This window comes from Mastigoproctus giganteus, chromosome 5 (genome assembly GCF_048544385.1).
Source record: "Mastigoproctus giganteus isolate SK-2022 chromosome 5, ASM4854438v1, whole genome shotgun sequence".
NCBI classification, from domain to species: domain Eukaryota; kingdom Metazoa; phylum Arthropoda; class Arachnida; order Uropygi; family Thelyphonidae; genus Mastigoproctus; species Mastigoproctus giganteus.
Genome location: NC_143579.1, coordinates 84,645,151 through 84,789,329, shown reverse-complemented (window position 1 = coordinate 84,789,329; position 144,179 = coordinate 84,645,151).

Sequence of the window (144,179 nt, the reverse complement as noted above, 5' to 3'; positions counted from 1 at the left end):
CAATTATCCCGCTTTATAAACTTTACTACCCTTCTAACATTATAGCTATTTGTACATCAATTTAATCTATTACTCATTCCTTCGTTTTCCTTGCATTATACATTAACCCTTTTTTAACATAATAACTCTGTTAGTATATCTACTTCAGAGATAATTTATCTATCATTTTACTTTCTAGTGCTACCCCTTTTTAATTAATTACTATACTGTTTCACTAACAGTCCTTCTTGTTAATTTACAGTACTTAATATACCTCTCACCTACTTCTATCTTTTTCTTTTCTTTTCCGGGGAGGTTTCAAGCTTCCATTTTAGGCTCTCAGGCTACCTTCTGAGGATCGCCTTCATCTGTTTTTTCCTGAATCTGATACAGATAATTTTCCGGAACTCTTTGCTGCATGGGTCTGGCGTCCTTTCTCCATAATGATCGGGCTACTACTTTTTCGGTTTGGCTCCGTCTAATAGGGCTGGCACTTTGCCCTCACACATGTTAGTTTCGATACAAGGGCTGCTTCCTACCGTCTGGGACATCAGAACTCGACGTCTTCATCAAAAGGGGCTTCTTCTTTTTCCAGGCACCTTTGCCTCTGCTGATTTCTATCATTTCACTCTACCTTTCTCCGTTACTTTCGTCTCTCCACCTTTTAAAAAAAAAAAAACACATTCACAAGGAGAAAGCTCACAGGGTGCAACCCTCGCTTCTCCGGCCACCTTTTAAGAAACTCTTCCACAAGAAGAAAACTTCACAGGGCGCTACCCTTTCTTCTCCGCTCCACCTTTTAATTAAAACTCGTTCACCAAAAAATATTTCACAGCGCTCGTTTGCATACCGGCCACTACCCTTGCCTTCCTCCATGACGGATTAGACTTTCTGCATTCGGCGAAACACCGACTGCCCTTGCCTTCCAATGACGGACAGGCTTATTTTCCTTACACTCCATATATTCTAACATGTCAAAACTCAACTGTCAATGTTACTAACACATATTTTCTACCATGACAAAACCCTCAACTGTGTCTCCCCTAACTCATTTCCATAAACACCCACATAAAACTCAACTCTGTGACTTACTTTAACCCATTTCCACAAACACCGACAAAAATCTCAACTGTCCTCGTTTTCTAATTCATATTAAAAACATCAACAAAAACTCAACTCTTATCTTACTAACTCATCTTTTCTTACACCGACAAAATCTCAACTGTCATGTGTCTCTTAACTCACCTTCACAAAAAACACCAACAAAAACTCAACTCAGTCACTTTTTTAACCCATTTTCACAAACACCGACAAAATCTCAACTGTCATGTGTCTCCCCCTTTCACTCACCTTTTGTTCATCTAAATTACGTACCGCCCCTATATGACAGGGGAGCCCTAGTTCTCAGTCTTAACCAATCTTCTCATTTTATCAAACTTTCACTCTGTCCTGTTCGCCCATTTTAATTTTTCTCAAGTTGTCTCTTCAGTGCTCTATCCAACTCCTCATTTTAAGAAATTTGTAAATTTTCCCAGGCAGTCCGCTTCTTTGAAGTTCGCCGCCATCTTTCTGTTTCACTTAACACTTTTTCTTCCTAAGATCCCAAACTTACTGTTACCGACAGCCAGACGCCAGTCTTAAATCTCACCCGAGCATTTGTCCCGTATTTACTACCCGTCTCTTCTCGAGATGTCACCGATCAAAGGAATGTCCCGACAAACTAGGTCCTTTGCCGTATTGTTCTTTCTGGGCCATAATTATTCACACGTACCTGTTTCCATTGTTTTGATTTATTCCTGTGTGCTGGGAGCTGAAGTGCACCCTCTATTTCCCCTAGTCTTTGTCGAGACTAGGGGAACTTTACCGCTCCCTTCTCTATTACCTTGTCTAATTAAATCCCTAGCGAGTGACCCATTATCTAAATAATATTCGTGACTAGTAATGTTTTGCTGCCCCATGTTGCTATATCAGAAGCTTTACTTTAAATTAATCTCACTTTTGTATAAAATATTTTACTTGTAAGATTTTACATCTTATAATTCCAAAAGAGAATTCCGCTCATCAAGTGAGTTCTGAGGAATTTTTTGAAAGTTCTTCTGGTCTTGATGGAATGAATTTTTATATAAATTGTTTTAATAAAAATTGAAAAGTGTAAAAGATATTGATAGATGCGTAGAATTCGTTCAATTCAAAGGTGTTTCGTTGTTTCGGAAGGTTTAAGAATCACCGCCGCAGACAGGAAAAATTGAATATTTTTTTCATCTTAAAACAACTAGAAAATATCGGTTTGTCCATTTGTATTCGAGAAAATGCCAATCAAAAATTAGAGTATCTTAAAACTTAACCTCCGAGGTCATTGTTGGATCGTGGGCTGCGACTTCATTATCACTTTTGCCATTGCACAGAGTAAAACAGATTTTAGTTGTGTTCTGTTAAGTTTTTCATTCTGATTAAGTTATTTTTCCTTTTTTATTTCATTCTTATTATTAACATTTATTAAAAGAACTGATAATTTCTGTACATTTTCCTCTGTTATCAAACCGTTTGTAATAATTTTAACTTTTCTAATTTAGTTTGGTTAGAAACGTTAGAAATATCAGTTTTCGTTTAAGGCTTTATGATAATTTGGGATTTAAAATTTATTATTCATTCTTTCTACTTTCTTAAGACTTGATAACAGAGCCCAAAGAAGTCCCAAGTCATTATCAAATTTAGGGCAAATTTATCTGGCTGTTTGTAACTTATTTCGTACTAATTGTACGCAATTAGAAACCAATAAACTGTAAGTTTATGCATAGAGTTAACTGTTTTTATAACTTTAAAGTTAACAAACGAATTCTATGAGTTTGGAGTTTAAGTTCTTCATGAATTTTACCAGTGGCTTTTGCTTCATTTTTCATCATGAAAGCTTAATTTATTTTCTTTCCTTGCTTTCTGTCAATCTTCCGACCACTGGTGGCATCTCATTTAGCCGTTGAGATTTGTCGAACAGATGACAAAAGTACAATATCTAGAGCGTGGGGACAATGTACCATAGCTTGAGGCTTCTGGAATACCATCACTATTGCGTCGAGTGCACAATGAATCCGAGAATCCTGCTAATGTTGCCTCTATATTTAGAACTCCCTAGTCAAACAGAAAATGAATGCGTCTTATTGCTGACGACGTGCCCTTCGTGGACGCCCCTAACAACCCATCGGAAGTGGGAATCGATCAGGTCGCTTTAAGTAAGGCGGACACGAAGTTACTGTAAAAAAGTAAGAAAACCGTTGAAGTTGGCATCGATTTACGCTCGGATAGTTTGCGAGGGAACTCGGCTGGCGCGTTTTCTCAGCCACTGTCTGAGAATAGCCATAGGGTATTACTGCTAAGCGAGATGATGAGATAACTCTCAGCCCATGGCATACTAACAAGTAACGTGCCCTAACATATATGACGTAGAGAGAGAGAGAGAGAGAGAGGAAGGGGATATGACAAAAAAAAAAAAAAAAAAAAAAAAAAAGAGAGATAGGAGGAATTATTAATTAACAATGGAGATAATAATTATTGGAATAAAGTTATCTCCATGGGTGATTGAGGCTGACAGCTTGGTGAAATTCTAAGGTCAATTGGATGGACGTCTACGCTAGAAGAGAGTCAGTTAGGTAGTTTATTTTATTTTATTATGTACCTGTGTTTATTTTTAATTAATTTAGTTATTTTTATTTATTAATTTTTTTGGCCGGTGCAGCAAAAGCCTAGGGCTTCCTTCCACATATAACGTTTATAACATTAGATATTCTGAACGTTATGATATTAGGGCTTCCTTTCACACACAACGTTCATAACATTAGATATTAGATGGAGGCGCATGACAGAAAGTGGTCACGAGAGAGAGAGAGAGAGAGACGGGTTTACTGCTAATTTCTTAACAAGGGACCATTTCTAGAAGAATTTCAGCTAAAGGTCATCCTTTTATCAAACTTATTATTTTTTTTTTTTAACAAGGGGCTCAGAAAGAGATTTAAATATAGATATTATGATCTATGTTGGAAGTGGTGGATAATTTTAAGTACGTAGGGAGTTTATTAACAAAGGATGGCAGCCTAGATATGGAAATAACAAGAAGAATATCAGCTAGTCCGAGTTTCTTCTGTAATGTTAATAGCCTGTTATGGGCTAGGGAAATTCTAATGAAGTATAAAAAGCTGATAAATAGGGCATATTTAGTCTCTATATTCACCTATGCTGCTGAGACGTGGAGGATGAATAAAAAAAGATTCTAGCAGAGTCCATGGAAATGAAGGTGCTAAGGACCATGTTAGCTAAAACTAGAAGAGATAAAATAAGAAATACTGATATAAGAATGAATTTGGGAATAGAAAGTCTAAGGAAGAAGATGATTACATCACGTTTGCGATGGCTTGGACACATGAAGAGAATGAACTTGGACAGATTACCAAGAAGAATGTTTAAGATGAAAATGGACAGGAAGAGGCCGAGAGGGAGACCCAGAAAGAGGTGGACAGATCAGATTAGAAAAGGTGTGGAAATAGTGGGAATTGATTGGGAAAGAATGACAGAAGACAAGATCTGGGAAGACAGAAAAAGTTGGAAGGCTTTGACTCCCCTGACCCAATCTTAGGTTGGAACAGTAGTAGTAGTGGCATGTGATGCAAGAAAGCAAGTGTATGAAGAGAATGAACTTTGACAGACTGGGTCAGGTGAGTCAAAGCCTTACAACTTTTTCTGTCTTCCCAGATCTTGTCTTCTGTCATTCTTTCCCATTCAATTCCCACTATTTCCAGAGCTTATGCAGCACCAGCCAAAAAAAAAAAAAAAAAAATTAGAAAACAATCCCCTCTAAATGTTTGTCCAGTTGCTCCTTAAATTTATTTAACTTATCAACTTCCACAACGACAGCACCACACAACACCCTCCTAGCCCACTTGCTGTACAGGGGGTGAACCTTGTGTTAATAAAATGATAGTAAGTAAGTAAAAAGACAGATGGATTTGTTCCAGCAATTAACCACCCGCTGGCTAAAGGCAAATTTCCGCACATCTATTCTACATCTGTCCTTCCTCAATTTCAATTTATGCCTCCTTAGTTTCGTAGTCTGAACAAGTGGAAAAATCCCATCAGAATTAAGCGTGCTCAAACCATTCAAGGCCTTATACACCTCAATCAGATCACCTCGCAGGTGTCTAGTCTCCAGCTGCTGCAATTTGCAGAACTTAAGCCTCTCCTGGTAAGAGGATCCCTTTATTCCCCTCATCAATCTTGTTGCCCTTCTCTGTACGCGCTCAAGCAAATCTACACTCTTCCTAAAGTGAGGCTTCCAGACCTGCACGCAGTACTCAAGGCGTGGCCTGACCATTGCCTTATACAGAGGGACAGTCACCTCCTTTTTTCTGCTAGCAAAATTCCTATATATCATTGACAACACCCCATGACCTGCCCTGGCAGCCTGTCTGCATTGCTCAGTAAACTTCATATCTGACTGCACAATTACACCCAGGTCTTTTTCATTTTCTACCATCTGAAGTGTAGTACCACACAGTTGCTACGTTTCTCTGGGATTACTTCTACCCATATGCAGTACTTTGCATTTGTCAATGTTAAACTTCAGTTGCCAATTCTCAGGCCATCTGCTCAAATTTTCTAGATCCTGTTGCAGTAACACCCTGCCATTACTGTCATTAACAACCCTGCCAACCTTTGTATCATCTGCAAACTTCGATACTAAGCCTGATATACCTTCATCAATATCATTGATAAAAATACAAAACAACAGTGATGAAGATGATAATGATGATAATCTATATTATATAGAAAGAGCGAAATAAGGAGACATGAGAGAGAGAGAGAGAATTTAAATATAATTCACTTTTTTTTCTGCGATATACCTTTTACTGAGAGAATTCACTGTTCACTATGGGACATCTAAAAAGAGCCTTGAAGTAATAATCTCGCATACAATACGATTTTGATTAAATTTTTTTATTTCTCTTGATTTTACTGATAACGAAGTAGTCGATTGCAATATAATTATTTTCATATCTTGTGATTTTTTCCTAAATTTGCATTTAATTTGTAATTTATATTTACAATGCCAAATGAATTACAAATGATCTAGTATTTTGATTGACGTGTCGCTAGAGGATTCTGATGATTTGTAGAAAAAAAAATTCCAATTGCTATTAATGCTTTTAATGAGATATATGAACTCGTACCCGCCTGGATTCGAAAATTTTTAGGGTTAATTTTATTTACTTGGATTTGCCTTGTGGTTGATTTGCCTACTTTGTGCAATGATAAAAACCACGCACTTCTCGCTCGACACGGACGAACTGGGCCACGGTGGGGGAAAAGAAGAAAAAATAAAGAAAAATAGTTCTTGTTCATACTTCTGCAAAACCACCAGGGCAGAGGAGTTTACAATAAATCACAAATACAATCGTTAATCATATTTAGCAGTCACGCAGTCTTGAACCACGGTCCACTCAAAGAGCGTGTGCTGCTGTACTTTCGCTTATAACCACTCTGTTAAGCCCATAAAAGTTCTTCTCATATCGATGGAACGCGAATCTCTGCTTTCTGCGGACGATGTGAAAGGATAGCAATCGTAACCGTAATCATTGTGCTAAAGGCTTCTTCGGTAATAATACTTGCATTTTCTTAGAATGTAAGAAAACGGTTGCAAGATCAAAAATTCATACAAGATTGAGGATAAACATGCAAATAATGATAAATAAATAAATTTCTTTTATTAAAAATTTTTTTTTTTTGATTTTAATATTCGGTTGAATCACCAATTCGATGGGAGAGTTTTACACCTTCATTGTAACCGTTTAAGGTGGCCAATATACTAGCATTACAGTTGATAATGGGATTCAATTTCGCGATACTCCCGGACACCATCTAAGCCTAACTGTCATTGGAAAACAGAGGAAACCGTAAAATTCTGTAGAAGGATCGCGGATCTATTAAGACTACTGAGTTTAGCTGAGTTAAAAGAAGCCACCAGTGTTTGGCATATAATCTATGTTGAATTCGCACTACGCTACAAAATATGCGGTTTGTACTTTTAAGAGTGACTGTTCACAATGCTGTCTCAACTACACAGAGTTTCCTATAAGATCAAACAAGTGCTACTCACTTTCTATCTGCCTTCGGATCAGTGATAGTAAATTAAAGACCGTTATGTGCCGATGCAGTGCACCCGTACTGTATTTGTCATGTCTTAATGTGAGTAAAAGATTAAAGGATATTTTTATAGGCAGTATTGAAGCACGAATTTGAAATCTAGTAATAACATAAGTAAATAACGTCCACAGTTGATAACACGTTACTGGAAAATGCCGTTAAAAGTATTTGAATGCCAATTTTGAAGATAGTTTTTGTAGATGCAGGAACCGCATGTAGTTCTCGTGCAATAGTAGCTAAACACGACAGCTCATAAATGTATTCTGTGAAACAAAATATTAATGATGTCACTGAACACTTGACTAGGTTCTACAACACGATACAGAACGACTTATTGTCACGACAACTGCAACTTAAGAAGTCGACTGGAGATGGAAAAAGAATTGGGTACTTAGAGAACGGATGGCGATATCAAGGTTTATAAAGGGGAAAGGGAAGACGTTGTCACATTTGTTCGCATAAAGGTCGTACCATTTCTTCTATTCGTTTAACTTTAATGCTTTCTTCATTCGTTTAATGCCACTCCTCAATGTTGCACTGAAAGCGAAGTTTTTCAAAAGAAAACAAATTTTTTGAAAGTTTCTATATAAAGCTGTCTATTATGATTTCCAAGAGACATTCAGGAGGGTTAAGAAATGTTTCCTTTTTATTGCCTAAAATTCTTTGTAGACTTTCGATTTCTAATAACACATTTATAACCCATTTATTTTCATAAACTTCGCTGTTTATTCATTATTAAATTTAGTTGAATGTACCTATAAGGTACGCAGCATGCAGAGAATGTGTCAAGGACAGTATGGTACATAATGTGAGGTGATATCTGATATACACGATGGATTTGTCCAAATTAGAAATTTTCCGCCCGTGGAGTTCCTTCTTGTTAAAAAGCGATATATCATTAACATTTTGTTTTATCAAGACAATTTTTGATTTTTCGGTATTGTTGGGTGATCCTAATTTTGTTTATCAAGCTGAACGACTATTACACTTCATGATAAGACTGATGATTTATTTTTGGGCAATAAAATTATACAAATTTTTGTATTAACAACAGTTAAGCTATACATTAAGTGATTTTCGAAAATCCCCTTGATCGCGAGTTTTCCTTTCCTAGCTAATACAAAAATTCTGATGGATCTGACTCACGAAAAATCTCAGGATTTCACGAACAAGATTAAGGCTTAAAGAAACAGGGAAAAACAGTACTTTGAAAATTAAATGGAATTTGGTATAAATAAACACTGCCAAGTGAAAAATAGAAGCGTTGCTCAAATATGAATGAGAATATTTTTAATTACTGGCTTGGTGAAAAACACAGATGAGAAGCCGCTAGGGTGACATCGTCGGGCGGTGGAGTAAATATTTGCTGCTGTATAGTAAGCATGACAAGACTAGTTATATCGGTAGTAGGCGTCATGTCTAAAAGGGAAGTACAAAGTTTCGTTGTAGTGCACTGGTTTTAAGCTTTTGTCGAACGGAAACGTAAAATCGGGTAAAATTTTTATCTAACTTAAAAGCTCAGGATGGCGATGAATGTTTATCACAATCATTGGTGTATGAGAGAGATGCAAAGACCTCAAACCGAAGGTTGTGAAAATGTTTCAAACTAACTCCTCGCTGTTTTTTTTTTTGGTTCAAAAGGTGTCATCTCCAATGATTTTCTTACATGGCGGAAGACTCTTAATGTGGATTACTCTTTCAGTTTATTGAAGGAAAGCGATAGATGCTGCAAACGCATTGCAGACTGCATGTAGTTTTCGTCAACATAAGAAAAGAATTTTTGTTTCCGCCAAAACAATGCCCTTTCACTCTTTTCCGTAGTCCAGACTTTGTAAATTCCGATTATCATTTCTTTGGTCCATTAATAGAGTACATGGCACAGAAACAATTTCAAAATGACGAACAAGTTTTCGAAGTCGTGCGTTTCTGGTTGTCAACAACCACAAAGCTATGTTGGCAAAAAAAGAGAGAAAAAAAGTGCATTCACAAATTAGCAGGAAGATGGCGTAGTTTAGAGATAAAGAGGGAGACTACCTGGAGAAAAATTAACAATGTTTGTGTTATTGAGAAACTTTTATAAAAGAATTCTTATTCATATTTGAATTACCCTCGTAAATGATTAATACTGTATTGTTATTTATAAATGAATAAGTTCTGCTGATATTAAGAGATAGCCACATACGAGCAGAGGGGTTTAAAAGATAACATACAATAACATCACCTTCTTTAACAATCACGTGGCCGAGAACTACTATCATCTCAAACGCGTATAGTGTTGTGTCCCTGCATTTGATTACTCGGCTACAGTTCTAGTCCTGAGGCCATATTACTCCGTGTGTCTACAAACAAGATTTTTTGCTTTGCCTTTCATTTTACCTTCGTTGACAGGATCAATAAGCGGACATGTCCTTTGTAAAATGATCAGTTGTAAAAGTAATTCCACAAAGGAGTTAGCGAGGACTCAGTAGCTGCGTTGTAAAGTATCCAAGTCACTTTTAGAACATAATGACACAATTTCGCTTTTGTTTACTTTTTTTTTGCTGTCGTAGTTTAGTCAACCTTTCTCTTCAGGGAGAAACTCAACTAAATTGAAAAATATGTTCACTGAAAAAAAAAAAATAAAAATAAAAAATAAAAAAAAAAACAATCCCATATGTGTTTTGCTCAAGAAATATCATTTTTATGAATCCCGCGGCTGCTTCACCAGATCGCTTTAAACATTTCATTAGTAGTTATAGTTTATCATTGCTAAACCAGTTTGCCTGAAGGCAAACAGGCACTGGAAACTGTCCAGTATGAACTGCTTCCTCTCAGTAGCTTCTGACTTCTATAATAGCGTCCACAACGGGCAGTTCACACACTCAAAAATCCAGTCATCCACTGTTTACCGATATTTTAGTTACAGATAAGATTCTGTGATTCTCAAGAGTCCACCAATAGATTGCAGGTCTTACAGAGAACCAATAAAATTTTACTTTTTTTTATTTGGCTCATATCGTCTGTGTGCAATATGGAACAATATCATATATATGCCAATGACAGTTATTGTGCAGTTTGTTTTATCTGTCCTTATCAGATATGAACCCAATACTGTTGCTTTGATTGATAATAAAAAAGCGAAGAAATCAAAGTTATCCCTTAATAAGTGTTCCGATTAAACAAGACAGATACCAACTTTTCATTTCTTTGTTGGCTATATAGGTGCAGAATGGCATTTGCTGGTACACGAACTTTTCCATGAGTGCATCCAAGTCCCATTACATTTTTGCTTAAAGACATAGTTGAAGTCCTGAAGACAAATAACCGGTAAGTAGTTCTGCTGAAATCTTGGAACGAAGAGCTTATTAAAGTTTCTAAAGAGAACATACTGCAATTTCAGTGCATTCGTTATGACATTCAGGAAATTTTCCGTGTGTAAACGTTTCAATTGTTTTCTTAAATAAAACAGATACGAAGTTTTGTTATTTTTAGGGAGTTGTGAACTTGTTGCCATGGTAACCGAGGTGACAATCTAGTTATACGCCATTGTTTATACGGTGAAAAATTATAATAAATTTAGAAATTTGTAAGGCCGTTTAATGTCAAAGATAAACGAAAGTGAATGCGATGTAACCGTAGCCCTTTATTCAGTCTTCAAATTTTAGTGTTTTAAAAATTGAACATCCTCAGATAGGACATCTTAGGTAATTGCATAAAGTAAATCAGTGCATGGAGTCTACACAAATAAAAATCCATCTGATGCAGGAAAAGGCGTTGAAGCCGAAAAGAAATACTAAATAGCGTATATCCATTCTTTTAATTTGATTAAACATTTTTATTTTCCATTGAATCTAGAGTTACCTCACAAGAAAAAAAAAATTATTAAACTCCAGTGGGTGAGGGGCAATTTAAAAACCTGTTGCGAAAAGGAGACAAGTAATAATAATAATTATTATTATTTTATTGTGAACTTGTTGAATTAATCTTGCTATACTAATAATTCAGAATGTTGCCATTTTAAAAGTTCACAGAAGTGAAACCATTTACAGTATATTTATAATGGTGAGAGAGAGAGAGAGTTTTTTGTTTCTTCTCCAGCCTGTGACCTTTGCCGTATACCAAGTCACCAAAGAAATTGGAAATGAGTAGAGATGTAAGACGTTAAATGCATTGCACAAGAGACAACGCTGGAGAGTTCGACCAGGGAGATGTAAGGCAGCAGTAAATACGGAAACTCATCTCGTGGCCAGACAATATTTACTTCAGTGCAAGCTCAACGGCCCGTAAACATGTGGCCATGGGCAGAATGGTCGCAGTGGAGATTATGCTGTGGTGCTTGGTGTAGAAGGTGAGTGGCATTTGCTTTCATAGAGAGCAGTCGTCGCAGTTCTATTATGTAGCCTTTTGTTTTCATCTGGAATGCTGTCAATACAATAGTGGTAGTGGAACGTAGGAAAAGACAAAAAAAATTGTCTGGTCTCCATTTTCGAAGAAACATGATGAATAGGTTTTCTGGTGTAACAATGAAACTTGCTTTGTATTTATTTACTTTTGTTTCGGGAACCCTTGGGTCTGGTTCCGCATCATTTATTCTGACTGCCTGTAATTATTCTTCTTTGCCTTAATTTGGTAAGATCTGAAAGAATTACTTGGTATAGATATATTTAATAAGTTTTATTGATTTTTGATATATGGTATATATATGTCATCAGCAAATATTCAGACAAAAAAGTCATTCTTATAGCATTCTAATGCACTTGACGGCTATTGCCGGTTTAATTTTTGTTTATGTATATTTATCTTTGAATTTTATTTTTGAGCAATTTTTTTCCATTATTCAGATGAAATATTTCTTAAACTGTGTACAAATAAAATCGAAATTACGTTTCACCATAAATTCCGCTTCCAACGTATTAAGAATCAACCTATTTCTTTCACTTCGCTACATGTTCTTCATCAGACTAAAGATTCGCTCACTCGTGGCATTAGAATAAAGACATAAGTGTTACCTGTCTAGACGGTACCAGGGTTCCTCACAAATCCGCCGAATTTCACTGTGAAAAGGAATGAACTCTCTGAGCCACTCGTGAGTTTGATATAGGGTTCGTGTTTAGCGTGGTGACCAATTTGTGTTGTATGACTAACCAGCAGCAGTTACCAGGAGAGCTATTAGTTCCCGTCCCAGCCACGAGAAAGCGGACCATCCACTCTGTCTGTGCTGCTTTCCTCCATCCAAGGATTTTGGAAGGCTAGCCCTTCGGGCCTCTACCGTTTAGCCTTTAGAGGGACAGCTGGCTGGACTGATTGCACTCTTGCCACAACGAGAGTGCGGGTAGGCTCTAGAGACAGGAAGGGAAGGCGAAGAGAGGAAATTAGAATAGACATTCTAATTTCTTGGTGTTAATAAAGTAATTCCACTTCTGTGGAAGGGAGGGGGGGCAAGCAGACAGCTAGTTTTACACACTAGTTGTAAAACTGCACGGAAAATGTGGCTTGCTCATCTGGTGAAAATCCCACCCTTCGAGGAAGGGTCAACAGATTCCGGGTAAGGATGGTGCTCCCTCTTCAAGCACCGAAGGCGAAACGAGCCGGGAGCTGGATTTCATCAGACGACAGAGCTATAGAGAGAAGCCGACGGTAAGGTAAGGCGTCAGCAAGCAAATCAGGCATTATTTCGTATTCTAATACCATGAATCAGGATTGTTCATTCCTGATTCATGGCACTAGAATGCGAAACTGAGAGAATAAATTATTTAATTTAATCAAATTAACCGATTGTATACTGGTCACTAAAAAGCTTGGAGTCATTTTCGCTGCCCCACTTAACATAAAAAGAGAGACGCAGGATAACCATTTGTAGATACGTAGATTATCCCGCTCAAATTGTAACGGCAGCAACCTTATCTATTCAACAAAATAAAGTGTTAGTTGCTGAACGTCACGCGGGAAGTTTCGTTTGCTCCAAAGATCCCCCTCCCTCCCCCGGCCAAGAGATAATTTATCACTTTCCAAGCATTAAGCAGCTCACAAATGACAACTTCGGCAGTTATTCTTTCTTCTGTTAGCCACAAAGTGCAACGATTTTTCATATAAATATTTGTCTGACTGATCTCCAGTTTGCTTGATAATGTAAATTTACTAGCTGTTATTCGTTTAAAATGGAGATCTAAGTGGCACATGATCTAATAGTTATGTGCTATGTGATTTCATTTAGATTCAACATAACTATCTTATGTGGTCTGTGCAGCGCATTGGAAAAAGCTACATATAGAGAATTTTTGAAGAAAGTTGATTTAATGACGATGCCTCCTACGGTTGTTTTCATGACTTTCTTGTTTTTGACTTCCTGGAAGTTTTGTATAAAGATAGCGAGCTTTTTTTCCTCCTATTTCGCCCCAAACTTTGAGAGTTTATTGATTTTTATTGACCGATAGGTCGAAAACCGATAACAAACCGCCAGCACAGTTATCTATAGTGGTGTCCGAGTGACGTGTGTCCAGGCGAAAGAGAGGCAGGGAGGATAAAGAAATGAAGAAACCTGCCTTCAGAATTGGAAATGAGGGGAACATGGCTATGATTCCCGGTATTACGAAGTCTCGAACCATCAAATAATACATTTCTATCCAATAAATCATTCAGATATTCTTAAAATAGGCAATATATCGAGCTGAGATGCGCTAATGTGTCAGTTAGAATCATAATGCGCTGAATATTTAGTTTGGTAATGAGAACGCACAAACGGATTCAGCCAAAAGGTAGTTCGTAAGAGAGGGAGAGAGAGAGATCTGCTTATTATGCTGAACCAACGAACTTAAAATCTCGACCGTATAGAAAATAAAGGAGATATTGGTCTTTTTATGTTCTGTAGCTGTTATTAAGCTAGAGACGAGATCGTAGTTAAAATTCGAAAACAAAACATTTGGCTATTTCCTCTGTTTAACCCACCCATTTGTCTCGATGGACACGCGGCAGTTTTTAAAATTTAATACAGCACGAATGGGTTGACTTCATCTGCCACCATTTGTTACCTTATATATGCAATTGAAACCCATCGTTTATTGTTCATTTATTTTTAGATTGACGAATAGTCTTACATACTATTCGTCAAATGAAAAGTCTTACATACGATCTTGTAATAGAATAAGCGTACTTATTCTGCGCTTATTCTATTACAAGAAATGCTTCTTGAAATAGAATAAGTAGCTAAATATTCGACCTAAATAGTTTCTAGGATATCATTTTGTGGTTTCTTTTGTGTATGTGTTATCAGATTCCATCAGAATAATATCGACAAAAGTTAGTTTTCATTCCCATAGTAAATTCGAGTGATCTTTGTGGCATGAGGCTTCTCAATATTTTGGGGACCGCGGATATCTGTCCCTGTTTCCGTTGCAAAACACTGCTTCTGAATTCAGTAACTTCGGAGAATAAAGATCGTTACTTTTAAATTTCATATCTTTAACATCCTTTTTACTCGAAGTTATTCGAATTGTCATGGGATGTCATTTAAAATAATCACCCTGTACGTTAGTGTCCAAAAGCTTAATTACAACAATAAAATGTAAGACATGAAGGAAAATATTAACTTGATACAACCGCATCAAATATTTTGTGAAAATATTCTTATAAAACTCAGTTATATTTAATTTTAAAGAAATATGCCTTTATTTTCATGCCATAATTGCGAGATTTTGACTAATTTGAATATTCTGTGCTCTACCTTTTCTGGTTCGTGTGCATTATTGTGCAGTAATGAAGAATCGTGTATCTACATTATCGTCCAAGCAGCGAATATACTGTTTAAACTGAGTATTTTGCAAAATCGGGTCGAACAAGGAATTTAACTAGTTTTTGTTTTCGAACCAAACAAAAATAGTGGCATGCAAACGCCTTCGAAAAATAAATGACCCTATAACTTAACTTTTGTGAAAATTGTGTTTTGCATACAGAACTTCCCATAGATTTTTTTTGTTTGCATTTTTGTACGGAATTTTGTCGTTAAAATAAAGGATGGATTTGAGATACGTGTGTAATCATAGATCTTACTTATATCGTTTGATATTCTTTAAACGCAGTTAGATAATTTCTGTTTCACTCAGCAGCTTTATAAAAAAGAAAAGTGCCTCAGAGGCCGACTTTAGAAGATAAGTCTTAAGCTGTTAGAGTAATTGGAACCATTACACCCACAGTTTTAGCTTACGTTCATGCTCAGCTGTATTGTTTGCGATCACAAGTTTACTAAGATTTAGTACAGATCCTGAGCACCACTTAGACGTATTAAGCTCAGTTATCCTTAAAACAGCTGCCTCACTGTTTACAGCAATCACTTCAATAACAGTCCGCCAAAAATAGAACACTTCAGTGATTCGTATTTTCTTTTTTTTGTGAGTTTTTCACTTTATTCGAAGCCTTTCAAATAGGCGAGCGATCTATTAATAAGTCAGTACGTGTTGTGAAGAAGTTAAATATATCTTCACAAATATTTATAGCTGGGAAAACATCTATCATTTTCCGTATGCAAAGTGCAGCGTGCAGCCTAGTAAGCCGCCGGTGGTAGTCTGATAGTGTGATTATGGAGATTAATCTCTGAGGAAAACTGTATCCACATGTAATGTAGAAGTAGATGATGTCAGGGATACCATATCGTTCCTCAGTAGCAATGAGTCAAGGTCACAGGTTTCAGGATCTGCGTTTCTACTGGCTAAAAAAATGAAACATTACCAAGGATATCAGCCACAGATGCGTGCTCACGAGGGTAAAGCTGTACCCTCTAGGACTGTTTAATGGTGTTCGTGCGTAATGGTCTATAAAATCTGAGTGACTGTGGACTCCACACAAACGTATGCGCGAAGGTATTAGCATTGAAGTTCTAAGTATTTGTCAAAACAATGGCAGCATTAGTAGCGACTGAAAGCTCATTTCGATCTACAGTTCTCTTTAACTTTCTTTCGGAAGAAACAGTAACGATTTTTCTTATTCTTAGACACATAGTAATGCGAAATTATTAGCAATGTACATTCAAAGAACAAGAGCGAAAAGAGAAGAAAGAGAAACGTGGGTGTATTATAGTTAATGAGATCTGTTGAAATACCGAATACTTTGTCCTTTAAAATGAAAGCAAGTTTAGAAATGACTGTGGTGTGATGTGGCAGGTAGTGATTGTCTCTTTTGTAAGGGGGAACTGAAATCTGTTGTAATCTGTAGTGGCAAGAAGGGTCAACTGCACCTTTCTGTGAACTTTATTATATTAAGAAAAAAAAAAGATAATAGAACGAAAGTTTTTGATTCAGCAGAAAACAGAATGAGGACCCCTCCCATCCATCTTTTCAGACTGTAGACAACAGGTGTCACTACGACAGAAATCATTATCCAGATGCCTTAAGAGTTAGTAAATTGAAAGGATAAATGTAATGAAAAATGTGTTAGAGCAATTTTATCAAACGCATATTTCATTACTACCGTATTCATTTAATTTCATTTATAGAATAGGGGTTTATTATACACTCGAAAAAGTACCGAGAAACTTCGGTTTTCGTAGTCCATTGGGCCTTCGCGAATAAGCAAGAAATTCAGACTGGTGTAAAGGATGCGTATGAGCGAGTTTCGTCAATCAGTCTCTCTGCACATATTGCTGGCTTGTCGATTCGTGCAATTGCTGGCGGCCTACACCAACTGAAGTCGACTATCGGTGATGTTATCGTAACGCTACCATCACCGTCCAACAACACACAGGAAGACTACGCTAGCTTGCGCCGCATTACCAGAGGGTACTCAGAAGGGCAGTACAACAGTCTTGTTAGATTTCCCTGTAAAGCATCAACCGGAGTTTAAGACGTCAACAGGGGTTAGGCTATGCCTTGCATAGTTTAACAAAAGCCGTAAATGGTCCATGGAGCAGTGTAAATCACTCCTCTAACGGAGTGACGAATTTCTCTAAACCCTCTTCCGATCAGATGGATGAGTGTGAAGGATGCATTCGAAGCGTTCTGCCGCAAGACTGCATTATGGAAACAATGAAATTTAGAGGAGGTGGGCTTATGGAGTGGAGCTATTCTCATGATATGTCCCTGGGCCTTCGGTGATTGTGCGGGGAATCATGTATGCCATTGCCTACCTTCATATCTTGGACAATTCAATACTCTTCAATATGTTGCAGTTCTTTGGTCCAAACCTATGGTGATTTCAACACGACAATGCCCATGCCATACCGCCGGTGCTGTTCGAGATTGGTTCATGGACATTAATAAGTAAAAGTTGGAATGGCTGGCTACTCCGATTTGAATCACATAAACACCTATAGGATGAGCTGAAACGTCGGATGCAGGCGAGACTAACAGGTCCCATAGCGGTATCTGAGTGGTTAGCGTTCTGCTGGGGGAATGAAGATACCTGCTTCACTTCATCGTTCCTGGATAGAAAGCCTACCCTTGGGGACCGAGTGAGGTGCAGTGCCAAAGGTGAACCCACACGGTATTGAAGTAAGTGGCTTTAATGTGAAACCGACTTGTATCCGGATACTATTTGGAGGAGAGTATATAGATCTGGTTATAAGAGATTTTATTTTCTGTTTTGTGAAGAAGTAGGATCTTTAGCTTATTGTATAGAAATGGGCGATTAATGGGCAAAATATTAATAATGGGTGCAGAATTCCTTTTCAATCCCAAATTTATAGAGTTTTTAGCAAACTTTTCACCTTTAATTACTTTCTTGTATATGAGTAACTTTTAACAGTTTCTGACAGTCCGCTTGAGACACGCTTTTATTTGATTTTCTTTCAGCAAAAATTAAACGAATTTCTTCGCTTTGTTATGTGGTTGGAAGAGTAGAAGGCTGATTAGAGTGTTGGGTGTCAGCAACCAGTCAACTGACTTAAGAACTGTCGTTATCAGAGAGCGGAAATTGTCGATGTGCACGGACAGTGTCAGGAAAATAGACAAATGAAAGGTGCAAAATATCGGAAATAATTTAGCAATTGTCCTCTCGCTGTCTTATTACAAAAACTTCTGACAATTATCAGAGATTTCTCCAAGGGGAGATAGTAGCGTCGATGGAATACTTTTTTTCTTAAGAAAATGCAATTATCTAGCAAAAAATAATTAATCCAGCACACAGCAATAATTCTTTATTAATCCCTCTCTGTTTCAATTGCATCATTTGGCTGTTTAGCATATGCGTTGAGGAAAGCATAACCATGAGGCAAAGCCAGCCGTTCTGTGGTCAGTTTAATTTTTCAGGAGGAAAATATTAAAAATTCTTGGGAGAAAAAAAAATCATGACGCCTTCGACCCATGCCAACTAACTCGATCATAGGGTGAAGAAAAGCCCATTGAAGTTGTTTCTTCCCAACGGAAAGTATTTCTCAATTTCGGTCTTTTTCATATGGTTTCAGATAGCAGTCCGCTGCAACTCTGCTCTGCACCTAAGGTCGAGATTGCTAAGGAAGCTGTTTATAAATCGAAAAATGCGTCTGGAAAATATTGAGAATGAAAAGAATACAACAACAAAAAAGCTGTAATTAAAATTTACACTGAACAATTTTTTTAATTTCGCTATGTATAAATTAAAAATGTTTTTACAAAACCCCATCTTCATAATTGCATTTGGTTTTTCGTGTAGCTGTTTCACTTCCATCTGTTAAATCTTGAGGAAGGGGACCATATTTAATCTGACCTCCCATTCTACAATTAAAATCCAGATAATTAAGACTATCTAAATAGCTCTATATGTATCAGTAGTGTTTTTTTGTTTTTTTTTATTTTGAAAAAACTTTGAAGTATAATATTTAAAAAAAATTATAAATATATATTTTACAAAAATAAATTTATCTCATCACATTTGATCGAAATGAGTTAAAAACCGAATTGGTTTTTAACTCATTAAAACCGAACATTAAACATGGGTTAAAAACCGAATTGGTTTTTAACCCATTTAGCAATTGTTTCAAACCGAATGGTGAAATTCTGTGGAACATTCAAGAAATTTATCATTAAACTACTAAGTCCATTGGAATAATCACTTCCAAACTCAATACTTCTGTTTCGGCTGCTTAGTTCAAATTTAATTCATTTATTGAAATTGGCGCTGAGGTAGATAAGGCTATGAGGCCCTGATATGTAATGTCTGTAAATTGCGAGTATTCTGGGGTCGATTTTCCTGATGAAAAACCCGAGTTCTGGGGGGGGGGGGAAATGTACAACTGTTGCCCAATAGCGATTAATATAACCACAGTGTGAAAAGCCAATAAATATATCGACAAATTTCAATTTAGGCCTTTCCACACCGTGTGTAAGTGGCCGAATTCGAATCGGTTATGAGCGAGTCTTGGAGGCCATTGATATCAATATACATATATAAAATTCTAACACAAATACGGTGAGAGATCGCATGATATTGGAAAGTAGGACCACCTGTCAGAAACTTTCTAAATTAAGTTAAAAGATTTTTAAAAATATCTTGCTACTTTTAAGTAGATTTTTATTGTCAAAAATCAGGGATTTGCAAATGCTTTGTACTATGTGATGCCCGATACTCACATAGCCCGACTTCTGTCGTCAGATTATAGTTCAGCTACTTCTGTAGCTGCTTGTTCTGTCAGAAGCTAATATGTGAATATTGGAGGTATGCGTGCGAGGAAGAGTTCCCATTCTTTATATGTTTTGTGAGTGAAATGTGACAAGTTCGCATATAAATTGCGATTAATGGCAACAGCGCCAGGTTTTGACGGCTGACGAAGGAGTGTGTTGTGAAAGCAAATAAGCTCCACCAAAGATACAGAGTTCTGGTGACGTCCGCTTTGGTGGAACTAGGTTCCTTTATAGTTTAAAGTACGATGATAGAAATTTCAACGACAAACTCTTGACAGCTGCAAGCCCTGAATCAATTTTCCTTGCGCGTGTTTCAGTTCAGTCATCTGCTAACAAAGGGGCCGATTCATTTTTAAAATCTTTCTTCATCTCGCTTCTCTTTACTATTCATTGATATTTTAGCTTCCAAGTGCGTATAAGGTAGTACTTTAGATTCTCAGTGTATGTTTATTTGTTTCACACGCTTCACTTTATACAAAGCCGTTCTCAGTTTCAAACGATCCCTAAAAATATCTACCAACATTTGTAAAGTAACTCTGAATCTCTTTTCAAATGAAACATAAAGGATTTCGTATTTCCTAGGATTTAATTAAATGTTATTTTAATTTCATAAATGGATTGTCTGCTGATCTTTTTTCTGATCGCCTGCAGCAGTTGAAGATAAAGTATTTAAAGCAGATCTTGTAGAGGGCGTTATTATTGCATTTTAAGTTAGGATTGCTTTAAAGGTTTTCATTTTGTTTTCAGTCTGAAATCTGTACTTCGGATAAGTCATTCTCAATGAGCTAGTAGTTATCCTCGAGGGGAGGATAATAAAAAAAACTACGCTTACTTTTCTTTGGGATAATTTTTTTTGTGTTGGATTGAACTGAAGAAACGTTAAAAATGAGAATTTTTTTTAAGATCTGTATTTTAATGGCCCGCCTGGCATAGTAAGCAGTTTAACAACGCCAAAAGAAATATATACCTTATAAAAACAAAAATAACAAAGATTTTTGTTTATTGGGTCGCTTTATGCCCATTTATCTGCTCCTCCCCTCTGATAAAAAAAAAAAAAAAAACCTGTGAAATAGTTCCTTCTCTTTCTCTTCCAAGATAACTTTTATTGCAAATTACACTTCCATTTACAATTTGCGCTTAGTTTCATTCTCGGTAATTACGACCCTATCCTTCTTTTGAGTCCTTCACATATACTCTTCTCTGATCTTTCTTTCCATGCTTTTTTCTGGTTGCTGTGGCTTAGTCTGTAGTTATTTTTTCCTGCTGAATAAAAATTATAGCCAAATAATGTCACCAATCTAGGAATCTTCTCGATTTTGTGCTGATCTTATTTTATGACTCTTTTTGCTCGATGGTGAGTTTGAGTTAGTCAGTTTTGGGAGAAGGTCACAGGCTTTCTCCTCGGTAAAGTCCAGTTATTTTATACTTCAGTTGTTTTACAAAAAAAGCAAATCGACCATTGGAATGAAGGGACTTTACAGACACAAGAGACATGAAAATCTAACCTGTCTTTTCTCTGATGTAATTTCAGTTTTATTTCTTTGTACTAATATGCAGTTTGAATTCTTTCTCTCTTCCAAAAAGGCAACATGCGTCTTCACCAGGGCCCATTATCATGGTATGGCGGTGGTTGGTTTAAATTTCGACAGGTTTTGTCTTCCCTAGCCATAATCGTATTCAACTTGTTTGTTATAGCGACAATCCAGAGAGCAATAATGCTTCTATTCTTTGGTTTAGATCGGTGTCTCTGCAACTGCATTCTGCGAAATGTCAGAGTCCAGCGAAGAGGTGTAAAGGATTCCAAAAAGAACCTTACAGAAATGGCGGACAAACTAACTTGTTTTACGCTAATACTTTCACACATCGAAAGTATAAAAAAAAGTGTTTGAATTTGCACTTTTCATTCGTCAATTACAAGAATCGCGGAAACTGTGCCAAAACAATATTTTTTTATTGTTAAATGTACTGCTCTCTAGATGTCTTATAACTAACTACAGGGTGATTCAAAACACATGCAGGTTTTGAATTTAATTTAAACTGTTATCATTAACATATTTATAACTAAGATTGAAATATATATTGAAAATGGCCTCTTTCTAAATGTAAGGCCAGACTCCAGACTCTTTTTACAATGCTAGATGAGACCTGACGTATGTGTGAACAATAATGGCTCAAATTTCTGATGATTCGATATGACTTGACTTTTAATCTGGATTGGATGTTTAATAATGAATATGTACTGTACCTGGGAAAATGACATGCTGTCTTCATTATATATTAAATGCTTATGGTTAGTGGCTGAAAGCTAATATATAGGGATGGACAAAATAATGGAATCACGTGGGATAACAATTACAGGTATGCAGTAATATGGAATTGTGCCACCCTTTGCTCCTAAAACAGTTTGTGTTCTGTGTAGAATAGATTCAAATAAATCTTGAACCATCTTAAGAGGAATATTGTACCATTCTTCATGGGAGAACGTTTCAAGTTCCTTGAGTGATGAGGGTGGAGGAAATCTGCTTCTCAATCTCCTCACCAAATATGATCTCAGTGGCTCAATAAAGTTTGTATGGTGACTGCGCAGGCCATGGGAGATGCTTAGCCTCAGTTTCACACTCTTCAAACCAAGACTGGCTTGTGCATTGTAGCATTGTCATCTTGAAACGTTGCATCGTTTGTGAAGAAACACGCACCGTGGGATGAATCTGGTCACTCAGAATATCATGGTAATCAGTGGCAGTAATTCGCTTGTTTAGAGTGATGACAGGACCTAAAGAATCGTAAGATATTGCTACCCAAAGCATCGTTGATCCACCACCATGTTTGACTGTTGGTACATGACAGTCAGGATGATATGCTCCTTTTGCCATTCGCGAAACGTAAACTCACCCTGATGTCGGGAAAACTATGTGAATGATGAGTCGTCTGAAAATATGACAAGTTTCCAATCATTAAGTGGCCAGTTTTTGTGCTCCTCACACCACTGCATGTTCTTTCTACCATTACTACCAGTAACGAGTGGCCTGGCAATAGTGGCTTAATATAAATTTCAACTTTGAGTTCTTGCCGAACTGTTTTCTTAGAAACTGGATTGGCTCAGATTAAATTCTGCAGTTATTTTTGAGGGAGTAGTTTTATGTTGTTGTGCTATAATTGTTTTCAGTGATGACGAGAGAGACTGGAGGTCTCTTTCAATCAGCTTAGATTTTCTGCCACAATTCTTTCTATCAGATTTTGTGTTTCCATGCTTGGTGAATGAAGACACCTTCGATACAGTTACTATGGATACATTAAACTAATCAGTAGTTTTAGTCACCGATGCCCCTGATTAACGTGCATCAACAATTTGACCTCTTTGACAGGTCGGTCATTTTCTTCATGTACCTTTTTAAATCGCCTCAAAATAAACATCCATTTTCACTGAACGTGCATAAATACATCTTACAGCTGTGGGGGGGGGGGATGATAAAATTTTATTGATTTAATTTGAATTTTGTTTAAACTCTACTGACATCTCAAACCCATCCCATATTTCGCAAATCTGACTGCAATTCACAGAAAATCCCAGATTCTAGGGTGAAATCGGGTGTTAGAAGAACATTAAACACACACACACATTTATTTACAAAAAATTACAAACCTTTAATGAACATTATATACAGCATTTACATAAAAAACAAATAATTACATACATGCATATCAATTTCCATATATATGAACCATACTAGTAAAATACACTGTCTCGCTCTCATCAACTATTCTCAATTTACATAATATTACCATCAGTTGTATCTTATGAATCCTCGATGATTACTCAATCATTCTCTTCCATTACCAATTTTTATCACTTACATCAGTAAAACTCATTTCAACTCTTATTACTCTTTTTGTATATTTTTTCTAACCTTTAACACATGAAATGTATTACAACTGTATTACCAAAATGTATTACCTCTTACCTCAATAACATTCACTATAGATCACCCATTCTACCTTAATTACTCTCTAGTTATCATCATAGTCATCCCCTTTACCACTCTTACGTTATTTCGAAATCATTTACATTCATAACAAATTATCTCAACCTTAGTAACTAACTTGCCTAAATACAACAGGAATGTTCTTTTTTTTAAAAGGACTGTCACTCAATTGCTTACAGAACTAGATTATTGAGTCCAGGAGTACGGAGTTCAATAAAAAAAAAAAAAAAAAAAAAACAGGAACAAACTTGCATTCAGAATTGACCGCTACTTCCAATTTCCCTGCGTTTATGCTTCCTTCATAGCAGACAGGCTTTCTTTCTCTTCTTGGCCCACTTATTTGCACAACTGACCATTATCAAGGCTTTCTTTCTCTCACGTTTTTTTTTCTTTTTCTTCTTCATCTTGCTACCACGAGATGTGAACTCTGACCACCAAAAAACCTACTTCTACTTGACCACACAGAAGTCAGATACAGAATGGACACTTGCTCAAATTACTCCCCCGAACTTTACTCTTTCCCTGAAGTTTGGAACAACCCCCCCCCCCCCCAATGGAATCCAACCAATTCCCATACTGTTTAATTTTTTTCATTCCTTCCTATTTCTAAAACAATTCACTCAAACAACTAAATAACCCTTACAAATTGGGTCGCATGGATTTTAAATCGCCCTATAATATATACTACAGTGGTCGAAATGGAAAATACGCATTAACAACCAGAATGTTCATATTTGGCAACTAAAATAGATTAAACATTAATGCCTAATAATACTACTAATGCATAATTAGACTTAAGATGCTTTAAAAGTCATTTCGGTTAAATTAAAATTAAATTTTTTTGCCAGAAGTTTATCCAATATGTGAGAATATTATGCACGAATTCTCATTATCCTAACATTCGGACGCCACGATTAATTAATCGCGAATGTACTCGAATTCGCAATTGGCGATGATACCATTTAACATTTGAGAAAAAAGTTTTCAAAATATTAAACAACAGGATCGTTTTGAGCATAATTTCAGAAAGTAAACATCAACTGGGAAACACATTCAGGCATTAGTGTGTATTTCTAGTAGTAATGTGGCTAATTATTAATTGTCTCTTTTGTATTAAATATTATTTGTTTTCATATTTGGTTGTAGTTTAGCCTGTTGTTAGACCAATTGGTCGTCGGATACTGCTTTTTTAACTTGAGTGATACTGTAGACCTAGGTGAATCGGATCACTTTTCTTCCAAATGGAAATATTAATTCCAAAACGAATGACAGCAAAATTATAATTACAGATTATTGATAGTTGTTGATTATGATATTTGCCCAGAGTCACAGGACGAAATGGACCAACGCCAGGATGAACCGGATATCTGATAAACGAGGCATTTTCCACAAAAAAGAAATTCCCTTATGAACATTAACACACTCCGTGATCCCAGATTCTGCGCTTTGGGCATTGAATCCAAACTCATTTTTAAACATTTGGATGAGAGTAATTAATTCAAAATTCATAGCAGTTTGACCGTTTTGTCTACAGAATCTCTGATGAGCTTAGATTTATTACAAAGATTTCTTTTCTGTTATCTCTTAATTAAAGCAATATTTTTTGGTGTTACCCGTAATATTTGTAATTCAGATTTTATTTTTACTGATGGTTATTTCTTGAAAGGAGAAGTTAAGAACTTTTACAATGGCAGGAAAAGGCCTGGGTTCGAATCCCTTCAACGCCCGAGAAATTTAAGAGTTTTTCACAACGTGGCTAAATTAGTCGGTCTCATGTGAGGATTGAATTCCTCTCGGGAAAGTGGGATTTTTCGTCCAGCAACCAAATAGAAAAATACGCTCGATTACAGACACAATATGCTGACTCTCTGCCTTAGTTGCCTTGCCGTTTAACACACACCACCATCCTGTCACAGTGGTTGAAAATGTTGAGAGGTATGGCATTAAGGGTAACTTGCTAAAATGGATAAAGGGATGGTTGAGTGGGAGACGACAGAGAGTGGTAATCAATGGACACTGCTCTTTGTGGACAAATGTTATTAGTGGAGTTCTCCAGGGTTCGGTGTTGGGCCCATTGTTGTTTTCAGTATTTATCAATGATATTGATGAAGATATATCAGGTTTAATGTCCAAGTTTGCAATTGATATAAAGGTTGGCAGGGTTGTTAACGACAGTAAAGACAGTATGCTACTCCAACTGGATCTAGAGAAGTTGGGAAAATGGGCTGAGAAGTGGCAACTGAAGTTTCACATTGACAAATGCAAAATACTGCATATGGGTAGCAATAATCGAAGAGAAACGTACCAACTGTATGGTACTACACTCAGGGAAGTGGAAAGTGAAAAAGACCTGAGGGTAATTGTGCAGTCAAATATGAAGTTCGCTGAGCAGTGCAGACGGGCTGCCAGGGAAGGTCATGGAATCTTGTTAATGATATATAGGAATTTTGCTAACATGGACGGGGAGGTGATTATCCCGTTATAAAGGCAATGGTCAGGCCACACCTAGAGTACTGTGTACAGGTCTGGAGGCCTCATTTTAGGAAGGATGTAGAGTTGCTAGAACGAGTACAAAGAAGGACAACAAGATTGGTGAGGGGAACAAAGGGGTGTTCTTACCAAGGAAGGCTTAAATTCTGCAAAATGCAGCGCCTGGAGAGTAGGCACCTGCGAAGTGATCTGATTGAGGTGTATAAGGCCTTGAATGGGTTGAGCAAGCTGATTGCTGATAGGATTCTTCCTCTTGTTCAGATTAAGAACCTGAGTGGGCACAGATTCAAATTGAAGAAAGATAGTTGTAGAATAGATGTGCGTAAATTTGCCTTTAGCCAGCGGGTAATTTATTGGTGGAACAGACTTCCATCTTTTGTTGTGGAAGTTGATAGCCTAAATAAATTTAAGGCTGAGCTGGACAGGTATTTGGAACGATTGGAGGGGTGAAATGGGAGTGGTGTTTTTTTTTTTTTTTTTTTTTTTTTTGGCTGGTGAGGCATAAGCTTGCTTTCTTGCATCGCATGCTAATGTAACGCTAACTAGGCGTAAATTAGGCTATGCCCTACTTGTCGAGGCCACCACCTCAATATATTAATTTAGACCCAGGCCTCGGTATTTGTGACTTTAAAGTTCACTTCGATTCCAAGGATATATCCCTTATTTTGTAGAGGTTTGACACCATTGCCAACTACTGCAACTTCGTTCCGAACTTTTCAAACTATTCTTCCAAATACGAGTTTGTTTATACTTTAAGTCGATTAGATCGTAACCGAGAGGTTTCTTGTTGGTTAAAGCAGCATTCCAGTTGCTTGAATATGTGCAGGTTGGAGGGTGTAAGACATTGTGGTGGAAGCAAAAAATGTTCAAATATGAAACTCAGACAGATATCTATTACATGAAGGCTCTTATGCGAATAGCGGCTTTCCGAGATAAGGATGGTCACTATTCGCATAAGTTCTGTATTTGATTTAATCAGGCAAAGAACCCTTCTTTGTTAATCCAGCCAGATTCTTTCATAAAAGCTTTTGCAGCATTTGGCAACCCAGTGACTTATTCATCACTTACGAACACTTTTCGGTTTTACAAATCAGAATGTTAGGATCCTATTGCATTGACATACACGATAATTGTCACTTCTTTTCTCTTTAGAGATAGAGCATAGCTATCTGTTTTTGTGCCACGATATTTGGAGGCGTGTTCTTCATTGGAAGACAGGTTTCATCTTGATTATAAAGGCATCCAATTCACATTCGTCTACTAGTTCTGAATTTCCAGAAAAACTGCTGGCCTCTCTCTGAAATCATACCATTTGTCTTTCTCTAGATAGGCCTTTCACTTTCCTGATGGAGAGTTCTGGATGAAGTGTCATAAATTGGCTGAACCAATCTTCTTGAGACTTCTTATTAAATTTATTAATAAGACCATTGTGAATTGTCTGTTGTCATTGTACAGACAGACAATTCACAATGTCTGTCTGTACAATGACAACTTATTGCTTTATAAATGTCAACCATATGAGAAATTTTTCAAAATTTTATCTCATTTCATTTCATCTCTAATCTGTAAATAAAATCCTATGGTAGGCCAAATGGAAAATAAAATTTAAATTCTTGAATGGTAGAATTTCCGTCTTCCCCACACAGGGTTGAAAAGACCAGAGTTTGAGTTCCGTCGATGAGTGGAAGAATTTTTATCACCATTTTTCACAACGTGACTGAGTTAGTCGTTCTCAGGCGAGGACAGCATAGTTTTTTACTTCCAGAAACTCGGATTTTTCGCCCAGCAAACAGAAAATCGACCACAGAATACAAGCAATCCACAGACAGTATATACAAAGCAATATGGCCTTAGTTGCTGATGCTCCTAAAATACTATTACAACAGCTGCTTTTTGTTGCTTCTCTAACGTGCTGCAGGAGAAAACAGTCATCCAAGAAATCTACAAAAGTCTTGCTAGTGTGTGAATAACCAAGCCACAAATTCCAGTCAACATCTGGAAAGTTAAAATCTCCCATTATAAGACATTCTGATATGCTGGCCCACTCCATTGATCTGTATAGCTGTTTGGTATACTCATCACAGTCATTAGGCCTATAACCCAGTTTGTGACTTTAAAGTTCACTTACTCCCACTCTTTTCTCAATTTTGTTTTCCCAGTGCTTATATAACGCCAAACTGATTGAACGTTGCACTGGTCACCCATGTCGACTGGATGCACTACCTTAGATTTAATATGCTTTTTAACTAAGAGCATATCCCCCTCTGCCCCTCCTGTTCTGTCTGTCTTTCCTGTATATATTGTACTCCCCATATTCAAATTCAGCATCACATATGTCTGAGAGATATCATGCTTCTGCTATCCCCACTTTGTCTGCATTTTATGACTTAATCAGTACTTCAAATTCATTTTGTTTTTTCACAACGCACCTGGCTTTAGTGTACATGCAAATATACATGCACATGTTCTTACTCTTGGTTACCTTTACACAGCTCATGTATTCACTTGTTCTATGATGACTCAGAGCAAGGCCTGAAATATCTGACACCTTTTTTTTCAGGCTGTTGCATTTTCCAATAGAAGCAGTGCAAGAATCCCTTTCTTTTCCGCCTCTGTGTATCCCGTCCCTCGCAAGCTAGCAGTTCTCCGATCCACCTAACACTGTCTCGATAGCATCAGCAAATATTCTTGAATCCTTTCTATTTAAGTGTATCCCATGCCTCTAGAAGCGGTCTCTCCTGTTAGCAAGCACAGACCTCGCTGGGAAAAATTCCACCCTACGGGCCTTGCACATTCCCTCCATGACCGAATTGATTCATAAGGCTTTCAAGAGGTGCTCCCCTCCTATTGTGTCTGGGAAGAATTGCAGACACTCTCAAATTCAATCCTAACGCTCGACTTTTTCCCAACATTGCCTTTTACTTGTTAAGTAAGTCCTCTGATCTCCTACTCTTAATATCATTAGTTCCAACGTGTACAACAATATCACCTTTTGGGCCCTTAAAAGATGATATCTTCTCTACAACAGCCTCATCTACTTTTTCTCCCTGGTAGACATAATGAAAGTATTAATAAAATTTTAGAAATGAACTAAACATATTTTAAAAAAGTAAGGCGCGATACGTCTTTTGCAAGGATAGAAATGGTTGCTTTCTATCTCTAAACTTCATATTCCAAACAGAGTTACCTGGCATAATACAATCTACTTATTAAGCTTGAGATTGTATAACCACACCATCGCACTAGTAGAGCAATAAAATTACAAATTTATTTTGATATTTTTAAAAACTACTTATTTTGATCTGAGTCTCCCTATAATCTGATTTTTCTAGGTCTGCCCTATTAATGCAGTTTTATAGAACTTCAGGCTTCGGTGTACCGTTTGAATATACCTACTAGCAAAAAATTTACCTAGTAGCAGAGAATTTATTACGAAATTTCAGTAGCCAGTGGTCAGTCGCGAGGGGACATAAGTACACCTGCCTCGAGTGACATGTGGTTTATGTCTGTGCAGGATGAACTCTCAAAATTATATTTAAAAAATAAAAGAAATTCCATGTTTTTCTACGCAATTTTAAACGGCTTACTGAGCACATAAATTTAAAAAAAACTTAAACCTATTTCCTGCTTGGAGATCAGGTATCTGTTCAATTTTATTTCGATAACGGATACCAAGTTAGATCCGAAACATTGACAAGAATGCAATTATTATTTATCATATTGAATGGTAGGAGACTGGTTTTTAAGATTTAATACTTTAAGGATTCAGCAAATCCTTTAAAATTGTGAAGAAAACGTAGAGTCATGAGTCTGATTTTTAAAAATTGAGTAAAATTGAATTATAATTTTTCTTTAGAGAACATAAAATTAGCATTTTTGCAAATTAATTGTACATCCAGGAGGGCCGATAATTATTCTTTGTTAAAAATTTTAATATCTGGAGTTCGGGGTAGGGGATGTAAAATTTAATTAATACGGTTCTTCGCAGAAAAAAAAAATTAAGAACCATTGGTATTTCAGATTATAATTTTATATTGCAGTTTGCAATAAGGATTTCATTTCATCCAAACTTGAAAAATAATTCTGGCTGGATGATGCTTCACAGTTCAATTGCTATAAATGGGAAGTTCCATTCGAACACGTGGGTTTCGGGAAAAAACTCCGATAAGTATCGTATCTCGAGAGATCAAAGGATTTAATTTCTCTGAGTAAACAGTTTCTCTGAATGTAACTTAGATCACTCAAGAGAGAGGAATGTTTTGCAGCACTGCGATCGCTTCTCTCAAAGGAAAATCAAAGCGGAACTTTGAAATATTGCTTTAATAATAGTAACATCCCCCAAGGTATCGAAGAATATAGTTGCGCACCAGAATTTGCCCGTGATTGTATAGTTCCCTAAATAAGTATGGATAACATTCAGTTTTTCATAATAATCATAAAACGACTATTCTAGTGCATCTATATAAAGAACGGTCACCTTGAAACGTCATTCATGAGTTGCGTAGTTTTACAGTAGTATAACAATAATGCTGTTTTAAACCAAATAGTGCTATTTTTAAAATGCTGCGTCTTCTTATTATACTTTTGCAGCAACAGAAGAAGAATAACAGCGAAATACCTTATTAGTATTTCGCCCAAACGAAAGCACTGTGAACATGCAACGCATTTCTTTTCTTTATTCAATATTTCAGTTAGTTATGTCTTTATTTGGGCATACGCACAAATAAAGAATTAACTGAGAAGGCCTAACGTGCATTCGAGAACATCGGCAAGAGGAGTCTGTCAGCAGCACGGTCTGATGATGGGTATCGGTAAGATACCTGAAACGTTACCTTAATATATAGTAGTTCAGGTGAATAGCTTAATAAACTATATTATTAATTTCACGTAGTATAAGAGAGGTATGAAATATAGTAATAATCTAGTCTTTATTGTTTTTATTTTATTTATTTTTGATAAATCTGTAATATACAAATGCTTGAAAACAGTTATTAACACGCATCGAATATTCCAAGGTTTCTCCAGAACAGCAAGTGATCTGGATGGGATGAACGTATCATCTGCAGGCAACGTAAACTATTTTGCATTCCAATTGAGAATAAAGATAACAAAATGTATTTAATGGAGTAGAATTAAATGCGGGCGAATCTAGAATGAATGGTATAAAGTGAGGTTTAGGCCCAAAAGTTAGAGAGGAACCTTTGGTTTGAGTTTCCTACAACTTCTTGTCTGTGCAGGGCCACTCCCAATCAATGATGTTATTTACGATTTCGATAACGTTTTCTGAGAGCATTCTGTGTAGGCTATAGAGATAGCTGAGTTTAAATCTAGCAAACTTTGTTTGTTTTTTTCTTGCACGATGGTATGTGACAATGCTAGTTATCTCTGATGTGTCAATTCTAATAAGTAATTTTGTTAGAATGATTACACTACTCTGCATTTATTTAAAAAATCATTGACGTTTTTCTGAACCATTTTCTAATGATGATTTCAAACATGAATTCCGTTTGTTTCCACACGTCAAGTTTCTTCAAAAATCATGAAACAAAAAATTTCGTATTTCACACTTTTTCACAAATTTTTATTAATTTTGGCAGAATTTGTGCACCGAAATTATAAAAAAGACGCTACTTTTGCCAGATTTTTATATTTAAATACATGTTGAAAACACTATTAAAAATGGCATTGTGGTAAAAAGTCCACTAAACACTCACCTTTCATTTTAAAACCTGATCTACGATGGTCAGGGACCTTCTTGAGGTAAAGCGACCACAAACTGTTTCATCAAACCCAGTTTGATGTGCAAGGGTGGAAGGAGGACAGTTTTGGGGTCTACCAATGGTTTATGAACAATGTTCTTTGATCTGGGAACAAACTGCCCGTCTTTGGACAGACTTTGACATCCCAGTGCTTACTCTTTGCTTGACTGTCCACTCACAAAAATCAAGGCATATTTGTGTAGCCCGATTGCTGTCCAAGTAACGTGCCCATCACTTTAAAGTCAGCACAGACCAACCAACCATGATGTTCATACTTAATATTGGCCAACAACTTCAAGTTCTCATATGTTTCTTTCAAATTCACAGAGCGAAACACTGGAATTGACCGATATTTATTTCCTCTGTGAAGCAACGCACCTTTCGGACTCCTCTGAGTCAATAAAAAGTATCCACTTTGTAGGATTGTGACTAATTCCGAAATAGTTCATTAAATTAAATCATTTATATTACTTCAAAAAATCATAGAATCGTCCTTAGAGAATGATTATTATTATTATTATTATTATTATCAGTTTATTTACCCTAGGTTCATCCCATGTACTACAGCTAGTGGGCTAGGAGGGTATACAGATATTTTGAAATACACGTCATACAATTTTATACAAATTTTCAAGGTATTTACAATAATGGTATTAAATAGATAATCATATTTACTTAATTGCAAATTACCATTCACTTTAAAATAAAATTGATCTTAATAATTAAAGAGATAAAATCATGGGAATTCCTACCAAATTATGGAATTGCAAGTGGCATAGCTTTAATTTTACCATTTCTGCACAATCTCAATGCTTCAACACAGGTTTGGTAAAATTTAAGTGGAGCCCGTTGTTTATCTTGGTTACCGAGTTTCACTCCAAAATTAACACAATACACATTTTTTTATGAATCTTGCCTTTACTTGAGGACTACATACTTCTATAAATATAACAAAATAAGTTCAGATTGTTCAAACACTTGCGAGAAAACATTTTAATCACTTTTAAGCACAAGTTTGACGCTATAATCTCAAAAATAAACAGAACACCATCCAAGAAGTTTGGAAGTCTGAGATATTACATGATCAACATGGGAAGAGGGATGAAGGTCAGAGCGCAATAGGACACCTAAATCCTTGAATGTATCAGTACTTACAATTAGAGAGTTTCCAATATAATAATCAGTAAAGACGGAGGGTCTAAATGCACGATTCGAGCGAAAGCGACATAATTTACATTTCAATGGGTTTAGAAACAAGTTATTTTTATTGAGCCAGAGTGAGAGGGAATCAAGACAGCACCTGAGTTCATCACTGTCAGTTGAAGAAGAAATAAAGTTTAACGTCATCTGCATAGAGTTGCCGCTCAACATTAACAGAATAAAATCAAGTTGACAGATCATTAATGTAAATAATAAAGAAGAGCAAACCCAAGGGTGAGCCTTGAGGAACACTTCAATGAAGGAGTTGTTGAAGTACCATCAGTTATTACGGATAGTTTACGATTTCTAAACAGTAAATCAATCAATCATCAAATCCAGTAAAGGGGACCTTAGACCATAAGATAAAAGCTTGAAGAGCAGAAGACCGATGTGGACAGAGGCCAATTCATGTGACATATCAAAGAAAAGCGAATCAGTTTGATTTAATTTGTCCAAATTAGTTTGTAGGAAATGAGAGAACAAGGCCAGATTTGAAACAGTTGATTCCTGGGAAGAAAAGCATACTGATGATTATTGATAAAAGGATGACGGTAGTAACTAAGATATTTATAAAGTAGGAGTTTAAAAAATTCGCAATTTTATTCAGTATAGTAATAGACAAATAGTTATTAGGCATAGCTTTATTGCCATGTTTTTTATACATCGGGATGATATAGTCCACGCTGAAGGATGACAACCATGAAGATGACAGCAATTGAAGAGATTTGTAAGAATTGGAACTAGAGGAACCATTTTTCTTGAAGAAAATAGCAGGGATGGCATCAGGACCAGGAACAGTGAAATCTTTAAGCCGGGATATAGCTGACTGGACACCATCAGTAGTGAGAACTAATCTATCAGAACAGTCATTAGTATTATATTCAAACGGATAACAGGGAACAGAAGGTTGCTGTTCAACACAACAAATTTAGAAAAATGGGTATCAAAAAGATTTGCAATGCCAGGAGGACAGTTGATTGAGATATTTGGATCATTAGTTAACATAGGAATTTTGGAAGATCTCGATAGCCGTTTGAGATAGCACCACAATGGTCTCGAATTGAAATTCCGAATAAGTTCAGCTTCTACTGAGTGAACATAATGAGAATATTGGGATTTCGTAACTTTCTTAACATGGTGTCTGAGGGAAGAGAAGGAAAAGTAGCTAAAGTTAGCTTTGAGTTTTAAATAGCTTTTGTGGAGGCAATTTTTGCGACGAATTAAATACACAAGCTTGTTCGACATCCAGTGAGGAAAGTTACTACGATTAGTGGTAGAGAATTTGATGGAACGAAATCAGAAATTGCAGAGTGGAGGATTAAGTACAGAAAATCAACGTTATGAAGTACAGTCAGTCTAGATTCTTTTGAATTGTTCCAAATTCGCTTTGGACGTTCAGTGTGTGTGATAGTCAAGGTTGGCCATGGTACATGCGTAGTTGTGGTCCACCTCCTCGTGGTGTAGACGGGTACTGGGAAGGCTTTCAAGGTGATCGCCTTACTGGTGGCAAAGCGGCTAGAAACAACTAAAGAACGCAGCAACACTTATACTACAGAGACATAACATTACACACATTTCTGGCCTTTTACGAAAGTTCTGTATTTGTATACTGTACATTCTACATGTCTACCTAAGTGAGGTTCAAAGCTTTTTCTACACCAACCCAAAAAATGAAAACAAATTAAAATGTATATCTTTTAAGTGTGGTGTAATAGCATAATATTACTGCAGTCCTCTACATTTTCACTACTAGTTGTAGGCGGTGGTATTTGGTACTACGGTTATTAGCATTTGTTGTTTGAATTCGCACTAAGCTACAAAAAAGGGTCAACTGACTATGTCCGACTATTGTGTCCTCGTGGGTAGCACGGTGGTTATAATCACCGTCTTTTCTACGCAGGATGAAAAAGGTCCAAGTTAAAATCCCGTCAATGATGTGAGGAACTTTTATGGCAATTTTTTCACTCTTTAGGCCTCCGTAGCCGAGTGGTCAGGAGCGGGAGTGCAGTAGCACACGCTCTTTGAATAGACCGGGGTTCAAGCCCCTGACTGCTGAATACGGTCGATCTTCCAGCCCGCTCTGGACCAGCATGGCAGATTATGGTCCATTTCCCTCAGCATGAATTGTTGAGGAGGCTTCCATCCTGCAGTGGGTTGATAATGGCTGCACTTTACCTTTACCTTTTCACTCTTTAGCTGAGTTAGTCTGAGACGAAGACAGGAAGGCTTTTCTTCTTTTTCTTGCGAGTGTTCTCTTGTCAGTTTGTGTTTTGATGGGCGCCCATCAAAACACAAACTGACAAGAGAACACTCACAATTTATGGATAGAGGTGGACGAAGCTTTTCTCGGGTAACCCTAATATTACAGTATAACAAAAAATATCCGACTGAAATAAAAATCACGTTGCCTCTTCTCTTGCCGATTGGCTGTCCTAGAATATATAATAAAACGTTGTTTTTGGTTGTATTTGAGGATGTTTAATTATATTGGGCTCGCTTTTAGGCCTCCACTGATATAATCTAATAAAGAAAACATCCTTAGAATTCAGCAGAATTTTTAATATAGAGTTATATGTACTCAATATTTTTTTAAATATTGAGTACATACTACTATGATTCACCGGAAGAGCTGATCGCTAGGACCTTCAAAGTGTTTTATTCCGGTGTGCATATCTTGATATCTCCTGGATACATGAACGAGGCTTACTTTGTGCGCTTTCGCGCATTTATCTGACCGTGGATCCGCTGCAGTGTTTATGAAACAACACGAACTCTTTTCCCACACTGCGTCCTTTCTTGGAGATAAAGAAAGCGCAGTTACGAGCATTCTGAGCGCCGCACATCTTCACCATCAGATTGCCCGAGGATGTGGAAGTCATTGATCTGTGCTTTACGCGCACCGATACGACAGCGATACACAAAAGTCAATAAGATGACCTTTGCAAGAGGACTCCTCCCTCAATATGCTGGCCACGTGTCTCGCCACAGCGACGCCCAACAATCCCCTTTCCTGCATTCAGTTTTCATGCCTCGCATTTTCGATACTCTCCGCTCTTTCTGTCTTCCTGGCCAGCGACGTGAAATGGTTAACTGTCTCACTTATTGAGCTTTGCCCCAGCTATCGACCCGCTATCACCGTGATGCCGGCATCGGATGGAAAGAAAGCAAGCAACGATGAAAGTAAGAAAAAGCTTCATCCAGAGAAAGTAGATCTGTTCTTCATAAATCATTTTCAGACAAACAGAAAGAATAAATGAGCATCAAGTAGCTGGTCGCAGAATGGTCTTAAAGTTCTTTTCCTGCCTTTCATAGAAGAACAAATATGGATCCTCGCAGTTTATTATTTTCAATAATCGCCATAGCAGCAACGCACATGCACGCAAGTACATTCACATTGTTGTGATGAGCAATAATTTTCTTCTCTCGTTCATACCAGATAGAGATATGCATAGAAATGAATTGCACAAAGCATTCCAGTGTAATCTATTAAGTAAATGAGAGTACATTATGCGCAACTGCTGATAAGTAAATTTAGCGTTCTTTTCAGACAGTGCATTTTTAGGACGACGTTACAAGTTTTTAGACAGAACAAAATCAAGACCAGTTGACAGTTTGGTTTTAGGAAAGTGATTGATTGTCTTCGTAATTTATTAATTTATAATGTATTTAAACAACTAGATATATAAATAATCTTTATTATTGTTTCAACATTTTGTAAATCAAAAAATATAAAATGTTCACCACGGCCACTGATCAGAAGCGTTAAGTAGTTTATTGAATGATAAATTGAATAAAACCTTTGAAGTCCTGCTTCATCCAGCAACGTCCCGATGAAGGTCTTTTTTTTTTTTTTGGTCTACCCTTAAGGCATTTTCCCTCCACAGTTTCCTCCATTGCATCCAGAAGCAATCTACCATGTCGAATTACGTGGCCCATCCATTTTAGTCTAGTTGATCATCTTCTACCTAAAATTTTCCTTTTGTTTTTGGACAGGCCTTAATACTTCAACATTTGACACTTTTTCAGTCCATATAAATTTTTCCATCCTGCGCCAGCACCACATCTCGAAGGCCTCAAGTCTCTTTGTTAGAATCCATGTCTCTGCTGCATATAGTGCCAGTGACCAGATATACCGGTATGTCTTTATTATCTTCCTAATTTCTTGTGACATCTGTGTAACCAAGGAAAGTTTATTCTTGAAAGATTGTTTTGCCATTGCAATTCTGGATTGAATCTCAGTTTGACCTGAAATGTCCTGTGCAAATAACTGTCTCAGATAATAAAGTGCTCTACCTGTTCTGTTCTTACTCCATCGATCTCAATTCGGAAGGCAATTAACCTTTTATCAATCATCCTTGCCTTAGTTTTCATAACATTTATCTTCATTCCATACTTCAGCGCTTTCTTATTTAGTCTTTTGATCATTTTTTGCAGAGTCGCAGGACAACCTGCTAGTATGGCCTGATCATCTGAAAACTTAATAGCCTGTACGTACTTTTCACCTATTTTAATCCCTCACTTCTTATTCCCAAGTGCATCCTTTATTATCACTTCGGCCAAAGCATTGAACAAACCAGGTGAAAGTAAGCGTCCCTGTCTTACTCTCTTTTTAACTTTAGCTTTTTCTGTTAGTCTCCCCTCACACTTATCACAGCATTTTGTCTTCTATATACTGTAAGTCATAGATCAGTCCAATAATCCTTTTCTTGCATCCCATTTTCTCAAGCAATGGGAGCAGTTCTCTCCAGTTTACTCTATCAAACGCCTTCTCGTAATCCACAAAGCACACACAGAGGTTTCTACCCATGTTATACACATTCTCACCCAACACTCTCAACGTTCCAATAACATCTCTCTTTGATCTGCCTCTGCGAAAACCACACTGTGAGTCATCCAGAAATTGTTCAATATGACTGTCCATATGAACTTTGATAACTTTAGCAGAACCTTGGATGCATGGGTAATAAGACTTATAGGTCTGTAATCTTGGCATACTGTTGGTGACATCTTCTTGGGTATGAGGATTATGAATGATGTGCAGAAATCCTCCGGCCAGTGCTCATCCCTGTATATCATCTTTATCAGTTCAAATAAGGCTTTCTTCAGATTTTCTCCACTGTATTTTAAAAGCTCTGCAGGTATGTTGTCAATACATTATATATGCATATATATAAAATATTGGTATTAACAGTTCCCGAACGTGCGTTCATAACTGAAAGTGCATTATATCTATAGAAGAGTGTGTTCACAGCCGATTTGCATCTTGTGCGAGCTGAATAACTGAGTATACCTCCCTGGGGAAAAAACCTTATTCCCCGCCTGAGATCGGCTAACTACAGCCTCGAATGAAGAGGACTTTAGAAATTCTTCTAGATGGACCGCTCCGAAAGAGTGGTAAACAGCGATATATCGTGCCATGGAGGGCTGAAGTCACATAAATACCCTACAGTTGAGGAAAGGGTTCCGTATTCCTACCACGGCCTGCATCGTGCGATAAGCCAAGAGAAAGTTACGTGTATGTGTGTTAAGCGTCAAAGCAACTAAGGCTGTGTAGTATGAAACGGTCTGAGATATTGAGGCATGATTTTATTAGTTGAAGACTGGGATTGGATTGGAGGGCATGTGGATATGATTCCCATAAACCTGGAACTTTTTTCTTGTCTGTAAACGTTTTTTTCTGAATTTTCTCTATATTCTCTTATAAAAGCAGGTTAGTTACCGTTGTTTTCTTCTGTGGCCAGATGTTCAATCAGACATTTAGTTTTCAGTAGAAAAACCAGCTTTTGTAGGACAGGCGTGGTATATTTGTAAAATATATATGGTATATTTGTAAAATACACAAATATACCATAAATTTTATATTTGTATTCCATATAACATATATTTGTAAAAACCCGAGTACGGATTCCGTCAATAACGTAAGGAATTTATTGAAGCCTTTTCAATTAAATTCAAAACTTGGCCTAAATATTAAATATGGATTTTGTTGATTTGCATCATGAAGACATTTATTTTATTTTGGAAATATACACTGAGTGATCACTGAATTGTGACCACCTACCCAATACTTCGTAGGTCCTCTTTTTGCCCTCACTACAGCAGCTATCCGACGTGGCATTGATTGAACAAGATGTCGGAAGCGTTCGGGAGGTATGGCCAACCAAGCTGTGTATAATGCGGTCAGCAATGCAGGTATGGAGGTGATTGGGTTCAGACGCCTGATATGCCTTTCCATAGTGTCCCACAAGTGATCTATGGGATTGATATCGGTGGAGTTCGGAGGCCAATCGATATGCTGGAAGTCAGAACTGTGTTCCTCAAACCATTCCTGCACATCCAAGTGCCCGATGACTCGGCGCATTGTCATCTTGGAAGACACCATCGCCATTTTTTCATCATCTTGGAAGACACCATCGCCATCGTTTGAGCACGAGAGTTTCCTGTGCGGACGTGCCTTTCTGCCGCTACTGGAACAGAGAAGTTTTTTCTGATTTATATTCTGCTTTATTAGTTTAAATTGACATATTAACTTATTTCTAGAGTAGCTTTATATTCCTATTTACGGTACTTAAAGTTAAAGTAACTTAGATAGAGATTTGTAGGTATTACTTAGTATCGGAAAGGGTATCAAATACACGAGTTTACCGTTCATAGACAGCCGCCATAGTTACGTGAAAATTAATCAGTAAATCTATTAATCTTGTCGAACTTCATTGGCAATTAAATTTACTTTTAACTATACATATAACCACATAGGTTACGGAACATAAATAATTAGTAAAAATAAATAATTAATACATAACTTGATACGGAAGTTATATAAAGGGACTTCGTAGATAACACTCGTTACTGAAACGCGACACAGCATATCCGGAATTCGATAGCATTAGCTTTGTCTGGTATAGTGCATAATATAATATTGTCAATTAATCAGTAGATCTATTAATCTTGTTAAACTTCATTGTCAATTAAATTGTTCTTTTAACTATATATATATAACGACTTAGAGTACAAACGTAACAAATAATTAATACATACTTGATACTCGTTCGTGAATTCCCGCCATTTTTACACGATAGCATAAGCTTAGTGTAGTATTGTGCATAATATAATATTGTCAATTATTCAGTAAATCTATTAATCTTGATAAACTTTATTGTCAATTAAATTGTATTTTTAACTCTATAAATATATATAACGACTTAATCGTAACAAATAATTAATACATAACTATAGTGGTACACGTGATACGGAAGTTGTATAAAGGGAACACTAGATACCGAAAAAAAAAAAAAAAAAAAAAACAATATATATATCCATATATATATATATATATATATATATATATATATATATATATATATATATATATAACATAACTTAAGGATTTAATTTTTGTTTTAAATTTTATTGAATTACATTGGAATCATGACTCTAACCAGAGCAGCAAAGCAAAAGGCTCAAGCTAATGGGAGTGCTGTGGTTCAGGGGAGAACTGAGGGGGCCAGTTGCCCTCTGAATCACAGTCTATTAAAATGCACTGTTTGCTTGATGTTTGCGGAGCAGTTCGGTACGGGACATGATACTGCCAAGGGGGATGTCTTTGTGTGTGCACGATGTAAGGAGTGCAAGGAAATCAGGCGACAACTCAGCGTTGTTATGGGCCTTTATGAGAGCTTGAAGGACAGGGTGGATGCCCTCGAAGGAAATAAATTGAGGGGCCCATCAAGCTCTCAGCTGCCCACATCAACGCCAGAGCTTGCACTTGGTCATCAGGCAACACAGAAGCAGCCCCCTAGGCAGAATGCGCTGGTCCCACAGGAACTAGTAGTTGTTGGTGACTCTATTGTCAGGGAAACGGGGAACATGCTTTGTAAAAAGGATAGGTGGAATAGGACCAGGGTATGTCTGCCAGGGGCAAAGGTTGATGACATTGTAGAGCGGATATCATCTTTTAAGGGCACAAAAGGTGATATAGTTGTACACGTTGGCACGAATGATATTAAGAGTAGGAGACCGGCGGAATTACTTAGCAAGTACAGGTCACTGCTGAAAAAAAGCCGTGAATTAGGGTTGAACTTGAAAGTGTCTGCAATTCTGCCCAGACACGATAGGAGGGAGTATATGATGAGAGCCTTGTCGATCAATTCGGCCCTGGAGGGATTGTGCAAGGCTCAAGGGGTAGAATTTTTTTCAGCCTGGACTGTACTTGTTAACAGGAGAGATTGCTTCTACAGGGATGGGATACACTTAAATAGAAAGGGTGCAAGAATTTTTGCTGATGCTGTCGAGGCAGTGTTAGGTGGGTCGGAAAACTGCTAGTTGGGGGGGATACAAGGACTAATAGATTAACAGTAGCCACTGGCAGAGGTGGAAGTGATTCTTGCACTGCTTCTATTGAAATGAGCAGAAGTCTGAAAAACAAGATGCAGGATATTTCAGAGACTGCTGGTAGTCATTGCGTTACAAGTAAACACATGGGTTGTGTTAGGGTAGCTAAGAATAGAAACAGGTGCATGTATACCTGCGTGTACACCAATGCTAGGAGTTTGGTAAATAAATTTGATGAATTTGAGGTATTGCTCAAAACATCAAAGGCAGATATTGTTGGGATATCAGAGACGTGGTGTCACACAGATATAAGTAATGCGGAACTGGAATTTGGGGAATATGTGTATAAAGGATAGACAGGACAGGAGGGGAGGAGGGGTTATGCTATTAATTAAGAAACACAAAGTCCAAGGAAGTGAAGCCAGTCGACATCGATGGACAGGGCAGTGCCGAATCAGTTTGGTGTGACATAAGCATAGGGAAATCAAAATTGAGAGTAGGAGTGTGCTATAGGCCTAATGACTCTGATGAGTATAATAAGATATTGTACAGGGAAATAGAGTGGGCCAGTAAATCAGAGAGTCTTATAATGGGGGATTTTAATTTCCCAGATATTGACTGGAATTTGTGGGTTGGTCACTCGCACACTAGCAAGGCTTTTGTGGATTTATTGGATGATTGTTTTCTACACCAGCATGTTCGTGAGGCAACAAGAGGGAGCAATACTCTTGATCTGATTATCAGTAGTGACTCTTCATGCATTAAGAACCTGCAGATAAATGAACCACTAGGTGGCAGTGATCACAGTGTGTTGAAGTGGGATTTACTCAAGGAGGTAACTACCATCAGAGGTAAAGGGAAGGATTTTTGTTTTCGTAAAGGCGACTATGATGGTCTGAGACAGTATTTAAATTCTATACAGTGGGACCAACTGATGATGTTACCAACAGCAAACTCAAAATGGGAAGCATTCAAGGAACTAATCTTGGAGGCTACCAGGCTTTACATACCAACTAAGAAATATTGTTCAAGGTTTAGGCCTAAATGGTTGTCAGATGAACTAATGAGACATGTGGCAGAGAAGAAAAATGCATGGGATACATACAAATTAATGGGTGACATGGAAGCCTATGATAGATATAAGTTGGTCTGTAACCAAGTCACAAAGGAGATTAGGCAGGCAAAGGCAGACTACGAAAAATCCTTGGCAAAGGATGCAAAGAAAAACAGAAAAGAGTTCTTTACATACTTGAACTCGAGAAGGAAAGGGATGAATCAGATTGGTCCACTGGATATTGATGGTTCAACAGTTGAGGATCCTGCTCAGGTGGCTAACAATCTAAACGAGTATTTTGCATCTACATTCACGCATGAGGAGTTATTCAGGAAGGAGAATGATGTAGGTAAAGTAAACATTGGCAGTGAGCTGGATGATTTTGTAATAACTGAGAGGAAAGTGGAGGAGAGATTGTTGAGGATAAACATAAAAAAGGCACGTGGGGTGGATGGGATCTATCCAGTTATATTAAAGGAGGCAGCAAAGGAAGTATGCAAACCCCTAGCCATAATTATGAGAGCTTCTTTGGACTCAGGGGTGGTACCCATAGACTGGAGATGTGCAAATGTAACCCCAATTCACAAAGGAGGATCAAAGGCTGACACAAGTAATTATAGACCTGTTAGTTTAACTTCTGTTCCAGGTAAATTAATGGAGGCACTGGTTAAAGAAGCACTGCAGGATCATCTAGACAAGAATTCAGTTATAGCTCAGACGCAGCATGGTTTTGTTAAGGGCAGGTCTTGCCTGACCAATTTGATTGGATACTATGATGTAGTCACAAAAGAACTGGATGCAGGGAATAACTTTGATATTATATATTTGGATCTTAGAAAGGCTTTTGATACTGTTGCACATGAAAGACTGCTGCACAAATTGGAGCAGTGTGGCATTGGAGGCAAATTGCTGCTGTGGATAAGGGGATGGTTGAGTGGCAGAAGACAGAGAGTGGTAATCAATGGACACTGCTCAACGTGGACTAATGTTATTAGTGGAGTTCCTCAAGGTTCAGTGTTGGGTCCGTTGTTGTTTTCGGTGTTTATGAATGATATTGATGATGGGATATCAAGTTTAATGTCCAAGTTTGCAGATGATACAAAGGTTGGCAGGGTCGTCAAGGACACTACTGACGCTATGCTGCTGCAACAGGATCTGGAAAGGTTGAACAGATGGGCTGAGAGGTGGCAAATGAAGTTTAACATTGACAAATGTAAAGTACTGCATATGGGAAACAGTAACCCCAGAGCAACGTATCAACTCTGCGGTACCACACTGACAGTGGTGGAGAATGAAAAGGACCTGGGGGTAATTGTGCAGGGAGATATGAAGTTCTCTGAGCAGTGCAGACGAGCTGCAAGAGTAGTTCATGGTGTCTTGTCAATGATATACAGGAATTTTTCTAGCAGGGATAAGGAGGTGATTATTCCCTTGTATAAGGCAATGGTTAGGCACATCTTGAGTACTGTATACAGGTCTGGAGGCCTCATTTCAAGAAGGATGTAGAACTGCTGGAACGGGTACAGAGAAGGGCAACAAGATTAGTAAATGGAACAAAGGGTTGCTCTTACGAAGAAAGGCTTAAGTTTTGCAAATTACAGAGTCTGGAGACTAGGCACCGGCGAGGTGATCTGATAGAGGTGTATAAGGCCTTGAATGGTTTGAGCATGCTCAATGCCAATGGGATTCTTCATCTTTCTCAGAATAATCACCTCAGAGGGCATAAATTCAAATTGAGGAAGGACGGATGTCGGATAGATGTGCGGAAATTTGCCTTTGGCCAGCGGGTGGTTGGTTGGTGGAACCGACTTCCATCACTTGTTGTTGAAGTTGATAGCCTAAACAAATTTAAAGCTCAACTGGACAGGTATTTCGAACGAACGGAGGGGTGAAATGGGAGAGGGTTTTTTTTTTTTTTTTTTTTTTTTTTTTGGGCTGATGCTGAATAAGCTTGCTTTCTTGCATCGTATGCCTCTACTAATGCTAATGCTAATTTGGGAAAAAGTGTAACATAGCGGGGTGTACACAGTCAGCAAGAAGTTGACGATAGCGGAGACCACACTTATATATTTTTTTTATTTTTATTATTATTTTTTTTATTTTTTATGCTGGCACTCGGGATTGGGCACCCTGGGTGCGGGGTGTTGGCACCCACCTATATAGCACTACCTCAGGTGGGTGCGGAATTGGTGCCAATTCGCATAATGAGAGTTTTAGTAGACCCAGGTTGTAAAACGTGCCTGGGATGAGCGCCAGGAAGCAGCTGCCCAGGGGTGATTGCTTCCTGGTGGCGAGGTGGCCTGAATATAATGTTCAATCTATCTGTAATATTCATAGAGTACATATTTTATTATAGTTCTAGGTGGATTTGGACGAGAGTCTTGGGGGCACCATGGAACAGAAACGAAGATGAAGATAATGAAGCGAAGACCACTGATACGTTGTTCCCCATGCACCAGGGGTCCAAGTTCCTGCCAGTGAAACATGCCCCGCACTATACAACCGCCTCCACCCGCTTGCACTTTTGATACCATGCATGATGGATCAAGAGCCTCTCATGTTGTTGACGCCAAATCCGTGCACGACCATCCACGGTGTGGAGTAAATAATGTGACTCATCCGATCAGCACACCTTCTTCCAGACTCCTAACGTCCAACTTGCATACTCTTTGCACCAGGCGAGCCTTTTACGCCGATGAACCCTGGTTAGGAGAGGATGCCGTAGGGATCGTCTGCTGGTATAGCCCACACATGCAAGCGTGCGACGCATGGTTATGCTAGATATTGTTCCAGGTTGGCCTATGTTGTATTGGATAGTCAACTCTTCAACAGTGCTGCGCCTGTACGAGTCGTCGGACCCAACGCTCACCTCTAATATCAACCTTTCGCTGACCTTTGTAGTTTTACCGTCTGGTCGTTGTTTGACCATTTTGACGCCAATCCTGGTACACTTTAACTACGGCGGCTCTCGAACACTCCACCAGTTCAGCCGTTTGGGAAATCGAGGCACCAGCTCGTCGAGCACCCACAATCTGTCCTTTATCAAAGTCTGATAAATCCTTCCTTTTATCCATCACGCTCGGAATTTTATTACCTACTGAACCACTGACACCTTATCTATGCTACGTAGGTCGACTAACTCCGCACTCTCGTACCCCAGGTGGTCAACAGGTCGCATTCAATTTTCTTAGGGGTGGTCATAATCCAGTGATCACTCAGTGTATTTTTTTTACCAGTTCAAAACTTTACACTTTTTCAAACAATCAAGTTTGAGAAGTGTAAAGTTTTGTAATTTATTTTTTCGTTTTTAAATAAAATGTTTCGAAAGTGATAGTCTGCATACCTGAATGAACAGTGATCATCTGAAGTGGGTTAACCGGGTGTGACGAAACTATGGTACGCTGTAAGGTTCAAAGATGTGGGTTCTAATATCCTTCCTCTGATGAAGTGTTAAGAATTAATGGCATATCAGAACCTCGCGATGGATGATAATGCTTTTGATTGTGTTTGCCGCCGAAAAACTTATTGTAACAGAATATAAAGCTAATAGAGTTCTAAGGGACACCAAATTCATTATTATTACTCAGTTTTAGTGGATGGATACGAAAGCGTCCCTAAAGCTTCTGAGAATCTTAATTTGAAAATCGATCCATTATCATATCTTTTATGATAAATTCATATTGATAACCCCTGGCAACTAACCATTATGCAATATCGTATACCTGATTCTGGTTACAACACAGGATTTATTTATTAAATTTTTAAATAAATAACATATTAATAATAATAATAAAATTGAGCATTAAATAAATTAAAAGTTATTTGAAGATTGGGATAACATCAATAAATTTAGGAATTTAAATAACATTTACGTATTGGTTTGCAAGAGCGAGTTATACATTAGTGTGAGCTAATTATTTAATTGAATGAGAGAGAGGGGGGTTGGGGGAGTTAAAATTTAAAACTATCATTACGCTGTTCAACGAGTAAAGTTAGATTAAATTGACAAATCCTGCTGTCAAAAGTTTTGGAACAATAAAACTTGCAGTTCTGATGATGTCATCTTGAAGAGTGTGAGTTACGATGAATTGCTGTGGAAACAGCTGCTCAGGATCGTTGTTGTCGGGGTCGAGAAATGCCGTGTCGTCTCCCTCTGACAAAATCGTCGTAACAACAAGATCGAGCTCTCGTAGTGTTGTCGAATAGCAACTCTTTGTTTCCTAACATTACAAAGTTGAGCACGGATTGGAAAGGTTTTGGGAAATACCTTAAAGGTTAGGCACAAGAGAGGAAACGAACTGGAAATTAAATGAATGGAAAAACAATACGCATTTGGTATTATTTGTCAACACTATGAATCGGTGGTGTTTGCTTTTTAGCGATGCATTTTCGAACTGACAACTTTCAACGGCGACATCAGCAGATGATCAGATCGGGTCGACCTTTATGTCAATTGATCCTCTCTTCTCTCGTCATTTTTTTTCGGTTCCTCCTTTTCTTGTAGTATTGTAATTATTTATTTCCTTTTTGGGTTAATTGCTGATTGACTTTTATTGATAAAGCCCCATAGCTATTTCATTATCACTCCTAGTTAAAACAATACAAAGTGAGCGTAAAATAACCTCTCGCGAGGTACTTAAATTTTTAGTGATATCAGCTAGCCATTGCGCAAAAATCCGAGAAATTTCAATTTTATATAGACGAATTTATAAATACATCTGAGTGAGGGATTAAATTAACATTATATCCTCTATTTAGATGCTTTGAAGTAACTGAAAATTGAAGAACATGTTACCCTTATCATTTGTTATCATAAAAATGGTCCCCCCCCCTCGGAATTACTTAACGTCCATAGAAGAGGAAGAAAGGTAAAGGAGAGTTTTGGTATGTGCTTCACTAAAACACCATTGCCCTCGTGAAAATATCTGAAGTGTACTTGGTGTCCCTAGTAGGCCAACAGATAGCGAGTCTGAGGAAGTATACCAAGCTGTTTAAGATTACTTCAGTTTTAGACATTTTCAGTGCCAGGGATATTGATCGAAAGCTGGATATTTCAGAGAGAAAGTTTGCAAAAGTCATTAAGCAAAAATTAAGGCTACGCGCGTACAAGATCAAATTTGTTCACTGAAAACTCCAGTGATCATGTAAGTAGGATGGATTTTGATAACATTTGTATACCAAGATTATATGAAAATACAGACTAGCTAATTTAATGAGATGACACAGTTGTACCATCTTGTGAAAAGGAGAACCGAACACTTACGGTTAACAATCTATTTTAAGGTTGAATTTTGATGAGTTTATATTTTTTTGAGAAAGAACTTAGTGGAGCACTTAAGCTGGTACAATAAATTTGGAAAATTGTATTACCAGAATTAAGGGAGGAGGCGATTTTGACAGTCATATTCCAGAAACAAGCAGCACTATCTCATTTTCGATGAGGTATAACTAGTCTTCTCAGGAATGTCTTCGTTAGTAACCGTATTGACCTAGGTTTTGATATTAAATGGCTTCCGCGAATCTCAGATTTAACCCCCTGCGAATTTTGAAATGGAGCTTCTTCAAAGGTCGTGTTTGAAAACTCAGCCTTTGAATTCATTAGATTGAAATATACAGTTAGAAGAAATATTTTCCAAATGATTGATTTAAAGCAGTTTCATAACTGTATGAGTGCTTTTTCCCGACCAGCCTTAATAACTCAAAACGAATTTTGCACTTGAATTAAGATCATGAATACTTTCTTCCAACAGATTTCCCAATATTTTGGGTTCCCTCGAAATAATAAATAAATATCCGATTATGAAAGCATAGGGGAATTTATTTTATGCTCATCAAGTATATTAAAATCATTAAAGGTTCTGTTCTGATGCGGTGAAACCAACCGAACTACATTTATTTGTATATAACGCTTAAGATTTAATTTAACAAACTTGATGAAGGGCAAGCGCGCGCATACGAATGTGGGCAATGGTGGTTCTGTGACGAAAATTCACATTCAGAATGGAAACGTCCGTGAACTACATTAACAAAGTCACTCCACACGGAAAACACTTTCTGGATTAAACTATTTACCGAAAAGAGGATCAAACAGACAATAATTGAATGTGTAGAGGGAGCCCCCATGTGTGACTGTTCAAATCTCCATTTGGAAAAGAAAATGCACTTCGATGAGACAATATTTGGCTTTATATTTACTTGTTTAGTTCCTGTTGACATAAGATAAAGCGTGCGGAATACTGCGGCCTTTTCTGTAACTAATGGATCAGTCAGTTCTCCTTCCTCTCAAAGGACAAAGACTCAGTTGCCAAGCGATGGCAGTTAAATGAAGCAACAAATGGTTTACACACGGAGCGTTTTATGCGCTTTGAAACATTCTTGCCGTGTTTAATTTGGGGTGTTCCTATCGATTCATTTCCGCATGGCATGCGGTTTGCTCAGGAGAGCGGATTGAATAATGTCAGTATTCATATCTTTTGCACTGAAAACTAACAACACAGTATTATACTTGTAGAACGGAAATCATATTTTGGTGAATATTTAAATATTTGAATAAATTAAGCTCAACAGATGTGACTATCTGAATACTTTCAGATTACGTTGTCATGTTTGTTTGTTATTTGGTTTTTAGGAGCATTAGCAACTAAGGCCATATTGCTCCGGGATATGCGATCGTCATTCCCTGACCTTTCCGTATCCTCCGTATTTGGTGGTCACGGGCTCGAACCCTGGTCTAATCAAGAAGCGTGTGCTATGCACTGCTGCTCCTGCCCACCCGGCTACGGAGGCGTCACGTTGTCATGTGCCTAAGTATAGGCATACTTTCATAGGAATTATACGAGGATTGAAGGGGTGGAAATGGGATTTCCCTTTATTTAGGCAGTACCCTGGAACAAGGAGGAGAATAGCTAATGGCGTCCCACCATTTTCAGTGCTGGAGGGTTGTTAAAAAAGTAATGGCATTATTCTCGTGTACATTTAGATGCGCGATTTAATGCTTAATTATCCACTCACTGGCCAAAAATAACAAATCTTTATTCAATGTCTAGTAGGGCCACCTTAACCCGAATTACAGTCATACACGTGGTGGCATGGATCCACTACGAGTCTGAGAGAATCTAGCTCCAGATTTGACCATTCTTCCTTCAGGATATTTGACAGCTGGTGTATTGTGATTGGTAAGAGAACTGCGGAGCCTAACTGCCCTTTCCAACATATCTCACACATTCTCAACTGGATTTAGATCTGGAGAATTACGTGGCTAGGGTAGATGTTGAAACTCTTCAGAATGTTCCTCGAACCAATCACATACGATTTTTGCATGGTGAATAGCTGTGTTGTCGTCTTCATCGCAGTACAGTTAAAAACGAAGGGTGAGGTTTGTCCGATACGACAAAAATATTCACTGGAGGTAACACGGCCTTCTAACGGTATGGGCGGACCCCGCCCATACTAGCAGAAAGTACTCTATACCATGATACCACCTCAGTCGATTGCACGGTGGACACGAGCGTCTGGATATATCGTTTCATGAAGTTCACGCCACATTTAAACCCTACTATTAGTGCAAAAAGTATAAATTGAAGCTAATCAGACCACATGATCTTTTTTCGCTGTTCCATGGTCCAGTCTCGGCGTTAGCATCACCACTCCAATTGAATCTTTCAATTTTTTGTAGGTATAAGAAAATTGGCTTTCGTATAGGTACACGACCACCAAATCCTAGATTTTCCAATTATCGTCGCATAGTTCGGTTGGAAATGTATCTTTCTTTGCCGAAATGGAATTTTTCAGTCATTTGCTGCACAATGGTCCTGCTGTTCTTCCGCATAATTTCCTTTAAATTTCTGCGGTCTAGTTCTTGGAATACCGACTTTCTGACGCATTTCTTCCTTTTAGAGCTGTATTCTCCTTTCGTTTTCCACTCCTTGTATTCTTTTGAGATGGTTGCTTTAGACGAACCAGTCATTTCCTGTACTTCCTCAATTGTGGCTTTCACTAAACGTGCTCCAGCAATAACATCTTTCTGAAAATCGGAACGGCCAACAGTCTTCCCCATGAATGAATAGACTAAGACGCTCCGGGGACCAGTACAATATATATCTGATACCAAGGAACTTGTGATCATACACAAGACAAGGAACTTGTGACATGACAAATGAGATTTGCATACCATATGTTTAATTATCTGTTTAGGCCAATTTCAAAAGGTTTTTAATTTTTTCTGGTCATTGAGTTTATTATTGAATGCGTACATAAATGAATATAATGCGGTGTAAAAATAATCTAGATAAAGTGACTCTCTGAAGAATACTGCAGTTCACTTTCCCCTGTCACAACCCTCGTGGGTAGCACATAGCCGTCCTCCCGACATCGGGTGGAAAAGACGTGAGTTCGAATCCCTCGATGACGTTAGGAATTTTTATGGGCTTTTTTTCACAACGTGACTGAGTTAGATGGTCTCAGACAGAGTAGCATGGATTTTTCTCCCTGAAACTCGGGTTTTTCGTCCAACACACAGAAAATCGACCTCATAACACACGGAATTTACAGAGAGTATGCACGGAGCAATATATATATATATATATATATACACGGAGCCTCTGCCTGGGTGTCTCCTTTCCTTCTCAGACTTGTATTACTTTCCTTAATTCATCAGCTTCGCCTCACCTATGGAATCATCTCATGGGGTACCACCTGTCAAGAAAACCTTGCGAGAATCAACTCCATTCACAATCGATGAGTTCGTTCAATTTTAGGCCTTCCCTAGAATGCATCGTTCAGTTCGAGATACAAGAAAGCAAGACTCTTAAGCATCTACCACCTGCTACAGAAAGCTGAGGCGGTCTTTGTTTACAATGCTTTGAAAACTTCAAACTTTCCTCCTCTCTTCAGATCCTTTTTCATAATAATAGAAGAAGAAATATCGTACAATTTTAGAAATGAAGCAAACCTGAACGTTCCGCTTTTCAGAAAAGCCATAGGACAGAAAAATATAAAATACAGACTCACTGAAACCTGGAATAATCTTCCTGAAAATATCAAAAATGCCACTTCACTGAACCAGTTCAACAAGTTCCTAATTGAACACATCACCAGAGATGTCTGATTCGAATCACCTTCCGCTCAACTCTAGAACATTAAAAACGTAACGAAAATGAATTACCAATTTGGAAATTATGTAAATAAGTTAAAGGAATAGGTGCCAAAAAGCTTGTGACATTCTATGCAATCTTTTTTTTTCATTCATAATTCTAATTTCTAAAAGTTGTAAAGTCATTAGTAATCGATTAGTAATGAACTCTATAATGAAATACAAATATGTCCGATTTATTTTGTTGAATAATACCTGTAAAATTCCAGAACTGTTTTTATTGTTATCTCATATCTTTTTCAAAGGGAAAACCCCTAAAAAGCTTTTAGCTTATGTGTTCTTCCTCCTTTTTTGCTGTTATCTTCCAACAAGTGTAACATAAAATAGGAATAAATAAATTATCAATATGGCCTTAGTCGCTGATGCTCGTGAAATCATGCTGCATTATCCTAATCTTATTAGTAAATTGAATAAATCTTGTAAAATAACATAAATCAGCTATAAATATTAATTACACGTTGTTAAATTAATAATTAAATAAGAACAATAAATATGAAAAATAATTTTGATAATTTTCAAAAGTAATTCAATGTTTTTTTTTTAAATTTCTTGTTAAGTTCCTGCATTCGGTCTAATATAACAATAAAACCGAAATATCATTTCACATCGAAGTATTTTTATTTTCACACTTTGGCTATTTATCGCTGTTCACATTGAAGCAAGAATACGAACAGTCTCTGACCTTTGATCATTTCGATCAAAGCGAACATTTCTGATTTTATGAAGTTAATCAAAAACGTCAAATAAAAGTTAAGTGAATAAAACTGTTGCAGTTTTATTCGCTTAACTTGCAGTTCCGGTGATCTTACACCGAAGGACTTCCAGCGAAACATGGCTGGAAGAGACAAGATGAGATGGTAAGAAGGGACACATACTATATGAGACTTTACACTAAGATGTTGAAGTCAGATGGGTTAGTTTTGAAAGGTTTTTTCAGAAACCTATTAGAAGAAAGATAATAATTACGTCTGATATAACAGTATACATCATCTGGACCCTTTCTGTTCTTTGCTCATGCCTAGCATTTACTTCTCTTAACCCAAGATCTCCGTATTGGGTTGTTCGCGGAGTGGATCAACCGACTTAGTTCACCTTCCTATCGTATAATTGATTCTTTTTTTCGGACTGCCTCACTTTAAGACCGTTTCTATTGAGAAATCAATAATATACCGAGTTTTCTTTATATTCGGACGTATCTGGTAAGGCAGCAGTGTTAGTTCAATGAATAGCTGAATGTTTGTACAGTACCCGGAGATTTTACCGAAAGCCGACAGAGATTCTGCTACTGATTCCTTAAAAAAAAACTCCTTGGAAGGCATTGTATGGGATCGTGAATTATTTTTAGTAACAGTTTTTGCTAAAAGGTCTGAAAGGAGGATGTCATCTTAAGCTACCATTATCACAATCGCCTTCGTATATAGCACAGTTGGTATAATCATCGTCCTCCTCACACTAATGGGAACAGACCTGAGGTCGGATCCGGTCAGTGATGCGAGGAATTTTTATGGGACTTTTTCACAACGTGGCTGAGTTAATCGGTTTATCGCCCAGCAAACAGCAAATCGCCCACAGAACACACGCAATTTACAGACATATTATGTACTGCGGAATATGGCCTAAGTTGCTGATGCGCCCAAAACCCTACAGCAACATAATGAGATATCGCAATTCATTATTAATTTGTCTGTTTGTTTTTGGTAGTTTTTTTTTTATTTTTTTCAGCTCTTTACTCCGTTACCTTACCAAAGTATTCTACAATCGCACATCCTGACGTGCGAGTGTCTTGTTGAATCTAAATTTAATAACCTATAACTTAGTTCAGAATGGAATTGAGCTTTCAAAAGAGAAAAGAGCCGCTTAACGTCGGTGTTATTAGTGCGTTATTGTGGAAAAAGTAAAAGATATCAGTTCACGTGAAGCAGGCCCCTCGTGGGTAGTACAGTTGGTAAAATCGTCGTCCCCCCCACTCTGAGGGAAAGACCTGGGTTCGATTCCCGTCAATGACGTCAGGAATTTTTATGGGCCTTTTTCACAACTTTGCTGAGTTAGTCGGTCTAAGGTGAGGGTAACATGGTTTTTCGTCCAGCAAACAGAAAATTGACCACAGAACACATACAATTTACAAGCAGTGTACATGGAGTAATGTAGCTTTACTTGATGATGCTTCTAAAACTTTACTACTGCTACTAAGAGAAGCAGGATTGTCGGTGAACTTGTGAAGGAGTATCCCTAAGAGTAAGAGCAGAGGTGACACATGAAACTGTTCAAATTGTATCCACAGTCCGTAATCGGTGGTTACCTGGTGGAGGATTGCTCGGTGATAAGTTAGTTATTGGGTTTTAGGAGTATCGGCAACCAAGGCCATGTTGCTCTGTGTATATTTTCTGTAAATTGCGTGTGTTTTGAGGTCGATTTTCTGTTTTCTGGATGAAAAACCCGAGTTTCCGGGAGAAAAAACATGCTACCCTCGCCTGAGACCGACTAACTCAGCCACATTGTTAAAAAGGCCCACAAAAATTCCTCCCGTCATTGACTGGATTCGAACCCGGACCTTTTCCACCCGGTGTGGGGGGGGGGGAAGAGTGACGATACCACTATGTCACCGTGCAGACAACGTTCCAGTCCGAAAGAAACAGGCAGGTTATGGGAGATATTTTCCTGTGAATCGGTTGGAGCCTTCATATCCCTCGGCCGCTGTGACCGTCATTCCGAATGGCAGAGGTTCAGCAGGATAATGCGCCCTGCCACATTCTTGTATTGTTCGAGAGTAGTTCGCTGAACACGAAAGTGACATCAAGGTGCTATTTTGGCTGCGGAATTCGTGTATGTGATTCCCATAGAACATCTCTGGGATTACGTGGATCGACAGATCCGGAATTTGGATCCTCTACTATGGACTCTCGCAGATTTACTGGACGCAATCCTGGCCGCACGGTACAACATACCTACTACATCGTCCAGAGGTCTTATAGAGTTTATGCTTCCCGTGTAGCAACAGTACTAGCTGCAAGAGGAGGAGGACATATCCGCTATTAGGAAGGTGGTCATAATGCTTTGATTGGACAGTGTTTTTAGTACAGCACTGCATGACAGCTCAAATTCAAAATATTCCGTATTTCAGTCATCATCACTATTGTTGAAAATCATTGCATTTATTTTTTATTATCAGAATTAGACAGATTTGGTGAGGCAGATAAATGGAAACAGCTCATCTGATAAAGAACCGTGTTCTGATGAACAGGTTTTTTTTTTGGTTTTTTTTAATTATGTGGTTGTTCATTCTCTTTCTAAAATGCACGAAAATCTGCGAATACAAGATTGCATGCATCTTAAATGAAAATAATTTTTTTAGGAATTACTTGTGGCAGATATATGAAGTCTGATGGGATGATACGGCGGTTTGGAGACTAGGGAAATAAACTGACAATATTTTTATGAACAGGTGATGAAAGTCAATTGATAATACATAACAGTATTTCATTTTGGACACAAAACTTTGTTGTAAAAGTTTTTTTTTTACTGAAATCATATTGAATAGCCACTGTCAAACAGTAGCCAATTTAAAAAATTACGAAGCTGTAGAGAATGTTGTTTCAGAAATTTGTTATAAAATAATTTCATTTTATTTTCACTAACTCATGAGAAACATGAAACTTAATTGATTTTCTAGTACAACAAAGTGGCCAAATAATGTATTCCAAGAATATTAATTTAGCCACGCACACATTCCTCCGTGATGGTATAGTGGCTGCTAGTATTGGTTCCTCGTTCGAAAACGTATGGGTTCGGAATCAGACAAAACGGATGAGTCATTAAGCTTTCTGGAAATAAGTACCGATTACAGCTATTCAGGTCAGGAGTGGGAGTGCAGTAATACACACTCCTTGAGTAGACCTGGCTTCAAGCCCCTCACTGCTAAATACGGTCGATCTACCAACCCGCACTGGACCAACGTGCCAGATTATGGTCCATTTCCATCAACATGAATTGTTGAGGAGGCTTCCATCCTGCAATGGTTGATAACGGTTGCTGCTTACCTTTTTTCTACAGCTAATCATGCCTTTTGAACGATAAGTATTCATCGATGAGAGATATTCGCTGGTGTTTTAAAAATGTGCCGTGGAAATTTAGGCCGTGAGGCGTCCGTTTACTTCACCCTAGACCGACTAATTCTCCCACGGTGTGAACAAAAACCCGCATAATTCCTCTCGTCATGATAAGATGGAAATCCAAGTTCCATCCACACCACATAGAAGGACATGGATCCTAGTCAATGTACCGCGAAGATATACGTGCGTGATTTTAGTAAATGTGGACAATCTGAACAAAATGGAGATTTCAGTTTCATAGTTGTTTGTTGTTGCAAGAAAGTGTAATAATAAGTCAACTTTAAAATGCATAACTATTTTTTGTCCCGGACGCTCAGAGAGAGAAGGAAATGTTTTCAAGTATTACGGATGGCAAAACATCCTGACCTGATGTTTCTCGTGAGGATTAATTCATCGCACTTCACACTCGCTGCTTAAGGTTGGATGGCTGCATTAATCACTGTCACTCGTTAGGAATCATATGGACGGAATTAAGGCAGGGCCGAAGCAAACACAATGAAAGAACATGTTTGTGACTGCTGATAAATATTTATGAGTCGGTAAAAAAAAAACCGTGACCTGTTACTTCATTTGCTCAATAGAAAGCGGCGAGGAGAAGTAAATATTCTAAAAATATATAAATGTAAAAACCTAGCATTAGAAAAGATGTATCATCTTTCTTGAGTCCATCTTAAAATTTTGGGAATGATACATTGCCGCATAGCAAAATTTTTATCTGACATAACGAGAGGTAAATTTACCATTGAACATTTTAATTTCTTGTAGTGATTAAGAATGGCTGTGGCTCAAGGCTCACTCGATATGAAAGCTTTTATAGTCGCCAGCGTATGCTTTCTGGACTTGGAAAGAAATTTCGTCCATTTTATCTGCCTGTCTATCTAATGGAGTTTTTTTTTTTATAAGCTATCCATTCACGTAGTGAACTGAACACAGAAGGTGGCCCGCGCATTTTTTTGCCCAGATAATTTTTGTTTTCTTTATTTTTACAGGACCCCAAAGGCAATCTGAAAATCACTGCAGGACGGCTGCAGTGCGTCAGGTGGTGAAACCACTTTATCTGCAGGTTGCTGCCGGGGAGTAGCTTCTTTAACGCTTCTATGGAAATTTCTAGACACGCACCAGCTGTCATGGGTTGGATGGCTAAACTTAGCACATTTTGGCGTTTATTATTAGGTAAAGTAGCTGGAGCTGTGTGTGTGTGTGAACCTTTGTCATCGCATCGTGGGATGAGCACTCTGCAACAAAAAAGGCAAATTTTATAGATAAGTAAAAGTGGTATCTTAGTTTCGGAAGCAAATTGGCTTTAATAGTGATGTAGGAAGAAATAAGAGAGATAAAAATGAGCTTAATTGCATAATGATAATAGAAAAAAAAGTGTTTGTTGAAATAATGACTTGAGATAATTCTTCGTACGCATATGACATCATAACTAGATTAGGTTAAGTGGGTGTGTTAAGCGCCAAAGAAATTAAGGCTATGCGACATCAATATACTGTATCTGTAATTGCTTATATTTTCGGTAGATTTGCTGTTTGTTGGATTAAAAATCGAGTTTCTGGAGTGTGGGGAACATTTTCATTCGCCTGAGACCGACTAAAGGGGGTCAAAGGGTGACATGAGTAATTACATGAGTAATTAATAGGCCACCGTAGCCTAGTGGTCAGGCGCGCGGGTGCATAGGTACACGTGCCTTGAGTGACCGGAGTTCAAGCCCGTGGCTGCTGAATACGGTGCTGTTTCTTGTATTCTGTGTATCTTGTAAACTCGTTTGGTCGTCCCGGAGTATAAAACAGAAAATTTATTTATTTTTACAGACCTGTTAGGTTAACTTCTGTTCCAGGAGAAATAATATAGAGTCACTGGTTAAAGAATTAATACAGGACCATCAAGTTTATCAAGCTATAACATGAGCTAAATGATTTTGTAATAATTGAGAGCAAAGTGGAAGAGAAATTGTTGAAGTAAAACATAAGAAACGCACCTGGAGTGGATGGAATCTATCCAATTATATTAAGGGAGGCAGCAAAGGAAATTAGTTATAATTATGAGAGCATCCTTGGATTCAGAGGAGATTCCCACGGACTGGAGAAGTGCGAATGTATCCCAAATTCACAAAGAGTGGCATGCATTAATTAAAGACCTGTTAGTTTAACTTCTGTTCCAGGGAAAATAATGGAGTCACTGGTTAAAGAAATAATGCAGAACCATTTAGACAAGATAGCAGTTTATAGTTCAGACACAGCACGGATTTCTTGAGGGGAAATCTTATCTGACCAATTTGATTGGATACTACGATGTGGTTACAAAACACTGGATGCAAAATATAATTTTGATTATCATATTCTTGAATTTGAGGAACGCTTTTGATACTGTTGGTATTCCACGTGGAACACCATAAAAGACTGTTGTACAAAGTGTGGCATTAAGGGCGAATTGCTGCTGTGGATAAAGGGGATGGTTGAGAGAGAGAGAGTGGTAATCAGTGGACACTGCTCTTCGTGAACTAATGTTATTAGTGGAGTCTCCCAGCGGGACTCCGCTAATAACATTAGAACGTTTCCAGGCATCCTTAGGGATGCCTGGGAAGCTTTCTGCTGCTGAGCTGCATTATGCCAACAAAAAAGTCCGGAGAAATTGGGGTTACGATAGCCATCGAAGTTAATGGTTCCCAGCACTATCAAAGGTTCTAGTCGATACCACGAGAAACAGCTGGACATCATAAACATGGCTGGTGCAGCATAAGCCATAGGCTTTCTTGCACCATACGGCCGTTACTAATACTAATACTAATACTAACATGGGACATTGTCCTGTTGACACGGATACGAGTCTGAGCCAAAGATCTGCCACGCCCTAGGGAGCGTGGAATACCATAACGCCGATGTTGTTCGCGAATAGTTTATGGAAATAAATGCACAGAAGTTGGAATGGTTGGCTTAGAGTGCCGATAGAACATCTACGGGTTGAATTGGAACTTCGGGTGAGGGCTACACCAAGACGTCCCGCATCGGTATCTCAGCGGGTAACTTTTGCAGGAGGAATGGAGGACTATACCTGTTGCAGTCCATTTATTTAATGATGGAAAGCCAGCAGATAAATAGCGAATAATACCAAAACGCATGGTGTAAATTATAGCACAAGAGGTGGGAGCGACACTATTGATGTGAGTTGTAGTGGCGTGAATGTGAAACGGACGTCTTGCCGTGTTTAAAACTAAACAACAGTACTTTATCTTATTCTATCTTCCTGGTAAAACTGAAAATTGTTCTCGTTGCAGTTGATTTTTATGTTGGTGCAGTAGAAACGAGCTGATTTATTCCCGAATGAAAGGTCCTTTGGTCTGCCAAATACTGGCCACTGGTTAGTTGGCTGGCTATTGGGTGTTTTATGGCTCATCAACACCTAAGGCTGTTGTGCGCCCTGGCCACTGGCTACTGGTGAATTGCTAACTAAAGAAATGCGGTACATGCATATAAAATCTACATAATTCAGAAGAAGAATGCTTTTATAAAGTTACACTGATAAAAAAAATTATATTTTATTACTCATACTTTTGCAGAAACACAATAATGGGAAAACGTTTCTACTGTTTCCATAGCTGGCCAGCGATAAGCACCTTGCATCTTACTTGTTGCCAGTTTCCGCAATGAATACGCACAACCAGAGCAATAATTGTGAAATGCGAGTTGAGCAGTGGTGACTCGAGTGACGAAAAGGACACGCGAGCGTATTGAAATGAAGTTTCCTGATTGGTGGACAGTTCAGATCGGTCACATCTGTAATGGGCAGCGATGTAAAGTTATTCATATAAACATTCGGATTGAGTTTTCTGTTGTAAGTTTAAAAATATAATTTTACGTCACTGAAGGGCATAACCTCATTCTGTACGTAACGTTGAGTACTACTTAATGCATCCATCTCAAATTGTGGAGGTACTCCGGCACGAGTTACCTTAGTATTGCACTATTCTAAATAAAACGCAGTGCTCCAGTAGAGAAGTATACTGCTGTTTTATTTAAGTATTTGCTACTATCCAGACTCGAGTTTCTATGGTCGGGTGGAAAATAGTCCCGAAATATCCGGCAAATACCCGTTTCACTTCATTGAACGTAATATTCAAAACTCGTTTGATTAACATCCCAAATCTGGTTTCCTTCATTTTAATGTTTGAGTTGAGGCTTGTTTACTTTCGGGGAAATGACGCAGAATAACTATTGGGCAGCAAAAAATAAGAGATTTAAGTCAAGAAGAAGACAAGTATTGCTCCCACGTTATAATAATAATAATCCCGATCATCGTGTTAACCACCGGTATGGTGCCAAAGACAACAGCCTAGCGGCAATAGGTCTCCCAGAGAACACGTACAAAGAACTCCAGAAAGTCGCAATCCTGAACACCTGTAGGATAGTCAGAGAGTTCCTCAACCAACAGTAACACCAGACATAACAACAACCACCCGGTGTACTTGGTAGCAATACCCGTCACGAGGAGGAATCCCCAATCAGGGAGAAATAATAATAAAACACCCCTTTTGCTGATGCAATCAAAATTGGAAAAGTCAGTTCATGAAGCAGTAGGTTCGTACCAAGAGATGTGTGAGTAAGAATCATTATATTGCTTTCAATATGTGTTAAAATTGATTTCTGTTTATTGAAGCAATCTTTTCACTGTTAATACGTCAAATTTCATTGCTTTAAATGCGCCCTCAGATTCTAAAAGCTTCTTGTACTTGGGGTTCCTTGATTACTTCATAAAATCTTACGCTACGACCAATTAACTTGTCTGCATGAACTAGATTAATATTCTTTCTCGTAAGAAATCAGAAAGAAATAATTCAAATAAGATATCACGAATAAGTGCTAGATTGAAAATAGATTCTTTTCGACAAAATATGCGTAAAAAGTTCCTTGAAAATCGAGTCTCACTTTTCACGACTTTTGTCAACCGTAGCAAGTTCAAAACAAGAACACAGATTAGATTTTTCAAACAGTTCGGGATAAACTTATAACCCACTTACTCTCAATGGTGGTTTTTTTTCTTCTTCATCAAGATTAGTAGTACGCTCTTGAATTTCTCTTTGGTTCTTAGAAGGCTACACACTCTCTATATATTTTTTAAGAAATGGTGGAAGACAATTTTGTATATTGTAATGTATCAGTTAAAATAAATTCTACTAATTCATGTTTTAGATAATACAGTGATCTCTTCAACTTAAGAAATTATTAGAATTTCCTTTCTTTTTCTCCCTAGCTTAAAATTATAAATAAAATATCCGCCAGTGTAAAAGTCTAATATTTTACTGAAGTTTTTTCCTTTGTCTTTGGTGAAAGGAGTCATGTGTTTGTGTTGAACCAGTAATAGCGTGGCAAATTTAATATAACAAATCTGCATATTGATGCCACATTTCATCTGTTTCTCTTCTGCTGTTCCAAAATATTTTTTTTAATGTTAACCTTTGAAAATTTCTTGCCGATTTTAATATTTGTGACTTGTTTTCTAGAATGCGTTGAACTAATGCTTCAAAGTCCTTATGAATATGAATGAAAATTTCTGTGTTTGCCAAGCAGTTCTGGCCTAAGCTGTATTGATTGACACGTCACACCTTAATGCTGGCAGTTATTTTTTATTGTTTACAAATGATAAATATCCACAAAGGGTTTGGGAGATTTACTTCTCTAGTCTAGACAGCGAGTTTTGGAATAATTATGGCCTTTCAATAATAGTACGTAAACAGAATTTTTCACGAATCTTTGCAATTATTAGGAGTGCAATTTTTACTGAAAGAAAGTTAAAATATGATTGAAAACAAGGATTATTGAAAAGCAGAATTCATACAAATATATATTTATTATTATTTTTTATTAATCGTTTGGAAAGGATACAACTTCGATGTTTATGATGTGATGACATTGATCAAGTAAAACATTAAATAAATTTAAAAAATGCATATTCTCGAGACTACTGATGATCATCTTCGAATCCCAGAGGCTGCATTTTGGTTGGTCAGACAACAACCATTTTCTACTGTGTATTTTGGAAGTTTGAAATGTTTATTCTTTAAAATGGAAGTCTCTAAACTCAGAGTAAAAATTCATTTCTTTCTTAAAACTTTCTGTCATTTTCACTGTCTGTCATTATCACAAGTCTCTTTGATGTTTCAACTGCTTGCTAGTTGGATAGTAAAAATTCGTTGTAAATTATTTTATCCACTTAAATATTTTAAGATAGATTTAACTGGTCACGTCACCAATTCTTTTGTGCCTTTAGTTAGTTGCCTTCCCTCTCAACAAGAAGTTCGTTAATGGTTTTCTCCTAATTTACAACGTCATATATACTTACTGGCATGGCTCCATTAACTCCGAACTATTTCAGTTTAGCTTGTTTGACGCTAATCTCTGCTTGTGTGGTGAGGGAAACCTGGACGCACATTCTATATTGCCGCAACCTATACCACGACGACAGATCTAAACTACAAACTGCTGTTAATAATTTTTAAATGAAGTGACTTTGACTGAATATTCTCTGTCGTTGTTAGCTTTAGAACAGTTCATCTCTGCTGTTTTCATCAAAAGAAAGAAACTTTTTTCGAGTTCATCATCTCAGCAACAACATTGAACCAACCCAACGGCTGCAACGTCGTCATTATCTCTAGAGACTGACATTTCCTGTCATCTTCTCGTTTCGGCACTCTTGATGTTTTTAATTTAAGCTGTTCCCAAATGGATTACTGGGGTTCGTATTGGACTTAATCCGACGTTACCATACCTGACATGGATCTTCTACTCGCTTTCTACTTGATTTTTTTATTTATTTTTAAGTATTTTTATTTTATATTTGGCTATTTCTTCCTCTATTCCTCTCTTTACTAATTCTTTTTCTAATTTTTTAAATATTTCTTCTTTCTCTCTCTCTCTATCCACTATATATATATATATATATATATATATATATATGTGTGTGTGTGTGTGTGTGTGTGTGTAGCACTACCACTAGTGCGTGCGAGTTTCGTCCTTTTTAGGGCAGACAAAGACTGTAGTGGCCCAACCCCTAGTGGCCAGGGCTTCACGTAGTTGTGGCCCACCTTTCCATGGCGTAGAAGGGCACTGGGCAGACCTTCCAGGCAATCGCCTTCTTTGTGACTAAGTGGTCAGAAACAAAAAAATAGCACGACTTTTCCATACTGGAAAAGACCTAAGTTCAAGTCCCGTTAATTATGTGAGGAATTTTATTGTTCTTTTTCACAATGGCCGAGTTAGTCGGTCTCAGGCAAGGGTAGGATGGTTTTTTTTCTCCCGGAAATTCGGTTTTTTCGTCCAACAAACAGTCAAATCGACCAGAAGCAATTTACAGACAGTATATACGGAGCAATATGGCCTTAGTCGCTGATACTCCTAAAACCCTACACAGTGTGCATAGTGTTAGAGTCGAGCGCCACCTGTGGTTTCCCACATCTGCGCCATATGTACACTGTGAAGAAATACAGAACACTATAAATGCCAGAAAAAGTGTAGTGGGTTGAATGTATAGTATTGTGTTGGGTTCTGTTGTGTGTCCTGGCATTTGGCCGCAGGATCCCTGATGGGACCCCACGTTACCCGCACACACCACTAGGAGGAGGTAGCCAGGCTGCCCATTATTCTCTGGCAGGGGTTTTAAGGGTTTTAAGTATTTTTCATCATAAAACCCTACAACAACATCAACCATGTATTTCTAACTTTTTGTAGGGTCTGTTTCATCACAAAGTACCTGGGAGGTTGAATTAACGTTCCGGAGCCGCCATACATAAGATACTATACATGTCTACGTTATCGAAAATTGGCAAGACGATGTTTCATAATCTTAGCTGCTTTGGCGTAAAGACAAACAGACAAGACGAATAAAGAAACCTCGTCTCATGTGCAGGTGAATTATAAGATTTCATGTAATAAGCTAAAAATGCTGTATTATTGGGCTAAATGCATTGATAATCTGTTTATAAAAGATGCATTCATCGCAGCACAGAAGTTCAATGCCGCTTGATCGTTGTTATCATGGATATGTTTTAAAGTAATTCATAAATTACGTGAATTACAGAAATTGTGGAGCTCTTTCAAATTCAGTATTAATAACTGTATCATTTTCGTCCTCTCATGGCGGTTCTGATCTCATCTGTCCCAAATGCGTCTTGTTTGAGTCCAAGAATAGAATTCTACTAATTTCTTAAACAGAGAACCATCGCATATCACGCCGGGTCATAAATTAACTTAACGTAATATATGTAAATATTTTGATGTTAAAATATTAAACTGCACATAGGAAAACATTATAACCAAGGCTTACTGTAGAACCTCAATTAACATGACTACAGATATTGCTGAAAACGTTGTCCCTTTGAATCAATAACTCCGATTCAATTAATGAAATTAAGAACAGCGCAGGAAAGCTGATTTTGGGATACTTCCACTATCTTTATTTGAATTGTGCTCCTTAGCTGTGTGTGTCATAGCTGTAGACGTAACCGATAATTAGTAGGGTTCCAGTTGAATGCAAGGTGGCTTTTGGGTTTTTAGCGCACAGCAACTTAAGCCATTTTGCTCTGTATATATAATATGTCTGTGAATTGCTTGTGTTCTGTGGTAAATTTGCTGGTTTTTGGACGAAAAAAACTCGTACGGGAGAAAAACCACGCTGCTCTCTCCTGAGACCGACTAACTCAGCTAGTTGTGAAAAAGGACCATAAAAATTCCTTGCGTCATTGATGAGATTCGAACTCAGGTCTTTTATCAACGGGAGGTTATACTAACTGTGCTACCTCAAGAGGGCTGCGAGTGGCCACTTCGTTTCAAAAGCTCTGCCTGTTTCTTCCATTAAAACGCTCTGTTAATGATGCAATCTCTCTGGGATGCGGATATGTGGGGGCAATCTATCCTGTTGAAAGATTACCTGATCTAGAACTCTTTTCTGGGTCAAATGTAGAATTACACATTTCAACACATCCTTGTATCTATGTAAATTCATGGATATAGCATTTAAGATCAATTAACAATTTCTTCAAAAATACGGAGCATTTTTGAAAGTGGATGCGAAACTCACTAGACTATTACTTTCTCTTCATGTAATAGTTTTCCATTTTTATGGGTTTTCTTCAGCTTACACAAAGAGTTATGCGTATTAACAGCACCATTAAGATAAAAGAGGGTTTGTCGGACCATAAAACACAATTTAGCCATTGTTGGTCATATTCAAGTTGGTTGATATACAGGTGTGCGAAATCCAAACGGACTTTCCGATGGGACAGCGACAATTCTTGAGCACTTTTGAACTTATAAGGGTGAAAGTTCAGGATCTTGGTTATTGTTTTGAGTATATATGCTGTCTGTAAATGTCTGGACACATTTGTTGCAGTGCATTCTTCTAAAGATGAAATGGAGGGTAACTTGTTTACAGTTCAGCAACGGTGTCAACCTGCATCGAGGGACGATCTTTTTGTTTATTATCAGTATTCATAATGCATTCAGTTTGTTCCAATTTTGATATTAATGCCTTTAAGGACCTTTTCTTTCTTCAGTCTTTGTTTCTCTTTTATAGTCTCTGAGGAAGTCGTAGTGTTATTACCGTTTTTGGATAACATCATCAGACAAGAGGAATACGTTGTTTCAAAGAGGGCATTACTTTTCTAACTATAAAACACACGATGTTTATTTTCCATAAGGAATCGCCTCAATATCTTTGTTTTTTTTAAGGCTCGTGTATATGTCTGGACTTTCTTTATACTGTTCCTACATTTCTGGAAACAGCAGCAGCAAGATCGAATCACAATTAACTGAAGTAGACCGACATTTCAGATAACGAACAGCAACTGTTACTTTCTTTTAGGTGTAATCTGTCTGTCTGGGCTGATGTCGCGTGTCTGGTTTGTTGAGGAAACGAACAAAAAAGAATAAACGGTTGGAGACGGTTTAAGGTTTGTCCAACGCGAGAGAACTCCTCGTTGAAATCCTTAGTAATACTTTTTTACGAAAATGAAAAATAAATCAAATAAACTTAATTGTTATCGAGTTATTTTATAAATAGACAACTTCATTCGTTTTCTCATATATTAATTTAGCACTTTAAATTTATTAAATAAAAGAATAATGCGAAAAATATATTAAAACGCTACTAGATAAGAATAAAAATGAAATTATTAAGGTTAATACATTTTTTTGAACAATATCGAATACGTTTAGCAATTGATTGATTCAGTCAAAGATTGCTCATTGACTTATCCTAGCCTACAAACAGCCAGTTTAATGCCCTTTATAGGAGTGCTGACTTGCCTGTTTCTTCTAAGATTCTTTAGATAAGCGTCTTCATCATCATATTGTTATGCATTCATTTTACTTATTCTTCTCTCTAGTGAAGAGCAAATATATACCGGGCAATTTCTGCACTTGACCAGTTTCGGTGCACTTTCCTCTACCCCGGAAGCAGTTCTTGCTCATTACTCAAGGGTCCGGAGTGAGGCGCGAATAACGAGCTGCCGCCAACGACGACTCGCAACTGCGGTTAGTTGATTTTATCTACACTAAGGCGGTGAGAGAGGTGAAGAGATCAGGAAAGTGAAGAGATCAATTGCGCATCGGTTTTGTGCAGAAAGATAAAGACGCTGGCAGAAGTGACCAAGCTGAAGAAGTAACGAGCTCTCCTTGGGGCATATTGACAGGTCGCTTGTCTCTTTGCGAACCAATACCGAGGAAACCACCAGCACATTAGAAGCTACTGAGTGCGTCTCCCTGTGGTGCTACTTCTGCGAACGCCTTGCTTTGTGGAAATAGAAACCGACCTTTGCGGTCACAAAGAAGGCGCCTTAATCAACGGCCTTTTACAGCGGTAATAGTGTAAACCAGAATAGTGAGTCTCATTAAATCTGTTGATATAGAAAAACTTTTAATCCTTAAAGTTACTGGAAAAAGGCGTCTAGTCAGTGGCCTGTGGCAACTCTAGTTTTTCAGGCTGACGAGCTCCAGTATCTGTGAACGGACAACTTCGAGTGCTATAGCACACAGCTATGAAGAAAGGCAAAGCTCTATTTTCATACGGTGTGGAAAGTAGATTAATCTTGATGAAAGACCCTTCCAACCTGACTTCATCCTCATAATGAAAATTTCCAAATATTGGTTTTATTAAATTTTAACCTGAGAAAAGTATATTTTCTAATTTTAGCTTCCGAACGATTTTTGTTCTAGAAATTGAAACAGTTTACTTTGTGAAATATGTCCGACCGAGATCCTTTATAAATTAACGAGTGTGCGTATGTTAAGCACCACTGCAACTCAGGCTACGAGCGTATTATATTATATTAAGGTCACCCGTAATTCAGTACATACACTCGTATTTGTATCTGTAAATTTCGTGTGTTCTCTGGTTGTTTGCCTGTTTACTGGAAGCAAAAACTCCAGTTTCTGTGGAAAAAAACTTTTACATACGCATGAGACCGACTAACTCAGCCATGTTGCGAAAAGGCCCATAAAAATTCCTCACATCTTTGATGGAATTCGAGATTGACTCTTTTCCGGTGTCGGAGGACGGCAATTATATCCACTGCTACGCGCGAGGGCTATGATGTTAAGAGATGCTGAATCAGAAAATCATATACATAAGATATTGTACATGTCGGGCATAGCCTATCTCTCTGTACATAGCTTTAAGCAAATTAGGGTTGTTACTTAGAGCATCGATCTCATATTGTGGTGACACTTCGTCGCGAGTTGCCTTGATATTGCACTGCTCTGGCACACATATTCTGTATAAATATTAAATACATATGCACCATTTAAAGTGCGCAGCCTTGATATGTTCCCTCTAAGTTACCCGGTTAAAATTTAGAGTTACTTGCTCTTGCGGGTAGTACAATGGATTTAATCACCATCCTTCTCACACCTGGTAAAAAATACTTGGGTTCGAATTCCATCAATGATGTAAGGAATTATGGCTTTTTTAAAAACGTGGCTGAATAGTTGGTCTCAGCTGAGGTTGTATGGTTTTGTTTCCTGGAAGCTTAGATTTTTAGTTAAGCAAACAGGCAAATAGGTCACTGAATACATGCAATTTACAGGCACAATATACCAACGCTTCTCATAGCCTTAACTTTTTTGGCGCTTAACATACACACGCATTTGGTAAATTACAGATTTCAGATTATTATTTTAACGGAACCGGTGTATATCACTTGCAAAATGTGTAGAAGTGAATATCTGGTGTTGTGCTGCAGGACACCTGTTATTGTAAGCTACCAGTTGCAATGACGCTGTTAAAAATCTCTAAAATCGACCACTTACCAATAGACGCTCCAACCTACATATATTATTTATTCCGCTTATTGTACACAGTAAATACGTGCAGTGATGTGGAGAATAACCAGCGCTCGCAGTAATGCACCGGGGATAGCCAACACGTTCGTAATTTATAAAAGATTTATTGAAAAACCTTGCAACTGAGTGCGCACATTGAAGCTAGGTGAAAAGTTTTCTATTGATTTCCTATATGTTCTGGCAAAAATCTCATCTTCCAAGAACCAAGACAAGCGATATAAGGAAGTAACACTTATTGTGTAGTACTGTGACATTTTCCCTTTATCGGATGAGCTGTAACGGGGTTACTTTGAATAAGTGCTTTTTATCGCACACAATTCGACACTTCTTCCATTAAACACCCTTATTGATGGACTTTTAATGTCTTGTTCTACGTGTTCAATGTAGTGGTTAAAAGTTTATAGGGCTTATTTAGTTTATACGGTCGAATTTCGTTTCACAGATCCTATCCACCCAACTGCCGAATGAAACTACGATGAATTTTATGTGTTTTACGAAGCAAAGTTAGACGTGCATTTTAGTTGCAAATGATAGCACCTTGCCAGAGGCCTGTTAGATTTCTTCCTCTTGTTCAGATGAACGAACGCCTGTCTATAGGTGCCAGTGTTTCCCATGGCAACTCGCCCTTTCTAAACCGATGAATTTCGGAAGTCATATTCAACAATTCTCGATACTCAAAACAGTGTTAGAACGTAATCATTACACTGGTCTCTCACAGGTTAAATAAGTTCAAGAACTCGATCAAGCTGACTTTTTAATGACAACATTCTACAGCCGGTAGTATAGTATTTAGGGTTAGGCGCCACCTGTGGTTCCCCACATCTGCGCCGTATGTACTCTGTGATGGAATGCAAAACTACTGCATAAGCCAGAAAAAATGTAGTGTCTGGTTTATGCAGAATTGTGTTGTGTTCTGTTGTTGTGTCTCTGGCTACTTGGAACCAGCCAGAATATGAAGGCAGCCTGGCTCACTGGGAGGTGTGAGCCAAGCTGCTTTCATCCTTCAGCGGAAAGAAGTGGGAAGGAAAAGTAGGAATCACCCCTGGTCTGGGAGCCCACCGAAGACCAGGGAAAGGAAGACAGCTTGCAGAACAAGGGAGGCCTGCAAAATTGGGTAGGTGCAATGGGAAATGTGTGAGTTTGATTGCTATCAATTCAGTGCCGTCATTCCTACGAGGAAGATGTCCAGTTGGGTGTTCATTCAGTTCTGATAGTGGCCGGTGATGAGGGAAGAGAGGTACGAGGAGAGATCATCGCGGTTTCAGGAACGTCTGGTCTGGATGTCTATGTTGTGGGATCAGACGTGGAGAGATGATACCAACGCCTCTTGAAGACTGCTGAGGCATAACTGCTAAAAGCTAAAAACGCTTCTTTTGATTTTAACAGGTTACTTTCCGGACTAAGTGTGGTTAAATTTACATATCCAGTAACAGTTGATTACGTAGGTTCAGGTAGATGTTACACGAGGCATTACGTGGTGCCAGTCCTCCAGTTCTCCACATTCACAATGGGGATCGTTTACAAGCCCACAGTCCTGAAGTCGCTTTTTGAATGACCCATGTCCTGTCAGAAGAAAGGTAGTGTATAAATTAGCGAAGAACCAGCCAAGTCTTTGTTTGTTGAGGTAGGAGACACTAGGTAGAAATAGCTTGGTAGTACTGTCTTTGGTGGAATCATCCCGATGGAGTTGCCAGAGGGAAACAAGTTCCTGCCGAGTACGCCGCAGTTCTTGTATCGGATTTACATCGACAGTAGTTTTTATTAACAGGAATTCAGTTTCTTTGTTCTTTCTGATAACATGGGAAAGCCCTGTGAAGGCTGCTAGGAGGTCAAGGGGGGGATACAACTTGTTAATACTTATAGCATTGCTGTTGATGTCGTTCTACAAGCCCGAGTCATTTTTAATAACATCAACCGTTGTATCAGCAGAATAACGTTCCTAGTGCTGATGATGGACAAACGATGGAACCATCGTTTGTCCATCATCAGCGCCGTATGTTACGAACGGTACAAAACCAGCTGAATAAAGAAGGTGGAGTGCAGGTCCCTTAAGAACTCAGTCTTTGCGGGTGAAGCGAGTAAGCATATTTATATACTTTTTGGCCTTCTCTTTCATGGTCTTTAGATGTGGCATGAAAGTTCTGTGATCATCTAGGGTAACACCTAAATATTTGAATGAACGTTGATTCTTGAGTGCATGTCCTTTATAACGAATGGTTGGTGGTTTGATGTCGTCAAGACGGCCTTTGAGAAGCAGGGTTCTGCTTTTATCTGTAGAGATTTCCAGCTTATTCTCTTCAGCCCAAACTGACAGGGCATTCAAGACTGTGTTGGCTCTGGTCTCAATAGCTGCATGAGTAGGGCTCTCAACAATGATAACCAGGTCATCTGCATATGAGAGCTGTGTAGTATGGGGGGAGTCCTGCAGGAGCCATTCATCCAGAATCATATTCCAAACAGCTGGCCCCAGAACAGAGCCCTGAGAGCAGCCTCTGGTGAGTTAGCGGGTGTTACTATGAAATTTTGTTTTCATGGTAACTTTTCTGTTATAGACGTAATCTGTAAGACATTTGAAGATGTTGAGGGATCAGCCAGGTACTCTGGCTCGAAGCAAGATCCCTGGTCACCAGATGGTGTCAAAAGCTCCCTTAAAATCTATAAAAATCGCCAGTACGTAACGGGCATCATAATTATCTGCTAGCTGAGTGGTTTTCAGTAGTGCATCAATAGTTGAGCATCCCTGCTTGAAGCCAAACTGGAATGTAGAGGCGAGTCCTTTGGTTTCATAGATAGACTGAAGACGCATGAGAAGTAACCTCTCAAATACTTTTCCTAATATTGGCAATAGAGCAATTGGACGGTATGCTTTGGCTGTACCAGTGGGACGATTTGGATCCTTGGATGAAAGCCTGAGGTTGGCATACTTCCAACGTGTAGGAAAGGAGCCTTCATTAAGACACGTGTTGAATAGTTGTACTAGAACATCGGGTGCAACAGACCAAAGGTGTTTGATGGACTCCCCCTCGATCAGGTCCAGTCCGGGAGATTTTCCATTTTTGATTTTATTTATGGCTAATGCCACCTCCTCTTTCGTGAAGGGTTCTTCTGTGGCCGAGGGCTACTTGCCCTCGGCCACAGTGATGACGTTTTTGTGTACTTCGGTGTCATGACCAGGATTGTCTTAGTAGATTATTCCGTCTAAAATCTTGTTAATTGTCTCTTCCCAGGAAAGCGTCCCCGAGGAGCCCTCAGAACGGATAGAATTTATGATCTACAGCCGGTATTCGAATCTTACGTAATTTAAATTTTATTCTAATTTAATTTTATTCCGTATGTATAAGAGTAATGAGGTGAAATTTCATTTCTCGCAGACATATTTGTGTTCGAATCGTATCGGGTGAGGTGGAATTTTTATGGGTATTTTACGCCGTAGCCAAGTACGCGGGTGTCAGGCAAGGGTGCACAGTTTTTCTTCCAGAAAATTTGGAGATTTTTTATCCAGCAAAGAGACAAACTTATCTTGTTGTTGTAATGTTTTAAGAGTATCAGCGACTAAAACCATATTGTTCTGTGTACATTGGCTGTAAATTGCGTGCGTTCTGAGGGCTATTTTCTGTTTGCTGGATGAAAAACCGAAATTTCCCTGAGCGAAAACTATGCTTCCCTCGCCTGAGACCGACTAACTCAGCCACTTTGTGAAAAAGTCCCATAAAAATTCCTCCCGTCATCGATGGGCAAACTCATCTTAGACTACGCGGAATTTAGACAACACAATAACGCCTAGTGGCCTTAGCTGCTGTAGCATCGAGAGTGAGAAAGCCCCCTACCCCCAAGAAAACAGCCTCACCCGGCTCGCTCTACCCTTTTCTACTTTTCTATCTTTCTTCTTATGGCAGTGATCCAGGATAAACTACGCTATATGCAGGCCCAGGGCAGCTGATGCTTTCCCTCTAGACGTTCCTGTGAGTGTTTGTTCACAAACCGCTCCAGGCAATTTGAGATATGATGAGTTGGGCATTTGGATTTTATGAGTATTGTGTGCATTCAGAAACGATTGCATTGGACTAAGACATAAAACATTATTCATCAAGGTTTTTTCAGAATGAAAATCCCCTAACCCACTTAAAAATATTCACGGGACGATTGTTAGTGGAAATGTATTTAGGGAAGCCAATTCTTGAGATTTAAGCACGAAGCAATGGCTTTATAATGGGCAATACACTGTGTCGCCCATCAAGTTTACGGTGTTCTAAGGACAGTAACTGTGGCTGAAAATTTCCTACTGTAACAGAATTGATTAAGTTGATGGCTCTCAAGACGGATTAGTCTATTTGTGTGACGTTCGCTAAATGTTCAGATCCATTTCATATGTTCGTGTGTCAATTTACCACCTCTTTACGTGCCGAGGAATGTGTAACGATTCCAATGGCCGTCTCTAACAGCTGTGTGAAGCAATTTGTTTGGCCATATTTACCGTGTTCTGCGGAGCCTTGGAGTCTTAGTTGCATCGTAAAGTTGGTTGTAACTCCCAGTAGGCCGTGGGAAAGAAACACGTGGGGTAGCTGATAAAGAGGAGATTTGCTTTCCGCTGTAGTTGGGCTACGTTTTGTTTACAGCACCATTCGGAGTGAGGAGTCTAGAAGTGTGAAGAAAATGTATAGGATTACTCTCCACTTATTGCTATTAAGCTGCGGATGCTTGTCGCACCGAAGAGGTTGTTTGGAGTACCATACAAGGAATTATTTTTGGCTGATTCATTAGACAGGAGACAGTCACAGATCTAACAATAGGATTTACTCTTTATGGCGACATCAAAACATACGGAGGTTCTTCTCCGCACTTATTGAGGTCAAGAAAAGGGCCATTTCAGAATGAATTCAAGCGCTTCAGCACAGATGTGTCCTGAATTACTTAAATTTATTGCATTTCAGTTATTTATAACGACTCCATAATCCACATAATGCGAACATTGACAGTAGTTTTCAGCCTTTCCTAACTTATGGAGTTTCCTTTTTAGACTGTTAACAAAAATGAGTCAACGTTAGCAAGACTAGCATATAGTTTTGTTTGTAATTGGCCATCGAATTATGAATTACAGTAATCAAATATTCCAATTAATTATACTGCATAGACAGTATAATTAATTGTGAGGGGTTATAGAAAATTAAAGGTATAATGGGCGTGTCTTCTCTCAAAACTATCAAATTAATATTTAAATATTGTAGATATGTTCATGTTTGCTACTCTGATACGAGCTAAGCGTTTACTGAGGACATTGGATTGTATGCAGCTGTAATTTAAGGTTTAACCAGACTGGAAACTTTTACTACGTGGTTATTCCTTTTTTTTATGGCAAAGTGCGTTCCAGAGCAGATCTGTCTCTTATTTTCTAAAACACTAAGGAAATTTTTTAACTGTTTCGGCTTTCTGAGCAAATCGTTTTTAAAACTAAAAATAATGACAATGTTTAAGTTGTTGAATTTTCTGTGTCAGTAGCTCCATTAGCTTCACATGTATTGTTTCATTGACATTATCTTTAACAGGACTGGAGATGTGCAAATGTATCCCCAATTCACAAAGGGGGATCGAAGGGTGACACGAGTAATTACAGACCAGTTAGTTTAACTTCTGTTCCGGGTAAAATAATGGAGTCGCTGGTTAAAGATGCATTGCAGGATCATCTAGACAAGACTGCAGCAATAATTCAGACACAGCATGGGTTTGTTAAGGGAAAGTCTTGTCTGACAAATTTGATAGGATAATATGATGTGGTTACAAAGGAACTGGATGCAAAAAATAATTTTGATATCATATATTTGGATTTCAGGAAAGCTTTTGACACTGTTGCGCATGGAAGACTATTATACAAATTGGAGCAGAATTGCATTAAGGGTAAGTTGCTACAATGGATAAAAGGATGGTTAAGTGGGAGAAGACAGAAGGTGGTAATCAATGGGTGCTGCTCTTCGTGGACTAATGTTATTAGCGAGTCCCACAGGGTTCGGTGTTAGGTCCACTGTTGTTTTGTATATTTATCAATGATATTGATGAAGGTATATCAGGCTTATGTCGAAGTTTGCAGATGATACAAAGGTTGGCAGGGTTGTTAATGACAGTAATGGCAGTGTGCTACTGCAACAGGATCTAGATAATTTGGGCAGATGGGCTAAGAAGTGGCAACTGAAGTTTAACCTTGACAAATGCAAAGTACTGCAAATGGGTAGAAGTAACCCCAGAGAAACGTACCAACTGTGTGGTACTACACTTAAGGTGGTAGAAAATGAAAAAGACCTGGGAGTAATTGTGCAGTCAGATATGAAGTTTTCTGAGGAATGCTGCCAGGGCTGGTCATGGGGTTTTGTCAATGATATATAGGAATTTTGCTAGCAGGGAGAAGGAGGTGATTGTCCCTCTGTATAAGGCAATGGTCAGGCCATGCCTTGAGTACTGCGTACAGGTCTGGAGGCCTCATTTTAGGAAGGATGTAGATTTACTTGAGCGTGTACAGAGAAGGGCAACAAGATTGGTGAGGGGAATGAAGGGATCCACTTAAGAGAGGCTTAAGTTCTGCAAATTGCAGTGATTGGAAACTAGGCACCTGCGCGTTGATCTGATTGAGGTGTATAAGGCCTTGAATGGGTTGAGCACGCTGAATTCTGATGGGATGCTTCCACTTGTTCAGATTACGAACCTAAGGGGGCATAAATTCAAATTAAGAAAGGACAGATGTGCGAAAATTTGCCTTTAGCCAGCGGGTGGTTAATTGTTGAAACAAACTTCCATCTGTCGTTGTGGAAGTTGATAGGTTGAATAAATTTATGGAGGAACTGGACAGGCATTTGGAGGGAATGGTGTGATTTTTTTTTTTTTTTTTTTTTGGCTGATGCTGCATAAGCTCATATACTTGCTTTCTTGCATCACATGCCACTACTACTACTACTACTACTACTACAGCTTCTCCAAAACAAACATGCATTAAATTTGTATTGTGGTAGTTACGCTTTGAAACTTGTGTTCGAAATTTTCATTCAGCTGATTATCCGGTTTCATTTAATATGCGGAATGGCAGTACCACCATACAAGCACTTATATTTCGGCGAAATGCCAGTAGATAGCGCGCTAATGCAGCTAATACAGTTACAATTTCTGACATGTTGTCTCGTAGATGCAAAATGACCTAAGTTACGTGTTGTAATTGTGAACCGCTTTATCAGCTGAATCCTTAAGCTGCATACAATGATGTTTGCACTGCCGTATGATATTTTCATTCTGCCGCTTAGCTGATGGAATGGATTCTCCTGTCTTCGTTCAGAATTCCAGGGACTTTGCGCAATTTGTTCTGTAGTAGTGGAAGTCCTTAGCTGTCCAAGCCGCGCGTCGTCAGCTACTCAAGGCCTGGACAGTTGAGTGTTCTCTGCCTTCTTTTATGCACCTGCGCTATTTGAAGATTGCAGCTTTCTTTAATCACTTGTCTCTGTAAAACCCTAACGTTTCTCTCACAGTATCTCCAGCACTCATACTACGTCGAACAAAATAAAACAACGTTGCTCAGTCTTCAAATCTTCCATTATTTTCCCAACTAAAAGACAATATGTCATAACTGAGTCAGCATATTCTTGGACATGTACTCCTGTCATCTATTGGCAGTTCACCGAAGCTTGAGTGCTTGTACGATGACGCTGCAATTATGCGAATTAAATGATGTGCCAATTACTTCCGAGACACACTTCTGTTTTGAAGCATTTTTTTTTGATTCGTGGTCGCCTTGAATGGAAATTTTATAATTCCTACAAAATTATAAATTGAAATTCCAATTTGCTTATTACTGAAATTTAATAATTACTTTTATGAATGTTTTTAATGGTGTCCAACTTATTCATTATAGAAATTAGAAAAAGTAAATGAAGGACGAATTACAATGATTATAAGAAAAATAGCAGGAGAGAAACTGCAACCAGAGAACTAATTACAATAGACTGTTGTAAAGAGGGAAGTAAATATAGTTAAAGACGTATGTAAAGGAAGCAGAAAAAGAACAGTTGTTGGGAATAAAACAAAGCAATTAATGCGGAAATATTATTGCGAAACGTTAATAAAAATCCGCTGTTTATTCTGCCTGTCCATATGTTAACTCGACTCCAATTTGTCTCTTCAATGCATGAATCGATATCCTTTTAAATAAAACCATCTTGTTTATCTGGGTTCATTAAAATGTATTTAAAATGTAAAATTAATTTTTAAATTATACTTCTCTCTTTTCCTACCCATTTCCGTCTCCGCTTACATCACTTGCTGCTCTTCTCAATTTAGTCCAATCTCCGCAGTCGAATATGTTCTGAAGAACGTAATGAAATTCCAGTGCCAGCGAAATGGGGTTACTCAATAAAAAGAAGAGTACAGTCAACTTTGAATAGATTCAATATGAACAGACCACTCTTTTCAACAGGAGAGTGGTCCGTGTCTATTTACTCTTTCAGTTCATTAGTGAGAGGATGAATTACTCGAAGTTACTTGTGGAAGAATATTTTAATTGTTCTTCGAGATAAATTTTAATATGTTCACGTCAAATTCGATCCAGAGCGATAAAGAATACCCCGTGGAATGCTAATAACTGCCCTGTTAATATACCTACCTGTTTTCTGAAAGGACTTATAAATTTTCGTTCATCCTTGTGGATGGATGAAAATCCCATGAATGCCGTAATAATCTCAACTATCTTCTGTACTATAATGGACAATTTTTTTAAATACCCGGTCTTTAGGCTGTCTTTATTTGCGAGGCGTTTGAAAGGTGCTGCTCCATTAAAGACCTGTTTTGGCATGTTTAATGGTGTTTTATTTATCATAGAAGAAATCAATTAGTCTACAGCTAATTGTCAGAATAGAAGGTGTTGCGGGTTTGTTTGTGTGTGTGTGTGTGTGTGTGTGTGTGTGTGTGTGTGTGGTATAATTGAGTGATCGGATTTTGGAGCATACAATTAATATCGTATCAGATTTTGCCCTAAGTCGAAGAAATCTGACAATCAAGCAATTTGATGTTGAACTAAGTTTATAAAGAGGAAGTTGTCTGTAGAGCAGCGATCCTTTGACACGCAGGATGAAAAAATCCTGCATGTCAAACTTGCAAAACAACAACGAATTTTATGCGCGAACCGAGAACATATCGTTTTTGCACTTCCACTATATTTGTCCATTTATTCCTCCAATCTGCATATTCTGCGTGCAATAACCCTTTCACTGCCAGACGGGGCTGACAGATAGTCACACTAATGTCGTCATATGAAAAATTACTTTTTTTAATAATATAAACTATTAATGGGTATTCTACGTGCCCGTGTATTTTCATACGCATACCCCTTGTGGCATGCGTGCCATTGTTTCGCCATACCCTGGCGTGGAGCAACAGTTTTTGATTTGTTTAGAGATTTCAAGGACGATACAGTGATGATGTTCCAAGTAGAGAAATAGAAGATTTAATTCTTTACAGTTAACTGTTTAAAAGCTATATTTTTCTAAAGGTAAAATCCAATTGATTTAACGAAACACTTGAACATGAGTTGTTGCAAATCTTAAGTAAGGGACAAATGGGAAGAATTTGTTGCTAATCAGAGTTCAAGGATACAGTAATTTGCGTAACATTATAACTGGTAATGCAACATGAACATTCCAGTACAGCCGTAAACAGAACGTTAAAGTGTATAAATCTCGAATCCTAGGAAGCCAATGAAAGACCGAAAGCCCAAATGAAAGCAGAAAACAATGTAGATTCGTTTTTTAGCAAAACATTTAATGAGGTTTATTATTCTGAAATTCTAAAATGTTTCAAGGTAGTATTTTTCGAAATTATCGCGCACCACCCTCGGGAAAGCGAGCAGTTATTTAGGAAGAAACGAACTGTTACAATAAAAGAAATTAAAAGTAATTTTCATGAATTGAACTCTTTAATTAAAATATAAAAACAATAGATAAAAATATTGGCACTTTCTAAGTAACAGGCAAATAATTAAACTAGCGTTGCAAATATGAAATAAGTTTTATATGTCTATGTTTAAGGGGCATAAAAGACTAAATTTTGGAAAATGCTGGGTTTAAGGAGTGTGGATTTTTTAGAATTTGTGTTGAGGCAACTAGAGCCATGATACGTCATTGTCTTGTATCTGTAAATGGAATTTTCGGTGGTTGACCTGTTTTGGGGGAAAACATTGATTGTTTCCTGGAGAAAAATTCAAGTGAATCAGTATCGCTATCCACTGTGCTGCTACGAAGGCCTGGATTAAGGCAGTTTGTTCCATGCGAAAGGAAATCTTTGGACAAGAGTGTGGTTCTTCATTATCGTAAAATACTAACTCATAACGCGCTTTATCTCAGATTTTTAGCAAAAAATAACCTGCGATCAACCAGCTTAATAATTCGTCTATTCAACAACTTGGCGTCCTGCAACTCTTTTCTGAACTGAAAACTCGATGAATGGTAGGATTAAAGTACTTCCTAGCATTTCTGAAAGAGGTAAAATGAACAGTTTCAGAAATGTTTTCAAAAGGAGTAGTATCATTGGTTACAGAGTATAGTTTCATAAGGAGACTATTCTGCAGGAGAAAAAGTTCAGTCACGTATGATAATAAAGCATTTTATTATAAAATGTTTAATTATACGAAAAATAATTAACTAAATAATAGAAAATCATTTAAAATAATTTTTTTTGTGTCGCTATTTGTTTTTATTAATGTATCATATTAGTATTTTTACTGTTATTTGATGTTTCATCCATTTATTTGATGTTTCATTTAAGGTGATAATTTATTAAATAAATATTCCTGGCAGGACTAAGATTTGCATCCATAAACCTTGAAGAATTAATAAAATTATTGTATACTGGTAGATGACTTTCATCAACCGGTGAAATACCACCACTTTGCTTATTGGAGGCTTGAAGTGGTGAAACCCATGTTTAGTCTCTAGAGAAAAGTTTCCGGCATCCCCCTTCCCCCATACTTCTCCTTCAACCCATGCATTCTTAAAAGACCCATATTATAACTTTATTATTATAATTCTCTCATTCTTAAAAACCTGAAATTTATGATGGCAGATTGCATCATTCCCACACAGAATAGATATAATTCAATTCCTGGTACCGTGTTTGTGTTGTTATATGATTGTTGTATGTATATCAACAACCAATGATTGTTGATGGTATACCAGTAGAACGTTTCTTTGTTGATCCTATAAACTTTTGCACCAAAAAACATGTCTTCACGAGAAAGGTGAACACTGGGTAACTGCATTTAATTGGATTAAATCCAATAAAATTTTTTATTGAATCAAAACTGATTTTGTTTGATCAAACTCGGAATGAATCGCAATGATTTATAATTCGCAACTCAATTAAGAATTTTCAAAATAGTTTTAAGAAATTCCTTGGTTTATTTGAAATTTACTACAGAGAAATAAAATGCAATATAACACATTGGGCTCGAAGAGTGAATTAGTAATCTGCAAAATTAAAAAATAAATAAATAAATAAATAAACAAACAAAAACAGTCCATCATCAAATGTACACACCATAAATATTGTTGAAATTTTACGTTGCTGCTTATATCAGTGTCTCGGATGATAACAAGAAGTTCTAGTGAGACGACTTTCATAGTTAGCTACAAAGTATCCGGACAATTAAAGAATCCATGAAAGGCACTGTACGCGTAATCTCTTCGCAAACAAGCACGAGATATAGTTAATTGGAGCCCACCAGCAGTACAACGCTTCGTAGCAATCTGCCTTTAAGTGGCAACCACGGGGTTGGTATACAAACAGCAGGACTTCAAACCTCTTTCTAGCTCGTGCGGTGCATGGAAAATAACGGTTTTCGAACCACAAATTTCCTGTTTGATTGCTCAATTAGGCCACTTTGTTCCTTGATTCCCTCCCTGCCCTCTACGTACACCGTTTCTTTCTTTATTCTTGTTACACTAATTCCGTAGAGCCCAATAATTCCGAAAACAGGATTAGAAGTTAAGAGGTGGGCGTGCTTTTTTATTTCTCCGATTACTTTAGTAGACTGAGCTGCCTAATGATGAAAAGAATGCCTCGCTCATTAGGGAATCCGCTTTATTTTGTAAGGGTGGGCTCATAGTTTTGGGCGAAGGGGGATGTGCAGATTAGCACCTAAAACCACTCTGCTCTAGCAGTGTTTTTAGGTGCTGATAGAAACAAAAACTGGAATATTTCGGTTTATTTGAACTTGAAGGGCCTTATACGATAACATAATAGGCTACTAAACCACTTCAGCATTTTTTAAAATGGATTTCTTGTGAAATACCAGTTGAAGACTTGAAGTCATCTGTACAGAATTTACTGTCTGTTTATGTGGAAAACCACTGGCACCGCCCAATGCGCACATTATATCCGCTTTGTCTATTTAGATATTGTTCTAGAGATTTTAATTATTTTACTTTAAAAATTCTCAATAAATATATCACGTGGTGTAAGATTGTTTATTTTATTATTAATATTTATTCTGTCAACATTTATTTTAAAAATACAGGAAGATAAAACAACTATGTGGAATAGTTGTTTTATCAAGCTATAAAGGATTTGGAACTTCCAATCAACGCTGTATCATCAAGGTACAACTAAAAATCAGATATTTATTTCTCTGCCTTGACCTTTTTAAGCCAACAAGTCCAGGCAGGAACCCGTTTTTGATAACCCATTGAAGTATGAGGTGCAAGCTGTAACAAAATGTTTGTCAACGTATAAAAACGTATTTATTTTCTACTTGTACATGTTTCTCTTACAATAGGTCTTTTGGGTATGTACTTCACAGTCGAAATATCTACATTTTTATTCAGTTCTTAGTAAATGACCCGGTACAGATGTGGATCGTCTCAGGGATGTCGTAATATAGCAGCCGAGCGCGATATAGAACGATTCAAACCTACACTAACGAAAATTTGATCGAATGAAAATCCTCTGCCTTATTTTAAGTTAAAGTAAACTCCAGTTTTCACCATCGAAATCGAGCAAAGAGATTTCATCTAACCAAACTCATTAGTTTTATTCACCGAGCCTTGCAGCCATTTTATACTGAATTCCATCTGCATTCGTGGTAGAAAGTTCAACATGCATTACTTATGATCTGCTGTTTAGCATACAATATGTAAACAGCTTAGCCTGAAATATTATTCAGCAATTTTAAACGTACAGTCCTTCCAAAACGCAGAGGTTAGTATGCATCTTCGAGTTCCTTCTTTAATTTTTAGTCCTAAGGAATGCTCTTTGTATTTAATCCTCCTTTGGGTACTTTATAAAAACCAAAACTCATTCTGTGTGCTTCAATGGGGCTATAACTGTGGTCTCTCTTTGCATATATCAGCTCTTTTTCATATTCCATGAAAAGAATTAAGGATACCAGACCTCTTTGAGGCATGCTTAAATGAAGAACTAGTTGGCCTTTTGTCAGGAGTAGAAAAGATAGTGTGAAATATAATAAGCAACACGCGCCCACTGATTCTCCTGCGGGCAGTTACTAATGACGTTTGTGAAGTGAAAGTGTAACCGCACTGCTAACAAAACAGAGAAATGTTTCCTGAATACAAATGTGTGATGGGTATGAGAGTAGGTGCAGTTACGGTTGTGTCCTGTGGTTTCACAAACTTTAGAAGTATTTTTAACGAGTATTAATGTTTGATGTTATGCATTGTGGCTTTAAATATCGCTTTTTTAAAAAGGGGACTCTGTCAGCTGCAGTGATCAAAGAACATTCGACAGGAGTGTTTTCATGGAACATAACGAAAACAATTATAGCGAGAATGACAAGATGGTTTATTTCAAAACAAATTCCTCACTCCGTTTTGTTTCACACGTCGAAATAATAGCAGGTAAGCTTTCTACATGGATGAACCGGACAGCAGGTCTTTCGACACACACACACACACACACACACACACACACACACACACACACACACACACACACACACACACACACACACACACACACACACACACACACAAAAAAAAAAAAAAAACTCCTTCTGCGAGTAATTAAGATATACAAAAATTTTAAAATAAAAGAGTAGGACAAATAAGACAACTCGTGGTGATAGAATTACAACCTGAGAGAGAAATGCTGGAACATGTTTTCCATTTTCTTATTGGATTTTTAAGGTATGGGTGGAAACTTTACCAGTTAAGATTATTTAAATATTTATTAAGCATACATAACGGCAGGAACCTATACCAATACATGCAAGAAGAAATAAGCCGAAGAAAGTTATTAAAATTTCACAAAATCGATATTACCTGTCACCAGTGGCGGATTAAGGATAGTTGGGGCTCCTAGGCAAATTATATTTGGGGGCTCCCCCAAAAAATAATAATAACAAAAAGAATAAAAAAAAATAAATAAAAGTTAGGTGGCAAATAAATGAAATTTTGTACTTTTGAATTTTTTTGCTTAAATTTTCGCTTAAATTAATCAAGATTTTTATGATGTTTACTGAAAACATTAATCTATTTTGGAACACTATAGGAAAATGTCTTGACTTGGCGCCACCCAAAGCCTGGGGCCCCTAGGCACGTGCCTTATTGCCTTAATGGGTAATCCGCCACTGTCTGTCACTATGGTTATAAATTTGTATTAATATTAGTACAGGCATATGATGCAAGAAAGCAAACTTATGCAGCATCAGCCAAAAAAAAAAAAATAAAAACCTTCCACTTCACCCCTCCGTTCGTTCGAAATAGCTGTCCAGCCGAGCCTTAACTTTATTTAGGCTATCAACCTCCACAACATGGGATGGAAGTCTGTTCCAACAACCAACTACCCGCTGACTAAAGGCAAATTTCCGCACATCTATCCTACATCTGTGTTTCCTCAATTTGAATTTATGCCCTCTCAGGTGATTATTCTGAGAAAGAGGCAGAATCCCATCAGCATTGAGCATGCTCAAACCGTTCAAGGCTTTATACACCTCTATCAGCTCATCTCGCCGGTGCCTAGTCTCCAGACACTGTAATTTGCAAAACTTAAGCCTTTCTTCGTAAGAGCAACCCTTTGTTCCATTCACTAATCTTGTTGCGCTTCTCCGTACTCGTTCCAGCAGCTCTATATCCTTCTTGAAATGAGACTTCCAGACCTGTATACAGTACTCGAGGTGTGGCCTGATCATTGCCTTATACAAGGGAATAATCACTTATCCCTGCTAGAAAAATTCCTGTATATCATTGATAAGACACCATGAGCTACTCTTGCAGCCCGTCTGCACTGCTCAGAGAACTTCATATCTACCTGCACAATTACCCCCAGGTCTTTTTCATTCTCTACCACTGTCAGTGTAGTACCACAGAGTTGATACGTTGCTCTAGGGCTGCTGTTTCCCATATATAGTACTTTACATTTGTCAATGTTAAACTTCATTTGCCACCTCTCAGCCCATCTGCTCAACCTTTCCAGATCCTGTTGCAGCAGCATAGCGTCAGTAGTGTCCTTAACAACCCTGCCAACCTTCGTATCGTCTGCAAACTTGGACATTAACCTTGATATACCATCATCAATGTTATTTATAAATACAGAAAACAATAATGGACTCAACACTGAACCCTGAGGGACTCCACTAATAACATTAGTCCAGGATGAGTAGTGTCCATTGATTACCACTCTCTGTCTTCTCCCCCTCAACCACTCCTTTATCCATAGCAGCAATTTGCCTCCAATGCACACTGCTCCAATTTGTGCAGCAGTCTTCCATGTGCAACAGTATCAAAAGCCTTTCTAAGATCCAAGTATATAATATCAAAGTTATTCCCTGCATCCAGTTCTTTTGTGACTGCATCATAGTATCCAATCAAATTGGTCAGTCAAGACTTCCCCTTAACAAAACCATGCTGTGTCCGCTGCCTCCTTTAATATAACTGGATAGATCCCATCCACCCCAGGTGCCTTTCTTGTATTTATCTTCAACAATTTCTCCTCCACTTTACTCTCAGTTATTACAAGATTATCTAGCTTACTGCCAGAGTTGAATACACCTCTGGCATTCCCCTGGATAAATAACTCCTCATGTGTGAATGTCAATGCAAAATATTCATTTAGTTTGTTAGCTACGTAAGCAGGATCATCAATAGTTGAACCATCGATATCAAGTGGACCAATCTGATTCATCCCCTTCCTTCTAGAGTTTACATAAGTAAAGAACTCTTTGCTGTTTTTCTTTGCATCCCTTGCCAAAGATTTCTCGTAATCTGCCTTCGCCTGCCCATCCTCCTTTGTAACTTGGTTACAGATCAACTTATATCTATCATAGGCTTCTGTGTCACGTGTTAATTTGTATGTATCCCATGCATTTTTCTTCTCTGCCATATGTCTCATTGTTCATCTGACATCCATTTAGACCTAAACCTTGAACAATATTTTTTAGTTGGTATGTAAAGCCTAGTAGCTTCCAAGATAAGTTCTTTGAATGCTTCCCATTTTGAATTTGCTGTTGGTAACATCATCAGGTGGTCCCACTGTATAGAACTTAAATACTGTCTCAGACCATCGTAGTCGCCTTTGCGAAAGCAATAACCCTTCTCTTAACCCCTGATGGTAGTTACCTCTTTGAGTAAATCCCACTTCAGTACACTGTGATCACTGTCACCTAGTGGTTCCTCTATCTGCAGATTCTTAATGCATGGAGAATCACTACTGATAATCAAATCAAGAGTATTACTCCCTCTAGTTGCCTCCCGAACATGCTGATGTAGAAAACAATCATCTAATAAATCCACAAAAGCGTTGTTAGTGTGTGAGTAACCAACCCACAAATTCCAGTCAATATCTGGGAAATTAAAATCCCCCATTATAAGACTCTCTGATTTACTGGCCCACTCTATTTCCCTGTACAGTTTCTTATTATACTCATCAGAGTCATTAGGCCTATAGCACACTCCTACTCTCAATTTTGATCTCCCAATGCTTATTCACACCAAACTGACTCGACACTGCACTGTCCAGCGATGTCGACTGGCTTCACTTCCTTGGATTTTATGTGTTTCTTAACTAATAGCATAACCCCTCCTCCCTTCCTATCCTGTCTATCCTTTCTGTAGACATTGTACTCCCCAAATTCCAGTTCTGCATTCCTTATATCTGTGTGACACCATGTCTCTGATATCCCAACAATATCTGCCTTCGATGTTTTGAGCAATACCTCAAATTCATCAAATTTATTTACCAAACTCCTAGCATTGGTATAAACGCAAGTATACATGGACCTGTTCTTTTTCTTAGCTACCGTAACACAACCCATGTGTTTACCTGTACCGCAATGACTCCCAGCAGTCTCTGAAATATCCTGCATCTTGTTTTTCAGGCTTCTGCTCATTCCAATAGAAGCAGTGCAAGAATCTCTTTCACCTCTGCCAGTGGCTACTGTTAATCTATTAGTCCTTGTATCTCCCCAAGCTAGCAGTTTTCGACAAACCTAACACTGCCTCGATAGCATCAGCAAATATTCTTGCACCCTTTCTATTTAAGTGTATCCCATCCCTGTAGAAGCAGTCTCTCCTGTTAACAAGTAGTCCAGGCTTAAAAAAATTCTACCCCTTGTGCCTTGCACAATCTTTCCAGGGCCGAATTGATCGACAAGGCTCTCCTCATATATTCCGTCCTATCGTGTCTGGGCAGAATTGCAGACACTTTCAAATTCAACCCTAATTCACGGCTTTTTTTCAACAATGACCTGTACTTGTTAAGTAATTCTGCCGGTCTCCTACTCTTAATATTATTAGTGCCAACGTGTACAACTATATCACCTTTTGTTCCCTTAAAAGATGATACCCGCTCTACAACGTCATCAACTTTTGCCCCTGGCAGACATACCCTGGTCCTGTTTTACCTATCCTTTCTACAAAGCATGTTCTCCGTTTCCCTGACAATAGAGTCACCAACAACTACTAGTTCCTGTGGAACCAGCGCATTCTGCCTTGGGGGTTGCCGCTGTGTTGCGTGATGACCAAGTACAAGCTCTGGTGTTGATGTGGGCAGCTGAGAGCTTGATGGGCCCCTCACTTTAGATCCTTCGTGGGCATCCACCCTGTCCTTCAAGCTCTCATATAGGCCCATTACAACGCTGAGTTGTCGCCTGATTTCGTTACACTCCTTGCATCGCGCACACATAAAGACATCCCCCATGGCAATATCATGTCCCGTACCCGATTGCTCCACAAACATCATGCAAGCAGTGCATTTTAAAAGGCTGTGATTCAGAGGGCAACTGCCCCCCTGAGTTCTCCCCAGAGCCACAGCACTCCCATTAGCTTGAGCCTTTTGCTTTGCTGCTCTGGTGAGAGTCATGATTTCGATTTAATTTCAATAAAATTTCAATTTCAGTACAAAATTATAACCCTAAACTTGTATCCCAACACAGTTATAACGCTATATATATTTTTCAGTATCAAATATTATCTACGAGTTCTGTTTATATAACTTCCGTATCAAGTTATGTATTAATTAATTATGTTACGTTTGTAATCTAAGTCGTTATATGTATTTAGTTAAAAGTACAATTTAATTGACAACGAAGTTTAATAAAATTAGTAGATTTTGCTGATTAATTGACAATATTATATTATATACTATACTATATATACTATTCTATACTAACGCTATCTAGTTCGGGATATAACGTATCGTATAACAATGGCGGAAGTAACGAACGGTAAATCTAGGGACACTTAAGTATTAATTAACTTCCAAATCTCGCTGTCTCAATTCAGAATAAACTAACGATCCTTACTAAGTCTATAAGATACTTATAGAAAATAATTTGATGTATCAATTGGTCAATAAAGGGGCTAAATATGGCTAAAAAACTTCTCGTTCAGCGGAGCTGCAACTTGTAACACGTGGATTTGATACCCTTACCGATACGTTTATGCAATTACAAGGCCGAGTAAAGAATAAATACCCCAGATTAATCAGAAAATCACAAAATAATGCTATACTACTAAAGTTAAATCAAAAGTTTAAGAAAAACAATAATTTAAAATCAATAAATAAGAAAATTCACTTAGCGCCTTTAAACACGTCTGATTTGTACTGTGCTCTACAAAAACTGTAGAATTATAGCGGGCAGTTAATAATTACATTTGTTGCTATGAGGAGTTGCTATGCATTTGTATGTACATCTTTGTTTTCGAACTATGCGATTACTGCCCAAGTGTGAAATAAAATCATCAAGACGTTCACTATGGACGTCCTTATAAAGCAAGTGTAAGCAGTGAAGAACATATTGCTGTGAATATCATTAAATAAAAAGCGAAATTATAAGTCAGTGGTAAAATAGTAGTTAAATAATCGGTTCATTATTAATCTGGTGAACTGTCTCCTCTTTTGGAATGATGCTGTGGGACTGGAGAGGAAGCAGAGTATGCGATGAGTTTTCCTCAGAAGTGTTCTAGATTCTGAGAGAGTGATGTTGCTGTGTTGGATGCTTTTGGGCTCAAAGTTTGGAACAGATAGACGAATTAGAATGCGTGCTGGCCATACTTCCGGTTTAACTAGTTGATCAAAGCGGAAATCGGTAAAGGGTTAAAATAGCGAAGCGTTGAATCTTGAAACGACAGGAATAGGAAATGAGAAAATACAATGACAGGAAAATAATTTTAATGGAACTGTAATATCCACTTAATAGACTTATTAAATGGATATTACATAATCAACCCAGGAAGGTGGGTTGATTTATATAGCATTAGAACTTGAATTAAGACAGAACTCTATAGATTTGGCGAATTTTAAAATATCTGTTAAAAGACTTTGATAAATATTTATTTCGTTCTTGTTTAATGAACTTTTAAGGAGTGCTTTAATTGTTTTTTAAGCATTAGTATATTGGTATTAGAATAGACGAAATGATCCAAGGTGGATATACGTAGGAAACCTTAAATATATAATTTTAACATAGCTATCTATCAAAGTAGTTAAATTAATTAATTAAATATATAATTTTTTTAAATTCATATATTCTCTTTGTAACTTATTTTAATCCTGGTATTTATCCAACTATTCTATGAATTTACATAATCGCTTAGATTCCACAAGATTAGATAGCAGTTGTTTTTTTTATATTTTTCCAATATCTCCTAAAATTCTTCAGCTCATGATAAGTGAAGAATTGCTGACTTTTATCAATATTTCGGGAGCCTCTCCGTGGAAACGGATGTACTTTTGCCTCGGGGATCGGTTAATGGCTGTATCAGATATGCTTCGAGTAGATACGAGTGTCCAGGAAAGCATTTATGATAGCAGATCATATGGTACAAGCGATTTACTGGAGTGAAGAGCTAAGACACCCCATTTAAGCTGCGTCACCTCCAAATACAACAGCAACTGAAAATTTAATTAATAAAAATTCTGTTAAAATACAAATCAATTACTGAACTTCATTTTATTATTGTTAGCTGGACAGGCAAGCCTGACTATTTTATATATTGGAATGATTAATTAGCAAAAACGAAAATTTAAAATAAAACTCTTTTAATACTTTATTGAGAATAGCAATAAATTATATTTATTTTAAAATATAATATATTGCTATTCTCAATAAAGTATTTTTTAACAAACAAATAATAAATATGATGACCGAACCGGAATAATTTTATGGGTTAGAATGGGAAAAAAAAACCTCTTTTATATCAGCAAGCCATGATTATAACAGAAAGAAGAAATAAATTAAGTGTTAAAGAAATTAAACTTGTCATAAAATGTCAGTCTATTAGGCTCTCGAGGAATGGATGATTTAATACATTTGCGCAGTGAAAAATGATATATAAAAGCATTTCGCACGAAATTAGCGAACTTGTAGCGTGGAGTGCTAAGCATCCCTCTTTGGATTAGCAATTTCACACGTTCCAGGAGTGTCCGTTATAAAGGAGCTTGCAGCGAATATCTGATAATGTCATTACCGAGTTAAATATATAAAAATGCTTCTCAGCTAATTGTTGATTTTCCTCATTATCGTCAATTACAACATCACCAAAGAGTCTTTCTTCCTTCCTCTTCCGGTTAATCTGATTGGTATGAAGGTGATGATAATTTCTGCAGCTGTTTTCTCTCTGAAGTAAAGAAACGCACTCCGATACGAAGATATTGGACTTTACATCTGAATTCACGCTGGCGGCGATAATCTAAAAATGAGAATTTTCTGACATCTAATTTCCGTTTCCATCCGCTCAGCTTGCGACACTTCCGATCGCTATTCTCGAGCCTCCCAACGCTGTCGTGTCGCTTGAGAGGCTTTGCTATGTGTTCATCAAAGACAGAACAGAATAACTAGAGGCTGAGATAAATGGTGTACATTATAACCTCCGCTCCTGCAAACCCCTCCCTCCTACCTACCCCTACATACTCTGCACCCAGCGACAGATGATGTACTGACAGCAGATAATGAGTAATTAGTCCTACATTAGCCAATAAGTGAACGTAGCCAATTAGTTCTTTGTTCTCTATCCTTTTATCTCTGTTCTCACGAGGAACAGAACTGGTGTTTAATATGATAATGAAATTTTTGGAATTGGAGCCACCAAATACAGATGGGAAGTAGTAAGTGAGAGAGTGCTCAGTGCAGAAAGCAGTGGAGTTGGTGTATTTACTATGCTTTCTGAATGAGTCATTGTTTAATATGGAAAAGTACACTATTGAAGTAAATTCTGGTTATTGAACTAATATACAACTACAGTACTATTGAAAGATGGGTCAAGCTTGATTATCACGTTGACGGAACTCTTATATTTGTTATCAAAACAGAATCTGAGTATTGGAACGCTAAGATATCAAAACTGAATAATGTTGAAAGATCTTGGTCTGAAGTATTTGAAAGTCGAGGATTGCTGAAATCATTCCAGACGCATGACTTGCCAGTTAAACCTTGAAGCATTTTAACCACAAAAGGATGAGAGAACAGAAGAGTTTGAATGGGCCTCTGCCAACCTTGTGAAGTGTGACTCTCCTACTGAAGTTATCATACTTTTCCAGACAGTCCTTTACTGTCTGTTCCGAAGTTCTCACTCTCCTTCCTGGAACTACATATGTACTCTGTCATCCAAGCACAATCGTTATTTTTATCAGGATTTGGAACGCTAAGATATCAAAACTGAATAATGTTGAAAGATCTTGGTCTGAAGTATTTGAAAGTCGAGGATTGCTGAAATCATTCCAGACGCATGACTTGCCAGTTAAACCTTGAAGCATTTTAACCACAAAAGGATGAGAGAACAGAAGAGTTTGAATGGGCCTCTGCCAACCTTGTGAAGTGTGACTCTCCTACTGAAGTTATCATACTTTTCCAGACAGTCCTTTACTGTCTGTTCCGAAGTTCTCACTCTCCTTCCTGGAACTACATATGTACTCTGTCATCCAAGCACAATCGTTATTTTTATCAGGATTCGGAACAATTATTGAATTCGATGTGGGTAGCTTCTTGGGTTAAATTAAAATTTATAACATCTAATCGGAGGATTCCTTTCTTTCCTTATATTTTCAGGACAGATATATGCTATCATATACGATGCTGATATTCAGTGAATGATTAACAGGGTTGAAATAACAAAACGAACAGTTGTTTACATAACGGGTTTGAAGAACTAGCGTGTGGTTAATGACTGTCTTGTGTCCGGAAAACGTTAATACGTGGCGTTAGCTCACATTATAATCCGGATATAGTCAGGATTATAGACACGGAGCATGATTGTTACCAAAGAAAGTAGCTAGATATGTAATATATGAAATATAGTCCAAATAACTTCAGTCGTGATCAAGGTATGCTTATCTACCAGCCATAAATGGTATAGTGGTCCAGAAAGACCCATTTAACGTGTTACCAAATATGTTACAGCTCCCAGACGGTAGTGGATGCATTCGCATAAACGTGTCAGAACTATATTCACATATGTAAATTTACACGTGTTCCGGCGTGACACAGCGTGATACTCTGTAGGTATGGCTATTTTTGGAGTCTTAATATGTTACCCAAAATTTTAATTACTTCAGGCTGAAGAATAATTCTGAAATATTTTGTGATTTTATCGTCTTTACCATTTTTATCACATTTAATGCCCTATTTTACGCACTATTTCAATTTAGATCCAGTAATTATTTTTAGAGAATTTTAATAAATGTACTGCTATCTTATTTCATTCCATGTGGTTGGTGACTAAAAGAACAATTATGTTTTGACTTTCCAACCCGAAAGGACTATTTAGTAATGTGAGTGAATTGAGCAGTAAGTTTGTATCTGTAAGACCTCAGAACTTCGAAGGATGGGCTCCAAATGTGTTTATAGCAGCAGTACCTAAACAAACTGGGTAAATTAACTAAAGTAAGTTAATGAACGATTAGAAAGAGCAATAAATGTTTATAGCCGGACATTAAACCAAGCAACATCTCTTTCATGCATGTATATTCGTTACAAATGCAGAAGCAGTTACTTAATGTTTTCAGCTTCCATGCTGTTATAAATATATTTCATGTCGAATTTTATATCATTTTGCCAGTTGCAGTACCAAAGCACTAATTACCATCAAAAGACTGCTGATAATAAGTCACAGGTGGTGAAATAGCTAAAGATTTACTTTTTTTCACATGTGTATAATAGGAAAGTTACAATGAATTAGGGAGTGATTATAATTCACACAAAAGCAATTATCTTAGATTTCTGTCCTTTATTGACTGGAGAATCATAACTTTTCCTAGCGCTGTGTAAGAGCAGTTGTGTACTAATTAAATTCTCAATATTTAATAGGTACAGAAATAGAGTTCTAAAATTTTATTTTCTCTGTCGCTGGAGTTGCATAGGGCAGAACACTGCTACATACAGAGCAAGGATTTCTGGCCCTTGAGTTGCGCTGGAAGGCAAGAAACAGATGTGATTCTCGATGCTGGGGCGTCTTTTTTTCACTGTCAATTAAGCCACTTTAATTTAAGGTTAATTAAAACTTTAAAGTACATCTGAATTCTTGCGTATTCTTTCACAGTACCGTTTCATTTAAAAAAAAAAAGTATCAAATGCGGTAATGATAATAAATTCACTCATGGTTAGTTTCTTTACCAAATTCGAGTTAGCTACGAGCAATGCGTGAATGGTAATTGTGTTCATTCAGTTTAAATTGTAATCGAGTCGAGAATCGGTTGATTTATTTTAATTTTAGAATACGACAATTTTTAAATAAACTCTGCCACTTTTTACTTTCGCTGATTGTGTGGTATGAAACCCTACACGGATTGGCTCGTTTCCATCAGTAGTTTGTTTTTAAATGTAATGGGAGAAAACTGACATTTTATCTGTAAAAGACCCTTTTACATTCAAATCTGAAAGAGCCATTGCAAAATATCCTCACCGCGTAAGTATTCTGGTGTGCAGATGGATAAAACGTAAATCCCAGTTGTGTCTTCAGTTGAATAAATTGCGGACTCCACACACACATTCGAAAGAGGGATGTTTCCAATATGCACACTTCTAAGTGGACACTCAGATTTGCTCTAATGGGTATTTTAGTGTAGATTGCATTAGCTGAAAGTAAGAAAGGATTTCCCGTCGGATCTGACTGGATCTCCATTTTGCTCATTTTATATTAACGACGGTGAAGGAATATTGCAGTTTCGACGAAGGTTGTTTAAGGAATCGGTTTTTTGGATGGACCGGCTCTGATATTTTATCGAAATGCTCTTGTTTGTTTCCAGAAACAGTAGTGTATACGTTTTTTGTCTTTTTCCATTATAAAAAGTGAGCGGATATAGTGAGCGGGGAGTTATCCTCACTACTGGGAATCTTAGGACATCAGCCAACTGAATCGGTTTGATTTTAAAGGCATATTTTGTTGTTTTTTATAACCTATTTTATGATCAGTTTTATCTTTTCCTAAAAGCTCAGTTTCTGAGAAAGAGTGGTGAGGAAATTGGCTTGAAAAGGTTTCTCATATTCGTAGATATAGTGAATTGAGCGTATACCTTAACTCTGTAAGTACGCGAGTTTCTTTGCTACCATAGACTCTCTACATATTTTATTTTTATGCTCTATTAATAGATTCATTTTTATTACCTTCAAATATGAATGTATGCATTCACGTAATGAAGTTATTAAAGACAAAATATGCGTACATTAATAAACCTAACTGGAATCTGTACCCATATTGCTATGGGACAACACTCGATAAGACAATGGGAGTAGAGGGTTAACACTGAAATATAGCTTGAAGTTCAGTTTCAGACTAATACGATTTGTTCACAATGCAATTTAGAGCTTGTGGGAAAAAAATTATAAGCTGCAGGTCTAAAATATTTCTTACAGAACAATGAAAATAAATTTGTTTGCGAGATAAACATTTTGTCACTTCTTTAGCAACAAATGATAATGACGTTCTATTAATTAGATCTGTGATTGACCGTTTTTAATTAAAATAAATTTTAAAGTGGGCTCTGTTGCAATTGAAGACGATTGCGAATGTATAAACCTTTCTACCATTTTCAATAATGTCTTTAGTGATGTTGCAAGTTCGAAGGGGCGGGGTTCAATTAAAAAAAGATTTGTATTCACCCAGAAGTAGTTGTGATAGAAGGTGGAAACAAACACCATGTATTGAACTTTTTAAACATACTCGCCGCAAGAAATGACACATTTTTGCCAACTCTCGATACACTTCCGCAGGCCAGTTTTGTATAAGTCCCCTGAGTGTCCTTCAAACCATGACTCAGAGCAGAAATCATCTCATAATCAGCAGCAAATTGCTTTCCACGAAGAAATTAGGACTTCGGGGTAGGAAAGGGGAAGAAATCCGAGAGTGCAATGTCGGGGGAATAAGCATGATGCGGCAATATTTCAGTTTTTCCTGGACATCGACAACGTTTAATGTGCAGATTGTGCCCTTCCTTCTACTGGTAAGGGGTCAGAAGTCTGGGAACCCATCTAGCAGACACTTTACTCATATGCAACTCAACTGTTGATGGATGATATTCTCCACAGGTTCTCCCTAATTTGGAGCTCTGCAGCGAGTTCTTTGAGACTAATACGGCGGTCTTCCAGAATTAATGCCCCAATTTTTTCAACATTCGCTTCTGTTACAGCAATTGCTGGGCGGCCTGGGATTTTTTCATCGTGCACTAAGGTTCTTCCACATTTGAATTTTTTATGCCAATGTGAAACAACGTTATAACCTGCGCAGTCTTTTCCAACAACAACCATTTCTTCGTGGATTGTTTTGGGTTTTTTTCTCTTGCAGAAAGAGGAACCGAATCATTTATCTCTATTCCACTTTGTCTATTGTGACACTTCACTTGGTGATGCAAAGAAAAAAAAAAAAAAACGAATTCTTAGATCGAAATAAAAATTTGTGTGGTTGCTATAGAGATTTTAAGGTATCAAACAATAAAAAATCAATTTTCTATCAGAGCTACTTCTGGATAAATATAATTTTATTTGAACCCCCCATATACATTACTGCTGTTTTCCCCTTAACTGTTCAGATATCCTTGAACAATTTTACCTGCAGTGTCTCTCCGCGAGGTAACCTTGAGGTAACTTTTCATAAAGAGCCCCTGTTTCTGAAGAGTTTGCGATGGAACTTTGGGAAACTAAATGTGTAGTATAGGACAGATAAGAGTTTCTGCATTGCCAAAGGCAGAAAAATACCCTCTCTAAATCAAAATTCTGCTCTTCGGCTGTACTACTCTGGTGAAGAAATAGGTTTCTGAAAGCAGTGAGTGGCATTTTAAGTGGAGCTTGATAATGTATACACATCAGCTCCGCGTTAAATTAAAGTGTGGTGGCAGTTTATTATCACGCTGATATTAGTGGTATTTACGTTCGAGAGAAACGATGTCTCTGTGGCACACCACATCTTACAGTTAAGAATTGCAATCGGCACTACAAGGCGAGACGGAGTTCACGCTAATGACCGCCACGTGACTTCTAATGTGCCATTCCACATGTACACGACTTAGCTTTCACCCTGTGCGTTGACACGTCTTAGTTTTCGTCAAGAAATGCACGCGCGATCGAATGTTACCGTCACCGCCGCCGTTGGCAAAGTGCATTAAACCGTATAAAACCGTCGAAACGACTCGTGCCCCGACAGGGCTGACACGCCGTTTAATATTCTTAACTACTTTGCCGAAATAAGTGTTGCACGAGAGGTTGCGGCTGTGAAGTTTAGCGGAGTATTAAAAGCGCTACCTGGCGAAGATGTTCTGATGCGAAGGTTGCCGGCTCTGGATTAAGATTAGATTAGCACGCGTTCACGGTGAGTGACGGCGCCTTGGGAGTCACTGGCAGAAAGTAGTCTTGACCAGCACGACAAGCAAATGTCAGTGGAAACGGAATGATAACTACACACAAAGGGCTTTATTTCTATTCACGAATGTTGGCTTCATTTAAGGGCGGTAAGCGAGCTCTCCTAAGAGAAGATTCTGTGTGAAGGCAACTCGTTAGGTCGAAAGCCAAATAATCGTGGAACACGAGCTGTAGAGGTATAATAATAAATAAATAAATATTCATTTATTGCAACTACATCAAGCCCATCACAGCACTAGGCTTGGGGCATAAATTCAGTACAAAGAAGACAAATATATATATAAAAAATACATTGCATATTTTATATATACATTAACAACGAATACGAATTATATTGATCAAAAATATATATTGCAGAACATCACATTTGGCTCTCGGATGTAGTTACCGGGTACTGGGTTGCAGGCAGGCAGCTGTTTGTATTTCTCATAATTTGTTTGGAAATGATGAGACTCCTGTAGGCTTCAGAGTTGAGCAACCTCTTACAATCAATGTTATGATAATTTATGAGGTGAAGGGATGCATTAGGGAACATCCTGTCCATTTATTTTAGTCTGGAGAGTTTGGATTTGGATTGCTGTTGGTTTATTAAGTTTTCTCTGTTGATGGGATCTATTATGTTGGCTTGGTTTGGTGAATTGGTTGCAGAAGTAATTAACTTTGCAAGAAGCATGACTCCAGACTCGTTGATCATCTGTTGCAGAGGCTATGTTTTTAAGTTTTTATAACGCTATTGCCTGGATATTGTACGGGGAAAACGAAGTTTATTGTTCAGCCATCTAAGGATCCAGTACTGTAGGGCAGGAATTTTTTTACGGTAACTTGAGGAGCGCCAGACCAGATTTCTGAAGCATATGACAGAATGGGAAAAATGCATCTCTGAACATGGTTTATGACTGTTGTCTTATAAGAAATTCAGTTTTAAATTTTTATCAATGTCTTTCTACTAATTTCTGGTAGAAAGCTGGAAAAAATGTATCCACGATTCTGAGTTTATCTTGAAGAATACTTCTATTAGACTTCGGGAAACCGTTAAGATTTCTCATATATAGCTGTCTATTTTAGTGAGCATTAATAGAACTGCTCTCTTTGTGAAACACTGTAGGCCTAATTGGGAAGTCCTGTGCAAGGATACGTTGGGACTTGAAATGTATTGCGGTTCTGAGTGTACACGTAAATTGAGTCTGCTGTCCACTATAAGTCATACACACCAACTTCTGATTTTTCGCATTTAGTGGTCCTGAAAACTCGCTGATGAACTAGCAAACGTTGCGAAACAATAATGACCTTGTTATACACAACGGATCTTTTTAGTCAAAATTTAATTTCTGTGGCAGTAGCAGTAACTTCATTTTTTTTTTAAACTTCAATTAAAAGTATGGGCTTTGAATTTACAGATAGTGTACGAAAATTATTGATGAACCGGACCTTATGTTTCAGTCAGATATCACCGCCATCTGGTTGCGCAGTTCGGAACTGATAAAATACTTCAATAATTTTCTAATAGAACATAATACAAATTCACCATACTGGGTACAGTATATCATCATTATGTACATATTATTCAGGAACTAGTTTCTTGATTCAGGTCCAGGCCGTTCCATTATTCCCTCAATTATTAAAGAGAGAATACCTATAATTAGAATTAACATCCTTAACACCTCCTCAGTAGCCTTCGTTTTAACTTTATTGCTTCTAAAAAAATTTACATATTACGCTCTATAATGGTTATTATATATTATTGTTTTTTACTTGTTTCCGATTGGTTCTTTATTGATTTATTTATTTTATGTGAAGTAGCAAAATTAACAAATAATTATATTTCTTATTTCACTGTTACGCTTAATTCAGTAGCCATAATTTGGATTTCTACCTGTTACAAACATTAAAGTCGATTCATCTCATGATTACGAGATGAAATGGCTTTTCATAGTTTTTGTAAGAGGTTAGAATACTAAAAGGCCAATGAACTTGAGTGCCACATTTGGCCAGAATGCTGAAACTGTGGAGAATAAACTCTTTATTGTTAGAGCAACGTTATTATGTCAGATTTTTAGCACAAAACTATAATAATGTGTCCATTAAATAATTAATACTGAATGAACTTTGTTAAGAAATTGTTACTTGGAATCGATTTGATACACAATTCGCACACTGTTGATAAGACGACTTCTAGCATTTCTAAACCCGGAAGATGGATAATCTATGGAGAATCACGCCTCTATGGGTTCATCACTAATAGCGAGGTAAGGTGGTCTGTCAATTAATGTCAATTCGTGCTTTTAAGCATTTAATCCTCAGAATTTGCGCCATTTGTCACGCACGATGAAAGATCTGAGTTCGATTCCCCTTTCTTAGAAAGAAATCGATTATTTTTCGGTGGATCGAGTCAAACTGTTATTACGTGCGGAGGGGTAGGACATTTTCACTTGTAAATTTGGATTTTTCATCGGCGGCGCGCGCACACGCGACCATAGAATTTTATACAATTTACAAATACGATATATGCTTATACCTGATGGCCTCAGTTGCCTTTTGAGCATAACGGAAAATAAGTTCAACCCAAAGCTTACAACACGGTCCTTTAACGCGTGTGCGTAGCGTTCATGTCTAAGTTAATATTTTTCACATTTTATGGCAGAAAGTGGTGGTTGTGACAGCTTTGCACTTGGGCGTTTGATACACTGCGCTTTCTTAATTTAGTTGCTCTGGCGCAAAAACAAAACAACACCTATTATTCATTTTTTTAAATTTTTATTTTCTGCCTCTCGCTAGACTTGCCAATGAGGAAAATATTTTCTAGTGTGAGTGGATTATGTTCTTATTCTAATCATTCTTGGCCATTATTTCCAATATTCTCGAGGTAGTAGAAGAGAGGACAAGATTTAATCAAATTTTGGAACTTATTTTGGGTGTATATTTCTTGGTTTAATAACTGGAATTAACCAATGTTCTTACGTAGTAAATTTTAACGATATGGGCTCATAGAACTGAAAAATGGATCGAGTTATGAAGAAATACTAATTTTATCTAAGATTAGGGAACTTATATTGATTTATTTCATTCACGGAAATTTTGGAGGGATTTAACGAATTCGTTGTATTGCTTTCTTGAATACTCCGCTGCCACTGTGAGAAAATCGGAGTACGCCAGAAATTGATACAGTGGTTATTCTCGACAAGAATCTGTTTTGGTAATGTTTTGTGAATTCGACTGACACCCAGAGTTGTTTGTCTTGAACTGGAAACTTACTTATGTCAATTTTCCCATGTCTATATTGGGCAAAAATTTTAAATTTTGTTTGAAGTAACCAACCATCTACTTGACAGGATTGGATTTAAAGTTTTCGGCTATTTAATCCAACGTTTCTCTAATTCGATGAGCACTTGTTTCCAAGAACTTATGAGGAACATATGTGTGAAAATTAGCAAGAATTTAAAATTAGTTCTTGCAAATCCAGACAGATTTTTATCCCTGTTTGGTGACTGGTGACGGAACTCAGTTTTTTTGTGATCCTGAATCTAAATTAAATGCAGTGGGAGTACAAGGGCTCTCCAACACCGAAAACGTTTTCAAACTCAACTATCTGGAAAAGTGTTGGCCTCAATTTTCTTGAACCCAAAAGTATTGTTTTTAATTGATTACTTTACACCTAAAATCACAATAACAGGGAATAATATGCCAGCCTTATGCCAAAGGTAAAAGCTGAAATTCGGCAAAAAAAAAAAAAAAAAAATGAGGAAAGCTGGGTCATCGGGTTTTGCTACTCCATGACAGTGCATCCTTGCGCAAAGCCCAGATTGTACAGACTAAAATCCATGAATGTGGATTTGAACAATTAAACCAACCTGGACAGCCCGGATCTGGTCCCAGGTGATTATTTTTGTTTAGTAACCTCAAGTCTCATCTTAGTGGAACTCATTTAAAGAAGATAACAAGCTAAAAGCAGCTTTGGAAGCATGGTTTTACGTCCAACATGAATAATGTTTTTGAAGTAATAATAATTTCGCAGATTTAGTGTAATGAATTTGTTGAACTTCAGGTTAAATGCCTTGAAAAGAAATATATATAGGTACAAAATTCTATGTCATTTATACTCTGTTCTCAGAACTTTTTAACCAACCCTCGTATTCACCAGTAGGTCTCTAGAAACACGAAGTAATTCTCACCAATATGTTCCATCGAGTCATGAAGTCCTTCAGATAGGAAACAGAATGAGAGTTTTAGCATCTTAATGAAAAAATAGACTTTTCGATCGGAGAAATCAAAGTTAAGTTTAGTTTACGGATTTCAATAACGCTCTTTGTCGAATTCAATAGACGCTAGTTTCCGTTTGAAACGGTATCTTAGAGCGAACCATTAGACAGAAGACCAAATATCCATCTAGGAAAGTTCTCACCTGAATATTATTTTCCGAAGGGTTTATCTAAAGGATCAACATTATTGTCATAAGTATTCTGCCAAAGGATGGTCCCTGGTGTACAGCTTCCCCCCCCCATATCTCTCTCTCTCTTCCTCAGCCCTCCTCTTCATATTCGCATATTCACTGTATCCCATCCCATCGACTCATTTATTTATCAAAGTTTCCTAATTCTTCCTCCAGATGACTCTTCCCCCTCCATCGCATACCCCATTACTACATAACCTGTCCTCGTAGGTAGCACAGTTAGTATAATCATTGTTCTTCCCACATCGCGGCCGGAAAAGATAGACCTGAATGGAAAACGGCTGGAAAAGTTCGAAGCCCGTCAATGATGCCAGGAATTTTTATGTCTTTTTCACAACGCTGCTGAGTTAGTTGGTCTCGGGCGAGGGTGGCATGGTTTTGGAAACTCAGGTTTTTCGTCCAGCAAATAGCAAATCGACCACAGAACATACGCAATTTACAGGCATATTATATTCAGCCCAATATGGCCTAGGTTACTGATGCGCCCAAAACCGTACAAAAATAACCTTAGAACCTCTCCAGTGCAATTTTACCTTCCATCTTTCGATTATCTCCATCAAGCACATTATAAGATGTAGATCTTAAAAATTAAAATAGAAATATTTGTCTTGCTAAAATATATCCAGGAAGGGCAATGGAAAGTGAAAATTAGTATTAATGCCTGAGTATTAATGTAAAGATAGTAAGTATGAAGATTGGATTTTTATGTAATGAACAGTTTTAGGCGTGTGAATTGAAATAGCGGCTAAAGGTAAACAAGTAATTTAAATAATACAAGAAGGCAAACAGAACAGCAGCACTAGGTAGAGGGTGCCATTTGAGAACAGACGCGAAAGGGTTGTTGAGGGCAAGAACAATAGGCCCGTGAAACAGGATTACGAAGCGTCTCTTTTGATTTAAGCCACCGCTAGAAAGTAAACAGGAAATTAGTGGATGTCCAGTGTTTGCATCAAAATAAACCGGCGTCAGGGTGACTGAATGTTGCAAGTTGGCCATATTTAGCAGAGAAAAGTGTGAACACGAAAATGAGTGTTTTGGAGGTGACCTGCAAACTTGAAAAGGTCATACTGCCGTGTGAAAAAAAATTCTAGAGAAGGGTTGGTTTGTGCATAGGAAGGAATGAAAAATTAAACAGTATGGGGATTGGTTGGAGTTCTTGGAGGTGGCGTTCCAAACTTGAGAGAAAGAGTAAAGTTCGGGGGGAGTAATTTGAGGTAGTGTCCACTCTTTATCTGACTTGAGTTCGCGGGTTGAAGTAGATTTTTTGGTGGTCAGAGTTGTGGTAGTCAGAGATCTTGTGGTAGCAGGATGAAGAAGAAAAAGAAAAAAAAAACGTGCAAGAAAGAAAGCCTGGTCCGGTATTGGAGGGCAGTGATAGGCAGTGTTAAAGTTTAAGGTTAAGGTAAACGTGCAAGAAAGAAAGCCTGGTTCGGTGTCGGAAGGCAGCGTCTCAAGAAATGGAGGAAAGCCTGGTCTGGCATCGGAAGGTAGTGTGCCCAAGAAATGGAAGAAAGCCCGTCTGCCACGAAGGAAGCCTGAACGCAAGGAAATTGGAAGCAGCGGCCATTTCGGAACGTAAGTTTTTTTCCTGTTTTTTTTTTTTTTTTCTTGAATCCTGAACTCAAGGACTCGTAACCTAGCTCTGTAAGGAATTGAGTGTTAAGGCCTTTTAAAAAAGAACATTCCTGTTGTATTAGGAAGTTAGTTACTAAGGTTGAGATAATTTGTTATGAATGTAAATGATTTTGAAATAACGAAAGGGTGATAAAGGGGATGACTAAGATAGTAACTAAAGAGAACTAAGGTGGAATCAGTGATTTGTTGATTTGTAGTAAATATTACTGATGTAAGTGGATACCAGTTGTAATAAATTTCATGGGTTAAAAGCTAAGAGATATAACAAAATATATAGAAAGAGTGATAATAGTTGAAATGATAAGAGATAAAAAATTGGTAATGTAAGAGAATGATTGAGTAATCATCGAGGATTCAAATTAAGTAAGATACAACCGATACAAACTGATGTTAGTAATTTGTAAATTGAGAATAGTTGATGAGAGAGAGATAGTGTATTGTACTGTAGTTATGTAAATGCTGTATATAATGTTCATTAAAGTGTAAATTTTTTGTAAATAAATGTGTGTCTTTAATGTTCTGCTAACACCCGCTTTACACACTCTAGAATCGAGAATTTTCTGTGAATTCCAGTCAGATTTGTGTGATGTGGGGTGTGTTTGAGATTTTAGTAGGATGGAAAGAATTGAAGTTAATAATATATATTTTTTAATAATTTCTCCCCCACAACATCTCATGAAGAAGTACCTTAACTTATGATATAATGGGACTTGGATATTCTTGACTGCAATTTTACCTAATACAATCACTTATTAGCCAATTGACCATTAATACGGATGGAGCGCTAACCCTTTCTTTTTAAAACTTGTACAACTGGTCCCAATATTTTCTAAAGGCAAAACTGGGTTATGCAAAACTAGTTCCAATGTTTTTAACGTGCAAAATTGTAAAACTGTTACAATATTTCTAAAGACAAAGCTGTGAAAAATGCATGGATTTTTTGAAATTACCCATGAAATGGGAACACGATTTCAAGTACAGTACTTCAAAGTCATTAAATAAATTACGAGAGAGACTGTATCAACAAAGGATGGAATTCGATCGGATGTTTGTGAATCACCAATCAGAACTGCTTTTCAAAGATGTAAATTTTAAATACACTTCTGCATTTTTACGCTGTCTCTCTTGCTGTATATATGGCTTTTACGATGAATAGAAAAATCCAGAACTGTAAAGAAAATAGTCTTACGCAAAACTCAATCGATGTCTTCTTCAAATTGGCGAATTTTCAAAGCGGAATTCTTAAGTGCATTCTTTTTCTCCCTTCCTTTTTTATTGGTTGTACATTCGCTTATCGTTCAATACAGCCATATCACCGTAGTTCCAAATTCCAGCATATTTCAGTTTTTTTTTTACGAATTTAAATAAAGTCGGAACTGCTGGAGATGTTCGATGCGCGAGAATATTAAAACTTCTGATAAATGTGCAAATTGGTCGTAATGGCAGAAGCATGTATTTTCAGCCGAACAACCTAAGAATCTAGGAGTACATTGTTTTTTATTTCAAATATGGACTGGAAGAGATGAATAATATGAAATTTTTTTGTCAGTGTGGTCATTTATTATAGATAAGATAGATTCTTATGTTTATCTGGTCCTCACCTCCATTCCTAGGATCCGGTCTGCAGAAGGAAATTGAACATTTTGGAAATATTTCAGTCCATGCTGGAATGCGTTGTAACGTCTACGCTGCTTCGTTATCAGTTAACTTGCTGTATGTTGGGGAAGTTTTTTTTTCTTTTTTTTAATAAGAAAAGATAACACGAATTGATCCGCATCCCTCATTCTAGAAAAGTTTCGATCGACAGGAGATTAAATTAAGAAATATTAAGTGCATATTTATTATCATACTGGCTGTATTAATCATATTTGCAAACAGAAATCTTACTGAGTTTAAATCTTCGTTGTGAAATTCTTAATGGTGAAATCAGAACACCTGAAGGCTGCCAAAGTCTCCTCAACAGGTATTGATGCATGAAGATTTATGTTAAATGAGTTCTCTAACAAGAAATAGGAGAGAAAAGTGTCACAGGCAAAAAAAGGAAAAGAAAATCGAGTTCAGTGGGAGAGTGGAACAGTAATTTCTCTGTATTGATCTCGATTTAACTTCCGATAAATTAATTAACCGTTTTAAACCGGCTGTTCTAAATCGGTTTCAAATACCTTAATGAAAACGTGTTTTAGGAATTAACAACTGACAACAAACTTGTCATGTTTAAGCTTCTGGATTCAGGAAGCACCGTCCTGTGCGTTTAAAGATGATATAAATCTAATCTAAAGAGATGGAATCTGTCTATTTGATTTTACTTAATAATTTAATTGCACTGCACACGGTTTAATCGAGTTTCCCGGATGCCGTTTCTGAAATTGGTGTTTTCAAGACAGCATGACCTTCGTCGCTAATTTAATAAGAAATAAGAAATTTTTACCCATTTGTTATTTTCATGGCGCGCGCGCACACACGGAGGCACGCACGCGCGCAGCAAGAAAGTATTTCCCCAAGGGATGTAAGTGGAAACAACGGATCAAACAGTTTACCAAGAAAGTCACTCAAGACGCTAACTTTGTTGTTGAGAAAGAATGGAAACTTCAGGAGGAGGAAAGGGTTTTATTGTAACGTGGTTATAAGAAGAAGGTGTAGTGCGGATTTTTTTTATAACCTTGCCTCAGAAGGTTTTTCCCCATGATTTCTTGGATTAAATAGTTGGTTACCTACCCCTTTCATCAAGAATAAGGACGCTGGTCAGCTATTGTTTCAAGAATTTTATGTTCAGGAATAAGCATCTTTCAATGCAAGAATTTGCATTTGAAAAAGGTTCTTTAAATCAATGGTTCTTTTATAACATCTCAATTGGCGTACTGTAGATGTTTCAGCTTTAGAAGAATGTAGGATATTTTCTGTCGTTATCAAAAATTCTCAGAAGATTCATAATAACTGTATGTTGTAGTTTTTCATAATTTTAATTAATAGCGTTGTGACACTTGTGACAAAATAATATAGAATGTGTGGATACTATTGTTGTTGACAAGTTATGAGACTTACGTCAGACTTATCGTATCTTCAGTAAATGTATAACACGTCTGAAACACAATTACGTTTCCTTATAGACGTTAAGTGAATGGTTGTGAATAGCTATCCGATGGTATTGTTTTCTCCATTAAATATTTGTTCTTCCTCTATCTCTGACACAAATTCCATTTCAGTCTCATTTGTGACATGCGCATCGGTTCCCGACTTCTTCATCATCGTGACCTGAAGTTTTCACTCACAGAAATATATCAACAGCACTGATTCGTTTTCATAGGATTCATTTGAGACACGTGTTTGATTTGTATTTCCAATCTGGATGGGCTATTTAGAATTTGGTCTTCATTAATCAGCTTGATGAAAAAGAACCTAGATTCCGGGAGGGCACCTATGCGATAAACCGCTGGCTAACTCGGCCATGTCCGAGTCCTGTCGATGACGTTGTTTTTGTTATAGGATTTTAGGAGAATCAGTGACTAAGGCCATATTGCTCCGTGTATATTGTATGTAAATTGCATGTGTTCTGAGGTCGATTTTTTGTTTGTTGGACGAAAAACCTGAATTTCTGGGAGAAAAAAACCATGCTACCCTCCTGAGACTGACTAACTCAGCCGCGTTGTGTAAAGACCCACAAAACTTCCTCACGTCATTGACGGGATTTGAACTCGAGTCTTTTCAACCCGGTGCGAGGAAGACAGCGATTCTACCAACTATGCTATCCACAAGGGCCGGACAATGAGAACTGAGTTGTTTGTTTGTTTGTTATTTGGTTTTTAGGAGCATTAGCAACTAAGGCCATATTGCTCCGGGGATATGCAGTGGCCATTCCCTGATCTTTCCGCATCCTCCGTATTTGGTGGTCACGGGCTCGAACCCACCCCGGTCTAATCAAGAAGCGTGTTGCTCCTGCCCACCTGGCTACGGAGGCGCCTGAGAACTGAGTTCGGAATGTCTTAAGATGGAATCCAAATGTATACATGGCCTTCCTGTTAAAGCAGCAGCTACACCAAATCTGAAAAAGAATTCAACAGACTTTCGACCGGATATCTTATTCAACAGCACGAGCGCAATTTAACAGGGAGAAATCACGAGCAATAACAGCACACTTGGGCAATTTAATAGGGAGAAATCACGAGCAATAACAGCACACTTGGGCTCCCATACCGCTTCAAATCCCATAGCTTTCCTAGTCAGCTGGACCCAGCTCAATGGCTAGATCATACTATCAGATTCAATATGCGTGCAGATCAACTAAACTCTCTTTTATGTCCCGACAATGAATTACAACAAGACATCTTGCATTCCATCACCATCTCTACACGCCAGCTGACAGTAGCGATAAACTCCCTTCCAGCTGTAAGATGTAAAATCTTACACATGTTAATATTTTAGAAATGAGTGAAATTTATTTAAATTAAGCTTAGGAAATAGCAAAATAGGACAGTAACATTACCCGTCACTAATATTATTCTAGGTCACTCACAAGGAATTAAAAATTAGACAAGGTTGAATTAGAGAAGGGAGCGGTAAGCTATTAGCAATTAGGGATACATTTCAGTTCCCACCATGGCATAGAACAAACAATAACAACGGGAATGGTGGCAGCGACTACTGACGTGCAGGTGCGAATAACTATGGCTCTGAAGAACAAAGGGCTGTAGACTGAACATTGTCGGACATCCCTTTGTCCGGTGACACCTAGTATCGGTCTGGTAGTATTGGCGTCTGACTGTCGGCGATGGTAAGGTTGTTAGAGCATGTAAAATAAATCTGCTAAGCTTAACGAGGGGTGGCGAAGATGACGGCGAACTTCAAAGCAGCGGATTGCCTGGGAAAAATTTGGAAATTTATTAAAATGAGCTCTGAATATACAGCTTGAGAAATTTTAAAGGACGAATAGGAAATGATGAAAGTTGACAAAAATGAGAAGATTGGGTAAACTCAGAAAAAAGGCGGGCAGGAATTATGAGGGGCGTTGCTGAATTCAGAGTAACAAAAAGTCAGTGAGCAGGGGGGAAACGGAGTCAGTTCCCTCAGTTGAGCTTTATGTGGGTGGTTATGAAAATGTGAGTTAAAAACACAGAGACCCAGGAGTTGAGCTTTATGTGGGCGGTTATGAAGATGAGTTAGAAACAGTGAGAACCCCGAGTTGAGTATCTGGGGGTGTGTGGGAATGAGTTAGGAAAGACAGAGTTGAGTTTTTGACAATGTTAGTGGTAAATTGAGTAATAAGTTGTGTAGGGTTAGATAAGTCCTGTCCTATCCTGTCAGCCAGCTGGGAAAGATCTGACAAAGTTAAGATGGGGTAGTGAAGGGTTAGATAAGTTTAGTGCAGTCAGTAAGTTAAGAAAAGTTAGTGGAGTTTAATAATAGAAGAGAACAGTCGAGTAGTCCGTTATCAGAAGGCAAGGGTAGTGGCCCGTATGCAAATAAGTCAGTCCGTCGTCGGAAGGCAAGGGTAGTGGCCCGTATGCAAATAAGTCAGTCCGTCGTCGGAAGGCAAGGGTAGTGGCCCGTATGCAGATGAATGAAGTGTAAGGAGAATAAGCCCGTCCGTCGTCTAAAGGCAAGGGTAGTAGCCCGTATGCAAATGACTGAAGTGTATGGAGAAATAAACCTGTCCGTTATAGGAAGGTAGTGAAAGTGGCCAGTGTGAAAATAAGTAGTGTAAGGAGAATAAGCCTGTCCGTCGTCTAAAGGCAAGGGTAGTAGCCCGTATGCAAACGACTGAAGTGTATGGAGAAATAAACCTGTCCGTTATAGGAAGGTAGTGAAAGTGGCCAGCGTGAGAAGAAGAAGAGTAAGGAGAAAAATAACCCTAGCCCATCATAAGAAGGCAGTGATAAAGGCCAAGGAAAGAAATAACCCTAGTCCATCATCTGAAGGCAGTGATAAAGGCAAGGCGCAGATAAGTGAGCTGAGAAGGTAAAGTTGTAATCCCGAGTCCGCCAGAATATCTGAACCGAAGGTTAAGTAGCAGTATCGAAGACTAGTCCATAAATTCCTAAAAGACACAATGATGCCCTATCCAGACCATGGAGAAACTTGAAGTTCTGAGATGAATGCAGTTGGTAAACGATGATGCCATTCCCAGACAAGGAGCTGAAGGCCCCAAAACGGAGAAATCTGATTCGTAAAATTAAGTAAGTGACAAGTTATATAGTATTCTCCCTCATAAATAAAGGACTGTTGGAACTCTAATATCAGATTAGTATAATGTTTAGAAAGATGTTAAGGGAAGGATATACAAAGATATAAATATATCTACAAAGATACAAAGATATAAAGATATACAAAGATATAAATCGCCTACGCTCGTACACCCGAAACTTAATGGCAAACCTGTCCCAGTTGTTGAGACGCATAGAGATCTGGGAGTAACATTTGATACGAAACTTACGTTCGACTCTCATATTGACCTGATTGTAAAGAAAATGAACTACTTACGTTGGGCAACAAAACAGCACCTCTTGCACGTGAAACAGACTGCAACAACCGCACGATATTTAAGAACCACAGTGTATTCAGCCATTTTGTATGGCGCTGAATTGTGGGCGTCAGCCACCCCTACCCACATTAGGAGAATATATGCGAGTGAATTCTGGCTGCTGAAGTAGGCAAACCATAAGCACCACCTCCCTCAACAGTTAAGGACCACGCAGCTCTCTGAACAGCTTAAACTGCAGCGTTTACCAGACATCATTTCCTGGAAACGATTAATAACTACAATCAAAATGATGACTGGCACGATATCATCACCATGCTTCTGGCAGCTTTGTGAGTGGCACATCCCGCCATCTGCATTAAGAGGCACAAAATTCTTGAGAATGAAGACCAACAGACTGAAGATGGCCGACAGGTTTATACCCGCCAGTGCGTTAGAATCAATTCAGTGCCTAACACATATCGGAATTGACCTACTAAGGCTCATAGAAGACCCGAAATATAGGAAACAAACCGCAGTGTGGCTCGTTGAGGCTACTGTTGCCTAGTAGTTGTGCGAATTTCTGTCAAGAACTGTGTGTACGCAATTGTATATCTCGCACAAGTTGATCAGTGGATGTGATGTTAAGATGAACTTTTGTGTTACAATTGCCAGGACTCTAGACAGAAATGTAGTGAAGAGTAATGTAGTTTAAATGTAATCTTTTCGTGTATATTTAACCTTTCTTGTATATTTTAGACATTCTTTTATTCGCATTTTATGATAATCCCCTGGCATTGTCTGCCGTGAAGGGAATTTGTCTCTTACCAATGTACGCCTATATTTTAAATTTGGTAGGACAAATAAAGATTTATTTATTTATAAATATATACATAAATATAGAGATAAGTCAGATGATAGTTTTGGGTTTTGATTAATGTATAATTAGACATATGTAGAAAGGCAAAGGAGAAATTTGATATTTGTTATTAGTTATTGTTTAAAATATAGGTACGATATATTTAGGAAGGCAAGGGTAGAGAATACAGAGAAAGAAATAGCCTTATGAATGTAGCTAACACTTGGGATCAGCATTAGTCCAGAAATTGATGTCAAATGTACTATCTGTCTTGATTAGAGAAAGTTGTGAAATTATATTCCCCAAGACAAAATGGGGTACTAATTAAAACGGAAATTAAGAGTGAAATTCCTAAATCAATTTATAAGGTAAGAATAAAATTTACATAAGAGAAAGAGTGTGAACTAAACCTCTTAAGTAATTATTGTTAATGTGTGAAGAAGAAGCTATAGCAGTTTTTGTAAAGATATCAAGTTTGGTGTGTATAAAGAAATAACCTTTCTAGTGTAAAACCAATGTATTTAATTGCCATATATAACTGATAATACATAGGCAAATTTGAGTAATAATAATATGTGCTTGAGAATTGTTAATTTTTATATTGTGTATATAAGTGTAAATAAAATGTTATGTTATATATTAATGTGTGTGTTGTTTGTCATTCTTGAACACTTGTCCGAGGGGAATTATAAATATTTGAGAAGTTCCCTTGAATCTGGAATTCTCCTGTAAAGTAAAGTCAGATGTGTAAGTGGGGAAATTAAAATAAGGTGGACAACAACTCATATAAGGGAACAAAATAAAATATAAATATATAAATCATCACATATCAATTTTTATTCCACCCCCCCACACAGCGATAGCAACCGCGGGGGGGGGGCGATAAAGCGCCACAATTGGAGGGAATGGTGTGATATTTTTTTTTTTTTTTTTTGGCTGATGCTGCATAAGCTCATATACTTGCTTTCTTGCATCACATGCCACTACTACTACTACTAATTCATGGTAAAATGCCTCAGCCCGTTCATCCTCCAACCGCTCAAGTCCATCTTCAACGGAATTCTAACCACAAGAAATTTTCCTAAAGCCTGGAATAACTACCTTCTCAGACCACATCCAAAAGTTCGAAACCCCACTCTACCCAGGCACTTTCGGTCGATATCTAACTCCTCAACGCTCCTGAAAATCCTGGAAAAAACTATGCTTGCCCACCTTAATGAATCAGATTCTTGGAGATAGGCCGCCACAGGTCCACTAGGCAATTCGAAACCGATCCACAGTGACGAACCTCCTTGCAACCATATGTAATATATTGTCCGCCTTTGAACAGTAAGAGGAACTCGCAATCACGTACCTGGATATTGAAGCTGCCTTTGATGCCATCAACGTGTCGGCGCTCCTGCGCTTACTGGAAGACCACTATCTAATCCAAGGTAATATCCTCTGGTTCATAGCATCACTCCTCGATGATAGGGTACTACAAGTCGATGCCTATGGACAATCGCACAAGAAGGCGAGCTCTGCTGGTGTTCCGCAAGGAACACCAGCAGAGATAGGAGTGTTCCTATCTGGCTTATTGTTTACAGCCATCATTGCGCCTTTTGTCCGTAACAGTGAGAAAATCATCACGTAGCAGATGATATAAAAATTCTAACGCGTATTGCTTCCAACAATCACCTTGAAGCTATAGCAAGCATTAATAATAGTCTCATCAACGTCGCCTTTTATCTCAAACAGTATGGACTCTCGATCAACCCACAAAAAACAAAACTAATGGTGTTCTCTCTCAGACCAACTCTTACAATAATAGCCCCACCACTCGATGGAATTGTAATATCTGCCACTCCTACACATGGGGATTTGGGAATAGTATTTGACCCAAAACTCCGGTTTCGTGCTCATGTAGACAAGCTCACTTCCAGAGAAGCCTCTCTCCGATGGCTAGCTAAACAACAACTAATTTATGTTAAGGAGCCTCGTTTAATTAAAAAATTCATTAGAACAGTAATCTATTCTCCACTCCTCTATGCAGCTGAAGTATGGGCATCAGCAACTACTACAACGAAGAAACCAATCCTCGCTGCAGAATTCTGGCTACTTAAATGGGCTAACCGGTAAGCTCGTTTCCCACCACAGGACAGAACTACAGCCTTAGCTACCTCACTGGGGATGCAGCGACTGCCTGATATTATCGAAATACAACGACTGATAACTACGGTTAAAATGATCACGGGTCAGATCTCAACGCCGTCCATTTGGGATTCGTATTACTGGCGAATACCCAAGCCAGAACTTCGGTCAAGCCCGATGCTCTGCTCGAGGAATCGGAGGCTTCATATCTCAGACCGCTTCCTTCCAAACCAAATGCTACCTGAAGTACAGCACCCCGACGCTGACTTGCATAGGTTTTGCTGCAATAAAACCTACAGGAAAGAAGTGTTAGCAGCTCGCTCCAATCCCAGAATCGAATAAGAGCAAGTTCGTGAGCCCTCCACCACCATCTCCCAAGCTCTCCTGTGCCACGACAAAATTCGTTTGACAGAGAAGTGCCATTCATGTATATTAGATATTTTTATTGTAAATAAAATTTTTAAATAATAAAATTGTAAATATAACCGTATGATGTAACTTGTAAATATAGTTAATACTGCGTAATGTGAGGAAATGTAATGGCATGTTTACATTTTTAATTTTACAATGTGCATTATCCATAATCTATTCTGATGTGAGTATTATCTATGTGCATTATCTTTTATCTATTGTGATGTGAGCTGTTGGCCGTGACGGGACAATTGCAACTTCACTTAAATCTATATATATGTACATTGTATTCATTTAGTTGCAATAAACATGATTTCTCTCTCTCTCTCTCTCTCTCTCTCTCTCTCTCTCTCTCTCTCTCTCTCTCTAATACAGTATTTTTTTTTTGACTTCTCAATGACGACTTTCCAAACTGCAGATCATTGTATAACAGACGCACGTCAAGATTTTTAAAGTAAATGTATCGGAAAAAAAAGGTCCGTGGTATTTGAATAATTCAGTATTTTTCACAAATAAATTAAAATATTGGGTATTAAGTAAATTATTCACGTTAAATTGCCTTAGTTGTTTTTTCTACATATATATGATTTACATACATTATAAATGGGATTCCTGTTAGATATGTTTTACATCATTCTTGAACAAATAAATAAACTTAATTGTTTTGCTTTACTTTCTATTTCTGATTTAGTTCTGATGTGAAAGGCTCTAACAGATTGCACAAATTCTAACGGAATGTGCAAATGCACTCATTTAAATGGAAAATTCTTTCGAATTAGTTTCAAAAGAATTTCTGTTTTCATTATGTGGAATACTGACATATCTCTCAGCAGACATTCGATCTGAGCTACAATATTGCGAAGCACAGAAGCATATTCACGCCTTGAGAAGGAAGTCCCATCTGAAATAAAGTGCTTATATTTATTTGTTTTTGTTACGACATTGTATTGTTATAGCTCTTGCTTTCTTTCTGATATCAAAAGAGCCTCTCTTGTGTTCATCAAGCGGAAGGAGATTTTTGGTGGATTAGGCTGCAGCATTCGAACAAACGGGGAAAAAACCATCAATCATAAGAATGAAGTGGAGGATTCGTTAATGAGACCAAATGTGCTGTATATATGTACGTTTTGATTGAAAGAACAAGAAAAATTGAAGGTAAGAAAGATTAAACAAAATCGAAAAAGGTAGTGAGCATGGATATAGGGATATATTTACACCATAAAGAAGGATAGAATGAGAAGGAAAAATCAGAGAAGGCCGAATAAAAAAGATAAACCGGAAGATACAGCAAAGCTAGCTATGACATTAAATCACTATTAGCTTGTGTCTTTTGGGAACTTAATATTCCTTCGGAGTAAAAGTTCCTTTCCACTCAGAAAAATAACGGAATTCATTAAACTCCTATTTCTTTGCGATTTTCCCAAATGGTTACTTATCCGTTATCAAGAAGACTTTAGAGAAACCTCTTAAGAGTTTATCTCCGACGATTTAAATTACACATGGAATTTTCTCTGTCGTCGCTATTTTAGTTTTGATAACCAATTCCACCGGGCAGTGGAGCATGAGAAAGTCTGAACGATGATGCCCATGGATCAGCTAATCTCTTTAACAGACACATGACTGCGTTCTTTTTATACACACTTTTCCACGGTAGTACTCGTGTATCGCCGTAAAATTACCCCTTTCAAAGTCGGCAAGTTTATGCAAAGTTATTAGAAAAAAAAGGTCCCCTCCGCTTTGGATATAAGCACAACCGCTTGATCGACCGAAACTTTTCTCGTCTTAACGAAATATTGGGTGGAAATCTTGCGTGTTGGGGTGTTTTATTTTTAGTTTATTTCTACTTTGTCCAAATGTGATTAAGTGTTTTAGAAAAGTCGGATAGCTGTAGGAAAGCGTGCTGTTGATTATAAGAACTGTGGTAATGTGGGGATTCCAACAGTTTTAGGTCCTCTGGTACTGGTATCACCATTTTTGTAATTTGATATGGCAACGTTGAAATTCTGCACTACGACAAGATAAAATGTGAAAACTTAAAAATATTCTTGTTCATTAAGATAATGGACTGGTCTCTTGACCATTTGAAAAATAGTTGAGGAAGATTTGATTGATTTATTGCCTGACTTGATTTATTATTTTAGATAGTATTTAAGTTAGTGCAATTGATAAAGTTTTCTTTCAGAGTGATTTATTATTTCAATGGCATGTTTAACTAACTGAAAAACCAATACCGTAATTAATTTATTGGATTGCGATGGTCTAAGATTAAATTTTCTATTAGTAATACATTTTACAATTTCTGGTAGCTGCTGAATTGCCTACAACGTTACTGATTGACCCCTGTTGGCATCCACGTTTTTATTAATGTGGGAGCACTTATCTCGTCCTACGTGGGATGAGATAAGTATTCGCACACGAACTGTTCTGTGTTTCCCTTCTGGATGCTCTCTTGGTTTGTAATGACGAATGACTGCAGCGCTAATCACCGGATGATGATGGATCACTTGCTTAAGTGAAGTGGCATATTGAGCCTCTTTGCGGAGGTAGTGCATGTTTAGCCACGCTCTTCATCGTCCTGTTTGTGATAATGGATTAAGAAAAGTGGTTTGTTTACAGTCACTGTAATTTCTGGCTGTAAGTAGGGAATAGAATACACTCAAAAGACATTGGGCTATAGAACAAAGCCAGAAAAAGAAATACGACTAAAATCGATGAAATCAGATGGAAAAGTGGTCCGGGAGCCAACTACCAGCAAATCAGAGGATGATTTTTCTTACTTCAGTACTAGCAATTTAAGTTCCTTTGAGCACATGAGGAACTTACTATATATATATATATTTTTTTTTTTTGTTAGTCTTTTGTGCTTTTGCTCTAAAGCAACTAAGGCAATGAGTTCAATATATTGAGTCCATAAATTGCTTGTTTTCTGGCAGGTTTATCCGTTTGGATGGATGAAAAATTCAAGTTTTCTGGTGGAAAAAAAAAAAAAAAAAACAGTGGTACTCGCTCGCTCGAGATCGAATTATTTTGTCCAGCAGCCCATAAATTCCTTCTCTCATGACGGGATTCGAACTGAGGCCTTTTCACGCAATGGCGAGGGTGAGCAGCGATCTTAACCGATATACTGTCTACGAGGGTCGAGAAATTTATTGAGACTCTTTGGAACGGAGTTAAGTTACTTGGCAGAGGTTTAGTAGAGACTTTATAGCTCAGTGGTTAGAGCACTGGTCTTGCAAACCAGGGGTCATGAATTCATGATGGCGGAGGTTTAGTTAGGTGCTGTTACTATTTTTCGCTGTTTCTGCGTTCTACAAATAGACAGTGAGGCCTTAGGACATTTGTAATTTACTGACATGATATATGGTTGTCTCTAAGCTTGAATTTCTTTGTACCTAATTCAGTGCAACCCTGCCTTGTTTTTAATCTCATAAATAAAACATATGTTGCCCTCAAAAAAAAAAAAAAATAATAATAAAATAAAATAATCCGGAAACACCTGTTTTTTCGTAGTCCTGTTTTTTCCGTATAAATAAGTCAATCAGACTGGTATTTAAGGAAACTGCACGACCCAGTTAGTCGTTCTTATCATGGAATGAATATTTTGGATAAATCCATGTTTTCTGCGATTCGATAGTTCTTTGCCACAGACCATGTTCGTTTCAACATAATATATGCCATACCACCGGTACTGTTTTAGCCGACCGGGCTAGCCGGGTGGGTAAAGTGCCTGCCTGGCAACCGATAGGTCGCGGGTTCGAATCCCGCCTCGGGCTTGGATCAGAGTACTGTAAAAACCTTGAGAAGTGCATTATGGCCACAGAAGCCGATGCGCCAACAACTTACTAAAAAAAAAAAAAAAAAAAACCGATACTGTTTGAGATTGGTTCATGGACATAGTATATAAAAATGTTGTAATGACCCGCGTGCAGTTCTGACTTGAACCATTTGGAACACCTATGAGATGAATTAGTACATCAGCTGAGGGACAGATCAACGAATCCCATATCGGAATGCCCAAATGGTTGCTGTTTTTGCAGGAGGATTTCCATCAACGAAGTCTATCACTTCGTTGATGGAAATCTACCCATGAGGGTGGAGGGAGTGTGTTATAGTAGCCAGTGAGAGATAAACACGCTATTAAAGCGAGTGGTAGTGCCGCCAGTGTAAAATTGCTGTGTGTCCGATATTTTTTGAGGGTGGTTTATAGATATACGAAACTATCCATATGTGGAAGGCAGCGGAAAATCACAACAATATCTATGTTCTTCCCTGTAATACAACAGATGATTGACAGTGGGAGGATCGGCGCCAATTATCGGTAGGTTTAATGGTGTTAAATGGCGGATAATTATTTATATCCGATTTGCTGCATAGCAACCCGTCATGGATTGTTAGGTTAGCGGTGGAATTGTTTATCTGTTTATACGAAAACAGAAGTTCACTTGTTATTACCCGAATACACGAAGTTCGCTTGTTATTGGTTGAGTGAGTTTATGTTCTTTGGACTTATCTGCGAAGCCATTATTTATTGCTACCATCAAATGACTGATTTTTTTTTTTTTTTTTTTTTTTTTTTTGATTTGGTAGTTGTTGGCGCATCGGCTTCTGTGGCCATATTGCACCTCCCAAGGTTTTTGCAGTACTTTGATCCAAGCCCGAGGCGAGAATCGAACCCGCGACCTTTGGGTCGCCGGGCAGGTACTTTACCCACTCGGCTAGCCCGGTCGGCTGTCAAATGACTGGTTATACATATCATATTATTAGTTCTTTGGATCTTTTATGTTTCTAATAGTGTCGAGAGATGATTTTTGATTTAGTTCTAGTGCTTGGTTGCTTAAGTAACTAATGGTTAATCCTTGAAGTCTAGTTTAGATTTTTCCGTATTATACTGCTGCAGTACCTAGGCTGTCTGTTTTCAAATGATTTATTGGTTTCAGGGAAGATTTTTATCCATTTAGTGGAATCTGACTAGGTGAATGTTGTAGAGTATGCATCTGCTTTGAGATGTTGTTTGTGGGGGAACGAAGAGATGATTTGACCAATGTCAGGGATGTATATTGTCTTCTTAAGGAGGATAAATTCATGTGGTTTGATTTGGAGTTTACTGATTATATTATTTTAAGTCTGAGGATAGTAAAGGAAAGCCCAGTTTAGCATTATCCTACAGTACTATTCAATGTTCTATAGCAAGGAATTTTCGATAATCGGTTTAAGGCCATCTACTCTTTAATTGATAGGCACACGAACTTTAAGTTTTACAGGTTTATCTAATTAAAATTCAACCCAGTTTGCAATGCAACAGTTTTATTAAAAGTGAATGCAGAATTTAATCAAAACTGTTGCAAAATGTGTTGAAGGTGTCATTCTGCTGACGCAGACACGCATTCCCTTCTTTTTGTGTGTTTGATGCATCTCTACGAAGAACATGCTCATTAATGGCGCAAATGCAATTGTAAATGTTTTGCTTTAGTCTTATTTCTACTTTTCGTATCTGACTTCATATCCGATGGTATTATGTGCTCTATACCCTTAGTTACCTCGGGACACACACACACACACACACACACACACACACACACACACACACACACACACACACACACACACACACACACTGATGAACAATGGGTAGCGCGATAAATGGACATCCTTCTATACCAGTGGTTCCCAAAATGGGCGATATCGCTCTCCGGAGGGTAGAGGAATTACCTGGGGACGCTGAAGGAGGTGGGCCACTCCGAGTATATTGATCACCTATTTACGATTAACCAACTCGAAAGGAACCGTACATCTGTGGTAAGTGAAGGTTTGCGCATGTTTGGTAAGTAGTTATATATAAATATTTAATGCTGGCTTTAGTGTGGTCATCCAACTTCTTTCCAAGCAAACAAATCGACTCCAGGTTACTAAACTCGTGATTTAAGACTCCTACTAAGTTGTAAGATGTAAGATCTTACAAATTTAAATAAGAATATTTGTTTTTGCTAAAAGTAAGGTTAAAGTTTGAAGAACGCTAAATTTAGTAATAGACAGTTTTAAGCGTGAGAATTAAGAATAGTAGCAAAGGGGTAAACAAGCTATTCAAATAATACGAGAGAGCAAACAGGGACAGCAGGACTGGGTAAAGGGGTGCCATTTGAGAACAGGTGTGAAGGGGTTGCTTAAGGAAGAACAATAGGACGTGAAACGGGTTATACTAAGCGCCTCCTTTGATCTATGACACCGGTAGAACCAAAACAGGAAATGAATGGACGTCCAGTGTTCGCGTCAAATAAAGAGAGAAAGGTGTAAAACGAAAATGATTGTTTTTGGAGGTTGCCGGTGGACATGAAAGGGTCGTACTGCCTGTGAGAAAAAAATAAGAAAGTTCGAGAAAAGGGTTGGTTTGCGCGCTAGGGAGACAGCTTGGGAGAATTGTGTTAGTAAATAGGAAGGAACGGAAATTTAAACAGAAAAAGAAGATTTGTTGGAGTCCTTGGGGAGGCGTGCAAAACTTGAAGGGAAGAGTAAAGTTCGGGAAGAGAAAAATGGAGCGAGAAGAGCATTCTGTGTGGTGTGGTCAAAGGGGAGAAGATCGTGAGTGCGGGTTGAAGTGGAGGCAGGCGAGTTTGGTAATGTAGGCCCTTGTAAAGAGAATGAGCCAGGTATCTACACCTGTGAATATATCGTCTACACAAGAAGGCGTCATGTCAAGAGTGCCCCAGAAGTGAACGAAAGCCTGTATGCCTCGAAGGAAAACCGAAGTGCCCAAGAAACTGAAGTAAGCCTGTCTGCCTCAAAGAAAAACAGGAGTGCCCAAGAAACTGAAGTAAGCCTGTCAGCCATGCAGGAAACCTGAACGCAAGGACATTGGAAGTAGCGGCGATGTCGGAATGTAAGTCTGTTCCTTGTTTCTCTATTGAATCCTGAACTCAAGGACTCATAACCTAGCTCTGTAAGCCATTGAGTGATAGTCCTTCTAAAAGAAAGGAACATTCCTGAATGAACTTGTTGTTAATGATATGAATAAATGTAAGGGTGGTTCAGGAGTAGTAAGATCAAAGTAATAATATAAAGGAATTAGCAAAGAAATTATATTTATATGGGTAGTACTTTAAGGATAGGTTAATCTATGTCATTAAATTAGGCCAAGTGCCAAACAAGGTAACATATCAGATAAGATAAGATGAGATAAGATATCAGATGAGGTAACATATCAGATGTAAGGAGAAATAAATTTTATTAATAGAAAAACCTCATGAATAAAGAGGGATGACTAACATGATAACTTGGATGACTAAGATGTTAATTAAGGTAGAATGGGTGACCTATAGGGAATGTTATTGAGATAAGAGGGTACCAGATGTAATACGCTTCATGTGCTAGAGGCTAGAAACAAAGATTCTAAAGGAGTAATAAGAGCTGAAGTAAATATTATTGATGAAGAGAAAGACAGAAAAGAAATTGGTAAGGTAAGAGAATGATTGAGTAATCATTGTGGAGTCAATTTTATGTAGAATACAACTGATACAAGCTGATGTTAATAATTCGCATATTGAGAATAATCGAGGAGAGAGAGAGAGAGAGAGAGAGAGAGAGAGAGAGAGAGAGAGAGAGAGAGAGAGAGAGAGAGAGAGAGAGAGAGAGAGAGAGAGAGTGTAGTGTATTGTAGCATGGTTTACATATGTATATGGGAATTGCGATGCTTGTATGTAATTATTTGCTTCTTTTATGTAAATGCTGTATTTATGTAAATGTTGATTAAAAGTTTGTTAATTTTTGTAAACAAAAATGTGTGGCTTTATATATCCTAGAATTTGGAATTTTCTGAAAATTGTAGTCAGATTTGCGTATGTGGGGGTGATACAGACGTCAATAGGGTGTTCAGCGAATTGCAAATTTTTAGTAAGTTAATAAGATAAGAGAATTGCAAAATTGCAAATAATAAAAATAATATAATAAAAATCTTTTCATCCCCCCACAAAGTCACTTTAAATCAGACATTGTGAAACTGGTGTCGCCCCATCAATTCCATCCATCGCATTAAGAATTTATCGAATGACTACCAGATTTTTAAGAGCTGCTATCATTGGATCAAGTCCATCAATTTTGTTGAATAAATTAAACTAAAAAGTTTTAATTGAATTTTGAATAAATATACAATTAATTGTTATTATTTTGAATTTTATTGTGTTATTATCTTCTTTAGTGGGTCGTGCAAACCATTAGGCTGAACAATGCTTTTTATAGGGTGGGGTAGGGTGGGGGTACTGGGGATGAGTTTATGCAACCAAGGGGGCGGTGGCCGAAAACGTTTGGGAACTACTGCTCTATACCCTCACAGGACCAGAGGTCCTGTGAGGGTATAGAGCAGTAGTTCCCAAACGTTTCTTATCGATATCTGGTCCTGTGAGGGTATACCTTACAGGACCAGATATTGATAATGAACTTGTTGGATATTAATGAGGTTTCTTCTTTTGTATAATCTAGATATTGAGATTGCTTTTTTCTGTTTTTCTCTTTACAGGATTATAATGTTTTTTGAATTTTATGTTCTTGTCGATGACAACACTAAGAGTCTTTTGAAGGAGGCTTTTGAATTTCTTTACTTGTATATTTGCCTTCTCAACTTGTATAATGATTACGATCGTTGTTCTTCGACGCTGTCTAAGAAAGGTCTGGGTTCAAGTCCAATCTCAATTCGAGGAACTTTTATGTAATTCATTAATTGCAGTATAGCTGTGATAGCCAGTTTTTGGGGAGGGTCGAATTGTTTTTTTAATCCAGAAGCTCGAAGTTTCACCTACCAAAAAGGCAAACTGACCATAGATGTACAGATATATTTTTTTAAGGATCAGAATACAAAGAAATTAATGTAAATGAGAAACTTTACGTACACGCTTTGGATAGAGTTTTCTAAAACAGTTAAGAAACGCATTGCTTTGAAGGGAATGAAGTTATTTTGGTACATTTTAACTCTCAGATTTTATTATTTTCACTATCGTGACTTGCAGGAAGCATTCTCTATAACTGGGAGTCTTTTAAACACCATGGGAACAAATTGTTCCCACGTTGTTGTTGTTCATTCCATATTTACCTATTTTCCCAAACTCTAAGATGGTGCTTTAATGGGGTTAATGTTGGTTGCTTACTTACTCGTAGGTTAACGAATAGTTTTGGTGAGGCTGCGCGCTGTCTCTGCGGAGAATGCGAAAGACGTATTCGACTATTAGTCAATGTCTTTTCCGTTAATTATTTCCTCCAATCTGCAGGAGCGTCCGTCTATAATCACTCAAATCCGCTTGCTGTTGATCTTTTAGTTACCTCTTGCTTAGTGATTGTCGTAGGAGTGGACATCTACGGAAACAAGTAATAAGTAGTGCACTGCCTCTTGTCTCTATCTCTAAGATGTCCTGTTTAATTATTGGAAGTTTCACGCCAAGTTTAGACCAGAAAACAAGATGATAGATTAAGCACTGTTCCTACTACAAGTCGAATGCTTGCAGGCCTTGAGTTAGTTTGGGTAGGTTTATATTTGTCTCTTAATCCGATGCTCATATGACAACGTGCTTTCGAGTTGCGGGATTCCTAATACGGAAACAGCTTTGGTGTTTCTACGGGTTACATTTTTGCTTCTTCTCTCTCTCTCTCTCTGTTTTCATTACACTAATGAAACACTGTGCTAAAGACGAATTCTGACTTGGCTGGAATGTCGTGACGAAAAAGTCCATAAAAATTCGTGTCAAGATCGAATTCGAATATATGCCTTTTCCTCACGATCTGAAAGGAGAGATTATAACCACTGCTAGCCGCGAGAACAGATAGTGTAGTATTACCTTGATTTCCCCCCTAAATATTTTCATTCGAATAAGAATAAGATGTCAAGTTAGTTTTCAAATCTTTTCACTTTTAAACACCCAGATTGTAAAAATAAGAGAGAGTCGGTAGCTCTAAAATGAGAATGACAAAAACGCACACAGATCTGCAGATAGAAATTAATGACACGATTTCAAGGTGAATACGTTAAAATTTTAATGTTCTTTATTTTTAAAAACAGTGTTTTTGAGTGAATCCTTGGAGCATCCCAGAACTAGTTAGAGCCTGTTTGATTTTAGATAAATTTCGCAAGGTCAGTTTGAGAATTTAACGGGGTCACTGAGCGATATTTTATAAATATAAATCTGGAATCGGCAGTCATTTTTCCACAAAACAAAACAAAGTTTGCATATCGACCTTGGCGATCGACATACACGATAGTTGTAGGTGTGTATTTGAATTCGACATGCGCGTTACTTTGCATAACTTTAGACGTGAACAGAGAGTAGCAACTTTGTGTTTATATCATAGTTTCCAGCATGAAAGTTCCAAGTTAGTCCTTACATTTTGCATGAAACCTTGGGATTCAAAGAACGCATTACAAGTTTTACATTTTCTTTACTTTTTTTGCTACAAAATATGCAGTTTGAGTAATACGAAACTTCGAATGGTGTTCAATTCCCCCCTCTCCTCTGAATATTTATTTCGCCAAGCTCGACTGATATGACGTATGCGGGTCGAATAATAGGAGATGACACTACGAGAAAGAGAAAGCAGGATAAGATTTGTAATACATTTTCTGTTCTTTCTTTTTGTCTCTCATACGGTTCACTCGCCTAGAGACTTGTCGATTTATTATTGGCAGGAGTAACTCAATGGATGCATAAGCCTCGGGTGCATTTTTGGTAGTTTCTTTACCCCCATGTGCGGTCAAACATAATGCAAGTTGAGGAGGTATTTTAAGTCCTGCTTTGAGATACTTGTGTATGTGTCCTTGTATCAGGGTGGCTCCTAGGCATGAGCCCATCTCCACCTAGTTCATCTGTGATTACTTTGAGATACTGTATGTGCCACTGTGTTTCGTGTAAACTTGGCTGTATCGAATACAGAAGCGATTTTAAAAGGTAGGTGACACATTTCATCACCGCCAGTGTATATTTTATAACGAGCCAAATTCTTTAGGTCATTAAACTTCTTCTAAGGAATTTACTCATTTATTCTTATTAGTATTAACTACCTGGTTGAAAGGAAGCCATTGGCTTTTTTCTGCGCCAAAAATATTTATATATATATATATAAATAAAATAATATAAAATATCTATTTGATTCCTGCTCACGTAGCATAAACTATTAGTATAGGATAATTCTAAAATATATTATCATATTAAAAACTACAAAATTTACATCTATATTGAGTTATATTATGTCACTGGCTCACATTTAAAATCAAATTATGAATTTGGATTTTATTACAAAGCAAATTCAACTGAAATGTATTCAAATATTGAAAGACCAATAGCGATAAATATTTCGCAGAAAACGTTACTCCTGAATAGTGTTTATTGCAATAAAACGATCATAGTATAATTAATTAATTTATTTATTATAATATACAGTAAAACCCTTTATATGCATTTTTCTCGGAATGTGGCCAAACATAATGCAAGTTCCATAAAGTTGATCTTTTACTTCAAATCCTACACTGAACTGAAAGACTTTATTCATTTGTTTACTAACGTATAAGGAAATATATATATTAATTATATGACGTTAGGAGGACTGATCAGCCCTTTGCAGTTAATTCAACGGTCTTGCCTCTAACAGCAGAACAAACTTTGCCTTCACAACGAGCTGCCTGCCCTGGTATTGCACTCCCTTCGACAAGTGGCATCGTCAAAAGATTAATCTGCCATTTATTTAAAAGCTAAAAATCTCAAGAAGGCCTCTGATAGAGTGTAGAAAGGCAGAAAAAAGTTTACAGACAGGATATAGAAATTGATATGAGACAACTGCTTGAAATAGAAAGCACTGCCTTTGGTATTGCGCTAATTTCAAACAAATCTTTAAAATAAACAGCAGATTAAGCTTTTGGGCGATGCTATTTGTTTGAAAATAGTTCAATACCAAAAATGGCATCGTCAATATTTACTTAAAAGATTTATTGGAACGTTGTGCAATACTAGGACGTCTCGTTGTGAAGGCTGAGTTTGTTCTGCTGCGAGCCATAAGATTGCCTTAACTAGACAGTTAAGTCCTGCTGCAAACACACATGGAAAGAGAAGTCCGTCCCCATAACTTCACATAATTTTAATAAGGCCAAATAGCATTCGCTATTTTATAATTTTGAAAAGCTTTGAATTCATCGTTTTGCGAAATTATATTTCATAAAACGATGAACGTGGAGTAAAAAGACAACCGGCTCAATTCCATATAAATCGACTAAATTATTAGTGATGAGCTGTAGAGAGTCTATTCAAGGTTATGAAATAACAAATCTTTAAAACAATTATTCCCAATATAATTCGTTCCATTCTTCGCTGTGTAGTTCTTAGCTTCTCTTCCATTCTTTTGGTGAGTGCCCAAGTTTCACTTCCATAAGTCATAGCGGGGAGTATACATTGGTTCATTATTTTACGTTTCAGACAAACTGGGATATTGCTCTTCAGTATGTGACTATATTTCCTGAATGCTATCCATCCAAAATTTATTCTTCTCTTGACTTCCAGCCATTTATCATTATTACAGCTAATAACTTGTCCCAGATAAGTATATGACTCCACCTTTTCAATTACTGCTCCATCAATCATTATTTCCCTTTCCGTGGCATACTTGTTCATCATTACTTTTGTTTTAGCCATATTCATCTTTAGTCCAAAATCCTTACTAACTGTGCATAACTGATTAAGATTTTCCTCTAATTCTTTGGGATCGTGGCTTATGACCACAATGTCATCTGCAAATCGTAAATGGTTTAGGTACTCTCCGTTTACATTGACTCCTTTCTGCGACCAGTCTAATCTTCTGAAAGCTTCCTCAAGGGCAGCAGTAAACAGCTTCGGAGATATTGTGTCTCCTTGTCGAACTCCTTTCTCGATTTTAAATTTGCTACTGTCTTTGTCTAGTCTAATAAAGGATGTAGCACTCTCATATATTTTCTTCAAAATCATAATATATGGGGTATCTATGCCTTGTCTTTCCAGTGCCCGAAACATTGCCTTATGCTGTATGGAGTCAAATGCCTTTTCATAATCCACAAATGCCAGCCAGGCATAATGGTGTTTTATATTCATTTGCTTTCTCCATTAGCTGTGATATTACGTGAAGGTGATCCATAGTTGAGAATCCCGTCCTAAAGCCAGCTTGCTCTTTCGGTTGATTCTCATCAAGTATTCTTTCTAATCTGTTAGTAATGACCCTTGTGAACAACTTGTAGATATGGGATAACAAGCTAATTGGTCTATAATTGCCAATTTCTGATTTATCTCCTTTCTTATGCAACAAAACTATGATTGCATTATTCCACTGCTTAGGCATCACACCTTTTCTAATGCACTTTGTGAAGAGCCTTGCCAGTTTTTGTGTTATGTCTCTTCCTCCCAATTTTAACAACTATACAGTAACTTCATCTTCCCCCGGGGCTTTCCGATTCTTCATTTTCTTCAATGCATGTTCTACCTCATCAGGAAGAATATCGGGTATGTCGTATGTGTTGCTACTTTGCAATCCATCTTCCCCACTGCTGGTATCATTCCCTCGCTCCTTGTATAGTTCTCTATAGTAGTCTTCTGCTATTTGAATTATGCCTTCTCTGCTGTTTATAAGTACACCATCGCTATTCTTCAGTTTCAGTATCATTTGTCTTTCTGTATTACTGCTCATGGCTGCTGATTTAAATCCTTTGTTTTCCCTTAATGCTTGTTCTACTTTTCTTGTGTTAAATCTTCTTATGTCCTCTCTGAGTCTCTTTCTAATGGCTTTGCATAACTCAGTATACTCAATTTTCTCCCTGTCAGTGTTTTTCTTGCTCTTCATTTGTCGTCTTTAGTTCATCATGACAAGTGTTTCTTGACTAATTTTTTCTTCTTTGGATTTCTGTTTCCCTATAGGTTTCTTGGGCTTTATCACTTTCAGAAAGTTGTAATATTCCTCATCAATATCTTGGTCCTGAGCAGTCTGCAGAAGCTCAAACTTGTTCTTAAGTTCCAGTACATACTGCTTTTTCTCCTCCTCTGTTATTTCAAAGACCTTTGTATTATTTACTCGAGTCAGTTTTTTTCCTTTCCTTTCCTACATCTATATCAAGTGTACATCTTACCATTCTGTGATCACTTCCAACGTTTACCTTATTCAGGACGGTAACATCATTCACAATATATCTTCTGTTAGTGAGGATGAAGTCGATTTCATTAGTTGTTAATCCATTTGGACTCTTCCATGTCCACTTTCTTGAAAAAAGTGTTCATTACTGACATTCCTTGAGATTCTGCAAATTCCACAAGTCTTTCACCTCTTTTATTTCTTTCACCAATTCCAAAATTTCCTATAGTTCCTCTTTCTGTGCTGTTTTGCCTTTTTCCAACCTTAGCATTGAAGTCCCCCATAATAATAGTGTAGTGGGTTTTCTGCTCATCTAGAAGACTCTCAATTTCAGTGTACATTTCTTCAACCTCTTCATCATCATGGCTCGATGTTGGTGCATAAATCATTATAATCTTTAGCTTGTACCTCTTAGAAATCTTGAGTATTAGTCTTGACACCCTTGGTGATGTACTTTTGAATTCCAAAATGTTGTTTTTAAAATCTTTATGGACCAGAAACCCAACTCCACCTTCACTCCTTTCACTGTTTCCATTGGTGTACAGCAGATTTCCACTTGATAAACTTATAAGTGATTCATTTCTTCTTCTTGTTTCAGCCAAACCAATGATATTCCAATTCACATTTTCTAATTCCTTTTCCTGCTCTAATATTGTACTTATTTACACTTAAATTACATTTTTGTAAAACGCTGCTTTTCTTAATTGAGAAAGATGGAGATAAAGCAATGCAAAATTACGAGCTGATCAAATCTTGAGGGATGTGTATCTTCTCAAGACATTATCGTCCAACAGGCATCTGCTCGCTTTCCACTGCTCGGCGATATCTCACTAGAACACGTGTACCTGATACTTTCTTTCGAAGAATGACAACTACGTTCCGCTCGATTTAAGTTTGCAAAGGTGGGCAAAAAATGCCCATCATAGAAGGCACTTAGTTCGTCACAATCACTATACTAGTTGTATTATCACTCTATGCCTGATAGGTACTAATAGTTGGCTTTCAGATCATTTATATTTTTTTATTTAGATACAAAAACTTTAAGATGCAGGATGAATCAGCTAAACAAGGACAAATGGGTGGGTTACAATAGGGAAAATGCAGCGTTTAAGATAAAGGAATCGCATTCATGACACTTATGGCTGATTGTACGCAAGTGGATATCTAGCGTACGAGGGCTGGTCAGAACAGAGTAAAAGAGATAAGTACAAAATTATGTTTATTATTTTTATTTTTCAATGTATTCATCCCGAAGTTCATTGCACTTATCGTATTTAATTTGCAAATATCTTAATCCTTCTAACAATTTTCCAGCTAGGCACCAAACAAGGCTTCCACAGCTGTTTTTAGCTCTTCATCTTTAAAATGAGTTCCATGAAGATAAGACTTAAGGTTTCTGAAAAAAATTATGGTCACTTGGGGACCAGATCTGTATATACATACGGGCAGGGGTGGTTTAACCTTTCAAATCCATATTCATTAACTTTATCATGGCTTTAAGCACGGGTGCATTGTCATGAAGAAGCAAAACCCAATGACCCAAATTTTCTCGTCTCTTTTCCGCAATGCATCTTTTAACTTTTGCATAAAGTTGGCATAAGTTATTGTGGTTATTATTATGGTTTTGGGTACAAAATAATCAATTAACAACAATCCTTTTGTGTCCCAGAAAATTGAGGCCAACGCTTTTCCACCTGATAGTTAGGTTTGAAACTTTTTCGGGTAAAACGTTTGGTTGGAGATCCCTTTTGCTTCCACTGCATACTTTTTAATTAAAATTCAAGATCATAAATATGTAGCCAAGTTTATTCACCAATCAATAAACTGGATAAAAGTCTCTCTGGATTAGTAAGAATTAATTTTAAATTCTCTGTCAACGATTCGTGCTCTGATGTTTGTCTTGAATGAAAATGTTTCTGGAAATCCATCTTGCACGAACTTTGGACATTCCCAAATGCTCACGTATTATTATTAAAATCGTTCCATGGGAAATGTTAAATACTATTTAAAGTTACATACTTTAATTCTTCTGTTTGCTAAAATATTTTCTTCATCAATGGTAGTTGTTTCAGAATTGATTTCTTCAGATGGCCAAGCAGACTTTGGATCATCCTCAACTGACTCCCTTCTTTTGAACTCTGCTACTGTTGCAATCCATCTTGCAACAGTAGCATAACTCAGCGATGCTTCTCCAAACACTCTAGTCATTATTTCATATATTTCTTTAGAATTTGTCTTCTTTTGTCACAAACATGATTACTGAATTATGATTGATTTGCTGATATTCATCCTTCCACTGACCTTTTATGGAGTATCTAAAAATAAAATTTTAGACGCTGCATAACACACTAGTTTTTATCATGCTATTTTATAGGATATTAAGCTATCAAAATAACCTATTCTGTAATTTATTAATATATTTTGTACACCGTACCAACCTTCTCAGAACATTTTGCCTCCCCCCTTGTTCTAGGTACTGGTGAACTAAAAAGGTCATTTGTATTAACATACGCGAATATACACTCTATTTGCGAGTTAAACTAGACAATTAAATATTAAGGGCTGTTCCTTTGACAGTGTCGAACTATTTACGAGAGCGTTGACAAAGTGTAAAGATAAGCAATAAAATAGGCAAACTGTTTTACACTCTTATCCTTAATATGCTACTAAGGTTTTCATCTTCGAGGCTTCCTTAAAAAAGATTTCACCTTTATTCTTTTACATTAATCTCGCTTTCTAAACTTTTATATTCAGCCTACTAAGCTACGACTTGAAACTTGCGTATTGTAACGTAGCAATAAAGGGTAAGCATTTAACAAAAAAACTCTCATATATTTCTTTTGATCCGAAGTGTATTTTTCGCAATATTATATACAGTAATGCAAACGTGGCAGAGTGTGTTGTCATCAAATAATGTGAAAGAGTCTTAATTAAGTCTAATGATGAGGAATAAAAATGCAAATAAGATATTTTTCAATGGCTCTAACTTGGTTCTTGTATTTATTCTACACAATAGTAGTAATGGCCTCTAATTTTTTCTCTCAAGAAAAAGAAATATTCGTCCATGCATCCAATAAAGTAAATACGCCGTTCTTACCTTCGAAGGAAGACTGGTATGAAAATATAAATATGTAAGAACATTTTTTGAATATTTCTCTTTTAAAAGCTTTTTCCCTTGCTTGGACCATGAATTGAATTTGACATGTAGGGTATTGAAGAAGTTGAAGAGATTTCTTTTAGACGGCTTTGTGATGTCTTCGGTTGCTTTGAGCATAAAATCCGACGTCAGTTCGTTTTTCGATGCTTTCGGGACTTTGTCTGATGTGCAATCATCCATACTTGTCAGCTTATTTTGAACTTTTTTCGCCATAAATTTTAACCGATTGCTGGCTCGAACTTCTATTATTCCAGATCATCTTAGACAAGACTTCGCTTATTTTCGGCACTTTTCTGATGTTTTTTTCTCCAATACAGAGAGATAGTTTAAACGCTAAAAGATCTTTCAGTTTGTCTGTAGGGGATTTTAGAGTACCCATGCTTACAATGGGATTCGAATATGTTGTTGCTTTTATACGGCTTGTCATCGAACATTCTCTCCTTTCTTTCTCACTGGTATTTCTGTTCGGCTCTGTAATAATACGACGTAAATTATTTTTAGAGGAGGAATACGCCTCTTTAACACAAAATGGACTTCTTATGGAATTACTAACAGCATTTTGATGAATGACCAAGCTAGATGGCTTTGACATATTTCTAAAAACAGAAACCTAGAAAGTAGCTGAGCTGGTCAGTTTCAGGCGACAATTTAAACCTCCTGGGTATCACAGTGGTTGCGATCTCGGTCCTTCCAAAACGAGCAGAAACGGTCCGAATTTGAATTCCGTCAAAATGGGAGATATTTTTTCCACACCGTGGCCGAATTAGTCGGTCTCCGGGTCAAGGATCGCACTGTTCTTTTCCCCCCTGACATTCCGATTTTTTATTCATATGTCAGTAAATATGCCAGAAAACCAGTCATGGCATACAATTTACCAACACAATATACTGACGCTTTATCACCTTAGCAAATTTGGAGCAAAAACAAATCTTAATATTGGTAATAGAGGGTTTTCTTGAGGATTTCCAGCCGCCTTACTTTTTTTCAATCCGCACATGGTGGATTGAAAAATCTGATGGCTTGGGTAGTCTTGACACGAATATTAATATTCTAATGGAACAACTTTTCAACAGCTTTTAGATTTGATAACATAAATGTTATCAAAACTAAGTTAAATTTCCGTAAACAATATGACCCCCCCCTTCCGTTCAAAACGTTTCATTTATCTTCTCTGCCTTCCACAAGGCGATATGTTATGCAGGCAATTTAGTAAGTCTCAAGGTCTTAGCACTGTGGTCTTGATGGGTAGCACAGTTGGTAAGGTCACCGTACTCCCCCACATCAGGTAGAAAAGACTCGAGTCGAGTCGATGGAATTTTTATGGGCATTTTTCACAACGTCACTGAGTTAGTCAGTCTCAGGTTTTTCGTCCTTTCCGTTTCTGAAGAACTTGTTTTTTGTGATCAGTTTTCTAAATATGTAAATCATGAATTATGGCAAAAATTTATTAGCAAAAAGGTGCAGCGTAAACCTGAAATAGGTATTACGTTTCAATCGTTATTAAAATCTAGGAGGAAAAAAATATGCATTACCAAAAGCTGCGTGAATATTACGTTGTGAGGTATGTGCAGCAATGCGGAAACATTTACTTTTATACATTATTGATTAATTCATTAGTAATGTTCTCGAATGCTAAGTGGTAACAATAAAATTATTTACTTTTTGCGTCTGTTAATCACAGAAAAAAGAAAAAAATTCAATTTATTTAAGAAATCAAAATTGAACGCCCCTGAAATATTACACTGCATACATTACCCAATTTGTTGGTATATATTAACATAACAATTGACACAGCATGCCAATTGTTACATTAAATCTAAATTTCTACCACCTACATAGTTACAGTGGCATCAGCTTGTTACGTCATTACTTAAACCATTGTTACAAAATGTCATATTGCGCTCGAGGAATTTTATTGTGGCTTAAACACAGAGCGTACAGATAAAGTAGAAATATATATATTTCTACTTTATCTGTACGCTCTGTGTTTAAGCCACAATAAAATTCCTCAATGAATCCAGAGCGCGTAGGCCTGTTTCGTTACATATTGCGCTCTGTATCCTCAGATTTGTTATTGATCGATAACTGCTACTGTTTGGGGTTTATCCCATCCACGAACTGGAGAGCATTATTGTAACATTTTAAAAATTCACAATTGTGTAATCTGATCAGTCAGTCGTCCAAGATCTTCTCAGAGTTGCCCTCTTTCTTCCTTATTCTTTCTTAAAAATATATTATACCGTACCTTTTTAACTTTTGTGCCTGATGCTTGTTCTACTTTCATTCCTAGCCATTTCAGTATTCATTATTGGAATTCGAGGTCCAAAAACAGGCAAGTTGCACGCAAAATACTTGAAAAAGAACGAATACAGAACCAGTTTTCTGTTACCATTCAGGCGTTAATCATTCTGACTGGAAAATAACTTGTGTAATAACAATTTATTAATTCTTTTTAAATAAAATTTTATATTTATTTTATTTTTAATATATTAGTAATACTCCTTCTGGTAATTCGGCTTTTTGTACAGCTAATATTTTGCCTTATATTTATGTTTCCTGTTGTAATTTTAAGTGTTAATTACTGATTTCATGGATGCATTGTAATTGGGTTCGCTGCTGTGCATGTTTGTGTTTTAATAGAACAAACAACACATAATCAAGCGATTATCTCTTTTCATATAAGAATATGTTTGTTTTCTCCTATTATTCCGATTTAAAGTTTTTTTTCCCTAAATAAGTTATAGTAAAATCTCTAAGAAAAAAGTTTGACGGCAATCTAGTATTTGGCTGTTTTTTCGTCCGAAAATTCCTTGCCTGATTCTTTGTTGATTTAGCGTAATATTTTGTTTCCAATTTTCTTTTTTTTCTGGTGTTTGTAGTCTGCGCTTTGCTTTCAGCGTTTGTCCTTTTATAACTTTTATAATATGATATTGTAGTTCTCAGCTCATATTCTTTACCTTCATAAATGGCTTAAAACTGTCAGTCTTAATGATGCTTGCGGCCAAATTCGTCGTTTAAATATGCAATACTATGGTTATCGCACAATGCCACATACACCAAACAAGTAGAACAGTTGGTGGAATGTGAGTTTTTGTTTCTGCTGTTGGCTGAGTTATGGATGTAGTTTGTTTTGTTACTTCAACGTGTCCCTTCAACAAATTTTAACTCCTAAAGGGACAACTAGAGATGTATACCACTTAATCTGCTAGATATGCATCTCAATATTTTAAGACCAGTTCAAGTCGGTTCTCATGCTACGGTTTTAGATTCGGTAAATAAATTATTAGGAACCCCACAGCAGCGAAATAAAATGTACTTTTACTTTCCAAAGTCACAATTTCTGTGTGGAGAGCCAACATGTCAAATAATAAAATGAGCAGCAGGCTCCTTGATAACCATTTTGACAGTGGAATAATAGTAAGGGCCCGGATGGAGAGCACTGGTGTCACATACGTAGTAACCATGACCGGTTCACGCTCACAATGTTTATAAAGGATATATCGGAAATGGTATAGCAGAAAAAAAAGGAGAGTCTAGTTAAGGGTGGATTGAAGATCGAGGGCACTGGGATCTGGTTATAATTGTACGGACTCAGACTGCGCTGAATCAAATTATATCTGGCGAAAGTTATAAAGTTATTTCAATGCTCAAACGACAGGATCACAGGATCAAACGACCTTAATTTCATCTAAGGCTGTTTTCGAATTAAGAATAAGTTATTTCAAGTTCGCCTAAGATTTCCATCGCGGATACTGGGCACGTTCGCATCAAATGTCATTTGAGAACTTTAGAAGTTTTTGGAAAAAGACATTACGTCATTTGATTTCGTAGAAACAAATGCAGTTCTGAGCAGCATCCAAGGACAATCATGGGCTATTTGGGCGCCGCAAATGACGTACCATTCGAAGGCATTGACCGATGGTGATGGATTACTTTCTGTTCACCAACAGCTAGATGCATGGATTTGAATATGGTCTCCATACCTGATGTATTATTTATATAGAAATGTGGGTGCTAATAATTGAAATGGATAGCGAGGGTGGCACCACTGTTTCTTTTCCTGCTCTATAAGTATCAGGAAATGAACTTGTATTCGTACAGAGCTACTACTTACTTTGGTGTTCTTATTTCGCGTCATAACCATGGCATTTGAATCCAGGAGTTATGATAAAAATGAGTAAATAGCGATTCCTGTCAGATGAAATTATATCCTGATAATCTGCCCTACTAGAATACGAGTACTGACCATCTTGATCTGCAAACAAATTCCGCAAATCTAAGTGGAATAGTCGGCCACTTAAATATATGGCACAAAATGGCCCAACCTGGCGTTCTGCAGGTTAAAATTTGATGTGCTGCTTAGTGATAAGTTAATCAGGTCATAAATATTTTTAAAAAGTCAGTTATATACAAAGATATTTGAGAATACGCTTGTTAAATTCTAATAGTTAGTACTATATTTAATAATATACTTCCGCATATGCAAAGTAGATATTTTACTTTACCTGGTCATATGCTGGACTCTATGTTCGACTTGCCTATGATATTCGTAATTCAGGTAGGTCACAGAATACCTGTATTCGATTTATGTCCTTCGTCAATTTTTCTATCAAAAGAATCAAGGAATAATTAGTAAGAAAAAACGCTTACGTCCGGATTTGATCACGTATAACCGACGTAATAAAAAAACGATAAATTATTATCCATTGCACTGCTGGTGCAATTGTTACTGTTTTTCTTATAATAAGCTAGTTTATCACAATGTTTGATAGTTATTTGCCCAAACGTATAAATTGCTCAATATCGTATTTAAAAATTAACTCATTAAATTATAGTTAATTATCATAAACTTGAGTCCTCATCGAGACTTTTCAAATGACGAGTAGTTTATCTCGGTAAACTCAAAATTAGGCCAATACAGTGTACTCCGCTTATTGTGACCACAATTAATGTTATCACTTTCACGAAGTCTGTTTGCAAGAATATTTGCTGATGCTATCGAGGCAGTGTTAGGTGGGTCGGAAAAATACTAGCTTGGGGGATTTACAGACTAAAAGACTAACAGTAGCCGCAGGCAGAAGCGAAAGCGGTCCTTGCGTTGCTTCTATTGTAATGAGCAGCAGCGCCTAGAGAGCAAGTTGCTGGGAGTCATCATGGAACGAGTAAATACATGGGCTGTGTTAGCTTAACGAAGAGTAAGAACAGGTGCATGTATACTTGCATGTACACCAGTGCTAGAAGTATAGTAAATGAATTTGAGGTGTTGGTCCAGATATTGTTGGGATATCAGAGACGTGGTGTCACACAGATATAAGAAATGCAGAACTGGAATTTGGGGCATACAGAAAGGATAGGAGGGGTTATGCTGTTAGTTAAGAAACACATAAAATCTAAGGAAGTGCATCCAGTTGACATGGGTGGACAGTGCAATGTTGATTCAGTTTGGTGTGACATAAACACTGGGAAAAGGAAAAGGAGAGTAGGAGTGTGTTATAGGCCTAATGACTCTGATAAGTACAACAAACAATGGTGCAGAGAAATAGAGTTGGCCAATAAAACCAGTATGTCTTACAATGGGGGGATTTTAACTTTTGGAACAGGAACTTGTGGGTTGGTCAATCGCACGCTAGCAAGGCTTTTGTGGATTTATTGGATGATTGTTTTCTACAACAGCATGTTAGAGAGGAAACAAGAGGGAGTAACACTCTTGATCTGATTATCAGCAGTGATTATTCATGCATTAAGAATTTACAGATAAAGGAACCACTGGGTGACAGTGATCACAATGTACTGATGTTCGAATTACTTAAAAATGTAACTACCATCAGGGGTAAAGGGAAGGGTTTTTCTTTTCGTAAAGATGACTACAGTGGTCTCAGACAGTTTTTAAATTCTATACAGTGGAATCAACTGATGATGTTAAAAACAGCGAATTCTAAATGGGAAGCCTTCAAGGAATTAATCTTGGAAGCTACTAGGCTTTTCATACCAACTAAGAAATACTGTTCAAGGTTTAGGCCTAAATGGATGTCGGATGAATTAATCAGAGAATAAAAATGTATGAAATGTATATAAATTATCAGGTGACAGAGAAGTTTATTGCAGATGTAAGCTAGTCTGTAATCAAGTCACAAAGGAAGTTAGGTAAGCGAAGGCTGATTATGAGAATTCTTTGGCAAAGAATGCAAAGAAAAACAACAACGACTTCTTTACTTATGTAAACTCTAGAATGAAGGAGATGAATCAGATTGGTCCACTTGATGTTGTTGGTTCGACTGTTGATGATCCTGCTGAGATAGCTGACAAACTGAATGGGTATTTTGCATCTACATTCACACGTGAGGAATTCTGTAAGGAAGGGGAGAACAGAAGTTTACTAAACTCTAACAGGGAGCTAAAGGATTCTGTAATAACGGAGAGCAAAGTGGAGGAGTAATTGTTGAAGTTAAACATGAAAAAGGCAGTGGGGCAGATGGAATCTATCCAGTTATAATGAAGGATGCAGCAAGTGAAGTGAGCAAACCCTTAGCCATAATTATGAGAGCATCCTTAGAGTCAGTGGAGGTCCCCATGGACTGGAGATGTGCAAATGTATCCCCAATTCACAAAAGGGGGGTTCAAAGGGTGATGCAAATAATTATAGACCTGTTAGTTCTGTTCCGGGAAAAATAATGGAGTCACTGGTTAAAGAAGTGATGTAGGGCATCTAGACGCAGCATGGGTTTATTAAGGGGAATTCTTGTCTGACCAATTTGATTGCATACTACGATGTGGTCACAAAGGAACTGTATTCAAAAAATAATTTTGATATCATATATTTGGGTTTCAGGAAAGCTTTTGATACTGCTGCACACGGAAGACTACTGTACAAATTAGAGTGGCATGGCATTAAGGGAAAGTTTCTGCAATGGATAAAGGGATGGTTGAGTGGGAGACGGCAGAGAGTGGTAATAAATGGACACTGCTCTACGTGGACTAATGTTATTAGTGGAGTCCCCCAGGGTTCAGTGTTGGGCCCATTGTTGTTTGTGTATATATATTAATGATATCGATGAAAGTATATTAGGCTTAATGTCGAAGTTTGGCAGGGTTGTTAATGATAGTAAAGAAAGTATGCTACTGCAACAGGATCTAGAAAAGTTAGGCAGATGGGCTGAGAAGTGGAAACTGAAGTTTAATATTGACAAATGCAAAATACGAAGTAACCCAAGAGAAACGTACCAAGTGTGTGGTACTACACTCAGGGAGGTGGAGAATGAAAAAGATCTGGGGGTAATTGTGTTGTCAGATATGAAGTTCTCTGAGCAGTCCAGACGTTCTGCCAGAGAAGGTGATGGAGTTTTATCAAGTGATATATAGGAATTTTGCTAGCAGATACAAGGAGGTGATTATACTTTGTATAAGGCAATGGTCAGCTCTATCTTGAGTACTACGTACAGGTCTGGAAGCCTCATTTTAGGAAGGATGTAGAGTTGCTAGAACGAGTACAGAGAAGGGTAAAAAGATTGGTGAGAAAAACAAAGGGGTTCTCTTACCAAGAGAGGCTTAAATTCTGAAAGTTGCAGCATCTGGAGATTAAGCACCTGCGAGATGATCTGATTGAGGTGTACTAGGCTTTGAATGGTTTGAGCAGGCTCAATGCTGATGGGATTCTTCCTCTTGCACAGATTAAGAACCTGAGGGGACATATGTTCAAATTGAGGAAAGACAGTTGTAGAATAGGTGTGCGGAAGTTTGCCTTTAGCCAGCGGGCTGGCTAAAGGCAAACGTCCGCGGATAGAAGTCTGTTCAAGCGGATGGAAGTCTGTTCCAGATTGCTGGAACAGACTTCCATCCGTTGTTGTGGAAGTTGATAGCTTAAATAAATTTAAGGCTGAACTAGACAAACATTTTGTAGTGACAGGGTGGGTGAAATGGGAAGGTTTTTTTTTTTTTTTTTTTTGGCTGGTGCTGTATTATAAGCTTGCTTTTTTGCATCCTATGTCTCAACTAATGCTAATGTTAAAGTTTTCCAAACAGACATATAGGAAATCATAGAAAAACGCCGTTTATTGTTATCGCTCTGCATCAATAAAAACGCTGAGCAGCTGCACTCTTATTCCATGGTTATTTTTATCAGTCATTCATTGTTATCACTTTAGCTGAGTTCCGAAATGATTCCAATAAGTGGCCTTCACTGCATCATAGATTAAACATATACTCAAGAATGGTTTTCATAAAGGGTTGTTTTTACATCCTCGTGTGTAGTCAATGGTTAGGATACTGTCCTAAAATACTTGAGTTCTGTAAATTGCAGCGTCTGAAAACTAGGCACCTGCAAAGAGACCTGAGTGGAATGTTAAGGTTTCAAATGGATTGAATAAAATAAATGTTGATGGCATCCGTATTCTTTCTGGAACAACACACATAAGGGAACATAAATAAAAAAAAAAGTATGGGTGCAGGATAGATGTACGAAAATCTGCTTTCAGCCAGAGAGTAACTGATTGTCGGAACAAACTTAAATCCGGTGTTGCTGTAGTGGATAGTTTGAATAAATTTAAGGAAGAATTAGACAGATTATTAGAGGGGATGGATAGAAAGGTGGGCAGTTTTTTTTTCTGGTAATATTCTTGAACCACTTTCCACTGCTCATACTAATACTATGTGGTCAAGGCCTATATTTAAATCCGGTAAATATGGAAGGATTTCTTATGTGCTTTTTTATCCATATGGCAGCTGCATTAGTTGGTTTCGGCCAAGAATTGCATAGTTTTGCCCCTGAGAACTCTTGTTTTTCATAAATTACCTATTGATTTGAGTAAATATAGAGGAAAACAACTAAACTAAATTTGTAGCGTTCTGCAAAAAAAAAAAAAAAATAAAATAAAATAATAATAAAAAAAAATAAAAAAATAAAAAAAAATTGTACATAGTGAAAAGTCAGCTAAACTCTCAATCTATCATTTGAATAATTATTTATGGTTGAGTGTATGAAATTTATGTTTAGCTCTCGCATATTTAAGGCTGTTTAAATAACTTTTAGCAGTTTTAAATAGTCAAAAGAAGTTTGAAAACTACATTGATTGCCAACACGGTATGGACTTCTCTTTGCACCACACTGTCTTGTTTGAAAGAATATATTAGCTATTAGGGTAAGAGCTTGATATGATCGGTGTCGATCGAAAAGAACATTCTGAAGAAGGCAAGTTTGAGTGACGATATTTGTACGAGATATTATTTAGCATAAATAACTTTAGAGGGATAGCAAATGCCTTATCAATATGCATCCATATGAATATCGTCCTGGGGTAACAGTGATGGAGCGATAACGTAAAACGCTGGAGCAGATGACGCCGCACGTGTTGAAGGAACTTTACGTACTACTTGAGTTTACGAGTTTCCTTAAGGTATAACATCATTGGTTAGAAAGGTTTTATCATCTCGCTGGTATAAGAAGAGTAGCATAACGTTTTTAATTTCGAACTTATGGTTATGCCCTGGAAAGCAGTTCAAGGAGGAAACTGTGAGCTATTGAATATAGTTGCTTTTAAAGGTGTGTTTTCATAGTCCACAACGTATACAAGAGTAAGTGTATAGGATACATTTGAATAGGATATAATTCCTCGAGGTTTAACACCAGGAGATATTAATTTTATGACGATAATATAAGGTTCAAAATTTCAGAGTTGGTTTAGAGATTTCTTTTGTTAATGCTTATACCCAGAGAAATTATCTTCGCATTTTATTCAGCATTTTTATCACATCTAAATATGTGCAGGAATTTTAGAGTAATCAAATTACAAAGTTTATCATTTAATTTCGAGTCTTTGAAATAGAAAACTGGCTCCTTGCTTTTCCTGACAAAAGAGAAAAGCTAACAAGTAATATAAGCCAAGGATTTTCAAACTGTGGGTACTAACCCCCCCCCCCCCTCTGGAGGGTCGTGAGCAATCTGTTGGGGTGCAGTCGCAAAATTTTTTTAACATTTGCCTTATTTTTTAAATTTGATCGTTTTTTGTTTATTTCCAGTGAAATAAAAAACATTAAAATTGGTTTTATTTTATAAAGTTGCAAGGTTTTATCATTGTTTTATTTAATATACAGGTTTTAATAATGAAATAAAAATTTCATTATTAAAACTAAATGGTATATTAATTTCCTGCTCAATTCTAACCCATATGAAATTATTAGTTTTATTCATTTATCATTTTAGGGGATCTTGGTATCACAAAATGTGAGAACTCTTATCATGAGCATTTAAAATTTTAACTGAACTTTAAAATGAGAAGAATACAAAGAAGAATCTCGAATTCCGCTGTATACCAGTGTAGTATAAAGTTTTCGGATTGTATTAAATGTCATTTATGTGATATTTGATACCGTCATCTTCCCCCCCCCCCCACAAAGTAGTCAGCCTTGAGATTGATACAACCAGTCCAAGCATTTCTGGGACCTCTGGTTTTGGATTCCCTTTAGCACGTTCTGAGATTTTCAATGGATTATCGGAAACCTCATGAAATCTTTGCTTTTCAACCCAAATTTTCGTTTCTTGAACAAGAAGAAATCTAGAAAAATGAGGACACACACCATGTTACGTTTGGTCAGGAATCGTCACCCCTTCAGGTTAACGTCAGGAGGTAAGCTCGAATGTCAAGATCAAGTTGATCATGTGTTTTGACATGGATCAGATTGTACAACAAAAATTTGTTCCAAATGAGCCAAACTGGCAATTGGGATTTTTGCGATGGATAATGGAAGATGTGCTAGAAATTTAAGAAAAACGTGGAGTTCTGTAGACGGGTTATTACTCAGATCAATCGAAATTTGCGATAATTTCTGCTCAAGAGTATGTGGGGGGGTTCTGATTTTTGTTTCCCCTTTTTCTCAGACCTCCATCCTACTGAAGTCTCAAACATCCCACAAAACGAATATCTAACTGCAATTCACAGAAAATTCTGGATCCTAGGGTGTGTAAAGCGGGTGTTAGCAGAACATTAAAGACACATTTTTTCAATAAAAATCTCAACTTTTAATGAACATTATGTAAAAACAAATAATTACATGCAGACATACCAATTTCCATATATTTGAACCATACTACAGTACAACAGACTCTCTCCCTCATCAACTATGCTCAAGGCCGTTCCCCTTCCGTTACAAATTATTAACATAAATTTGTATCAGTTGTATCTTACTTATTATGAATCATCAATGCTTAATCAATCATTCTCTTAGATTACCAAATTTTATCACTTACATTAGTAAAACTCATTTAAACTCTTATTACTCTTTCTATATATATATTTTTAACCTTCAACGCATGAAGTGTATTGCAACTGATGTTTTCTTACCTCAGTAATGGCGTCTCCGTGGGCAGGGCAGCAGTGCGTAGCACACGCTTCTTGATTACACCGGGGTTCGAGCCCGTGACCATCAAATACAGAAGATGCGGAAAGGTCAGGGAATGACCACCGCATATTCCCGGAGCAATATGGCCTTAGTTGCTAATGCTCCTAAAAACCAAATAACAACAACCTCAGTAATGTTCACTATAAATCACTCACTCTACCTTAGTTACTCTCTAGTTACCATCTTTGTCACCCCTCTTTACTCATGAGGTAATAAAATTTCTTTCTCTTTACACATCATCTGATATGTTATCTTGTGTTGGCATCTGGCCTAAATTAATGATATAGGTTAACATAAATTAATGATATTGGTTAACATATCCTTACAGTACTACCCCTATAAATATAATTTCTTTACTAATTTCGTTATACTATTACTTTCTCTTTATTTACCCCTGACCCCTATACCACACTTTCGTTACCCATGAGCAATAACATTTATTACCATTTATCTCAACTGCAGTAGATAACAGTAGATAAAAAAGAACAACAGGAATATTCTTTTTTAAAAGGATTATCACTCAATTCCTTACAGAGCTAGATTATGAGTCTTTCAGTTCAGGATTCGAGAAAAAAAGCAGGAACAGACTTTCGTTCCGGATTTGTCGCTACTTCCACATTCCTTGTGCTCAGGCTTCCTTCGGGCAGACAGGCTTACGTTCACTTCTGGGGACATTCTGGTTTTCTTTCAAGACTGACAGGCATGCGTTCACTTCTGGGGCACTCTTGATATGATGCACCTTCTTGTGTAGACGATATATTCGCAGGTGTACATACTTGGTCAATTCTCTGTGGTCGGAACTAGAACCCATGAGCAGTTCCTTCGTGAGTTTCCTTTCAGACTCTTTATAAGGGCCTACATTACTCAGCTCTCCTATCTAACTCTGTCCCCTGCATTAAAAAACCACCCACCTTTTCTTCTCTGAAGTTTGGAACGCCTCCCAGGACTCGCAACCAATCCTCATACTCTGCTTAATTTTTCCATTCCTTTATATTTGATAAAACATCGGACCACAGCCGTCTCCCTAGCGCATAAACCAACCCTTCTCTAGAAATTTCTTTTTTTTTTTTTCACACGGCAGTATGGCCCTTTCATGTGTGCTGGTCACCACCAAAGCCCCCAGTTTCGTGTTCACACCTTCTCTGCTAAATATGGCCAACTTACCAAAATATCAGCCGCCCTGACGCCGTTTTCTTTTGACATAAACACTGGACGTCCACCAATTTCCTGTTTACTTACTAATGGTGGCTTAGATCAAAAGAGACGCTTCATAATCCAGTTTCACGGTTGTATTGTTCTTGCCCTCAGCAACCCTTTTCTCGCCAGTTAGCAAATGACACCCCCCTTCGTAGTCCTGGCGGCTGTTCCTGTTAGCTCTCTTATATCATTTGAAATTACTTGTTTCCATTTAGCCGCTATTTTAACACCTACGTCTATAACTTTCCCATCCCCAAATCCAGTGTTTCTTCAAACTTTTTTTACATTAAAACTAAATATCCAATCTTAATACTTACTATATTTAAAACTTAATATCCCCTTTCCACCGCCCTTCCTGGATTTATTTTAGCAACACAAATATTTCTATTTTTTTGTAAGATTTAAGTTTTACAAGTAACATACTTGTAGTTTATCACCCCAGTTTTTCTACTCTGTCTCACACTACTCTTTATCTTATATAATACATTGAAGTAAATCGAAAAATAGGGGCTCTTGATATGTTTTCAACAACAGCTGTAAGTTTAAACAATTTTTAAAAGTAATTATGCAATTTCGGAAATTTTTCTGATTTCACTCTTATTGTGCTCTGTACAGATTGCATTTACGTATAAGAGACGTAATATCCACCAGTCTTTCAACCAGTGTTGGTTGGCTTGTTACCCTTGAAAAGGTAGCATTCACGTATAATATTCGTGTTATCCACCAGTGTCTTTCAACCAGTGTTGTTGGTTGAGTTGTATAACAGGATGTTTAATGCTGTCACTGATATGAAATTATTCTTTATGAATATGATTAACGTAGGTGGAATTGCAATGTATAAAGTACCAAGGATTTCGGGGTGACAACGTAGAATATCCGGTAAGTTGTAATATATTTTTAAAAGGTACAGTACTTTGCAACACGCCAAGTATCGCCCCTGTAAAGCGTGCATTCATGTACACCACTAGAGTTATCCGCTAGTATCGTTTAACTTGTGTGCGTTAGCACAAGTTACTGCAAATGCATCATGTCTATACTCAACAAATTAACCCGAAGTTATTATAGTGGCATCGATTCATTGCATCTCATGTTGAGAATAATTCCTTCACAATTTTCCCGTGACAATTCAGCGCAAAATCCGAGTCTTTTTAGCTGCATTTTTATTAAGTAATCCTGTATGTGTTTGTTAACTTGTACAACAGAATGTCTAATGCTGCCATTGTTATGAAATTAAATGCCATCCTTTATTAGAACATTTATTAATTAATCATTAAGTTATAATTAATAATAACGTACTTTAGCGTTTTATATATTTTTTATTTGTTATAGAGTTATTATTAATCCAGTCTTTTTAAATTTAAAAATAAATTGTGATAAAAAAAATAACAAGTAAGAGAGAGAGAGAGAGTGTGTGGACAAATCTGATTCGCCATAGTATGAGAGGTGATGAAATTATTCAGAATACGAAAGGTTAGAGTTACTAGAAATCCAAATAATAATATATTCTTGTGCATTGCTTCATTTGGCAGGGAAGTGACAACGAACTAAGTAAATATTTGCTTCGTCGTGCAGCTCAGTTTTGAACAACACGTACGTCAGTACACCGGTCCTTGCTAACTATAAATATCTGGTAAATCGGGCAGTTAATAACTTATACATACATGTTCGACAGTACCAGCTTACGTACACCAACTGAAGCTTTCTGCGCGCTGCTGTGGTTAGTTAGAAACACGTAAAGGAGGTTGAAAACTGACGGTCACTCAAAATGCTCGTCAGCAGCTTTAGGTGGTGGAGATAACATAAAACTGCTGTTCAACTGACTGGCCCACTTTGCTTTTCATTTGTCTCCAGAGGGCAGCGCGATCTATCAAACTGGCAGGCTGCACAAAGAGGAAAGAAAGTTGAGGCACATTTTTCACGTTTCATTTCCAGTTGCGATCTGTGAATTACGACTGGTTTATTGCCGGTTTAACCTCCTAAACCAACAATACCCAATCTATAAATAAAAGCAACTCCACATCAATACACAAAAGCTTTGACATACAAAGTAATGCACAAAAGATTCGAAAATTTCTAGCCTATCTTGAGACAGCTTTGAACTTAATTAGGACATTCATAATTATGTAACGTTCTTAAGTTATTATGGATCGTGGTAGTTCTCATTTGATTTCTTATATTTTACCGGCAAATATCAGAAACGTTTGTACGCAATGTTTTTTCTGTTTGAAATATTTAGCAGCACAATGACATAAAGTGATAAACCAAACTGAAGGCTGAAGCGAGTTAGAAACAAAGGTTCAAGGCTTGTTTTGATCCACTTAAAATGGGCGGGAACTGATGAATCACATTGTTTTGTTAGAAAAAGGTGGCAAAAATTACTCGAGAAAGAAATTCGGAATGCTATTCTAGGCGTACTCATCGGGGTTATCAAAGAATGTTTTCATTTTTTCTAGTGTATTTTCATTTTTCAGGATAGGCCGATGATGTTCCCAAGAAAAGATTACCCTAGTGATAAAATAATATCGTAATTTATTTAAAATATTAGATAATAGAATTTTTTTAGACTTTTTGATCAATTCGCTCATCTCACTTGAAGAAACTTCTCACAGCGCACCTATAAATAAATAAAATATCCATATAAAAGAAAAGCAGCATGAAATTATTAACTTTGTAATTATTAAAATGTATAACAGGCCGTATATTGGATTTTAACATACATTTTAATCCTTAAAATATTTTAAAGTAATCTATAATTTTCTGGGTCCACCTCACATCCCGTCATCGTGAAAAGGTTGAATGACATTTGTCTAGAGAATCGTACTTGCATACAGCGTTAAAAAGAAACATATGTTAGTTCGAATTATTACGGCAAGCTTTTGAAATATTTCTATAACAAAACCGGCAAAAATATCTTTGATGATATCGGTGACT